This window comes from Pinus tabuliformis, chromosome X (genome assembly GCF_031772625.1).
Source record: "Pinus tabuliformis cultivar Carrire ecotype Pingquan chromosome X, CPIR1, whole genome shotgun sequence".
Lineage (NCBI taxonomy): Eukaryota > Viridiplantae > Streptophyta > Pinopsida > Pinales > Pinaceae > Pinus > Pinus tabuliformis.
Window position 1 is genome coordinate 402256147 of NC_142308.1, and position 144179 is coordinate 402400325.

The following is a 144179-nucleotide window of genomic DNA, read 5'->3' on the forward strand; positions in this document are numbered from 1 at the left end:
CTTCTTCATCCGGAAGCCGTTTTCAGAACCGTTTTTTTTGAAACAGCCTAATTTTTCGAGATCTTTCCATTGGAACACTTAGTTTCAGCATCTATAGCTTCAGTTTCTGTTAAAATGGAAAGTCCATGCCAATTTATTCTTGATAGCACCAACTACTTCCAATGGTGGTCCTACATTGTGGATTTACTTAGAAGTAAAGGTCTCTACAGAATAGCCACAGGCCAAGAAACCAAACCGAAAGATGAAGATAAGGCAGCTAAATGGGAAAATAGGCAAGATCAAGCACGTGGGTTGATAGGGATGTCTATTTCTCCAGATCTTAGATTCCATATTGCAGAACTTGATACTCCTGATGAAGCATTGAAACAGATTACTAAAGTTTTTGGAATAAAAAATGAACTTAGAGCCCATCAACTTGAAAATGAGTTGCTTACATTGGACCCCAATAATTTTTGCATTGAAGATTTTTTGTCCAAGTTCAAGACCCTTAGACTTCTCTTGGAAGGTGTTAAGGTTAAGAAAGAAGATAGTAACCTTATTTATTCCATTCTTACTAAGTTGGGACCAGCCTACTCTGTGTTTGTTTCCACCTTCCATTCTACAAGAGAAGCCTTCATTTCTCAAGGACAAGACTACAAGTCCCCTTCCTTTGATTCTTTTTGTGATTCTTTAATAAGAGAACAAGAAAAACTCTTACACCTTGGTCTTCTTAATCTTGGAAACTCTTCTAACAAAGCGTTAGCCGCCCAGCAGCAACCAAATCCAAAGAATCCTAAGAAGTTGTATCCTAAAAGGAATGGTCCTAAACCAAACAAGGGTCCTAAGCAATTTCAGCCTCAAAATGAAAAATCATTTCAACAAAATGATAAGACAAATAAAAACAAAGGGAAGAAGACTGATAGACATTGCAACTTTTGTAATCGAGATGGCCACTTAGAATCCAAATGCTTTAAGAAGATGGAAGCCTTGGAAGCAGCAATGAAGAAGCATAACATCCATTTGGAGCACTCTTCAACTTCAACTTCATCTTCAAGAATGACACTTTCTGCATGTGGTTGTCAAGCATCTCGGTCTGGCTATGCACTAAATGTATCTTCTTCTTCTCATTCTCATGAGTGGCTCATTGATTCTGGAGCTTCTTATCACATGGCCAAAAACAAAGCCATGTTTTCTTCTTTAAATGATTGTAACACCAAAAATATATATGTTGGTGATAATAGATCTCTTAGTGTTGTAGGCACTAGAACTGTTCATCTAGACAATGGTCAGTTTAATGATGTATTATGTGTTCCAACCTTATCCTGCAACCTTCTATCTATATATCAGATAACTCATTCAGGTGAAGGTAAAATCGTTGAATTTTCACCTCACGATGTTGTAATTAAGGACCTAAGAGATCCTAGACATATTTTAGCTACTGGCATTGCTGATGATTCTACAAGGTTGTATTAGTTTCACAAGTTTGGGTCCTCAAATCTTCCCTCAGTATTTGTTGCTCATAACGATGAAGTGAGCAAACTTTGGCATGTGTGATTTGGTCACTTAAACTATCGCTCTCTTCAAAATCTGTGTAAAGAAAATATGGTGACAGGTCTTCCAATGGTATCTTGCAGAGATGGTGTTTGTTCCGGATGTGTACTCGAAAAACATCATCGGGACAGTTTTGAAAAACGTGCCTCTTGGCACGCCTCAGCCCCTTTACAGCTCATGCATAGTGATTTATGTGGTCCACTTCCAGTTGTTTCATTCTCTGGCTGCAAGTATTTCTTAACTTTCATTGATGATTTCTCCAGACGCACTTGGGTATACTTCTTAAAACTCAAGAGTGAAGTATTTAACATGTTCTTGGCCTTTAAGGCCTTTGTTGAAAAACAATCTGGACATCAAATTCTTAAGCTAAGATCTGATAATGGCGGAGAATATGTTAACGACAAATTCATCAACTTTTGCACTGAGAATGGCATTCAAATGCAACATACTGTTCCATATACTCCACAACAAAATGGTGTAGTTGAAAGGAAGAATCGCACCTTAAAGGAAATGGCTAATTGTATGCTTCAATCTAAAGGACTTAGTCTTAATTATTGGGCAGAAGCAATTAACTGTGAAAATTACATAATAAATCGCACTCCTACTAAGGTTTTAAAGAATATCACTCCAGAAGAAGCATGGAGCTCAATTAAACCAGATGTAAGTCACTTTCATGTTTTTGGAAGTGAAGCATGGGCCCATATTCCAGATGAGAAACATAAAGCTTTAGAACCTAAGAGTGAAAAATGTATTTTTGTTGGATATTCTAAAGATGTCAAAGGATACAGACTTATTCCACTTAAGTCCAAAAATGTTATCATTAGAAGAGATGTAAAGTTTGCTGAAAATATATCGGCCTGCGAGCCTAGTTCGGCGAATGTGCCACCTCTCCCTATCTCTTCTACTTTTGAAAATATTTCTTCTTCAGAAGATGAAAGCGAGGATGAAAATCCTCCCCCACCTTCTCAGGATCCTCCTTCAACTCCTCAGCTTCCAAAATGGGTCCGTGCTACTCGGGATGCAGCAGGTGATCTTGCCGGTGATCCTATAGATCAGCGACGTACACGTTCTCAGTTTGATAGAGCCTCTTCTTTACTGGCTCAAGCTTCAGTGAATTATGATCCGGACACCTTTGCAGAAGCTTCAGGCCATCCAGATTGGGAACCAGCTATGAATGAAGAATATCATTCATTATTGGCAAATGATACATGGGATCTTGTTCCTCTACCAAAGGGACGAAAACTTGTTAGATGTAAATGGGTTTACAGAACCAAGTATGGACCAGATGGGAAAGTTGATAAACATAAAGCTCGTCTTGTTGCTAAGGGTTTTTCACAAGTTGAAGGCATTGACTACACTGAAACCTTCTCCCCTGTTGCCAAAATGAACTCTATCCGCCTTGTTCTTTCCCTTGCTGCCTCTTTCAAATGGGAAGTCCATCAGATGGATGTTAAATCTGCCTTCTTGCATGGGGACTTGCATGAAGAAATCTATATGGAACAACCTATTGGCTTTATACAAACAGACTCCAGCCTTGTATGTCGGCTTAAGAAATCTCTTTATGGTCTCAAGTAAGCTCCTCGAGCTTGGTATGCCAAAATGGATAACTTTCTTTTAGAAAATGGCTTTTCTAGGTGTCATTCTGACAATACTGTCTACACCAAGAAAGTGGGCAAGTCTCTTATCATTCTTGTTCTTTATGTTGATGATCTTATCCTGACTGGTAGTGATCCCAACCTTATAAACCATGTGAAGTCTAGCCTTAAAAGGAAGTTTGAAATGACATACTTAGGACACTTACATTATTTTCTTGGTCTTCAAGTCTTGCAATCCAAGGAAGGTATTTCCCTTCCCCAGTCCAAGTATGCTTGTGATATTCTACGCCATTTTCACATGGAAGACTGTAAGCCAGCCCCTTCTCCCTTTCAGTCTGGAGTCAAACTTTCAGTCACTTGTACTTCTCCTGAAGTTGATGCTACCTTATACCGTCAACTTGTAGGAAAAATTTTGTATCTAATTCATACTCGTCCTGACCTTTCCCTTGTCGTTGGCCTTGTTGCTCGGTTTATGCAAAACCCACGTGAAAGTCATTGGAAAGCAGCTAAAAGAATACTTCGTTATGTTTGAGGTACAGTTCAGTTTGGGATTCATTATAGTGCCGAAGCATCTCCTCTATTGGTTGATTTCACTGATTCCGATTGGGCTGGTGACCCTGATGATCGGAAGTCTACTGCAAGTTATGTGTTCACTCTTGGTTCAGGACCTATTACATGGGCTTGCAAGAAACAAGGTGTCGTTTCTCTTTCTTCAACAGCAGCAGAGTATCGTGGTGCCGTAGAAGCTAGTAAGGAAGCCTTGTGGCTTCGTCAGATCCTGTCAGAGTTTGGCTTTCAGCAGCAGCATCCGACTACACTTTGGTGTGATAATCAAAGTGCCATTCAACTATGCAAAGATCCAGTCCAACATCAACACAGCAAACACATTGAACTACACATGCACTTCATCAGAAAGCTCATCCACGACCATGTTCTTGAAGTGCAATATTGTTCAACAGATGATCAAGTTGCAGACATCTTTACAAAGGCTCTCACAGAGGCGAAGTTCACTAAACTTCGATTTATGGTTGGAGTTCAGGAAGTTGTCACTAAGGGGGGATAGGCTTTAGTGCCTCCTTCCTTCTCCTATTGTGTCATATTTGTAGATCCTTCAATCCTATCCCAAGTTGTTCTTAAGGGGGGATGTTAGGATATTCCAACACATAGGAAATAGTTAAGTATAACTTGGTCTAGTATAGAGTTAGGTAAAGTGTGTTTCTTTACTATGTACATTTTGTAACTTACAATCCGACGGTCACGATATGTAGTGATCCGACGGTTCATTCTCTCGGTATTACCGACGCTTGATCCGTGGCTTAACACCCGATTGGTCCATGATCTCTATTTAAAGAGCATGGAGGGTCATTTGTAGGTTAACCGTTCATGAGAGAAGCTTATGTAAAATTTCATTCTTTTATTAATAAATTGCCTGAAGTGGCCACGTTGGCTCAGGTCGTGGACTGTTTCCCTCTTTGAGGGTTTTAACCACATCAAAAGTACTGGTGTATTGATCTGTGATCTGTTTGTGAGCAGTGTCCTTTGGTGTTCTATCTGAGGAACTTACCTTGTAAATTCCTACAAGAAAATAGCTAAAGCATCAGCCTCGATTTTCTGCTTGTTTTGCAACTTAAGGGTGTCTATTTTCTCACTAAGACTCCCTAGAATATCTATTTTGAATTCATCAAGCATATTACCAATTTCTGCCCTACTCACTGATCCAGTTGCAGATTTATTTACTCTAACAAGAGAAGGATCTCTTGGACCTTTCCTAGTTTTGGATTTCCCTCTTGAGAGATGAACACATAATTCTCCTATATCATTTAATGGAAGTTGAGAGATATCTCCCTTCCCCATCATGTTAAGGATATCTATCCACTCATCTTTAATGGCTTTTAATAATAGAGATTTTAAGGTATATTCATCTAAATTATCCATCTTTTCTCTTTTCAAATTACAGTTGAATCTCTCAATCAAGTCCTCTAAATTTTCATCCTCCCTTTGCATTATTTTGAACACTTCATCTTTGTGATTGGTAGGCATGCAATAATCCAAATGCCTATCCAAAAACATTTTTTTCATGTCATTCCATGTTCTAATGGACTGAGTGACTAACCCCATGAACCACTTCAAAGCAGCTCCTTTCAGTGTTGAAGGGAACAACTTAAGTTTTAAGAGTCTTCTAGATAATCATAGGTTCTGCACAAGACTTCAAGCTCAAATAAAAATGTTTCAGGATCCTCACTTTTTAACCCATGGAATTTTGGGAGGACAAAAGGTTAGATATTTTTCATTGTGGCATTTGTTTCTTCATCCACTATAGGGAATCCAAAAGAATGATCTATTTCCCTATTTCCTCTGCCTCCTCCATTATTTCCTCTACCTCTTCCTCTACCCCCTCCTCTAAACAGTGTGAATTCTCCATCCTCTCCTTCTGCCATTATAATTTCTTCATAATCACTATAGGGTTCAACCTGCAAGGTTACTTCTCCTCCTCTGGTTCTTCTATCAATGGGATATGGGAGAGAGGTTCTACTTCTTCTTCCTCACGAGGTATTCCTAATTCTTCAACTAAAATGTGCTCCCCTGTAGAGGTGAAAAAGGCTACTCCTGTTGTTGGAGATCCAAGATTTTTCTCCTCTAAGACTGACTCGGTAGATGAAGTAGGAGATCATTTTGATTAGATTTCCGCCTCTGGAATTTCAGGAGTTCTATGGCTGGGAGTATGAGCTTGAGATGGAGGTGTATCTCTTCTTGTTCTTGGTGGAGTAGGTGGTGTTGTAGGAATTGAACTCCTGCCTCTAGCTATAAATCTACCCCTAGAATCTCTTTCTCTATGCATATCATTTTTTTTTTGAGTGTAAGAGATAAAGTTACCTAGTTACACTTCCCTAGCAACGGCGCCAAAATGTTCAGTCAATTTAGTATCCTAAATAGGTTTGCATAAATTATGAACCGAGGCTCATAAGCTGATGAAGTGTAGTGCAATGTATGTGCTAGTTAACCCTTCTTACTTCGTTGTTTGTATTTTATATTGTTTTAGAGGTTTCTGTTCTTTGATCCTGAATGATGTACAATTTGAACTATGAGAAACCGGATCTAAATTTCTTAAAGGTGAACTAAGAGCTCAAAAGCTAGTCAAAATCTACGTTAAGAGAAGGAAAAAAACAGAGTGTCTATTTGATTTTGTCATTGATCCTAAGTCAAGAATTAAAAGGTGAAATTTGTAAAGCCAATCGAAATAATTACAGAGAATGAAACTGACTAAAACACTTTTAGTTTTCCAAGCCTTCAATTTTGAAAGATAACTTTCTTGAGATGGCATATAAGCAACTTACTGTACTTTATAGTCCAAAGAACTAAATCAAATATGCAGAGAGTAATTAATTGATTTCAATCCCCGTGTGAAGTGAATGTTTAAACATTTAGTTTAGGATGGATATCAGCTTGAAATGGTGACCAAAAACATTTATTCACACAGTGCATTGGTAATCTAAACTAGGAAATAAATAACAGAGGAAACAAACAGTAAGTAAACTAATCAACAATGCACCCTTATTACTTTTCAACTTACCGTGTTTAAAAACAAAGTTGTTTCTTTTATGAAATAGATTGAAGAAACAAGACTGCACCATCGAATTCTAACATTATGCTATTGACCAGAACTAAAAGAAAACAAACTATAGGGAATCAACCTAAACTACAAATAATGCTAAAAGTAAATAATGAAACTAAACTGAACAATAAACAAAATAAAAAGAAAAACCTCCTTCACTGCAGGGGCCCTTTGCAACTGATTGAGTTGAGCTGCTAATTAGCTTAATATATTCTTTCAAATGATCACTTGGTCAAACACGGCTTCATATTATTAACAAGAAAACAAGTTCCAAAATTACAAAGCTGTAAGTTTGAGCTTAATACATCCAAAAATTCGAACTTTTTCTCAGTTCTGTACAACTGATATTTAAAGAAACATTCCTAACTGTCTTTTGAGAGAATTTAGCTACAGGTGGTCTACATGTTTACAACAATTCTGTGTAAGTGGTTGATCAGCTACAGGTGACTTTAAGTCAGCAAGATGGTTGCATGAAACCGTTATCACCAGTGGCTGGTTCGAGTTATTGCTGCAACAAAACTGTTGGGTTTTATTAATTAACCATGAAGAGTGGACAAAGAGTCATATTGCTCTTGGGTTTCTTCATTTGAATCCTCCTTTGACTGTGGTCTTGAGTTGGCTTTTTTGTCGATCTGGGTTGGGTGACTAGGATAGTATCCATGTCGAGACAATTCCAGAGATGCCAATATGGTTAGTTTCTTCATTTGACACATGTAACATGTTCAACCATGGAAGTAGCTACGGAACACATGGTTAGCTGCAGAATAGGCTGCGTTATGTAGCTAATTTGCAAAAACTTAAGTCAAATAGCAAAAACATAAAAGTATAACATGTCAATCATTTAATGTCTTCCTTGAGACAAAATCTATCATTTATCAGTGATGGGGATTTGTCTTTTATGGAAAACAAGAGAAAGAAGTGAGAAAAGTTGTCAAAGAGAGAGTAATTCTGAGGTCCAACAGTCGTCTCCTACTCAACTGGTACCTGTGACCTGCGGAAAAAAACCGAAAAACCACCATAATCCAAAATTTTGATAGAAAAATAACAGAGGGCTAAAAATAGAAATTGAGAGGCTAAAAATAAATGAAGAAAATACTGAAAACCACTTAAACGACAGTCACCAAGCATCTAAATTACTACACCAATGGAGTCACCATTTGTTGATGGAAAATGTAGCTAAAAACCCAACAAAGTTTCCATTTGTTAGTATGAAAATTTGTGAGAGATTTTTCGGTGAAAATCACATGGAATATCATTTGTCGACGCGTTTCGAACCAACTAGTGTGGTTCATCGTCAGGACAAATGATATTCCACACTAGTTGGTTCGAAACGCATCGACAAATGATATTCCATGTGATTTTCGCCAAAAAATCTCTCACAAACTTGATATGGATCACAGAAGCCTGAACTCTATAGTATGAAAATTCTTAGCAAGTATACCAAAAATACTTCACTTAAGTCATTGGTGACAAGTGACCCTAACAACAATATGTGGTTTCTTATGCTTCAGATCTGCAATAATAAAACGAGAAAACCCTGCAACAAAAAGGTTGTATGCGATCCAAAATAGAAAACAACGAGAAATATCCAATGTGATAACCCAATAGATGAAGACTTTTTAAATGAATAATCTTTTATTAAAACAATTGGTGAAGGAGATTTACAACATGTGTCTGTAAATCCGCTCCATGGGATGGGTCCTTTGATGTCCTTGTGCTTGAGTGATCTATTCTCTCTCAATATGTGAAAAACCCAAAACAAAGAATGGAACTCAAGTGGGAGCTCAGATGTGAGAAGACAATACTGGTGATGATGATAATGATCATGGTGAACAATGAATGGAAAACCCTCTTATGTATAACAAAGTATTGGGTTGATTTTAAAAATGGAAAATAATAAAATAATATTGACCAAATCAAGATCTAACTGTTAGGACTATTTTATTATATTTTTTGGAGAGGGAAAAGATATTCAAAATGGTCAAATATCTTTATTTAGAAATAATTAACAAATAAAATGGCTTAAGAAATAATAAACAAATAGTGATTTATTTAATTATTCCTAGGTGATTTAGTCAAATGTGATAAGGAATAATTATCAAATAATGATTTAATAAATATTCCTAGAGAAAATTAAATAAATAATGATTTATTCAATTATTCTCATGGGGTTTTTTAATTTTAATAAAAAATAATTTAATAAAAATGGTTTACTAAATTATTTCCCATGGTGAAAGTGATTTTACTATGGTAAAATTAATACTACATGGTGTATTTCGGTCTGCCTAGTTAGAAATGGCTAGGTGATCATTTTTTAGGTGATAACATCCAGGTTAAGATTCCGATGTCAAAAAAATTATGGAGATCCACATCCACCCCTATCCAATCTAGGTTTTGGAAATATTCATCAAACTCGTGTACTACAACCGTAAATGTTAGCTTATCATATAAGGCTATAAATCGAGTAGCTTCGTCAACAAACAATAAATCATAGCCCCTTTTGAATCTTCGTATAGGTCTTAATCCATCTAGCTTTAAACCCATGTCCGAACAACTATAAACATAAAGGCATGGATCATCAAAATTTTGAATGAACACCAACAATTGACCAAAATTAAGGGCCATCGCTTTTAGTATTCGTTCTTCCTCAATGTCAAAGGGCACGAAATCAAATTGATCAATGTAGGTTGGAGTGATTCGACACCAAATTCTCTAAATCATTTTTCCTTAGCATCAACTCGGAAATCCTCGATGCAGCGCTAGGCTTCTCAGGTATTTTTGTTGAAACCTTCAGATTTAGCTACTTAGACATGTAAGGGATCCGATAACCTTGCAAGTAAGAAAACCTAGAACTTTGGACTTCACAATCCTCGATCAACCTACAGACTGGTTTATCTATCATGATTGACATCTTGCATTTAATTTTTGATAAGAAATTGGCTTCTTATCAATTTGAGGTTTCTCTTCTCTGAGACTCAAACTAATTTAGTAAAAGCATTCCATAATTCTTTCCTTACCATGGATTCAATATTTTTTAGGAACTCTTCTCTGGATATCTTATAAATATTTGAAATTACTGCTCTGATCTGTGTACTCGATAGGAGCTTGACCCACGTCGTCGGATTAATAGGAGCTCCACTTATTGACTTGAATTGTATAAAAATGTTGCCAATCTCATATAGAAGGTAATGCTCTCCTAACAAAGACACACAAAAAAAAATAAGGTTGAAAAAAGAAGAGAACAGACAAAGGAGACGCTTATAGAAGGTACCAAATACATAAATAAATGAATGACGATGATTGAGCCTTCTTGCCTTAACACTGACATTGAATTCCAACACCAATCATTGAAGAGCCAAAAATACTTGGAAATAAAGACACTGCCCTTGTATATTAAAAACAAAATTTTCTGAAATCCTCCATGCATGCTAAGTAAAAATAAAAAGCAAGGGCTTGCCAAAGGTTGGTCACCAAATAAAAGAACCCAGAGCCCTACACACTGAGGTTACATTTAATCATGGAAAACTAAAACTGCTTCTTGGCATTCACTCATGTAAACCCTCAAAAGAGCTTTGAAAACCCAAAAGAAAGCAGATTTAAGGTAACGATAATCAGAACTCAAAAAACTTGCATTGAACTAAAAGATCTTCCTCATTGTGTTTTTAATAGTTGTAAAATCAACAGAGAACTTTTCGATCCTCAAACTCCCGAGGAAAATACTGCAAATAACAACGACTAAAACGATTGAGGAATTACTTATGAGAATAGTTAAGACATGAAGCCAGAGTGTCAAAAGAAGTATGTAGTGGCGTAACTTTCAAGCCACAACATTGCATAAACCAATGACACAGGATGAAATGATGTATGTAGTGACGCAACTTTCAACGCACATCATTGCAAAAATTAACTGCGCAAGATAATTCAATCAAGTTACAGATGTTAAACCGGGGTGAAAGGTAGACGAAAGTTGGTGGTGAACAGTTTCAAAAGGGAACGCCTATTGGCGTAACAAGTAAAGCAAGTAAAACAGAGAGAGGAGTGAATAGGAAGATGGAAAAGGAGAGGGCCAAGAAAATGTGTAGTTGGGCCAAATGAGAGGTAGTAAGATTTAAGAGTTTGTATAGCTCATGTGCACAATTTGAACTAATGAAAATGGTGCATTTCATTCCACGGTTTTGAGAATTTAATACATATTGTGTGGTTTTTACATTGATAGTGATATAAGTGTGTTTTCCTTATAACATTAAGTTGAATAACAATGACATAGTCCATGAATTTACAATATGTATATGGCTAGATCCATTCCTTGTTGGTTGGAGGTCAAAGATTCAAGTGGCAATGAACACAGTTTGAATATTATGCTCAAACTTTATTTACAAAGGAAAGGTATTTGGTTTTATAAACATCCATATTTTGAAAAGTGAGCAAAGAGTGATCCAAAAGGGATTGGGTAAATATTGGATCTGTCAATCGCCAAAGACATAGAATATTTTGTTGAACTTTATTGTCATAATTCAAGGTACTATTCTTGCAAGGTTCCAACCCAAACCTATTTGTTTTTCAATGAACTTTGTATCTAAGATTTTTGTTATTCGGCTCAACACAAAGTGCAACCACAAGCCTTTAACCAGACCTATGGATTCTTAAACAAGGTATGAAGGAGAATCCAACATCTAAGTCTACACTTTGGAAATTGTTGTAATAGTTGTTAGACCCTAGGATCATTGAATATATCCATATTATGTAGTAATTGAGCATAATATGGGCCTTTGAAGGGTTTGACACCCCAAGTCACATCTAGATCATTAGACCCTCAATCTATACCCAACCTTGAAACACATTTGGTCATTCCATCCTATTGGAAGGTAGTCATTCCTCTAACATCCAAATCCTCGAATACCAGATACAAACATTGTTCAAGGATAATCCAACCAGGAAAGCACATCCAATCTCAATAAAATATTATATCCCCAAATTAACTCTAACCCCCAAATCTTTAGAAATTTAGTTATAATGTAAAAGTGTTGACCGACATGGGTGACAAGTCTTTGCGCCTTTGGAGTTAAGCCTCGGGTTCTTACCACAGTCATATGGTGGTTTTAGTGTAAGCCTCGGTGCTAAAGGGCCAACAAATTTTGAGGTTCGTAATTTAATTTTAAAGATGTCCTGGGGCTTCTGTCTTTGATTTGTAAAGGAATTTTTCAATGGATTAAGAGAATTTTTAGTGCTAATATTGAGGTTAATTACCAGTTCTGATCCAAGGAGATTTAAAAACAAGAGATATGAGATTTGAGGGGAATATCGAGGAAATTGATCTAAGCTTTCTTGAGAAGGGTCAATTTAGCACAATCGTTGGCATCAAGACCAATGATGTAAATGAGCATGATATGGCCCCAATTGGGCGCAATATGGGGCTAACTACATATGTGATAGGAAGTAGTATAATAAAAGTCCCAAGATAGAGAGAGAGAGCCATTATTGATATATGAATGTATTGAGGTGTAGAAATTATGGTGTAGAGTTGCAAATGCTCATGAAGTTTTAATAAAAATCACAAGACACAAACCTACTCTACTTCTCTACGGAAGTTAATTCACAATTTAGAACAAAAATTTTTAGACATGCAATAAGAAATAACACAAATGCACACAATATTTTTGTGGGGAAAGCAATCTGTTAAAAACCCAAATGCCTGCTTGCATTAATCTAATGAATAGAGATGTATTACAATTGCTTTTCTCAACTGAGCACAACCTACAAGTGAATAACCTATCTCTCTACTCATTGCGAAGCTCTGACCCAGAATCAGTCAATTTTTTCCTCTGCTTGAGCCCCAATTTCTTTGTGCAATTCTTTGAGAAATTAGGCCCCTATTATTTAGGAATTTCTCCAAAATGGATTGCGGAATTCCTCAGGTTGATCATCAGGTTGCATGCAACACCTGTTCACTTTGAAATAGTCTACAACTGATGTTACATAGCCTTGCGATCTCCACCTCAACTGGATAACTAGAATTCTCTGCATGCACTAGCTATTTTGGGTTGATTGATCAGTTAACTAGATGATCACTGAGTTTGACCATAGTCCCACTGCATGACTGACCTTCCACTAGTTCCTCAAACAATTGGAACTAGTTTAACTGCAAACAACTTGAAATATAAGATTATCAAAGAGCTTCATGCAACTCTGATTATCATAGTAGATCACAGTTGGATCCATCATCTGACCAAACAATCCAACAAGTATATTTCTCATCCAGATCGCCTCACATGTTGCTTCACTTGCATCCATGTATTCTACTTCTGTCAAGCTGAGCACCACAGATCTTTGCTTCCTACTATACCAGGAAACCATTGTGGACCCAACACTGAAAATTCCACTTGATTTACTCTTCCAATCTGATGGACTCCTTACCTAATCTACATCTGTGAATCCACACAACTTCACTCCATTTTGTCCATTTGTACCATATTCCAAATTGGGAGTGCCTCTGAGGTACCGTAAAACATGCTTAGTTGTCTTCCAAAATAATTTGGTTTCCCTAACCATAGCTTGGATGAGTTGGTTGACTGCATAGCACATATCTTGGCATGTGTTCACAAAATACACGAGTGAACCCACTAGCTACCGATAAATGGTAGCATCCAATTCCTCACCTAAAGTGGTATCCTCCTTCCTCCAATTGGTTTCTAGAGGTGTCTCTGTGGATTTGGAACTCTCCATGTAAAATTTTTGTAGTATCTCATTTGCATACTTGCCTTGAGAGACAAATAGTTCCCAGTTGCCTTGCCATATTTCCAACATGAGGAAGTGGTGCAGGAGACCCATGTCTTTCATTTCAAACTCTAATCAACTGCTCAAAACAAGTCAAAATTAAATCATAAACATATAAGACAATAATATGCAATTTACCTTCTACCAAGATGTGATAGAGGTTTGCATCCGCTTCACTTTTGGTGAAGCCCAAACTGATGAGATAGCTATCGATCCTGGTGTACCAAGCACGAGGTGCTTGTTTGAGACTGTACAATGCTCGCTTGAGTCTGCACACATGAGACTCTCGATCAAATGTCTCAAAACCTTCTGGTTGCTCGATGTACACCTCCTCCTCAATAACTCCATTGAGAAATGTTGTTTTTACATCCATCTAGTGGATCTTCCACCTCATCTTTGCAACCAAAGCAAGAATTGATCTAATGGATGAGTACCTCGCTATAGGATCAAAGGTCTCCTCATAGTCAATCCCTTCAAATTGAGAGTACCCCTTGACCACAAGTCTAACCTTATAATTCTCTATGCTTTCATTTGCTATCTGCTTTACCGGGAAGATCCATCTCGAACCCACAAATGATTTATCTGTTGGTCTTGGGACCACTTCCCAAACACTGTTCTTTACAATGGATTCATATTCCTCCACCATTGCATCAACCCATATAGGTTTCCCTACTGCTTCATTGAAAGAGGATGGCTCAATCTCTATAAGCTCATTCATTAGAGCCATGTAGCCAATGTACCAATCAGGTGACCTTCTCTATTTGCGTTGATTTGAAGGAGCACCCACATTATCCCTCGTATCCTGCACAAGTCTTTCACCTTCCCTAGTTCTTTTGTTGGCTTCTCTTCATGGTTTTGCTTGAGTGGTTGTGTCCACTTTCTATTCCCCAATTTGTGGTTGCTCAACTTCTTGAGGTTCTTCCTTCGGAGCTAAAATCGCCTCTTTTGGTGGGATATGGAGCTTCCTCTTAAGAGAGAAATACATCACTTTCTCCTCGTCAAATTTTACATCCCTTCGCACAACTATCATCATAAGGGATGACAAGTATACACGGTAGTTGTGTGGAGTTTCCGTGTAACCCACAAATACCCCCAATTTTTTTGTATGCTCTAGCTTCTTCCTTGATTCTTTGGAGACATGGCAGTAAACAAAGGCTCCAAAAATCTTGAAGTGCGACACATCTAACTTCCTAGCCTAGAAAGCCTCCTTTGGTGTAATCATGCTAGGAATTTGATGAGGACTCGAATTTTGCAAATAAACTATTGTGTTGCATGCCTCAATCCACAAGTGCAAAGGTAGGCCTCGTCCATGCAACATCACCCTCGTTTCTCCCGCAATGCTATGGTTCTTTCTCTTAGCTACCCCATTCTATTGTGGGTTGTGGGGTGATGTCAACTCTCATTGAATGCCTTATTTTTCACAAAAATTTTAAGTTCATTCGACACGTACTCACCTCCATTGTCGCTCTTAAGAGCCTTCACCTTGTTGCCTATTTCTTTCTCAACCAGTGCCTTGAGTTCTATAAACTTGGAGAATGTCTCAACTTTCTTCCGCATGAAGAAGATCCGGCACTTTCGTGAGAAGTTATCAATAAAAATGACAAAATATTTGTGTCTGGCAGTGGAGGTTGTCAAGAAAGGTCCACAGACATTAGAGTGGATCCTTTCCAATACTTCATGTGATTTGATGTCCCGATCATGTAATGTGGATTTTGTGTATCTTCCCCAAAGTACATCCTTTGCATACATCTTGTTTCTCAAGTGCTCCTTTGGGGAGGCTTGTGGTTGTTTGTTGCATTATCTTCAAGGCGCCATGATGGAAATGGCCAAGTTTTTTGTGCCAAAGTTCACCAACATCGCAGCTTTGCACTTTCTCCACCTTAGTGATTAATGCAACACAATCTTCCACATCTAGCTTATATGGGTTCTTCACATGAACCTCGATCTTCTTCACCTGTCCCATGGCTATGTGTCTCAGGAATGCCTTTCCTTTGCTAAAGATCACATCATAACCATCGTCTTCCAAAACTACATCAGAGACGAGATTTTTCTTTAGGCTAGGAATAAACATGACATCCTTGAGCCTCAGGGGGGAGCCCGACTCTCTCTGAAAGGTGACAGTACCTATCCCGGTCGCGCTATACCTTCCGTCGCCCCCCATCTCAATATGCATCTGCAAATATTTTTCTTCCAAGTCACTAAAAAGATATCTACACTCTGTCATGTGAAATCATGCACTTGAGTCCAAGTACCACACGCTCCCCATCACTATGTTGACCATGCATGCAATAAGGGTAAAGTCAAGCTCGAACTATGAAGACAAGGCTTCACATGCTACTACTCCTAAGGACGTCTTGCTTGCCTTTTTGTGTGGACATTTTGTGACATAGTGCATGGATTCATGACAATGGAAGCATTTAATTTTGGACAAATCTTTCTTCTTACCCCCTTGACTGGATTTTGGTTTCGATTAAGATTTCTTCCCTTTTCCCTTCTTTGCTTTCCATCCAATGCAACATTTTCTTCATCCTGGCCCTTGGATGAAGTCTCATCTTTGGTATTTTTCCTTATTTCCTACTGTACCAAATGAGACCATAAGCACTCCCAATTCGGTAGTTTCTCCCTCCTATTCACCGAATCTTGATAGTTATGCCAACTCTTGGGAAGGCCCAGAAGGGCTAGGCTTACCAAGTCTTCTTCAAGAACATTAACGCTGAACCCGCCAAGTTCATCATGACATTGTGTAAACTTGCTCAGATACTGTAGAATAATGTCATTCTTCTACATCTTGATACTTCAAAGCTTATCCTTGAGCGTCAACTTCCTGTGATCACTATTATTCTCGAAAAATTCTGTCAATGCTTTCCACATTGCGAACGGATTTTATTTTTCATGGAGATTTGAGATAATGTGATCCCATACCCACTCCACGATTATTCTCCTTGTCTTGGCTACATCTTTCTTCCATTGAGCAAGGTTCTGGGCATTAAAATTTGGTGGTTTTTCAACATATGTCTTGATGTATTATAGCAATCCATTGTCATCCAATATTGCCTCCATGCGATCCTTCCATGCAACAAAATTAGAGATGCCTTCCAAGGCATACTCTAGCTTTAGTCCATTGAAGGCCATCTTCCCAACTTTGAAGAGATCTTGCTGCATTGAACTCCAAATTCGAAATTATGGCATAGATTTGCAATTTCTCATGAAGTTTTAATCAAAATCACAAGACACAAACCTACTCTATTGCTCTACAGAAGTTAATTCACAATTTAGAACAAAAATTTCATAGATGCAATAAGAAATAACACACATGCACACAATCTGCTAAAAAAACTAATGCGTGCTTGCATAAACCTAATGAATAAAGATGCATTACAATTGATTTTCTTAACTGAGCATAACCTACAAGTGAATAACCTATCTCTCTACTCACTGAGAAGCTCTGACCCAAACTTAGTCAATATCTACCTCTGCTTGAGCCCCTATTTCCTTGCATAATTCCTTGAGAAATTAGGCCCCTATTAGCTAGGAATTTCTCCAAAATGGATTGCGTAATTCTTCAGGTTGATCATCAAGTTGCATGCAGCACCTATGCACTCTGGAATAGTCTACAACTGATGTTACACTACCTTGGAATCTCCACCTCAATTGGGTAACTCGAATTCTCTACATGCACTAGCTATTTTGGGTTGATTGATTAGTTAACTAGATGATCATTGAGTTTGATTGAAGTCCCACTGCACAACTAACCTTCCACTAGTTCATCCAACAGTTGGAACTAGTTTAACTGCAAACAACTTGAGATAACTGACTTTGATTGCTACAAATTAGCAATAAAAATGCTTAACTGAACTATAACTCCTCCAACTTGAATTTATTGAGTAAACTAGGTTACACAAGCCATGTCACACAAGTTAACTACATCCAAGTTTTCTGCTGATGTGGAAATTCGAATTTTCTCAATTTAATCAAGGCAAAATCAAATTGATAATTTCTTGTTGCATTTTTCAACATGAGGTTAATTGGGGAAGGTTCTTTTATTTTATAAGGAGTTACTGAATAACTCATATTTATTATCTCTTTGGAAGTTGTGTTACATAGTCACATCTTATGTACATTGTTTGTACTTAGATTTATTATGATATATGTTTCGGATATCAAATACAAACATTATTCAAGGATAATCCAACTAGGAAAGCACATCAAGTCTTAATAAAATGTTATATCCCCAAATTAACTTGAATCCCCAAATCTTTAGAAATTTGGTTATAATGTGAAAGTGTTGACCGACATGGGTGACAAGTCTTAGTGCCTTTGGAGATAAGCCCCAGGTACCACAATCGTATGGTGGTTTTAGTTTAAGCCTCGGTGCTAAAGGGCCAATAAAATTTGAGGTTCACAATTTAATTATAAAGAAGTCTAGGGGCTTCTGTCTTTGATTTGTAAAGGGATTTGTCAATGGATTAAGAGCATTTTTAGCACTAATATTGAGGTTATGTACCAGTTCTAATCCAAGGAGATTTAAAAATAAAATATAGGAGATTTGAGGGGAAGATAGAGGAAATTGATTTAAGATTTCTCGAGAAGGAGTCGATTCAGTATGATCATTGGCCTCAGGTCCAATGATGTATAAGAACATGATATGTCCCCAGTGGGGAGAATATATGGGGCTAAATACATATGTAATAGGAAGTAGTCTAATAAAGGGCCCAAAATAGAGAGAGAGAGGGTGGCAGGGTGGAGAATATGGCCATTATTGAGATATGAATGTGATTTAGATATCTAAATGTATTGAGGTTAAATGGGGAAGGTTCTTTTATTCTATAAGGAGTTACTGAATAACTCATCTTTATAATATTTGGTTTTAGAGCATATAGTCCTTTGTTTGGCTCCTTCAAATGAGTCATCTTACCATTTTCACTCTAAAATTTATGCGGGTTGTTTTCAATGCCTAAATTTTCAAGATGCATAGAGGATAGTATAGTAAATTTCGTCAAACTTTTAGAGTCTAGTTTGCGATATTTTCAAAGTTACACCCTATACGAGAAAGGGTTTTCTCTAACCCTAAAACTAGTCTCAAATAGGAGTTCTTAGTAAACATTACTATTTAAAGCTAGTGAGTTCCAAATCGAGAGCCACTAGTGGCACTATAAAGTACAAAACCATCCTTGGCCCAATTTCAGGCTAACATCTACAAAAATGGCCATTTGGCATACTATACAAGTGCACTATCTTGAAAAGTTGCTAAAATCATTAAGTTTTGGGGCAGTTACCATAACTTTTCCTTGGTATGTTATAATTTAGTGAGATATATGGCATCATTGAGAAGACATATTAGACTATCATGAGATGAAATCAAGACTCATAAGTGTATAAATTGCATAATTACATCAGTGCAAGGTTGAAAAGATTGACAATCTCCAAATTAGGGTTTTAAAAGGTCCGTTGATTTTAAATTAGCATAAACTTTGATTGAAGGTGATTCAAAATTTGTGGGAAAGGGGAAATAAAGGAAAAGATACTAGTGAGACTGTATGATTAACTAGGCTTAATATTGAAAATTTTGGAGAGTTGTAAATTGATGGTTTTGATTAAAGCTTTTTTGTTCAAAGAAATAATCAATGTCAATACCATTTTTTCATGGACATAAAGACAAATAAAATGAAGATAAATAAGAAATTTCCAAACTGCAGAAGAACAATGAACTAAAAGAATGGATTAAGGACTCTCATTCCATTAAAATATAATTAATCAAGCTGCTTCTAAAATTTAAACAAGAAAAGAATGAGTTAAGGGGAGAAATGAAAACGAGAGATCAAGAAAGTATAAGATTACATAAACATAATCAAGGTCAATATATTGATGTTAAGAATATGAAAAACATATACAATCCTCTAAACCAAAGATTTAGGTTGAAGATGCTATTATAATAGTTGTAGAGAATGGTACCAAAATAATTGAAAATGAAATTTACAAGAAGGTTGAAGTAGCCTTAAATACCAATTAGGTAAAATCACAAATGCACTCTCAAATTGGAAGACTTCATAAAATTGTTGGATGACATTAAAGTCAAACTTCAAAATGGGAAGGAAGAAGAGATTCAGGAAGGTCACTAAGAAATACTTGAACAAGTTGATCTCCAAGAGTCCATGTCAAATATGTTGGTATTATATAAAATGCAAGAGTAGTCAAAGACCAAGCACACATCATAGATGATGTCATTGTCTTTAAAAATAACAATAGTGACATGGGTGTGCAAATAAAGGAAAATCATTGGAGATGAATCCATATAAACATCCTCATTATAGAGACAATTTCCAAGAAGGACAAGAAGATCGACATCGACATTAAAAATGAAAGTAATAGAATAATCAATGATATTCATGGAATAGGGTATCACATAACCATGATTCAACTTGATATTATTGGAAACCAACAACAACAATGAATTGGAGAAGTCACGACAACAACATGGAATCAAAAGAAACAAAATTATGTGGCAACAATCTATCAATAATTAAGACTAGAAAGAATTCAAATTGCATGGATGGATCATCATCAATGGTGACAAGAGAGTAGGCCTATAAGGTAATCTTATTACTTGGTTTCATCACATGTAAAACATTTTACAAAACTTTGAGGATATTAAAACTTTTTGAAAGAGGGTACTATGATATGACCTCAAAGGGGGCATATATAGGATTAAATGCATATGTAATAGGGGTTTGTCTAAGAAAGGGCCCACATGTACAATGAGTGAGAATAGGTATATATAATGGTTAATATAGTCATTATGGAGGCATGAATGTGATTTGAATATATGGATGTATTGGGGTGATTTGGAAGAGGTTATTCTATTCTAGAAGGAATTATCATGTAACCCATCTCTATTATCTTTAGGAATCCATGCTCCACATTCACATCTTATGTATTCAAGTTTATTGTGGTACCTTAAGTATTTGGTACATAACAAAGCATGTCACCTTCTAAAACTAGTTAGTTGAGGATGCATCTATGTGTGGTGATTTTAATATAGTTGAGATCCAAGATGACAAGAAGGGCATAATGTTGATAAAATTTCCCTTAAGATGAAAATATATCCTAGAATATCGTCAACGCTAGGCTTGGCATATATGACCTCAATAAGTTTAGATGAGAGGGATTATTAAAGACTTGGTCACGTGGTCAAACTTCCATAGAGACAATGAAAAGGTTTTCAAAAGTAGATAACATTATGCTCCCTTAATGCAACACCTTATTTTATTGAAAAAAAAAGAAGGTTGGTCAAGGTTTTTTTAAAAACAACTCTATTAAACCATCGACCTATTTATTTTTCACTCCCATAGGTGACTTAAAAAGCGAGAACCCATAACTCACTTCTTGTTAAATTTTTCACGGTTAAGAGACCCTAACTACTTAAATTTAATCAAAAGGCTCTTGAATCTTCTCACTGAACGGGGAGGAGAGGATGTATAGATTACAAGGTGAGAGGATATTATTGCATGGAACACCACTTTTTTGCATATAATATGGCATACAAATTGGTTCCATCAAGTGAAAGTGCCATATGAAGGATGAACACTATTAAATCAACCAAAAGTTATAATTCCATTTGCATGAGGAAGACTTGCAAGTTCGGATTACAAGATTTGACACTTTCTAAGGGTGAAAGAAATTTGTAGTGCTTGGTGACCCCAATCAAGAGAAACACTCAAGTGATAAATTATTGGGACAAGCCCTTGCTAATAAAGAGATAGTAGGAAAAATAATTGAACTAAATATGAGCTATGGGCACATATCCAAGCAAGGGAACATTGAGAAAGAGTTTGTGAACCACCATGGATTGATCTTACAATGTTAGAGTATCACATGGCTTGATTACATGGTGAGAGGATATTATTGCTTGGAATACCACTTTTGTGCAGTAATATGACATATAAATTGATTCCATCAAGTGCAAGTGTCATGTGGAGGATGAACACAAAAAATTTAGCTAAAAGTTGTAGTTTCATTTGCATGAGGGTTTCCAAGCTTTGACATTTTATAAAGGTGAATGAAATTTGTAGTTCTTGATGATTGCAATCAGGGGCAAGGATCTAGTGAAAAGGTCTTGGGATAAGCCCTTGCTAATAAAGAGGTAGTAAAAAAGATAATTGCATTGAAGATGAGCTATAGGCACATCTCCAAGCAAGGGAACATTGATAAATAGGTTGTTAGACACCATGGATTGTTCTTACAGTGTTAGGGTATCAGAAAAGAATGCAAGGAGCCCATGCAAACATGTTTAGATGTAGTCTCTCATAAGTTATCTAGTACAAAAGAGAGAATGTGTTGACAACCACTGAATTTAGGTAAGTTCATAGTCACTTTGATGGAGATGGTAGATGACAAGTCACTAGGGATGGATAACTTTCCAAGAGAATTCTACAAGGCCATCTATTTTGTTGAGAACAACCTACCATAGGTTTATAAGGATACCATTTAAAAAAAAATCATTAGAAGCATGCATTAGGTTAGATTATGTCTACCGCTTAGCTTGTGGGCTCTGAGCACATTACCAATTACATGCCCATAACAGTGTTATATGTTTCCCATTAAATTTTGGTCAAAGGCCCTACTCATGTGCATTAAGTATATTTTTCCAATAAAACATTCAATCAAATAAAATGTGTTTTATTATAGGGCTCTTCACATTGGACAACATGCTTTCTATCTATTTGGAAGGCCTAAGACATTGTCAATCCTTAGCATATGTAGAAATGTGAAGCCATCAAGGCTGGGTTCTCTTTCAATAACCACTCTTTTCTAGTGGTCCCTTACTCTAGTTGAGAATGGTGACATATTGGATGAGAATACTTGGTTCTTGACCCTTCATTTTTCTCGAAGGGATGCTAATAAGATTATTGACATATTTGATAAGAAAAAAATTAATCCAGGATCTTCTAATATGATAATTACTTCTTATGATTTCCTATATCTTTCTTGCACTCACATTCATCATAAAACAATTACATGAAATATCTCAACAGTAGAAACAAAATACTAGTAGGATCATAAAGAGACACTTGGGGGAAAACCTAACAACCTTTTCCTTAGAGAAATTATGTAATTCAATAAGAGATACAATATTATCCCTTTTAGCCAAAATAAAGTCAAACTGAACAATAGTAAATCCTAGGTCAAACCTAGTCAAACTTCTGTCCAGAGATAGGTCTGCTCAGAATTTTAGTTTGCTTTAGAATTTGGCCTTCTGCGCATAGATAGATCTCCTTCTTCCCCACACATGTGAGGTCAATCTTGAGATAAAAACATAGAGAAAATGACTTGGTTAATGCTACACTGATATGGTCAAACTTTAGCCTCCTTTTGTCTCCTTCTTCTTTGTATGAATCAACAAAAGATCTTTTGTAGATGATCCAAATGAGTGAGACAAGCTCTCTATATATGGTGATCAAGTAGGACACATATGTGTGTCTGTAGGGGAAGGCTGACTTGTACTCCTGGGAGGCTCAAATTTACTTTCTTGGAGCAAAAAAAATAATTTTTATAAATTCAAAATGTTCTCTTTTGAAGCCAACATGAAGAATACGTTTGGAACTTATTATTACGCACATTTGAAGGGTTGAAACAATTCATCATTCATCATCATCATCAACATTATATGATTATCATAATCCTGGTCAACGATTTTGATCCATGGTAAATCAACAACATCAACTAGGTACCATAGTTTTGGTCAACATCTCTAACCCATGGTACATCATTAACATCAACTAGTCACCATAATCCTAGTCGACGTCTCTGACCCATGGTATACAAACTAGTCTTGGTTTACCATCATCCTAGTCAATCTCTTTGGCCCATGGTGAAACCCTATGGACACACTCAATACATTTGAGTAATCCTTGTCCCAATCTCAAAGGCCTCACTCCTCATGATCAATTCTAGGCCATGATGCTAGATGTGCTCACTTTACCTATATGGAGAATAATCCCGACCTTGATGCTAAAAGACATCCACTCAACCCTATGGTTGAATAATTTTGGGCGTTTAGTACCATTCTTCCTCATCCTGGTCAATATACTTGACCCAAGAAGAATTTTTGTCCTCTTTCGTACCATTCTCCCTAATCATGGTCAACATACTTGACCCAAAAAGAATGATTGTCCCTGATGCTATCGTATCAATACTCTGGACCATTCTCCCTAATCTTGGTCAATATACCTAACCCAAGGAGAATGATTGACCATGATGTTGAAACTTCAACACTCCCTCTCATCGAAAGAGGCATTCTCAATCACTCCAAGCTTGTCTTCGAAGCATACAAGCTTCATCCTAGGATAAAGGCTTTCTCAACAATTTGTTTGACTGTAGAATAGTACTAAAGCCGCACTGCTCCCTTCTGTACCACGTCTTAGTACCAAATGTGCTTCAACCTAACATCATGGTCGTAACCTGAATCTGATCAAACAATCATGTAAGTAACTTTTGAAGCTATACTGCTTCACAACTTGCCAACCAAGTTGCAATATACTTGGCCTCTGCAATACTGAGTGTAATAGATGTTTGCTTCTTTCACATCCAACAATTCATAATGGAGACTAAACTAAAGCAACATCTTGATGTACTCTTTTTATCTCCCTCACTCACTGGTCAATCTAAATTTGTATATTCCAACAACTATATTTCATTATTTCAATCCATATCCAAGTTTACCATGATTTTCAGTCACCTTGACTGGTTGCTAACTTTCTGCAACATATCTTGTTGTGGAAATCCTAGTCGCTTCCTCCGCCATTGTTGCAATCTAGTCATTGCAACACATCATCTATCTAATATGATAATCAAGATCCTTCACCTCGATTCCAAAGGTTAGCTCCCAATGTCATTGAATATGGATTTACCACTCCCTTTATCATGTGAGTCCTCTTGCTCTCATTGAAAACAAGATCATCCAAGACTCCTCAGATATACATACCATTCTCGAGGTTTGTACAAAGCTTTCCTCAATTTGACAAAAAATGTCTCCTCATAGTCTTCTTCCTCTTACTTGGAGAATGCTTTGCTCTGTACTTCTCATAAGTTACCACCTAACGCATTTTGGAAGTCACCACTGACCTCTTTTCAACATAATTTTCTTCATCAGGGTATACTTGAAACTTGTTGATCTGCCTGCTCCATCTGAGCTCGTATCTTATCACAATACAAATAATTGATTCAAGGAGAGTCCTCCTATCACAAGCTTTGCTTCATTTTTCTACTACTTCCATATGTTGTCAGGACCTTGGCAGTCATCATGATGTACTAGCAATCTTCACTACGAGGCCATGGAAGAGCAATTTATAACCAAGCAAAGGATACTAATACAAGAGGCTAAATACTAAAACAATAACAATAATAATCAAGGAGGAGATATATAAGTTACTCATCTTTTGAGGATTACAGAGAGATATCAACCCCCTCTTGATCTTAACCTTCTTGCATCCATCTTGCAAATTTATCAACCTCATCCTCGTCATTAGCACGATGTCATTCCTTCCTTGCATGATCTCGGTTTTCTTATTTCAACAAAAACATTAATCTAGGTCCAACTTTAGGGTTTTATCCACAAATCCTTAGGGCCTTTTAGACTGCTAGGGTTTACAAGCCATAGAATTTTCATTTACACCTTTTGAAGGTCCATAGACTTTGTCATCTGCAAAATTTATTTTCCATATCCAAACGTTTAGCATATATGATGAAATTCATCATGTTCCATCTTGATGTCAGTGAAGATTAGGGATTTCTCATGAGATGTATTCATCAAGAGAAAAATATGACAGACCCACAACATATTTGGTTACTACTTCAATATTACCAACAATAATATTCTTGCACGTATGTATTATTAGCTAAACATTGATTTCGACCCTTTCAACCTAAGTATCCTATTCTTCATCTTAGCAGTAGTAATAACAAGAACACCTTTAGTTCTAGAAAATAAGTCATTTTTCTCAGGAGGACTTTGGTCTCTAATGTTGAAGAGGAACTTGGCCTCTTCTTCATTGTAAGCTTTTCATGTCAAAAGTGAAGGTAATATCCAACGAACTTGCTTCATTAAGGTGTGCTTTCTTCAAGAATTGTCTAGGGTTTACAAACCCTAGGGCTATTAGATCTCTCAAGAAGGGATTATATTTTAGCACAAGTGTTATAACTCTTTTCTTCTAAGCTCCCTATGTTTATGGAATAATTTTCTTGATTCTAATCGATTTGATAATTTTCATAGAAGTCCTAGGTATATAGCATTAGAGTTTATAACTTCAAAACCATAATTTTGTTAATGAACACATATCTTAGAACATCAATCCAAATGATCTCTTTAGGGTCTTCTAGGGTTTTACAAAACCCTAAGTTTATCATATCTTCAAGAATACGAGAGCCTCTTATCATACTTCCTTGTGGCTTATGACAATGTTTTCAAATTGGCCTTTTTTTAGCAAATGTCTTGAATTTGACTTCATTAGTAACACTTGTAACAACCCTGGTGAAAATTCCATGCAGAAATATATAAATGCCATGGATGATGGGACATGTATTCCAAGTTGGATGGTGTTTATTTAGGACATTAATTATCAATCCGGGAGTCGTAAACTGATGAAGTGTGGCGCACTATATGTGCAAGACAACCTCTTTTTTACTTTTTATTGTTTTCAATTTTATTTTGTTTTTGGGGATTTTATCTTGGTTTGTCTCCTAATGCGAATGGAAATCCTATTCCTAAGTTTTAAGAATACTTTAGAAGGCAAGTATGGATATAGATTTTAAGGCAATTATGTCCTTTATGATGACTTCCAGAGCTTAACACTTCAGAGGATCTCAAAACATACTAGTGATGAAATTAGTACTTGAACAAGAATGTAAATGTGCAGCTATTCAAATCAAACAAATGATAAACTACTGATCATGAAATCACTATCTCTGCTGCTCATCTAAATACAGAAATAAAAGTTAAGCTATTGCACTCAAACAAATCAAAAACTGCAAACTAATAAAAGTAAAACCAATTCACTTCACGTATAGTCTAATAGCTCGCCATGTAGCTTTTCGGGGTTAAGCCATGGCTCTGGAGATAACGTCAATAACATGAGGAATTGATATCTAAATTACCTACTTGCAAATGAAAATAAAATCAAGTCACTTCACTTATAGTCCGATAGCTTGCCAAGTAGCTTTTCGGGGTTAAGCCATGGCTCTGGAGATAACGTCAATAACATGAAGAACCTGATATCTAATTGCAAAAATGAAAGTAAAATCAAATCACCTCACTCATAATCCGATAGCTCGCTAAGTAGCTTTTCAGGGTTAAGCCATGGCTCTAGAGATAACATTAAATGACATGAAGAATTTGGTATCTAAACTAACTATCAACAACAAATGAATAAGACTGAAATCAAAGCATAACCGAAATTGAAAGCTAAGAAAAACAAAGTCAGCAAAGAGGCCAATCTCATGTCACTATTTATTGCAAAAATTGTATGAAAATGCCCGAGCCTAGCCTATCCTGAAACACACTGATCAGTGTTAGCAAAAATATACAATGCTTGGAAAATCATGTATAGGAATGAAACATTAACACCATAACTAAAATATGAAATATACATAGGTGAACAAACTATGAAATATCTACAATGGAAATAAGACAACAACATATAAAAACTTTACAGAAATAAAGAAACAAAACCTTAGCCAACAGGGACCCTCTGCACGGCCTTGGTTAACATGCTGTCAGTCCGAAATTATGCTCACACAGTCATATAAAACAGAGTCTTGTTATATTGCAAAACAGAGGAAGGATCCTCTCGTTACAACAACAGGACCAATGTCACGGCACAATACATGAACTAACAACAAGACTACATAAAAGAAAACTAGCTACATGCGTTTGCAAACGCGTTATTTATAAAGGAAATTACATAACTGTTTTTCCTATGGAACACCTTCAGCAGAGGACACGTAAAAAGACAGCACCCGTGAGCTTAGCGTGTTGGTTGCCATGATCATTCAATCTACCAAAAGGTGGCTGTTGGATTTGCGTCGTGGAGGCAGTCTACAGCTATCAAAATGAATCCATGGATCTAGGAACGGTCTCGGACCCTTCACGTGTTGAAAACAGAGACCTGTTTGTCGTAGAACTCCTCGTTTGACCAAGGCTTTCCTCTATGAATCTGGCTAAACCAATAGGACCTGGTCCATGTCTAGATCATTTTTGAACTACCCACGTGCCTTGTTTTGCTTGCTGACACCTGTAACCTAGAGATCAACAAAAACAGCTGCAGAATCTCAAGTCAGCTGCGGAAAGTGGCTGCATTCCGCAATTGATGAGCAAAATCTAAGTCAAATAGCAAACACAAAAATATAGTTAGAAAACCACTTAAATGCACTCTCATAATCAATATGTAATGATATTTGATAGCTTATGAGGCACTGGTGAGGGGAAAAAGTCTAGGAAAGTGTGTAGAAGAGATGTAGTTTCAAGGCTCAACAGATGGCGAGCAGGAAATCCTAGTGTGTGTTCATTTGGTTGTTTATGGTTAAGGAAAGTGGCAAAGGCAATGGCTAAGGCATTAAAGAGGAAAAAAGGTATTTTGACACATTTATTTATGAAAATAATGGAAATTGGGAGAAAAGGAAGGTGAAAGGTCACTGGTTGCATGTGATGAGGATATTGAAGGAAAATAATGGAAAATGAAGGAAATAGAGGCCTCATTGATAAAAAGGCTTCTGAGGATCAGTTGGCAAGCTTCTTCCTTTCAGTGTGAACCTTTTTTCAGTTTAGCTTGGGAGCTCTCTCATTATTCTCTCTCTCTCTCTCATACTCTTGGACACTTAGAGTTTTCTTGGAGCTCTTTGGCATGGGAGCAAGAAAGGAAAATAAGGCAAGAGGAAGCAAAGATCGAGAAGGAAAAGGCATGATAAAAGAACTACAATAGGCTTCATTGCAGGTATAAACTTGCATGTGTATTTTCCTTGCTAGATTTGGCATGCATGGGATTTCATATGTTTCTTGTTTACCATGGCATGGGTTTTTCTAGGTCTGACAACATTTTCAGCCTAGCCTTGCCATTTCCTGATAGCGTTGATGAGATGGGTTCTCTCATGCGGTTTATGGGGGATGGATGGATTGGATTCGAAGCTGAGTGGGGTTGATCTCCGAATTGACAAACACATGCTGGTAGTGGTCCCTAAATCGGACTGAGGATGCACAAAGCCACTGGCCTAGTAACCCCTGAACTGGACTGCGGGTTGCAGTAAAGGCATATTGTGTGCCTCAGTGGGCCTAGGAATCCTTGCCGGTGAATTGTGGGATATACGATAAAGCCAAGAGGTGGATTTTCTCTTCGTTGGGCCTAGTGATTCTGGGATGGAATGATGGTAAAGCCTGGAGAGTATATCTTAGTGTAGGGCCTAGTGATCCCTAGATCAGACTGCAGATGCATGGTAAAGCCTAGAGAGTATGTCTCAGTGTAGGGCCTACTGATCCCTGGATCAAACTACGAATGCACAATAAAGCCTGAGAGACTAGGAGGCACTCAAATTCCTCATGGTCTAGGCAGAGAACTCCGGTGGCATCCATATTGATTAGTGTTTTTGATGTGTTCTATGAGTCCCACATTCATGCTTGGAATATGGCACGGGGGTGATTAGCTGAAGAGAGACTTGGCTCATCCAATATATGGTCGGGTGGAACATGGTAGTCCCATCACCGGTTGGTTCATTGCATTTATTAATGACAAATTCATTCCCTTGATTTTCATGTGCAAATGTACTTATGTATATATGGATTTGATGGCCGATATGTCCATTGTATTTCTATTCCTATTATGTTGGTTATATGCATATTTTGTGACATCATCTATGTATGGCTCTTAGCATGTTTTTACTTGTATTTGAATGGATATTGTATCTGTGACCTAATAAGTGATAAGGCAGCAAAAGACATGAGAAACAATGGTTCATGGCGATTCTCATATAAGTGTGAGATCCCTACACTTAATTATGTTGTTTACACCTATAGGTTACATGTTGATGATATGTTTGAAAAAAATGCCTGTCATGGCTAGTAGGGGTCTGGTTATGGTTTTGTTCATATTATTGCTTTTGAATCCTTGTTTCCTAAGTATCCTTACCAATTCCAAGTGATCATTCCATTCTGAGTAGTGTCCCAAGCTCTAGGCCGAAAAAGGTGGCTCAAATCCCAGAATGCTAGCAAAACATAGCGTTAGTTCAAGACTAACTCACCTGGGCATTGTCTGGGAAGCGTTATAAAATACCTGGCCAATGTCTGGGAAGCATTAGTCCTGATACTAACTCACTTGGGCAGTGTCTGGGAAGCGTTATAAAGCGCCTTGCCAGTGTGTGGGAGCATTAGTCCTGAGACTAACTCGCATAGGCAGTGTCTAGGGAGCGTTACCCTGCCCTAAGTTTCCCAAACAGTAGTAGGACCGAGGGACAGGCAGTCTAAGTGGCTAACTTGTTTCCTGAAGGTTATTTGGGTGATGTTGGATGCCTGTATGTGACGTTTCGTCGATTCCATTTCCTTAAATTCACCAAGGAGGTTGACTCTGATCATAATGGCCTCTTGTCGCATGTTTACCCCAGCTGGCCGGTTGCTTGGTTAGATGTGGGAGGAGGGTGTTACAGAGTGGTATCAGAGCATGGTTCAACTCTCGGACTAGATGGGTTGATGGTGTTGGTCATGCATGCATGTCAATTGCATGTGCGTCTCTTACACTTGCATTTCATATGCTTGTTGCATTGGCTTGATGCTTGATTATAGTTGTAGTATGGTTGTTATGGAGAATTTGATGTTGATTTCATGAAATGTATTGGTCATGAGTATGTGACTGGTTTCATATGGATTATATGTCGCTTACATGTTGAATTCTTGTTGCCTACTTACATCCTTGTATGTTATGTTAAATTCTTGTATATTTCAGATTACATGTATCAGTCTTGTAGGTTGATTACAAGATTTGTTGCTTATGCTCGACTACATGCATTCATGCGTATGTATAGTTGAGCAGGCATTGCTTATGCATGTTAATGGTTTCATATGACAATGTGTACAATGGAGTAATGGTTTTTTTTTCATGCATGAGATCATGGTTTGTGTGGTTAATATGGTCACACATTGATGATTAGACTCTAGCTAGAAGGATGTGTATATGGTTTTGTACTTATGTGTTATATGTCTATATGCAGTTGTTATGCATGTATGGTATTGGTTATAGTTATGCATGAATAGTAGGCCATATATGCCTTGTGAAGTCATTGTATGAAATTTAGATCATCATGGTGCTAGTGGTATGTCATGATTCTAATGTGTTGAATGAGGTAAAGTAGGAGATGCAGATCATCAAAGTGAAGTTGCAGCATTTGACCTCTAGGCAATAGCATGTCGTCATATAGGTTTTCATGTTGGGCATGCAAGTATGTATGTTAATGATTTTTATATGCATTAGATTTATATACATTAGGTTTATGTAGATGTATTTTGATGTTATGGTACATTCATGATGGATGTTATTTGATTAGTGTAGCTATATGCACATGAGTCGAATAGTCAAGAATGATGGTAACCTGTGGTTGTATGCATTACTATTGTTGTGTTATGTTAGAAAACTTGATGATTAGGTTATATGTTGTTGATGAGTATGTGAAGGTTAACTTGTTGTTATTATATGCTATTAACCTTATGATTAGGGTTATTTCATTGAGATATTGATGTTGTAATTTGGATTGGTCATATATGTGATAGTTATGTTCATTGCATTGAAGATCTTGATGTTATATGTATTGTGTTAACCTGGTTTGACTTATGCAGATGGTTATGGTTGCGATACTCAGGTATAAGCTGACATATTTGTGATATGGTGTTGTACTAATCTACACTGACCATACATATGTGATTGTTATGCATGAACGACAAATTCTTATGAGATTATGATGTGAACATATTAGTTAGTTACTGTTTAGGATATCATGATTTATGTTTGAATTGATATGTTGTGAAGTTATATCGTGCTAACTAGCTTGATTGTGTAGACAAGATATCCTCCCCTGATATACATTAAGGTATGATTTTTCTTATGTCGTATGTTTGGTGCTTGGTTGTTTGATTATGACGTCTATTTGGTGTTTGAGTGTTTGGTGTCTAGTTGATTTATTTAACATGCTATGTTGCAAGTTGGTTGAATGTTTGATGAGTTGCATAATATGAGTATGTGTTCCAATGATCTTGTTTTAAGATGATTGTACTAAAATATATTTGTTGAGACAGTTGATATGTACAAGAAGTGTAGTAGTGATAGTTGTAGCATTATGTCTAATGACTCTGAGTTGAATATGGGTTATGACATGAGTTGTTAGTCTTGGTAACAATTTATTTCAAATTGATAGTTATGATTGTCTTGATATTTGGAACATGTGGTTGACATGTGTGAGCAGTTGCAGGGTCACATGCTTGGTATTAGTATGACAAGGTAATAGTTGATATGTTTATATAAATAACAATTAGGTGAGGTGACAATACATAGGAAGCCTCAATTGCAGTAAGATAAATGGTAAAAGAAAGGAATGTGGTAAGAATTCCAGTGGCTATGTTTGGGAACCCTAATTCCAAATGAATGTGCCTTGCATCTAGGAAGTCTTCTTAACCTTAATCTAATCTGACATTATGTGGATACATGCTATATTCATCAACATGTACTTGACAGGTATATTAGCTAACCTTTAGTTATAGGAGGATCTGTCAAAGGATTGGAGTCCCTCGAGAGATGGCGTGGATTTGTTCAGTTGCAAGCAACCTGCTTGACACAACAAGATGAGGTAACTGGTGTATTGTTATGTTTATTCATGCACTAATAGTTATGTGTTAATGAAAGTATGATGCAAGGAGTTGCATGGCAAGAGAGGTTGCCATTAAAATATTGAAGAAGGCTCGGGTTGAGCTTTCCCTGGGAATCACGGGGATTGAGTCATGGTGCCTATTGTTAGTCTTGTGCTTTTGGTCTTTTGCGATTGTTGTGCTTGATTTGAAATTTAGATTGTGTATGGTGCATAGCTATGCCACTTTGTTTGCAGAGTCATGTTGTTATTGGTTTTCATGGTTTTATTCTTGTTGTTGTTTCCGTTCTTGCCTTTTATGTTTTGAGTCTTGGGAGTTGGTTGGGAAAGAGGAAAGTTGATGGAAATAGGGAAAGATGTGTGGTACCCAACCGATAATATAAGACCCAGATGAAGCTTTGTGCATGAGTAAGCGCAGCGGAAGGTAAGACTATGACAATTGGTTGGACTGGTTGGGTCCATTGTGGTAAATGGACAATAGCAGTGCAGACACAAGAAATGTAACTAGAAAAGGTAAAGTAAATGGATCAGAGGTGTCATATGCTTTGGCTATGTTGGGAACTATTGCTCTCAATGCCTGTGCATAAATAAGGAAGTTCTCTTAACCTAGACCTTATGTTATCTGGTAATTATTTTATGATCATGATTATGTTGAAGTTTATATATGTATACATGTATGTATGTATGTCGTTATCTGACAGGGTCATGATTGTTTTATGCTAACGTTTATATATGTATGTATGTATCCATGTATCTATGTTACTGTCTGACAGGGTTGTCAGGGATCATTCTTGTGGAGGAATGATTGCTTATGCAAGAGAATGACATGAAGAGACTCCTGGTCTTACGAGGAATCAATTGGGAAGAGTAGTCACGACAAATATACGAGGTCAGTGTCATGTGGATGTGAATTGATATTGTATACTTGTATTATGCCTATGTTTATGTTATGAGAGGTAATGTTGAAGGATATATTAACAAAGTGAAAGCAATGTGGTCTGCGACATGCTAGGATGAGCATGGATAAGCCACTAGAAGCAAGGTTTCTTGGTAAGAACAATATGGTTTTGGATGTGTGGTACTATTGTTGTGCATATATTATATATGTTGTACATGTTGCATCTATGATGTGTGCACTTGTGGTGTTGTGTATACATAGCATGTGTACATGTTATTTATCCAATGTTATGTACAGGATGGCACAAATAGGGTTGTGAGAATATTTCATATGGGGTGTTGTATACACATTGTACTGTCTTCATGATCTATATGCGGTATGTGTGCATATGGTGCTCTGTGCATGTTGGATATGCAATGTTGTGTACAGATGATGCTATGTACATGTTGGATATGCAATGCTTTGTACATGTGGTGTTGTGTGCATGTTGTACATATGGTGCTATGTACATATGGTGTTGTGTGCATGATTGTACAAGTGGTGTTGTGAGCATGTGGTGTTGTGTACATGTTGTACAAAAGGTGCTATGAGCATGTGGTGTTGTGTACATGTCGGGCATGTGATGTTATGTACATATGGTGTCGCGTACACACCATGCATGTAGTACTGTGTACATGTGGTATTGTGTACATGTTGTACAGTGGTGTAGTGTACATGTGGCATTGTGTACACGTTATAAAGGTGACACCGTGTACATGTGATGTTGTGCACATGTTGTGCAGGTGGTGCAGTGTATAGGTGGTACTGTGTACATGTTATACATATGGTACTGGTGCACGTGTGGTATTGTGTGCATGTCATACATGTTGTGTTGAGGGCATGTGGTATTATGTATGTGCATTGTGTAGTCATGGTATCGTGACATATGCATTCATTGTGTTGCACCCTAGACATGTATTTGTGTTATGTTGTACATCAGGTGTAGGTGCATGTATTTGTGTTATGTAGTACATCAGGTGTAGGTGCATGTATTTGTGTTATGTTGTACATCAGGTGTAGGTGCATGTATTTGTGTTATGTTGTACATCAAGTGTAGGTGCATGTATTGTGTTATACACCAGATGTAGGCGTATGTATTGTGTTGTGTCGTACATTGGGTGTAGGTATATGTGTTGTATGTCAGGTGTAGATGCATGTGTTGTATGGAGTTGTATGTCGTATGTGGTCGTATGTGTGTGATGCACACTATGCGTATGTGCACCTGGTGGAGGGTAAGGCATTGGGTATTTGCTGGTTGCGGAAATTGATCTAGTGTGCGTACAGAATAAAGACAAAGGTAGAAGTTAAGGATTGATGAAATTATAAGTATCATCATTTTATTTCAGTTTTATTATGCATGTGATTTATGACTATGGTATGTGATGATTATATGGGATCTATGATTCTGGTTTATGATGGTTACATGTGATTTATGATTTTGATCTATGATGGTTGTGTTTGAGCTACCCTGATGTGATATCTTTATATATGCTGATTCGGTCAAGTATGCTAGTTTGACTTGTTGCGACAAGAAGTGAACAAGATTGAAAATGTACCTTATTGACGAGCTACCAATGAGGTATGATGTGAATTTATTTTAAATCTAATGGAAGTTATGTTCTTGGTACAAGAATGCATGAAATGCTTGGTTGGGTGGTTGAAATCGACTATAAGAATTGACAGTAGCGGCAAAAGAAATTTGAACATGTAGCAGTATGTTGGTAAAGCACTCTAGGAGCAGGGCCATTATGGGACACTAGTACCCAATTGTGTCCACTAGTTTCCATGAGCATGCTATGACCGGTATGGTAGTTTTGAGACAGGTATATGCCTTGGCCTTTGAATATTTCGATGTGAGGAATCATTGCCAAGGGATGGACTGCCCGAGATGGGGGTGCCAACAGAACTTGGAAGGTGAGTCACTGCACATAAGAGGTGACCAGATTCCCGAGGGACTATGTAGAAGAGAAGGGAAGGTCACGAATGAATTTTTTTTGGTCATCAACATTGCTAGATGAAATCAAATGCACATTGGGGGTGAGCCCTGGAACAATGAGCTGGTAACTGTTCACTGAGAGGACAAATGGCGCAGGATTATAGCGTTGTACACTAGATGTAGATTTCAGTTTGCAGTGGATTATGGACTTCCTGGGAAGGAGGTGGATCCTGGTATTACTTTGAGGGTGGAGGTGTGAGCCTCTAGATTCCCTTGTTGCGGATGCAGGCATCATATTATTTTATTTGCTTGTTGAGAAAATGTGCATATGTGATTATTGTAGATATCGTAATGAGCTGTGTTATAAAGCTCCAATATGCGGTATGTTGTCATGTTGTCATGATGTTTTGATTTTGAACAAATCTTTCATTGTAAATACTGCAACGAGCTGTGTTATAAAGCTCCATGGGCAATACATTTTGTTTTCAACAGTCTCCTAGTTATAGGTGTCATTGAACACCGAGGAGGGGGGGGTCTGTAATAACCATGGTGAAAATTCCATGAAATATATAATTGCCACGGATGATGAGCCACATATTCCAAGCTGGATGGCGGGCAGGAAATCCTAGTGTGTGTTCATTTGGTTGTTTATGGCTAAGGAAAGTGACAAAGGCAATGGCTAAGGCATTAAAGAGGCAAAAAGGTATTTTGGCACATTTATTTATGAAAATTATGGAAATTGGGAGAAAAAGAAGGTGAAAGGTCATTGGTTGCATGTGAGGAGGAAATTGAAGGAAAATAATGGAAAATGAAGGAAATAGAGGCCTCATTAATAAAAAGGCTTATGAGGATCAATTGTAAGCTTCTTGCTTTCAGTGTGAACCTTTTGTCAGTTTATCTTGGGAGCTCTCTCATACTCTTGGACACTTAAAGTTTTCTTGGAGCACTTTAACATTGGAGCAAGAAAGGAAAATAAGGCAAGAGGAAGCAAAGATCAAGAAGGGAAAGGCAGGATCAAGCAGCCACAATAGGCTTAATTTGATCCAAGTGGCTCCAAACACATGTAAAAGTCCAAGAGGGCTCAGGAATGGTAAAAAATAAACGTGCTTGGATTGTGCTCGAACCAGGTTCATGTTGAAGATCTTGTCGTCGTGATTGCGGTGGTGCAAACAGTTCATCAAACCGAGTCCGTGTGCGAAAGTTAGGAGCAGTCAAAGTTCAGGGTTGACTTGGGTGACTGGGCAGGCTTAAGGAGGCAACAATTTGGACAAAATCCGGCCACCGGATTCCAGCCAACCTGGGCCAGATTCCGGGCGAATTTGTGGCCTGTTTAAATTGTCTCCTTCAGTCAATTTTCCAATTTTTCGAAAATGACCATGGATTTATTATATATATATATGCAGGGTTGGTAGTCTGCCACCCTCTATATATATATATATATATATACATATATACATACATATATACATATACATATACATATACATATACATATACATATACATATACATATACATATATATATATATATATATATATATATATATATATTTTGGGGTGGCCCCGCCACCCCCCCCCAATATCCAATGTATAAAACAAAAAAATTAATTATGGGCCGACGGGCCATGACCCCCGTCGGCCCTCCCTCAACCACCGTAACAAAACACATTTAATTAGGGGTGGGCGGCCATGACCCCGTCGCCCCCAGTACACATATATATATAGTGGGGTGGGCGGCCATGACCCTGCCACCCCATAACCCTCACACAACAACCATCAAATATGGTGGGGCGTGGGCTGTCAACCTTGCCGCCCCTCCAGCTCACTTGTTTATAATGGTGCCAGCGGGGTATGGGGGGGGCAGGCCGGACCTGCCTCCCAAAAATATAAATCACAACTTTTATATGTTAAAAAGGGAGGGGTGGGATTTGATCCCCCGACCCCTCCTCAACAATTTGCTTACCTTAACCATTGCACCAAACAAATTCCTTGTTTAATCCGCCCAATAAACTCTATATGAACCTATTTTCTCAGTGCGCCGAGGAGGAGGCCAGGAGTGGGCATGAATTTCTATGCAGGTGGAACCTTGAGCAGTGTAGAGAGGGGGCTGGAACCATGATCTGAGCAATTTCTCCAGGGGGCCAGATTTTCATTTTATCAGTTTTCGACAAATTTCATATGGTTTCAGCATTTCTCGACGCCACGAACTCAACCGTGTTGTCCATTTCTCCATCAGAGGTCTGCAATTTTCGAGCTTCTTCAATTTTGGACGTATAAGGTCATCATTTTGACTTTTGATGTACTTCCATTATTTTTTCATCTAATGAAAACAGGGCCTCCCCACTAATTCGAGCAGGGCCCGGAGATATACTCCCTCATGGACGAACTCTGATATCAATCCCGTGTCTTCTATGCGTGACTTGCTATTCTTCTCTTCCTCTTCTTTTATGCACTTGTAATTTCATGGTTAAATGCAAGCTTAATATGTAATTCTTTAATGCATCACAATGAAAAGATTTTTGGGATCAAGTGGTATCAGAGTTGGTCCTTGTAGATGTGAATTGCATGTTTGTATGCTAACAAGAAACAGGCTCTAAAAAGGTGAAGGGAAACTTCCATAGAACTTGTTCCACCAACTAGTCTCTAATTGAAATGGTTCTTCACATAAACTAAATTTAGCAAGACTTTGGAAATACAATTTATGACTTCTGTAGTATATAAGGCATCATTTAGATGGTTTACAAGAGTAACTTGTATACATACTTTGCAATCATTGAATCTTTCTTTTGTAAACAATCTTTATCAGAAATTATAGACGAGTTACTTCATTGGTGTTTTAGATTGATCTCTCAATCACCCTTAACTTGCTGGTATTTTGGCTAATATATTTTGTATTCCTTTTTTATGAAGGCACTTTGAACTGAATGAGGAACTTCTTTGGCATAGATTTGAGGTCCTTCGGTCCTTTGAGGTTCTGACCTTAGGGATTTCAACCTTATTTCTTCGATCAAGAACTTTGTTGGTCTATTCACTAGATGAAGGCATTTCAGGTTACTTCTTATTACCTTATGATGTTCTTTTTGCTCTGAAGTTATTGCTCTCGAGGCATTTCGGCCCTTCACAAAACCTGCAGCCTAGCCTTGATCCTGCTTGCTGATGTCCCGAGGCTCTTCGACCTCCCTTCAATCTGACTATGGCAGTTTCATACTTGAAGTAGAAATTTGGCCCTTTCTCTTGGACACAATAGACTTTCGGCCTAAAAAATAGATAAAGTTTTCCTCCTTTTATTTATCAAATGATTTCTTCATCATTGACTTTACTTCCACGGAAGAATATAATGAAGATTTTTTTTTCTAGGGCACAAACAAGAAGGAAAAACTTGGCCTTCTTTAGGAGTATTCCTCATGCTTCTTGGACTAGGAATTCCAAGGCTAGTAACAAAACAAACCCTAGAGTATAACAACTTTTTTTTGAGTGTTCTCTTTCATGGTAGCTCTGAAACCATGTTTTTTCAAGGATCTTCTAATTTAATAATCACTTCTTATGATTTCTTATATTAATCTTTCTTGGATTCACATTCATCATAAACCAATTATACATAATATCTCAATAGTAGGAACAAAATGCTAGTAGGATCACAAAGAGACAGACAAATGAGAGACACAAATAGTTTACCCCCGAAAAACCCACTTAGGGGAAAAACCCAACAACCTTTTCCTTAGAGAAATTATGTAATTCAACAAGAGATACAATCTAATCCTTTTTAGTCAAAATAAAGTCAATTTGACCAATAGCAAATCCCAGGTCAAACCTGGTCAAACTTTTGTCCATAGACAAGTTTGCTTAAAATTTTGATCGGCTTCAAAATTCGGCCTCTTGCGTAGAACTCGACCTTTAGCTCAGAGATGGATATCCTTCTTCCCCACATATGCAAATTCAACCTTGAGATAAAAACATAGAGAAAATGACTTGGTCAATGCTGAACTGATCTATTTAAACTTCAAGCTCCTTTTCTTTCCTTCTTCTTCGTATGAATCAATAGAAGAGCATGTGTAGATGATCCATATGAGTGAGACGAGCTCTTTATATATAGTGATCAAGTAGGATGAATAGGTTTGTCTATAGGGGTAGGACTACCTTTCCTTCTAGGATAGTCGACTTTACTTTCTTGGAGCCAAAAAATTATTTTTTACAAATTATTTTTTTATTTTTTATTTTGAAGGCAACATGAAGAACATATTTTGAATTTATTATTACATATATTTAAAGGGTTAAAACATTGATTAGGAAGACCAACCATAGCTACAAAATTCAACATTAAGTGTCATGGCCAAACTTGAAAGATAAATCTTTTCTTGCAAATAAACATAAGGTAGTGTTTGAATGCATTTAAGAGATGATGCATGAATACCTTGTGATTAAGTTAGGTCTCCTAACCATGATTACAATGTAAAAATATTACACATGAAAAGATACAAGGTCTCCATAAAATATCAATTTGCAGAGATAAACAAATTGTTGTGTCAAAATATTATACTAGATGATTGAGTTTACAAGCTTGAAGCTAGATATAAAATTTTCTCTTTAGGCTTTGAAGGGTATGGATGCTACTTCTATAACCAAAAAATGTCTTTTTTGCTTAGTCACTTATCCATGAGGCCCTTGCCCTAGGCCACAAAGCAAGTTAGCTACGACCAACACAACCCAAAAGCTCCATATTTTGTACAAATTTGGAGCCCTAAATCACTTATTTTGGTATTGCAAGTATGTTATGTGGGATATGCATCTATGTTGTGTGATTAGTTCCTTTACATAGTCATTATTTGTAAAGTTGTCATGTAAGGAAAAAGTTCCTTCGAGTAATTGAGCTCAATGTAACATTGTGGCTTATTAATATCAAAATTATTTTTCTTATTTCAAAGAAAAGGAAAGTATTGTTCAACATGACCTAACAAATGTTTTACTTGGTGTGATGGTTCTTTGACTTATGGAAATATTCATTTGCATCATACTATTCAAGTCAGTAAGGTTGAGATGGATGTGACACGCCTATGTTAACCATTATAGTTTTATGGTCGTATACCATACAACATGAATGGGTAACCACTTGCAAACTCCCATGTGCCCTCATCCAAATCCAAGTGGTTTTAAAGCTATGGAGGTAAACATTGTCAATGAATTGACCAAGTAGACACAAAGAGCAAATGCCCTCCCTTACATCAACAACTAATGAAAATCATCATCAATTAGGTTCAATATCTTTCAAAGAAACAACTCTAGCATGGGCAGGGAAATGATGGGTGAGATCTTATTATTATGGAAGCTAAATCGACGTAGGATGTCTATGATCTGCCCCCAAGGGTCGAGGCAACTCTCCACTAGATGCAAACCTAATTCCTTCAATGACATGAATTATGCCTTTTGTTTGTTAGATGTTCCTTAGCGTGCATGACCTAGAGTTTATTGCATTAATGCTTTGTACTTTATATGTATGACTTCTAAGTTGATGTACTAATTTTGGTTTATAAACTAAGGTATTTTTGCTTCTAAAAGTTTCTTAGACAATTATTTTGTGGAGACTATTTATACTGCCCACTTTTTTAGGATGATAAATTTTTTGGCATGTCACATTGGGGATTATTAACTAAACTCAAAACAAGAGCATGTGCACAATCATAGTACATAGAAGTTGAACACAAACTAATAGTGAGAAACCTTTATCACACATTATTCTTAGATTAAAATTAAACCAACAATGAATATCATTAATTTTTACAAGTGCAAAAAAATATAAAGTATTGAAATAAAATAATAGGGGTTTATTGTAAACATGAAGTTATAAAGAGTATTAATGTGGAATTAAACCTTAACATATGACTATGTCAATGTAGAGATAACGTTAACAAAACATATACAACAACTTCAAGCCAAAATCAAATCATTGAACATGACTCTAATAACATAAGGCAACAATGTATGTTAGTACTCAAGTGAGAAAGGATCGTAGTGTGAGGATTTATGTAAATAATTGATCCAATAAGTAAATCAAGTCTCATAGCACCTGAACAAACTGGCTTCGTGGAAGGAAGACAAATACTGGATGGCATTGTGGTATCTCAGGAAGTTATTCATTCATTGAAGACGAGAAAGCAGAAAGGATTGTTAATGAAATTGGACCTATCTAAGGCATATGATCGGCTGAGTTGGGAGTATCTTAGGGAGGTTTTGAGGGCGTTTGGTTTTGAGAATCGCTGGATAACATGGATAGCTAATATGATGTCAACCCCCAATTTTTCGATCCTGGTGAATGGTAATCCTACAGATCTCTTCAAGGCTACCAGGGGCATTCGACAGGGGGACCCAATCTCGCCATTTTTATTCATTCTGGCTATGGAAGGATTAAGCCGACTCATTAAAAAAGAAGTCAGAGATGGGCGAATAAAGGGGCTTAAGCTATGGGGAAATAATTTGACGATTACACATCAACAGTTTGTGGACGATTTGATGCTGTTTGGTGAAGCTTCGCTGAGGGAAGTTCGCAATTTTCAGAGGGCCCTCCAACTCTTTGGGAATGCATCAGGTATGGAGATAAATAAAGATAAGTCCTGTACTTTTATTTTTAATTCTCCTGAGGTTGTTAAGTTACATTTAACCAGAGTCTTAGGATTTAGGCAAGGTGTTTTACCCACGAAATACCTGGGCATGCAATTAGATATGAATCCAAAGCGTATTACCAATTAGCAGTATTTATTGGAAAAACTACGAAACAGATTAGTAAACTGGTCGTTTCGACTCTTGAATTTGGCCAGTAAGGTAGTTTTGTTGAAATCGGTTTTATCAGCTATTCCTATATACTCTTTATCATTAATGGCAGCCCCAATAGGGATCTTTTCTAAAATTCGAGAAATCATGGGTAAATTTCTTTGGGGGGGACCGAAACAACAACGGAAATGGACTTTAGTCTCTTGGCAGAATGTTATAAAACGAAAAGATGAAGGGGGATTGGGAGTTCGAGATCCTGAGATTGTCAACAAAACTCTAGGAGCGAAATTATGGTGGCGCTGGGTTCAGGGAGGTATGGACGTCTGGAAAAATATTTGGAATAGGAAATATGGAATGCCGGAGTCTATTGAAGGACGTCTACGAACTGAAGAAGTTCCAAGAGGGTCAGCAATGTGGGATTTGGCCAGTACTAACCGGGAGCTAGTAAGGAGTCTCGCTTTCTGGGAGATCCGGGACGGCAGTTTGGCCTGGTTCTGGGAGGAAAGATGGCAACAGCGGGACCACATGCAGGATCTCCCTCAGTTGCATATAGTTCAACAAGGAGCACAAAGAGCAGGCCTGAGGTATGTAAGAGATTATTGGACTCTCGGAGCAGAAAATGACTTATGGAGAGTCTGGAAGAAACCTGAAGATTTTGATAACACTATTCCTCAAGAGGTTGGCCAGCTATTCATTAAGGAGTTAGACTCTAGAAAAGTTAAAATAAGAGATGGTCACGATATTCTTAGATGGGGGAAGGAAACGAAGGGTATGTTTACAGTTAAAGAAGCGTATTACTGGGTGACAAGGGAGGAAAGAGTGGCGGATCTCGTGGAGTGGAAAAAGATTTGGCGAAACAATTGGTGGCCTAAAGTAACGTATTTTGTTTGGCTGTTGTGTAGAGGACGAGTATTGACATGGGATAATATTCAGAAGAGAGGTATGAATGGGCCATCAAAATGCTACCTTTGCAATAAGGAGGTTGAGACTCAGGAGCATATTATGAACAAATGTCTTTTCATCCGAGGGTTATGGGAGGAGATCAGGGTATTATTTGGGCAGACAAATAGGGATCCTGAGAATCATAGGAATACAGTGCTCCAGTGGGGCACGGGCAATTTTCAAAGTAAGGTGGTTCGAAGGATATGGACGTTGGCTGTGGGTTTTATAGTATGGGAAACCTGGAAAGAGCGTAATAGACGAATCTTCCAAGACAGACGAAGGGATGAAACGAGTATTTGGGAGGTAGTTTGCAGGTCAATTAAAGAAACAGTCTTATCAGAGGTTTGGGATGATCAGGATTGGCAATTGAATCCAGCAGAGCAGCGGATAATCTCGAAACTTAACCTGGATATCTCAATGATCTACCCGAATACAAGGAAGCGACCCCCAGGTGGAGTGCCGAGTCCTAAGCATTTTAGTTTGCCTGGAGAGGGAAGGATCAAACTAAATTTTGATGGCGCCTCGAAAGGCAACCCTGGCCAAGCAGGCTTTGGTGGTATTTTTCGGGATAGCAGTGGGTCTACAAGATGGATATATGCGGATTTTGGAGGGGATATGACGAATAATGAGGCGGAGTTGTGGGCCGTTTACCAGGGATTATGTATTGCAATTAGGAATGGTTATTCGAATTTGGAGATTGTGGGTGACTCGAGATTGGTGATTGATATGCTGAGAAAGTTAAGGGATGGTCAGTGTTGGGACCATGTTGCAAAAAGTTGGCGGACTGCAGCCATAGTTAAAGATGTAGAAGAGGTGTTACGGAGGATCGAATATACGACTATCTCCCATGTTTTACGTGAGGGCAATCGGGCGGCTGACCTTCTGGCAAATTGGGGCAGCGGCGGAGGGGATAGGCGGATAGACGGTAGTTGGAGATCCGTTAAGGATGATCCCCGGTGGACAATGCTAACAGACATTCTAAACCATGATTTATATGAGGCGACGGCGTCAGTGGGGAATTCATAATTACTTTCCACTTATGGTAAGACGGGACACATGTACTATGGTGTATGATGGTGAGGAGAGCAGGCAGGATTGCGCGGATGGAATGTATATTCAACTCGCTTGGAGTCATAACCATATAAACCAATTGATCATTTCAAGAAGCGGATGGGACTGGTTTCCGAGGATGAGAGGATGCAGCGTCAGGCTGATGGTAAGTGAATCCACTTACGGTAATACATTTGGAGTGAGGATTAATGAGTGTCTTAACTGGCATTGCAGCCAAAGGAACCTAAGGTGGCGGTCCGAACAAGCTTTAAAGCTTGCATGCATGCGACAGAATAGGTGGTCGGGATCATTTGTGAATTCTCAAGCGGGGAGGAGTAGACAGAGGGTTTTTGTGAGAAAGGGTATAGAGGATATGGCGGAGGGTCAGGACAGGGATGGAGGTCGCTGGTTGCGGAGCATGGAAAGCAAACGGGATACGAAGGGTAAGGGCCAGGTTGAGGAGGCCCTCCGGAAAATCATGTTGAATATTTCAGATGACTCTGAAGAGGAGTTTGACATTCGAGACTACTTGGTGGATGATGAACCCCGGCGTAGACAGGAAGGCGGGGATAAGCGTGGCAAAGCTCAAAGGCAGGAGGTCGAAGCTCGGATGGGCGAACAGGAGTTTGAGGAAGAGGCGGGCAGATATGGGGGTGGCAGACGAGGACGAAGTAGGGGAGGGTGTGTGCTGAAGAAGGAAGGGACCAGCCAGCGGGGCAGAGGGTGCGGTAGAGGGAGAGGAGGCAGAGGAGGTAGGACAGCAGCAAATGTTGAGTATGAGGAGGAAATGTGTAGTGAGGCCAGAGAGAAAAAAAGAGGTAAGAGAGATATGAAACAGAAATTACAGGAGGCTGAAGAGGCTTATCGTCAGCGTACTCACCCTAATATTCGGAGGATCATTGAACATTTCGAAGAGGAGGCATTGCAGGAACAGTCAGGGTCAGAAATGGAGGATTGGGAGGCCTATCTGCCTGACCTAGGACATACAAGAGGCAGGCTGACCTTATATAAACAATCCTTGCATGTCTATTGGGGCATGAAAAGGCTCTTAGCTAAAGCACTTGAACAGGTAGCCATGGACATGGTTGAATTGGCCCAGGTAGCAATGAAGAAAGAGATGCAGAATCTCCAAGTCACCTTAATGATGCAAGACAGGAAGATGGATGTGATCCTGAAGTATCTTCAAGCCAGGGGACCGGGGGTCAAAACAGAGAAGGAGGCCAATCTGGAGGCCCATAATTAACAACAGATGGAGCAGCTGAAAAGAGGTTTTTTGGATTTTAGTTTTTCTTTACAGATACTTGTTTTGTATGTTTAAAGTCATAACCTGTTTTATAGTAAGTAAAGTAGAAGGATATGTAGTATGGGAGAAAACACTGTTGGGTCTATACTTTTGGATAATCGGTTATATAGCATGGGTAGAAAGACTGAAGATATTCTATTTTTGGATGGGAATTAAGAACCTCAGGTGGTCAAGATATCCGGTTTCCCTTCGGGGCGGGTTGAGACCGGCCCATATGTGGTATGTTTTCGATGTATGATCCTTATTTTACAGTAATAGAAATGCTGAATCTTGCCTTTGCTTACAAAAAAAAAAAAGAGATTAAATTGCAACATGAGATAGTACTAGTTTTATGGATAAAACAAAGGTTAAATGCTACTTAAAGATTTATAACCTTAATATTATAGTCTCAACAATAACAATACACGGCATTGACATTTTTATGAAAAATAATACTAATCTCATATATAACACCAAAATTAAATACCATGTAAAAATATCTTAACCTAATTCTTTAATCTCAATAATATAAGTACACAACATTAACTTTCTTGTCAATATTATTTGAACACAAATCACTAAATTTTTTCAATGATAAACTATTTAAACACAAATCACTACTTTTTCAATAATAAACTATTACTATCTATTTTTCAAATTAGAAATCAAAATTTACCATCTTATAAACTACTAAATAACTTAATCTTATTAAAACACTGGTATATCTCCACATTTGAACACAAATCACTAAATTTTTTCAATGATAAACTATTTAAACACAAATCACTACTTTTTCAATAATAAACTATTACTATCTATTTTTCAAATTAGAAATCAAAATTTACCATCTTATAAACTACTAAATAACTTAATCTTATTAAAACACTGGTATATCTCCACATTTAAATTTTGAAATTATATCAATAAAATTAAAACACTGATATAACTCCGCATTTAAATTTTGAAATTATATCAATAAAATTAAAGCACTGATATAACTCGATATTTAAATTTTGAAATTATATCAATAAAATTAAAACACTGATATAACTCGATATTTAATTTTTGAAATTATATCAATGAAAACTAAATTGATTAAATGAAATAAGCCAAAGTTAGAAGAGATATGGCTGCAAGGGTAGAAGATTAGTGTCCAAGTTCCTCCTTTTTCCGGCCATCGTCATGGCTTCTTCACTCTTGTTCTCCCTCTACCCCTCAGCATGTCCCCTCAAACCTTCATGTACTGGTTGTCTTACATGTTTAGTAGCAACTGGAGCACCTCTGATGAGATTACAGAACAGTAGAGGTCTTACTTCCAGGAGAAGGCTGGTTGTTCGTATGGCGCCTGATGAAGAGAAAATGACAAAGCGCTCTCCACTGGATTTTCCCCTTGTAAGTGAGTTGTCCTCACAGACAACTTTTATTCTATTTTAGTTTTTGCTTCTCTGGAAACACGTTATATTTTCAATTAGGTTTCCTTCTACTGAGCCGAAAATAAATTTTCAGACTAGCCCTCAATCTCCATGTAAGTTGTTCATATAGAAATTCTCTGCAATACTCGTTTACAATTCCTTTGGAGTAATACTCATTCGATTTCTTTTCCGGGTTTAATTTCCTACTTAGTTTGTGTTTCTAACAAGACTCTCTTTCGTTTTGTTGGATATGGTTGAAAAAATTATAATTTCCATTGGGTTCCTTCTGCGGAGTTGACCATAGATTTTCTGATTTTTCCTGAATAACCACGCAACCAGTTAATCTAAAATTCTCTGCAACACTCCTTTGCATGTCTTTTGGGTTTAATTTCGTATTTACTTCCTATTTGTAACAACTCTGTTTTCATTTTGTTGGATATACTTGAGAGAAGTAATACACGAAGAATTTACACTTCAAAAGCTTATGTTCTTAAATATTTTTAATATCAGGCTGGAGTGCATAACAGGGACTTCCAGAAGGGCAGCTTTGGTATGAGGTTTGAGGGACTATTAAGCTAAACTTATAACTACAGGCATTTTTGGTCAAACATAGGTAAAAACCAAGTCAAAATCAACTTTTAACTGCAAGCATTTTTGGTCAAACATAGGTAAAAACCAAGTCAAAATGAAAAATTTAGTGTTGGCTGCGTTGTACAGTCCCTGGTATGGCCCGGGAAAAGTATTTCCAGCGAATGAAATGTGTTTCCAACATGTGGGATGTGCTTGTGAAGCTGAAAACATGTTTCAAGGTTGTACAACAAGCTTTTCTGCAAACGAGCCTGGTATGGTCCCGTACTATATGTTTCTTGCAACATAGGATGGGAGGACATGATCAATTTGAGAACCTTTTTAGGAAGAGAAGCACCCAATGGAAATCCATGCCTACAAGGGAAGCAAGTAGGGAATCACATGTAATATCCCCAAATAGAGATACTAAAAACATATTTCCAAAACTAGGGCACAGCAGAATCTGAAATTTTATTTGCATATAAAAATTAGAAATATGAAGATTACTCGCTGAAATAAACACAAATCTGAAACTGTTTTCTGAATTTCTATCTCCAAATTGTTGAAATTGTAACTCGGTTCGGTGTTCATAATATTTTATTATAATGTTATAAAGAATCAAAAGAATTTATCTAAATCAAAAGAAAAATTATTTTTGTTATATCCCATTTGGACATTTGAAAAGAAAAAGGAAAAAATTAATTTTTTGTGTCTTTTGATCATATTCCAACTGCCAAGTCGGCCCTCCAGATGTCATGTCCTCTCAGCCATTGGAGGCACCCATTTGGCCAAGGAAGACTCTATATATTGACACCTATGCTCCGTCATTTGGCATCCAATTTCGCATTCTTCTGTGGAGAGCTAATTTGAACCAATCTAAGGCATACATGAAAATAAGTAAGCTTATGATCTCTGTTCCATGCAAATTCTATATCAATATCTCCTGAAGCTTATATGAAGTCTAAGGCTCTCTGTCCATGCGAAATAAGTGGTTCACAATATCTCGATTGATGCGAAATCTGAGGCGCATATCATCTCTGTGAATGATTATGTCTGAAGCTAATATTCGAAGTTCTGAAGTGGCTTTTATGTGGATACTGGATATACAAAGTGTCTTCTCTCTGATTATGCAATTCCTGAGGCACCTCATCTCTGGTTATGCGAGTTCTTGAAGCACCTTATCTCCGTGACATATAGCATCAAAGAACATGCATGTGACATCTTGTGAACATATCTTTGGAGGGCTGACTTGGCACTTGGGTAATTGTTCTACTGGTCAGTTTGTCTATGACTTGGATTTCTCTCGTTGACAAAGATTCTATAAGGAAAGAATTGCTGGGTTTTCCCTTTGTCGGTTTTGCTTTGGCCTCTGGCCTAATATATGGCATCTCTTGTATTTTGTGCACTGTGATTTCCATTCATTTTGTACTTGAATGAGTAAATTGTATAATTGCTGGATGAAGAATAAAGGAAGAGCTAAAAAGAACAATAACATCTTCACAAGTAATTATCAGTATTAGAAATTCACTTCTGCAATTGGATCTCAACACAAATTGATCTCCAAGCCTGATGAATCATTGCAGCTGAGAAAAAATGATGTGTTAGGGTCTCACAAACCGAAGCTGTTCCACCGAAACACACCCTTTTGACTAGGGAGAGCCCACATGTCTCTTTGAAACCAAGGATACACAAGGTTGTTAGACCTTAAGCCCAAAATTGCAGCAACATAGAATAGAAAACTCACAGGATATAACTGACAACTACCAAAGCAACCTACTCCTTTTATCAACTATGGAAGTCGAATTATCCATGCAAGATTTTGTGTTCAACCCATGCACATTAGTGAGACTCAAGTTGATTGTAATGTCACCTATGGATTAGTTGCACAAGGGAGGACGAAGTAGCCTATTCGACCCCATAGGCTATAATTTTGATAAAGGCAAGAAACCCAATTATCCAATGTTTGGGACAACGTTGGGCAAATTTTGGGTCGGCTGTGCCAAAAAAGACCCAAATTGGGGGTTGCACTTGCACCCCCTAATATTAGAGGAACCAAATGGGAAAATTTATAAATAAAGGAGAATTGGAGTCATTTATGATCATCAATTTGGATTGGAATATCTCTGATTTTCTTGAGCCTGAAGCTCTGAGGGTTTTAAGACCCCTTTCTTTTCATTAGCTTTGGTGAAGGTGATCCCACACTATCTAATCCTTTTGTTTAGTTTCATTGGAGTTGATCCCACCTTACCTAGACACCAATTTTCTTTGTTTTGGTACAACTTATCCACCTGAAGCAACTCAACACAATCTTGGTTAGCAAGGAGAAAATCTCTTTGGTGACATTGAATAACTATCTTTATTTCTGAGTCAGTGAAAGGAGTAACATAAGCATAGTGAGGTTGTCTAGGGTTTTCCTATGGTCAATTCTGTTGATGGTTGATTTGGCATTGCTTTGGTTAGTTATAATTCGGTCAGTGGCTTGTTGAGGGCAGTGTGAGTTTAAATTGAAGACAATGAGTCTCAGACCAGGAGGGTAAAACTCTGAATTGAACTTGTTTATTGCATTACCAATATCATGAACTTATACATGAGTGGAGAGACTCTTGGGGTTCCAATTCCAAGGTCTCTTGGTTGGCTCAAATGCATAACTGACAATATTTAAAATATTTATAATAATCCTTTCGGATTAGGTGTCAACATTCCCCCCCTTAATCTGAAGGATGTTGGTGAGTCCAAGCATCATTCTAAATCTTTCAAACTTTTCTCTTCCAAGCGCTTTGGTGAAGATTTCTGCAATCTGCTCATTTGTGGAACAATGGCGTAAGTGGATTGTCTTTGCCTGAACATGATGTCGAATCAGATGATATTTTGTATTTATGTGCTTGGTTTGATTATGGAACTTTGGGTTCTTGGCCAACCTTATTGTAGAAGTGTTATCAATCAAAAGAGGAGTTGAATGTGCTTGTTTCTCTTGCGAATCCTCCAAAATTTTCTTGAGGCACACAATTTCCTTTGTTGCTTCAACTGCTGCCACATATTCTGCCTCAATTGTGGAATCTGCTGGAATTGATTTTTTGCGTGACCTCCAGGAGACAGCTCCTGATCTAAGACTCATAACATAACCTGAAGTAGATACTCCAGTTTCTTTATCTCCATCGAAGTCTGAATCAGAGTATCCAATCAAGCTGAAGTTGCCCACTTGTGTATACTTAAGTCCAAAGTCTTGAGTTCCCTTCAAGTACTTTAGAACTCTTTTTGCAACAGACCAATGACCCTCACAAGGCTTTTGCATAAACTTGGAGAGGATTCCAACAACAAATGAAATGTCTGGTCTGGTAGTAGTCAGGTAGTTGAGACTTCCTACGAGCTGTCTATACTTCGTTGCATCCTCAAATTCTTTAAGTTCTATTCCATTGGAGTAGTCAAAGGATTACACTCAGCCATGCCAAACCTGTTCAACAGGTCTCCAATGTACTTCTTTTGAGAGAGGAATATAAACTTCGGATGTTGAGTTACTTCAATACCAAGATAGTAGTGAACATGGCCCAAATCTGTCATTTCAAAACCTTTCCTCAATTCTTTCTTTATGGATGCAATGTAGCTCTCATCGTTCCCTGTCATCAGCAGATTATCTACATACACCACAAGATATACCACTGTTTTGCCAACTTCCTTGACAAACAAAGTTACATCGTCAAGATCATAATGTTTGAAGTTGAGTTTTAGAAGATGCTCAATTAACTTCTCGTACCAGGCTCGCGGTGCTTGCTTGAGGCCATATTTACAAGCTTGCATACTTTGTGTTCCTGACCCTTCACAACAAATCCTTCTGGTTGGGACATAAATACATTCTCTTTCAGATCTCCATTCAAGAAAGCAATTTTACATCCATTTGATGGACTTTCTAACCGTTTTAGTTGCTAAGGCAAAGAGTGTTCGGATGGTAGCCCATTTTGTCGTGGGGGCAAAAATCTCCTCATAGTCGATCCATTCCTTCTGTGCAAAACCTTTTGCCACAAGCCTGACTTCATGCTTGTCAAGTGAGCCATCTACTTTATACTTGTTCTTAAAGACCTACTTGTAGCCAATTGGTTTGGTTCCCAATGGAGGATCAACCAGCTTCCAGGTGCCATTCTTTATCAAGGCATGATATTCTTTCTGCATTGTGTGTTTCCATTCATCATGAGAAGCGACTTCTTTGAAGGAAGTTGGTTTGAAATCTGTAGACAAATTCAGTTCACAATCATAAGAAACATCCATATCAATATGTGAATCAGAATCTTCTACATTGCCTCCATTCTATCTGGTTGAGCTTCTTGTTCTTGTCTTTCCAACCTCATTAGGACGAACCTTCAAGTGTCTGTGTTAGCCATTTGGAGGACCTTTCTGAGATGGACCATGCTGCTCAGTTGACTGAGATGGGGCTGAATCAAGATTTAGTCTCCCAATTTTGTCAATCACATCACTCAAAGTATCATTGGTGGTTGGAGCTTCATGCAGGGGAGAGAATACTTTAGAAGAAGATTCCACAGATTGATCCAGTATAGGAATTGCCCCCTTCAAGATGTGGAATCTCATTATCAAATTCTTGAAAAGACTTTGCATGTTCAAATCTATCCAAGCGATCAAGCTGCCGCTCAACAACATTGTTAGTCTTGGAAGATTCAAGAAAGATCACATCTCTAGATATTATAAACTTCTTATTAACTTCATCATAGAGATGATATGCTTTGGAGGTATTTGAGTACCCCAAGAAGATACACTTGCGACTCCTTGCACTGAGTTTGTTTCTCTGTTCCTTAGGTATCAAGGCATAACAAGTGGAACCAAAAACCCTGAGATGCCTCACCGAAGGAATGTGGCCATACCACATTTCATAGGGAGTCTTGTTTTTGATAGCATTAGATGGACACCTATTCTTTATATACACAACACATAGAACTGCATCAGCCCAAAACATCAGCTTAACATTCTTGAAAAACATCATGGAATGTACCATATTTAAGATTGTCCTATTCATTCTTTTAGCTACTCCATTCTGTTGGGAAATTAAGGCATGATTGTTTGATGTTTGATCCCATGTTGACGAAGATAATTTTCAAATTCATTTGAAGTGTATTATTTTTCATTATTAGCGCGAATAGAGCCAATATGAGATTGTGCATCATTTTTATTCCATGCATGAAAGTTCTTGAATGTTTCAAAAGCATCAGCACTGTTCTTCAATAAATAAACCCAACACATTCTGGTGTAGTCATCAATAAATGTCATCATATATTTATTACCATTTGCAAAAGGAATAGGCATTGGGCCACATAAATCAGAATGAATGAGTTCAAGTTTTCTATGTGCTCTGGAATGAGAATCATAAAAAGACTGTTTGTTGTGCTTTCCTAGAATACAAGCATCACATTGCTTTAGTCATCAATAAATGTCATCATATATTTATTACCATTTGCAGAAGGAACAGGCATTGGGCCACATAAATCAAAATGACTGAGTTCAAGTTTTCTATGTGCTCTGGAATGAGAATCATATAAAGATTGTTTGTTGTGCTTTTCTAGAATACAAGCATCACATTGCTTTAGTTTCCTAGGAATTGTAGGCAAATCAGTAACACCATTTGTCTTCAACAAAAGAAGGCTGTCATAGTTCAAGTGTCCAAATCTAGCATGCCATAAAAGACTTGATGGAAATGTACCTTCATCATATTGAGAATTGTATGAAAATTTCTATGCACGAGCAGAGGTTCCTTGCAGCTTTAGAAGTCTTTCTTCTTCTATCTCCGCCATGACAAGTGAGTGAACTGATGCTTTTCTGACCTTGACCTTGCCATCAAATATATGAAGGGAGTGTCCTTGCTGGTGGATGTGGCACAAAGACATCAAGTTTCTCCTAAGCTCCGAGAGGTATAGAACATCATGTAGAAGAAAGTCTAGAAGACTAGGCGGTTTGAGCCTGATGGTGCCAACCCCTGATGGCTTGAGTTTGGACTTGTCTGCAAAGTATACTGCTCCATCAACATTGTTAGTGAATTCTTCAAAAATCTCTCCTGAAAGTCATGTGGCAAGTTGCTCTTGAATCAAACAACCAATCATCTTTCTATGAAACAAGTGAAGCATTGAATAAGTCTTCACTTACTCCAATGTTGCAATGTGCCACAACATAATTAGTGGACTTGGGTGCTTTACTTTTCCCTTTGTCAGATGTTTTACCTTTCCCTTCATTTCTTTCCTGCTCAACTTGGTCCCAATGCAACTTATAAGTGAAGCATCATGTCCATCTCTATTGCATCGTATGCAATGAAGATCAATCTTTTCTCCTTGGAACTGTCTGCCCCCCTGCCTATAAAATTTCTCCTTCCTCTTCCTCTTCGACCACCTCTTCCTCTAGAAGAATCTTGTGCATGATTCTTCTCCTTTTGTGCAAGGCATACAACTTCTTAAGTAGACTGAGGAGCTGTCTTCTTCCCAAAAGCCTTCTCTCTCTCAACAAACTTCTTCTCAAGGGAATCAAAGGTAATCTCCTTAAGGTTGCCACTTGCTTGCAATGACTCAAGATAATGTGAATAGGTGGGATATAGTGACATAAGCTATGAGAGGAATATCTATCTCAACACCAGTGGCTTTTATATCATGCATAATGGATCTTACTTTTGATGCTAAGGCAAGAGGGTCATCATTTTTCAATTCAAGACTGAACAACTTAATCATCAATTGAACAACTTCAAGTTCAGAGTGTGAGTCATACAATTCCTTCAACTTCTTTAAAGCTTCAAAGACATTTGAAAATGGAGAAATATGGCGACTCACCTCTTCATTTATTGACGCTGCAATCAAGGCATAGGCCTTGCTGTTCTTGTTTTCCCAAATGGCAAGCTCCTTGTCTGAAGTGGGCTTTTCAGGTGCATTGTCTCCTACACCTTCACAAACTCCTTTCCACAACTCATTGAAAATGAGGGTGTGTTTTATCTTCCAGGACCACTCAGGATAGTTCTCTTTTCCAGAGAGAATTACTCCCACAATGGAGATGAGTGAATGCATCATAAAATTTGATCTGGCCTCAAAATAATTGCAAAAAAAAAATTGATATCTTTGCTGATTTGTATACAACTACGTCTTCAAAAATATCAAATTTACTTTCATACTATCACATAATATACTGTGGTTCCAACTTATTAATATTTGGAACATTACCCATCACACCTATATATTTTAACCAACCTTTTTCATGCCTTTAAAAGGAAACCAACACTCATATTACCACTCATCCATGTGTGCATTTTCTAAATCATAACAAACTTCATTCATATCATCCATATATTTTATATGCCATACATAGCCTTTATGATATATCATCCATATATATTTTATATGTCATACGTATTCCCATTATAGGCCATAAAAACTTTGGCTTATGCCCACCATAATGCATATATATAAAAAAAAGGGCCAACGCACATATGAAATACGACTCCCAAAAAATTCAATGCACACAGTTTTCAAAAGGAGCACAGACAAGCAGTGTCAACATTACTTCGATCTTGAAAACAGGTCAACATACCTTCCAAACACAGCATACCACCAAGCCAGATTTGTTTTTGGATATCTTCTCTCTGCGTTTCGGCTAGAATGAGGTTATGGAAGGAAATCACATTCCACTGGCAATCAATCACATACCAGTCACATTCCACTCACGATGCAGTGCGGAAAATTTACCCTGCTCTCGTCCGACCCAATGCGGCTTCCAGATTCATGTTGGGTTCACCGAACTCTTTTCTTAACACCGTCCATCACAATCCATGCAGCAGTTAAGTCATTGTTTCTATCTCAAGAGATTTGACCAACGAAAGTGAGGAATATGACCTGCCTTAACAATCAACCAGATTGTTGTATACAAGCAGCAACAGAAGAGTATAATTAAGAATTGAGAGAAATGGGTGTGGAAGAAGATGCCTCAAGCAATAGTCGACCACATCAAGTCGAAGCCATTCAGATTTAGTCACTTCTTGTATTAGACAGACAACAGATAAATGAAGGAAGCCTAGGTCAATACTGATATTAACACACAAACTTCAAAAAAATGTATAACACACTCAGGACAGAGAGAGAGGTTGTAGCGCAGAAATAATTCAATATACTATCCAAACACACAGAAATTTGGGACAGAGAATAGAGGGACATAATATGGCAGAGAAAATAGGAGTCACTGGGCAAAAATTTGCCAAAAATAGTGGCTGGCTCTGATACCATGTCAGGCTAGGAGGGTAATTCTGAATGAACTTGTTTATTACATTACCCATATCATGAATTATATACATGAGTGGAAAGACTCTTGGGAATTCCAAGGTCTCTTGGTTTGCTCAAATGCATAACTAACAATATTTACAATATTTACAATAATCCTTTCAAATTAGGTGTCAACAATGAGGCTCCTCTTTTGGTTTGATATAGACTGCAGCCATAGGGCCATATTTTTAGTTGCAGGTATCCTCAGACAATCGAACCCTATTACAAATTATTTCTGTTGATATGTTCAGGGGACAATTTTGATTCCGTGGATCAAGGATGAATTAGGGTCTTCTACCATCAATCAAGTTCAGGCAACCATCTCCAGCAATAGCGAGCCAGTGAAATCCAGTCGCAGTAAGCTCTAATTCTGATTAATTGTAACAACAAGTCAAACAACAAAGATACGTTGTGAATTATTGGAGGAAAGAACAAGGAGTTAGATCTTTATGACAATAATTTGGATCCCAATGTAACAACACACAGTTGGCCAAGGGCATCAAACAATGAGTTGTAAATAGTGTGTTGTTTGCCATTAGACATTAGGCAGTGAGCTATGATTGGTGTAGTCACAGTAGGATTGGATAAGTAGTTGAATTGTTGAGCATTGATCTTGAAAATCAGAATTATATTGTGATCATTGGTTGAAAGAATCTATTGTTTGGTTGGGTAGTTAGCCCTAACTTAGTTGGGAATCATATTGTTGTAAGAGATCTTATTTATTGTGGAAATTTTTGTGCTATTTCAATGATGTCTACTATTGAATAAATGAACATTGTTGTTGTACAATCTTGTTGAATTATTGTAACCTTGATAAACAATAGAACCCTAAGGGCTAAAATTACCCTAGGACAATACGCTGACGTGCAGGTGTGTCTTGTCAACTTGAGGACAACCCAAAATAAAGTGTTCAAGCACTAGAGTTAAGAGAAGGTTTCAAGGAGATGCACATTGTTAACTCACTCGTTTTCTTGGAGTTCTCTTTCATTCGTTTCGATTAACTGATGGTGAACTAGGATGAGATGGTCATGTGCATGGCTAAGGGAGTATGCTTGAGTTCAACTGAAGTAGAAGTGTAGAGAAGAAGCATGCACTCAATCTAGTGGAGATACACTAGATCTAACTCATGTCGAACTGCTGTGAAGTGGGAGAGAAAAATACATGTGCCTAGTAAACTAGACTACATTCTCAGTTATCTCCCCATACATGCATGTGTTGTAGTTAACTCCAAGAAAAGTGCCAACTAATTCCTAAATCAGTGCATGCGTCCCAATTGTCTTTAGTTCACTCATGCATGTGCTCCAAATAACTCCCAATCACTCTCAATCTTATCTATGTGCACTAATCCGCATGCATGCACCCAAACCCAATTTCGCTGTGCATCCTTTTCCTCTTGGGTAAGCCAAGGAAAGGACAACCGATTTGTTGTTAGTTTTCATGGTTTGAGTTGGGGACATTACAACCCCCCTTACCCAAAGAATGTTTGTCCTCAAGCATTTGTAGATCAGGATGGTTAAGAATCCCCCCTCCTTCCCATGTTGCATCCTCTGAGGGCAAGTTTTTCATTTGATGAGATATTCAGAGATTACTTTATTCTTCAATCACTTCTCCCTTGCAGAATGTTCTTTGGAAAACTATCAATTTACCTTCTTCATTCATGGGAGGTAATTAGTTGAAGGAGTCATATGCTGGCCAAGAGCCTTTTTGAGGTATGATACATGAAATACATTGTGAATCTTGCTTGTAGAAGGCAGCTCCAACTCATATGCTACTTCACCAATTCTCCTAAAAGGCCCATAAAACCGGGGTTTAAGAGTTTCCGCTCCACTGATCTTCAATGAAGATTGTCTATAAGGTTGAAGACACAAAAATACCATTTCTCCCACCTCAAAAGACCTGGCGATCAACATATTTATTCTATTGTTCCTGTGCAATTTGAATATTCTTCTTGAGTGTCTTGAGGATATCTTGGTTCTCTTTAGCCCACTCAAGAGCTTTTGGAGCTCTAGAATTAGAAAAGACCAAACCCACAAATGTAGAAGCTTTGTAACCATACAAGGCTTTGATAGGAATCACGCTGATGCTCATGTGATATGTAATGTTATAACAAAATTCTGCCAAATGTAACCATCTTACCCATGCTTTTTGTTGTCTCGACACATAGATCCTTGAGTAGTTGTCAAGCCATATATTAGCAATTTCAATTTGAACATTCATTTTAGGATGATAACTAGTGCTATGATCAAGTTTTGTTCTTGCCGACTTAATCAATTCTTGCCAAAAAGTGCTAATGAATATGTGGTCCCCGTCACTTACAATCCTCTTAGGCACACCATGAAGTGCGAATACATGTTTAAAAAATTCACCAACAACTTGTGGAGGTTTAGGTTCAAAAGGCATTGGCATGAAATGAGCATATTTAGTAAAACTGTCCTCTACAACAAAAATATAATCTTTACCATTTACCTTAGGCAACCTTGTGATAAAATCCATTGATATTTGTTCCCACTTTTGGTTGGGAATAGGAAGTGGTTGTAGCAGCCCTGCAGGGAAGGAAACTTCTGCCTTGTTTCTTTGGAATTTTATGCATTCCCTCACATGATTGAGAACATCATCCTTCATACCCCTCCATGAGAAGCTTTCTTCAACAAACTTGTATGTCTTCAAATAACTAGCGTGACTTGTTGAAATTTGATGACTAAAAAGTTTCTTGCAATCCCAACTCGGTTTTAATTTCACCTTATCACTCCCATTCAATTAAATGCCCTTTCTCACAAACATACATTCAATATATAGAATTATGGATATGAAATTTTCAGATTAAAACACATGGGACTGTTAACACATGCTGAAAATAAATATGGACATAAACAACCCAGCAACACACATAAAAATACACAGATTTTTGGTCAACTTAGACCGAGGCAAAACCCCTTCAATCTTCTCTGGGGAAAACCTGTTAGAGAGCTCTTCAAATTTATTTATTTTTCAAGTTCACGAAAAATACATTTGTAGACAAGACAAAACAACAAAATACAACTGATCTCTTAAGCCCAAAACTCCTTGAAAACTGTGCTCACTTTGCCTCAATTTTCGTACCCACTTGAAGCTGAAAATATGTATTGTATAGATACGGACTGTACTGTACGGATTCCATACAGACTGTATGGATTTCCGTACCACTATACGGACTGTATGGATTTATTTATTTTTTCAAAATTTTCTCTTGAACGACGTGCAACTCACAACATTAAATGTTGTTCGTACTGTATTTTTTGCTGTCTTCTATGCCTTGATTTCCATGTCCAACTTTGCCCATAAATCATTCCTTCAGCTTGCTGTAACAAATTTCTCCTTCAGAACTTTTTTCCAGCTCTTGGCGTCCTTTCTCCAATCTGCTCATGAAGAATGAATGCAATTTCTTTTTTCTTTTCCCCCTTTTGTTTCCCTAAATGACTTTTGGGCAACCCTAAGATCTAATGGCTCAGATTCATTTAGGTCAAGGGATGAGAATAAATGTGCATTTAATTCTTATTTTCTATTTTTTAACTCACCCATTAAATAAAGTACCCACATTGTACTTTATGTCTAAAGTCACTTTTCACTTTATAATTTAATATTGACTTTACCACTTATAAAGTCACTTTCACTTTATAAAGTCACACTTGGGAAAATAATTATTTTGGACACTTTTCCCTAGGTAGAGACTAACCCATGGGAAACCACTTGTCCAAGGTACATCAAAAATCAACATGGCCAAGAAGCTAATTGTTATGAAAATCAATTAGAATTTTGTGCTTAAACTTCCTTTCCAGCACTAGGTAGATTCTATTCCTGTAATAGATGATGTCATTCATCACTTTATATTTTCCATCATCAGTTTTACCATCTAAAATATCACAAGCATGCTGATTTTTTGCATATTCTACTAGTATGTGATCCTTCCAAGAGGCTGATAATTTCTGAAAGTCAGCAAAACGAAGGATTTCTAAATAATGCATCAACAACAACATGATTCTTCCCCTTGATGAATTCAATGTCAAAGCAATACTATTGTAGCTTACTTACCTAACGTTGTCGTCTCTCATTTAATCCTTTTTGCTGCATGAAATACTTGAAGCTGTTATGATCAGTCCTCATAGTAAACTTGCTGTCCACAAGATATTGATGAAACTTTTCAAGTGCGTGCATGATGGCAAACATTGTCTTATCATATGTGGAGAATCTCCTTTCAACTTCATTCAATTTTCGGCTTTTATAAGCAATGGGATGCTTGTCTTGCATCAAAACAACCCTAATACTAATACCTGATGCATCACACTCAAGCACAAAAGGTTTAGAGAAATCCGATAAAGCCAAAACAGGACAAGTACTCATTACCTTCTTAAGATGATCCATAATTCCTTGAGTCTCATCTGTCCAAACAAAAGCATCCTTCTTGGTCAAATCTGTCAGAGGAGCAGTTAATGAAGAAAATCCCTTCACAAACCGTGTATAGTATGTGCATACATTGGTGAAGCCCTACAATTGTGACACGTTCTTTCGTGGCGGCCAGTCAAGTATAACTTGAATCTTCTCCCAATGTGCCTTCACACCACCTCCCCCAATGACATATCCAAATATAATAGCTCAGTCATGTCGAACTCACACTTAGAGGCTTTCGCAAAAATGGAATTAGCTGCTAATATACTTAACACTTCATCAAGGTGTCGAAGATGCTCTTCCCACGACTTACTATATACTAAGATGTCATCAAAGAAAACCAACACAAATTTCCGCAACTGCTTGTTGAACACATGGTTCATGCAAGATTGAAAAGTAGCTGGAGCATTTGATAACCCAAAGGGCATCACCACCTGAAAGTTGTTTTGTGCACATCCTTCTCTTGGACTCCAATCTGATGGTATTATGAACAAAGATCTATTTTGGAGAAATAGACCGCTCCATGTAGCTCCTCCATTAGCTCATTAATACCTGAAATAAGATACTCATTCGTGATGGTCTTCTTATTTAGTGTACGATAATCAATGCACATCCTCATAGTGCCATCCTTCTTCTTCACTAGGACAATAGAGGAAGCGAAGGGACTAGAGCTAGGCTGTATACGTATTGCGTCCAACAACTCTTGAATAGTCCTCTTGGTCTCATCCTTGAATTGTTTAGGATGATGGTAGGGATCTGTAATAACTAGCTTGCTGTCCACAAGCTCAATAACATGCTCAAAACCACGATATGGAGGTAGACCATGCAATAGATCTGAAAACACCACAATATGCTTGTCCAACAAGGCTTGCTGCATGTCCACATGATACCCATGTTGTCCTGTATTGGTAGACCTTTCTAAAATGTAACACTACACTTCCCACTTGGCTTTTGGATGTTGAAAAACACTTTCCATCCAATGTTCCACCAAGACTCTGGGACGGGGAGACGCGCAAGGGGGACCTGTGGGAGTACCCTCAAATTTTAGGGAAATTTAGAGGGGACGGGGGGACGTCGGGGTTAATAATTTTTTTAATATATATATATTTCAAATTCATATTCAATAATGAAAGCATAAATACAATGATACATACATAATTGAATTAAGTAATGAAATACATTGATCCATACTCATCATCATTACTAATACATACATGATTCATCCATAGACCACGAGATTCAATAATGAAATACTCTGATACATATTCATCATTCATTATTCACCATTCTAGAATCTACATTGATTAAAAAATTAAATTCATCATTCTAGATTCTAAATTGATTTAAAATTAAAATTCATCATTCATCACTCTAGAATCTAATTAGTACTAAGCAAAATAGACCATAATAGATACTGAAATCTAAAGATTGGAATAGTAAATTGATATAACTAAACTCAAAAACAATGGAGTGATGAGTCTAAAAGTCACTCTAAAGTACACAGAGGGCTTGGTGCTATTGATTAAATACTAATTCCATACCCTTGTACATGACAAAATGCAATGGAAACATTGCAATCCATCGAATCTTGAATTCTTGAAAAACTGTTAAGTCTGCTGGATTTTGAGTGAGATTTAAAATTCTACTTTTTCCATATGAAATCCAATGAGGTCAGAACCACTCTCAAACATCCTGAGTCATTTCATGGTAATAAGTGACATTCTCATTTATCTTTCATTTTCATCCTTTTACTTTAAGAATTTAACATTACCATGAATTGCATAGCAATATGATCAAATACTAGGTTTTCCCTGTCATAAATCATTGTTTACAAGCAAATTTAAGGGGGATGCATAGCCCATTTTGAGGGGCGTCCCCCTTTTTGGGGAGTCGCGCCCCCCACACTTGGGAAACGTCCCCCCTTGCGTCTCCCCATGTCTCCCCAAAAGGGGGACGTGGGGAAACGTTTCCCCATACGTCCCCCCGTCCCGGGTGCGAGGGGTGCGCACACTCGACCCTAGGGGACGTGTCCCCATGGAACACTGTTTCCATCCTCTTAGCTGAAATGACTCTAGGAGCATCTGGAGTTAAGCCCTGTAATACCACCCTCCTACCATCTACTGTGAAACTCAATTACATAGTCTTAAAGTTTGTAGCAAACACCCAACACAACATTGGTATTCTTAATGTCAACCACATAGAAGTCAACAGTAAGGGTGTAATTACCAAAAGTTATACTTAACTGTGGAACACGATGAACACAACGCAACATTGGACCACTTATTGTCCGCACCTGAAAACAATCATGCTCGTCAACTTGCAAACCCCACTTCTTGACGTAGGACGAGTCAATGAAATTATGGGTAGCCTCACTATCAATCAACATATAACACCCTTTACTCTGAAGTCCTTATAATGAATAATGGTAGTGAGGGCTGCAAATGCACCATCTATTTGTTCCAAACCATCTAGGTGCTCATTGGTACCTGTCCCTCCATTTTTTTGCTCATGAAGAACCTATGTTTGTGCTGACTCATCGTTGCTAGGCTCCTCAAAGACCTCAATCCAATGGGCCTTGCCTCTGCTTCTACACTTATGTCCAGGTGTCCAAGGCTCACGATAGTCAAAGCAAAGCCTTTTTCGTCTCAACTCATCCCTCAAATCATGAGGTGCACCACCAACTGGCCTAGACATCTCACTCGTAGGTCTATTATACTCTGGCTTCTTGTCCTTCCTCTACGACCAACTTTGTGACAAGGGTCTATGCGGAAACTTGCTAGGAAACCTAGCCTGTGGTGTGGATAACTCCATATTCCTTGCATGCCTAATAGCATCTCGTGAGTTTGGTGGATCAAAAGCTTGACCCAACCCCTGAGAGGTTTTGACAAGCCCTCTATGAAACAAGAAATCATTCTCTTCTCAGTCACATCAAAAAGCATGACTGGCAACCACTGAAACACTAAAATATATGCATTAAGTGTCCCAACCTGTTGCAACTGAGTCGACTCTCTGGAGTGTGCCTTTGAATCCTTGCAGTCTAACCACTTTATCAATGTAGTGCAGAACTGATCATAAGAGACTTTTGCACCATGTCTATATGTCACTAAATCGTGATACCACCATTCATGTGCAGCGCCTTCAAAGTGAAGGGTAGCAAACTTGATGGCCTCAATCCCCGTCATTTGATTTAGGGCAAGATAAGCATCCAATTTTTGAATCCAAGCCCTAGTTGAACACTTGGATGATCCATCAAAACTTGGTAGGGATAGACGTCCCAACCTCTTCTGCAACCCACAATTTTGCTTCCCTTGGTTCCATTGCTTTTGCTTTGGCTTTGTGACCTCAAAGTAGTCCTTAAAATATATCGCTAATTGAAAATATGCCCCCAAAGTTTGATACTTAGCTAATATTTCAGTGTCCTTATTGTCCTCCATAAGTTCCTCTTGTGTAAGCTCATCCTCTTGTATAAAAGTAAGCATGAAAGGCCTGGATTGTGTTGAACCTGAAGGTTTGCTGGAAGAATGTTCAGTGTTTTCTTCAATCTTGCTACTTTCCACTCCCTCTGTATGCACCATATTTCTTCCATTCGTTGTGTTTTGAGCCATTTGACTCAAATAAAGGTTGTTCATTTGCAGTTGTTTTAACACTTCTGTGAACATTTGTTTTGCCTCCTCCTCACTTGATGGCGATGGTTGATCATTTCCAACCTTATTTCTTCACATTTTTTCAAGTTATGACCACTCTCTTCATGCATGTAGTTAACCAAAATAGGCTTTCGAGTATTGCAACTTTGATACCAATGTAATAACCCTAAATAGAGATACTAGAAAAATAACAATATTTCCAAAACGATGGCATAGTCTAATCTGAAATTTTATTTGCATATAAAAATCAGGAATTAGAAATATGAAGATTACTTGCTGAAGTAAACAAAATGTGAAACTGCCCTCTGAATTTTATCTCCAAATTGACCTCCAAGCCTGATGAATGATTGCAACCTAGAAAAGATGATGTGCTAGGGTCTCACAAACCGAAGCTCTTCAACTGAAACACACCCTTTTGACTAGGGGGAGCCCATATGTCTCTCTGAAACCAGGATTATTCAAGGTTGTCGTACCTTAAGTCCAAAATTGCAACAACATAGAATAGAAAACTCAAAACATATAACTAACAACTACCAAAACAACCTTCTCCTTTCATCAACTATGGAAGTTGAATTATCCATGCAAGATTTTGTGTTCAACCTATTACCCAACAAAAGTGGGTGACCCCATAAGAGGATTTTTCTCTTAGATTTGTCTTCAGTCGATAGACAAGAGCCCCTGACAGCTGCCATTGTTGCCGATATATTGTGCCATTTGATCTCCACTACTTGAGCCAATCATATGTCCGCTGGCCCATCTGTCGAGAGCATATGTTCGACAGTCGAGAGCATAACCAACTTTTCCCAACTCATTGGCCAGATGAGAGGTTTCCCATGAGTCCCGGACTCTATGGGTAGGATGTGTGTCGAGGCATCAACAGGAAAAGGTGAACCACTCACCTGCTCATATGCAATAGGAGAAGGTTAACCACTCATCCTATGCATATGTCAATCGTAGGGGAAGGTGAACCACTCACCCTACATGCATGTGTCCGGTTAGGGGAAGGTGAACCACTCACCCTACACACATGTCAACCATAATGGGGTATCACAAGGGAAGGTGAACCACTCACCCTGTACCCAGCAAACCACTAGGGGAAGGTGAACCACTCACCCTATGGTCGCTCATAGCTAGCTCCAAGAAGTACCCCATGTCCTCAGGAGCTCCCAGAGCCCTATGTCCATCTCATACAGGACGCTCACAAAAGAGTTGTTCCACGACTCCAAATCTCTCTCAGAAGGTTAAGAATTTGACCTTCCCGAGAGGTTTCGTGAGAATGTCTGCAACCTGCTCATTTGTCCTAATGTGTTGAAGCCTACCTGCTCCCTGTTGTACTATATCCCGGATAAAGTGGTACCTAGTATCAATGTGCTTGGAGCGATCATGGAGCACAAGATTCTTTGATAGACAAATCCCACTCTGGTTGTCACAGAAGATCACGGTGGTATCTAGCACGTGCTCAAATAGCTCGCTGAAGAGCTTCCTCAACTAAACTGCTTCACAGCAGGCCAGACTCGCAACAATGTATTCGGCCAGACTGGCCCATCTGTCGAGAGCATATGTTTGAAGGTGGGCCATCCAATCCTAAAAGTATGTCTTTCATTGTGCAATCATGTGCTTATACTTGTTTTTCCTTAAGCACATTGGGCATGGATTATTGGGTGACTTGGAAGGAGGGGTTTTGATTGTAGTTTTGTTCCCTCACCTTAAATGGGGGATTAATCCTCAATCCTGATCCCGTGGGATCTCCCCTATTGGCTTATAGCTTCATGAAGTGCACTGCTTGGGAGACCTCGATTTTGGTAGCGCGGTCTGGTTTCCCATTTCACATTTTTCACTCCCCCCACAAATTACAAGTCCTATTTCATCATCATCTTCCCTCTGTTGGGCCACATGACCATTGCGTCCACAAGGCATTGGTACACCCCCTCCCCTTGTCCACATGTTTGGGTCAGGCCTGGAAATGTTGCCTCGGAGGTTGATGCAGCTAAAAAAAGGTTAAAAGCATATCATGGCCACAAGCAAGAAACAAAAGAAAAAAATATTATAAAATGCAAAAGATGGTCGGGACATTATATTAGCATGTGGGCAAAATCCAAACATGAGCTCTACCCCTTCATTATGGCCATCACCCTAGTTCCTAGGGCCCCATGAGTGCCCCCACATCATTAAGGAACCCATGCACGTCCCAACCCCTGGTGGGCGATGAACTACCCCACCTTAAGGGGGTAATAACTGCTTATATCATACACAACATGCTCTCATCTCTTGGAGCCTCGAGCAATAATACACAAAAATTCAAGAAAAGGCGAAAGGCAAACGAAGAAGGGTGGAAAACAAAGGCCGGGGTAACTCGTGTATCCACCATTGCTCCCTCCTGCATCTATACACTTAAATATGTAGACATCCCTCATCATTACCATCCTTGAAACCATGGCATTTGGCTTTGAGACTCTTGTACCCCTATCCATTCCATCATTATTCACATGGCCCCTATCAATTGAAGGATGTACCTTGGACCTGTCTTTCCCCTTGGGGGCTGAGAAAAGCTAATAGGTTTGTTTATTAGCCACCCCTACCTAGTGGGGTAACACTATTACAAGCTTAAAGCCCCAAATTTGGAAGGGAAGCCTGTTATGAAGTCTCGTTTGTGCCCTTGATTAACAAACTTGGTTCACTTAGATACACTAATGAATTACTGTACCTGATGGTGAGGAAGTGCATTGGATCTTATAAGTAATTGACAGTTGGTTTCATCATGGGCTGGGCAACTTAACTGGGGCCCAAGGCCACCATAGGATCATATTGCAACCCCTAGGGGATGCTTTGAGAGCCATGGGACTCCATCATGTGTTAGAGCATCATTTCATGCCATAGGCACCTTTAGCAGTTCGTTCATCGCCCCACATTATTCACGAGATGATGCACTTGGACCAGCATGCCACGATCGATTTAGTGTGATCTTGGCAGTTGATCTAAGGCCCAGAGGAGGTTTGTCTCACCATTGAGACATGGGAGGGCAAACACCATCATCGGAGCCCTCATTTGGAGCATTGTACATGCTTTTCTTTCATTTGGAGGCCCATGAGACTAACAGATATGCCCCAAACCCACTTTGGGGCCCCACATGATGACTTGCATGGAAAATTAGGGGCCATCCCCTAATTCATCTTTATTGGAGCCCTCTCTCTCATCATGGCACTTAGAGGACTCAATGTGACCCTCCAACGACCCTACATCATCATGACATCATCAACTTGGCTTGCTTATGGATGGCTAATTCATAACTTGTGATAGCTACTTGGCCGACTTGTGACCAAGACTTGCTTTTGGCACATTATTTTACAATTTTGGGGGCTCATTAGGCTAAAACGATTTAGAGAGACTCATATAAATAGAAGTGTGTCTCTTTTGTGAGAACTCATCATCGTCAAGTGGGATTTTCGACCCTCTTAGGCAATTCACACTTTTTCTCTTGGAATTTTTGGAGTATCTTGGATGCACTATGATTTTTGGAGCTGATTTTTGATTTTGTCTTGGAGCTACTTCTTGAATATGGATGGATATATTGCATGGTTATCTTGTAAGTTCTCTTGTTGATGAATTATTTCTTTGCAAATTGCCTAATGTATGTAATTTTTGCAACTAGAGTAAATGCTATTGTGCCCTAATTTTGTTGAAGATAATTTTGAAAGCTATTTGGTTGGCTCTTGCATATATTATTCATGGTATATCATGCAATGAATGTTCCTAATGATGAAATATTATTTTTTGTCATGAAACTCCATATTCTAATGGTAGGTAATTGTTGAAAGGTGGTAACTAGGGCATCATCTTTTAGCCTCCTTGAAGAAAGAAAGCATCATCTTTTAGCCTCCTTGGCTTATCTAATGCATCTAGGACTCCATAAACCCAAGGAAGAAAGCATTGGCCTAAGTCATTTGGTGATCAACCCTTCTCTTCTCCATCTTTTCTTCTAAAATTTTGGCTCTTCTTTCATAGGATGGCTAGCTAGGGCATCAAGCAAAATCTTTTGGAGAGTGAATTTTTGAATTCCGTTCAGACAAGACTCTTCCTTGAGGTAAGAGAGGATCTCCAATTTTGGTTGATTTCTCACGGTGATTCATTCATAAATTCTTGTACCCTAGGTGTCCCCTGGAATGGAAACCTAGCTTGTATTTCCTTGGATAGGTGGCTTTCTTGAGGGTCGTATGAGTATTGTATTTGGTGGAATAAATCATAAGAAACCCTTTCTCCTCCCTTGCCTTGACCTAGTGAGTGCCCTGGAAGTATTTCTTCCCACATTATTCATAAAACCCTAAGGTCTAGCGGAAGTCTTTTCTTAGATCTCTCAAGAGGAGCAAAGAGCCCTTTAAAAGTGTTAGATCATCACATAGAGCTTCTTGAGATGTCCTACCTCATCTTATGGAGTATTAACCTTAGGCATACCTATTATCATTGCAAATCTCAAGCCCTAAGTCTTGATCTCCTCCTAGGTCTTTCTTGGAGAGCCTTTAGCTTCCTTGAAGCATTGAACCATTATTGTGTCTCTCCTTGAATGGGCTTAGTGGAACCACTTCACACCTAAATCATTGATCTATCCACTCCAAGTGATTCCCTTCCTACTGGGACTCCTCCCATTGGTGAAAATCCGTAAAGTGCAGGGGACTTTTTCTGAGGTGATAGTGGTCATTGTCCCATTGTTGTCACTTAGTCTAGTAGTTGTCCCTTAGGTTTCCCCTTCGTTAGGGCCCTGCTAGATTGTGTGGTAACACAACCCATGCGCATTAGTGAGACTCAAGTTGATGTGCAGGTGTGTCTTTTCGACTTGAGGACGACCCAAAGTAAAGTGTTCAAGCACTAGAGTTAAGAGAAGGTTTCAAGGAGATGTGCATTGTTAACTCACTAGTCTTCTTGGAGTTCTCTTCCATGCATTTCGGTTAACTAATGGTGAACTAGGATGAGATGGCCATGTGCATGGCTAAGGGAGTATGCTTGAGTTCAATTGAAGTAGAAGTGGAGAGAAGAAGCATGCACTCAGTCTAGTGGAGATACTCTAGATCTAACTCATGTCAAACTGCTGTGAAGTGGGAGAGAAAAGGGCATGCACCTAGTTAACTGGACTACACTCTCAGTTATCTCCCCATGCATGCATGCATTGTAGTCAACTCCAAGAAAAGTTCCAATTCATTCTTAAATCAGTGCATGTGTCCTAGTGTTCTTTAGTTCACTCATGCATACACTCCAAATAACTTCCAGTCACGCTCAATCTTATCTGTCTGCACTAATCGACATGCATGCGCTCAAACCAAATGTGGTTCTGCGTCCTTTTCCTCTTGGGTAAGCCAAGCAAAGGAGAGCCAATTTGCTGTTAGTTTTCATGGTTTGAGTTGGGGATATTATATCGCATCAATCAAAGATTATGGGAGATGATACCCAATCCCAAGTTCGATAGGTTAAATGACAGTACTAAGTCTAGGGCATGGATGGGGAAGTTGATTATTTCTTTGGGTTAAATTCTATGGGAAATTATGAAATAATTTAATTTGCCACATTCACTAAGAGGGATCAGCATTTGATTGGTGGCAGATGGTTGATGTGAGATGGAGAATAAGGATGGTGGCCACCCAAACAGGTTACCTGGGAAGAATTCATAACCTTATTAGTTCATAAAGTTGAAGCTTGTACCAAAAGAAAATTATTTTCTGACCCTCAAAAATATGAAGCAATAGGGCATAGTGGCATATTATTCGGATTCTGTCAATCAAGTTTGTTAGTAGAAATATCTGTCCCCAACATTTAGTTCCTATGTATATTGATTGATTGAAGAATTTATATTGATTGATTGAAGAATTCAATCTAGGGATTCACTAAGGCTCCAAAGCCAAGCTCAATGGAAGGAGCCATTTAACAAGTGGATGCATACACAGATGTGGTATGAGGTAAGTACAGCACATCTTTAATTCAGGGCTTCTTTTACCAGCAAAGAATGATTCACCGATAAAAAATTATTTGAGAGGTATGGATGATTCCAAATTTATTTCTAATTCCTCTATTTACCTAGCCTAAAGTGAGAGTAATGGACTGGAGTAGTTCTTATCAATTTAAGATGCACAGGACTTCGTCATATGTGCAAAGAGACTTGGTCCAAATGTCATAATTGCAGGACACCCAGGAGAATTTAGATGCTTGAGATTTTAGATGAGGATCTTATGGAGACAGTTAGTATCCCACAAGATTCAGTTGAAACAGAAAATGAAAATATAAGTTAAAAGGTCATGTGCAACAGGATATTCCTACAGTCTCCCTCAATGTCATGATAGGCATTTCACAGTATCAGACTTTGATAGTGAGGTGCAGGCTTAAGGGAAGAACAGCTGTTAGCTCTCATTGACAATGGCAACAGGCACAATTTTATTGGTGCTAAATTAGTGAGGTCTTTCACTGTACAAGCAGAACCTTGGCAGAATTTTCAGGTGTCTAGCAAAAGACACTACGATGGAATGCAAAGGATTGGTAAAAGCTTGAAATTAAGGTTGGATTGTCGTGAAACCAGTTCTAATTTTTATGTGGTATCAACGGCAGGAGCAAATATGATCATGGGAGTTCAATGGCTGAAACACAGGGGAATTGCGCACACAATATGGTGAGATCTACTTGAAGTTTGGAAAGGACCGGCTATTGATCACCATAAGAGGTTTGCAGCCTGGCGCAAATGAATTAATATTAGCCAACAAGATGATAAATGAGAGCCATAGTTTATGTTTGAGTGCAATGTAATGATAGGCTTACATGTTAGAATTATGGAACAACCAACAAAACCTTAAGAAGGTACAACAATTGATTGATGTATTTGAAGGTATCTTCAAGGATTTCCTTCATGGACACACCCAAGAGAGGACCAGATCACATTATTGAAATGAGCCAGGGTCTAAATCAATGGGCATTCTTCCTTACTGCCATCCTAAGGTATTTAAATATGAAGTTGAGAAAGTATTAAAGGAATTATTGGATTTAGGACACGTTGCAAAAAGACAGCCCTTTTGCATCATAATCATCTTGTTAAAGAAGGATGGAAGCATTTTGCATGTACATAGGTTACTGGGAATTGAACAAGAATACTATTAAGAATCGATACCCTATCCCATGCATTGATAAGTTATTGGATGAATTGCATGGGGCAACCATATTCACAAATATTGATTTTATGGTCAGGCTATCATTGAAGCAGAGAAAATGACTAGTACAAGTTTGCATTCAGAACTCATCATGACCACTTCGATTTCAAGGCAATGCCTTTTGGGCTCACAAATGTCCCAACAACTTTCCAAGATACTATAAATTGAATATTGTAGCCTTATTTAAGAAAGTTTGTGGTTGTTGATTGGTTGAAAAAGTCTGCTCATTTCATTTTTTCGGATTTTACAGACAAGAATCTGCAAATTGTTGAAATCTTTATGCAACAAATTTACAAGCTTCATGAACTTCCTAGGAGTATTGTTAGTGATAGAGATCGAAAGTTTATAAGCAACTTATGGAAAGAAGTTTTCAGACTTATGGGTATCATGTTGACTTTGAGCACCAGCTATCATCCACAGATAGATGGTCAGACTGACATAGTCAAGAAATGTTTGGAGGTATATTTGAGAGTTTATGTGACAAATTTGTAAGCTTCTTTACCAAAGTGGCCACAACACAGTTAAATATACTTCTACAGGTATGTCTCATGATTCATCAAGGCTCTCTATGATTATGCTCCTCCTAAACTAATTATTGGGCCATTGAAGACACTTGTGTACCTTATATACAGGATTTCCTTAAGGAAGCTGTGGGTAATCCTTCTTTGTGGCTTGGTTCTCTCAATTTTATATTTTGTGAAACAAAAAATCCTTGTATATTTAGCTCATTCTATGTCAGAGTTTTCCTTTTGTGCTCAAGAGAGCTATCTCCCTTTTGCACAAAGACTATCCACAACGATAATTAGTCAAAGTACAGTAAAACCCTTGTTCTTATGTCTTTTCAATGGCATTGCTTCCCTGCTTTCTAACGGAGTTCACTAATCAGCATGATCCATTCCCAATATTCGACTATAAGCCCAAACGGTTAGCCCACTAATTGTTGTGAATGTTGCTGGGCACTTGGCTACTTTCATGCCTGCAGGTGCAGAGTTCAAATCACCTTGGGTGATGTGCACTAGTCAGTTGTGATCCTCCTAAACTAATTGATTGGGCCATTGAAGACACTTTTGTACCTGATATACAAGATTTCCTTAGGGAAGTTGTGGGTAATCCTTCTTGGTGGCTTGGTTCTCTCAATTCAATATTTTATGAAACAAAAATTCCTTGTAGCTTTCGCTCATTCTATGGTGGAATTTTCCTTTTGTTATTGAGAGAGCTGTCTCCCTTTTGCACAAAGACTATCCTTTCCACAACAACAATTATTCAAAGCACAGTAAAACCCTTGTTCTTCTGTCCTTTTCAATTGGATTGCCCCCCAGCTCTCTCGCACAGTTGACTAATCAGCATGATGTATTCCCAATATTTGAATATAAGCCCAAGGGGTTAGCTCAACTAGTTGTCACGAATGTTGCTGGGCTGTTAATTTTAGCTTAACATGTTCTTTGCTTAGGATAGTTACTTCAGAGATCCATATTAGCCCAAATTTCGATTAGCAATCACATAAGGCATCATTATAATGACAGTAACTGAAGAAAGAACATAGACGAAAGATGCAGAAGACAAGCCAAGACAAGAGTACACAAGGATATGACTCAAGCTAGGAAAACACCCCAAGACAGGGAAAACCCTTGATCAATTCATCTTATTATTAATATCAAATGTTCAGCAGAGAGAGAAAGTACAATAATTTAAAGTCAAAATGACTTGCCAATTTGAAGATCCAATATGACTGCCCTTGGACAAGTGAATGGCCCAAATCTGCTATATCATCGTTCTGTCAACACTGAACAGTAGTCAGCTAAGATCTGGTTAGGGTTTCTTACAGTTCACTATTGTTCCATTCAATTGATCTAGAAACCCTCCTTTCAACTGCGGCTTTCCTTGGCAATCAAGAGGCTGTCCATCGCTGGCCCGTAGAACTGATCTGACCCCAAGATAGTCTCCTTGGCCCCTCTATCTAACCTGGTGTATGCCTGTGGATCTACTGAAGTAGTGGATTTGAAGTGCAGACACAGAAAGGGAGAAGTTCTTCCAAAGATCAGCTCGAAGTCAATACCCAAACATGACCCGGCTTGCTGAGGTTGAATTCGGATCTGTGATGACAGGATTACCCAAACAAGCTGCCCTGAAATTTCGTCAAGTCCTGCGACTGTTTATGTGGAATCTCAGCCCTAGTTGCTGAAGAAGAAACCCAAAAACACACAGCCCTTCGTCCTTCCCAAGAGCTCGGCTACCTTAGATATAAATATGAACCCTTTGATGTGTTTGTAATGAGGGAGAAGGTACTCAATATATACAATTCGGTGGAGGTCATAGGACGTGACCTTTGGGCTTGATGAGCCGACATAAGGATGAGGCCGACCTTATTAATTTACTTGTGAGAGAACATAAATTCAAAAAACCCACTTCTTCTTATCCAAATTTGACGATCTTGGGGTCCATTTTGGTCCTCTCGAAAAGAGGAATTCAATGCCATAATTATCTTCCCCAAAGGAGTTGTCTAAAGTGGAATTTGGTCCTATTTGCCAATTTTAACACTCCTTCTCAATTAGGGAGAATTCCTCTTGTCAATCCATCAATCATCATGCCATCTTGTCAACATGAACCATCTCTGTATCTCATCTCTGCTCTGCTCTGCTGAACACTGATATGAATAATAAAGAAGAATCGATCGAGAGCAAGTCACAAGACCTTGCCACTCTCCACTGATAGAAGTCAGTTCATATAACCAAACCCCAATGGGACTTGATCCCAAGTGATAAAGTTGAAGAAACATCATTCATCTTAGACATAGGGAGTACGACAGTACACGATGCGTCCATCGGTAGTGCTATGGTCCCTATCCATTTTTCCCAACTCATTGGCCAGATGAGAGGTACTTCCCATGTGTCCCAGACAACCTGGGTAGGATGATGTAGGAACATCAACAGGGAAAGAACATATCACATCTTGCTCATAATCATACGTAGGGAAAGGAGAAACCACATCCTACAAACACACATCACAACCACATATAGGGAAAGGATGAACCACATTCTACAAACAAATATCACAACCACATGTAGGGAAAGGATGAAACACATCCTACACGCATGCAAAATAGCGAGAGTAGGGAAAGGATGAACCACGTCCTACATGCATGTAAACCAAAAATAGTAAGAAGGATTCTACATGTGCGGAAAGGATGAACCACATCCCACCAACATGTCAACCATCGATCGTAGGGAATGAGCATCCTACATGTGGGGAAAGGATGAATCACATCCCACCAACATGTCAACAGATGCCTATAAGCACATCTCACTAGGGTACTCGCAGGAGAAGGTGAACCACTCATCCTGCTCATATGCCATAGGAGAAGGTGAACCAATCATTCTATGCATTTGTCATCAATAGTAGGGGAACTTGAACCACTCACCCTATACACATGTCAACGACAATGGGGTATCACAGGGAAGGGTGAACCACTCACCCTGTACACAGCGCACCACTAGGGGAAGGTGAACCACTCACCCTATGGTCGCTCATAGCTTAATAAGTACCCCAAGCCCCCAGGAGCCCACAGAGCTCAATCTTCAGCCAATAATCCCTTCATACAGGGAATAGTGCCAAGCTGCTTTCTGAAAATCAAAACTAGATCAATGGGAGCCTCATAGCTCCATCTAGCAGCATATAGATGTATGTATAGCAAACATATTAAATTATAGCAGAGATCTTGGTAGCACTTAGCAATCCTCTGCTTCTTGTATATCTTGATGAAGAAAATATTTGACTGATTTCACTCCCTCTTACTCAGGGAGACCACAGCCTAAACTTGTCTTTACAGAGTGCACCGTGTTCATCAGACAACCTGCTCATCATGAGATCTGACCACTTAAACATGCCATAAAACAGGTATGTTCTTTGCTGTACCATATAAAGTGGTATGTGAAATACTGGATTTTCGGAATCTTCTTCTGCAATATACAACGAAGGTGTGCACAAAATGACTCACTGAAGAGTTGCCTTTAAATTTACACATTCGACTTCAATAATGCTTAAGAGTAACAAACTTCAGACTTTAATTTATCTAGGAAGTAAAGGTGGTCCTCAACATATATATAGCACTTAGATGTGCTCTTTCAATCCATCACATTGTCAACCGAGTTATCATCAAAATATTCATGGAATATTAGATTTCAGCACTGTACCTCAAATTATAGAATCACTGAGATATCTCAATATGCAGTTGTCCAATATGTGAAGCTCGTCTGTAATTTGACTTCAGAATTTTCACTTTGAGACATATGACTGATAGGGTGTTGCTCAAGAATACCAAAGATCCCATAAGATGTACATATGCAGACAAACTTCTTCATCAGATCTTAAGTGTATGAAATAGATTATCAAGGCTAGGTCAGCTCCCTCTTACTTTGAGAGGGTCATCAATCAGATATCATCAATATCTGCATCTTTGAAGCTTGACTGTAACTTCTTCTGGATATATATATAGAAAAGTGACCTTGTCAAAATATAACCAAAGTCATAATCAGCAGCTTCCATGCAGTCTTTCAAATAACAGGGATATATCTGAGTTATTGCACTTGTCAATAAAAATTTGGCAAGAAGAGTCGTCAGGTCATACTGCCAAGAATTCTTTAGCTCCCTCTGAAGACTTGTTTCAATTATGAGTTTCTCAAGCAAGGGATGAGACTGTTCACGAGACAACTGCAACAGTAAACTTCCGAAGACTCGGCATGGTTCTTCTTCCCATGAGATTATTTCAAAATATCTGAATAATCCTTCATTGCCAGCTGACAGATGTCAAAATAAGCATCTCATCTGCTTATCACGCTTGTATAGAATCTGTTATGCACTTTCTTCAAGGCACCTCAACTTTCATACTGATACGGGTTATTATAGAGATCTGCTCCAAAGTCCCATGCACTTCTTCACATAGCTGTTCTTAAAAAAAAAGGGTTTCAAGAGTGCTGCACCCCTTTTCAACATCTAAGGTGCTGCAATTTCTTTTACGGGAAGATCCCTGTAGCTTCTTAAAAAAATAAGCTATTCAATGTTTCCATATGTCTTGTTCACAACTTCGATTGTGAACAAGACTATAATGCAGTCATCAATTTACTGGAGCCACAACATATCATTATGGCTACCGGACTGTTAGTCAAACATAGCAGAACTGATGCCACATATCATTGTGAGGTAACCAACATTCTTCACTATACAGGATTCTATGATAGCTTTAGGTCTTCTAACTTCCAGGAGCATCATTCCTTTGAAATATCCATGATCTTTGCTTACAGACATGACTTCAGCAGAAGCTCTGCTTTGCTATTTAAGGTTGAGTATTCATCGCTTGATGCCTATAGCTACTGAAAGTCAGAAAATCCCCAAAAGTCAGCTCAACTGTTATATAGATCATCTCACTGTAGAGTGTGTAAGGCTTGGTTTACATTCAACATTTATCACTATATGATGTACAGATGTATTAATGCTATGGAGCCTTACTAATGATCCATCAACATAGGGGTCTTGACTTCTTTTCCTTTATGGGTTGAGTTATGGTTGAGTCTAGAATAATAGAACTAAGCTTCTTCTTTTCTAGGCTTCAAGAGGAAGAGAAACTTAGAAGATCAATAGAGAGATATAAGAAACAAATGCCAACATACTTCCCAAGGCCGTGACTGATCATAACTTTGATCAGAATTTTCATATTCAATAGCTTGCCAAAATACCATAACTGTTTATGGGCTTGCAAGAATGCCATGCATATACTAATATTGATTGAATGTATGTATATATGTTGATTGTTGACGCCAATATTGCTCTGCCTGCAAATATGATGTCATGCACATACTGCAGAAACCATGTCAATATATATACTCAATACCATAATGTCTTCTTAATTAGAGTATTTGTTCAATGCATGTAATGCGGATCATCTTCCACGACTGAGATGACATCCATACCATATGCCATACTCAGATCTGAAACCATACACTGATTCCTTATATGGTTTTGTCATACCAAAACCTTGCCCGTTATTTACATATATTGCTGGAGACAAACTTTTTGTGCTAATGTGCCGAGAATTCCAAATTACATATGCGATGAGCCAAAAGAGGTATGATGGATTCAAAACCATGTGAGGTGCCTAACAGTGATAGGATGCACCAGACCATACATCTGAAATATAGGATCGAGCCAATAGAGTGAAGTCATAGACAAGGAGATCAGGTTACCTGTATAATGATATATATAAAAAAACTGCTAAATGTGATCGAGCGATACTATTTATAGAGGGACCGAGCCAACTGTAAGATGCCACATAAAACATGGATACTCTGCCGAGACAAAGATGCTGAGTGAAAGCAGGATCTCTGACATGTAGGAATAGCAATACTTCTGTGTAGATGAGATCTCTGGAAAATTGCAGAAGGAAAGGTATAGTCGAAAATCTCAGATTCAATACCTGTCAGCGAAGTTTCTCAGATCAATGCGAGTATCTCAGCGGGAGATATTTCCTGTGCTATTCTTTTGGGAAAACACAACCATATTCTAGCTATGTGCCTGATGTTTTGGACTTCAAAAACAAGTATTATAACACTTTGAACAAGATACCACAGTGGTTCAGAAATCATAGAAGATTTCGTCTTTTAAGATTGAATATCCTTCCATAAGTAGATGCACAAAGGAGACTCCAACGTTAGTTAAAAATAGAGTGAATTTGACCTCCAAAATGAACACAAAACTACTGTAATGAATTCTCTGCTCTGGTTTTCGGCTTAGTCATGGAGAGATTATGCTCAGAATTTGATTTAATGCCACAAGGAGCTCGGTCCTGGGAGTGCTTCTATCTTTTGATGTGATGAAGCCATCTTAGTGATTGCATTTACTCTTGTTTGGGCTCATCCTCACCTGAGCTCTGATTCCATGTTAATTTTAGCTTAACATGTTCTTTGCTTAGGACAGTGACTTCAGAGATCCATATTAGCCCGAATTTCCATTAGCAATCACATAAGACATCATTATATTGACAGTAACTGAAGAAAGAACATAGATGAAAGATGTAGAAGACAAGCCAAGACAAGAGTACACAAGGATATGACTCAAGCTAGGGAAAAACCCCAAGACAGGGAAAACCGTTGATCAATTCATCTTATTATTAATATCAAATGTTCAACAGAGAGAGAAAGTACAATAATTTAAGGTCAAAATGACTTGCCAATTTGAGGATCCAATATGACTGCCCTTGGACAAGTGAATGGCCCAAATCTGCTATATTATCATTCTGTCAACAATAGTCAGCTAAGATATGGTTAGGGTTTCTTGCAGTTCACTATTGTTCCATTCAATTGATCTAGAAACCCTCCTTTCAACTGTGGCTTTCCTTGGCAATCAAGAGGTTGTCCATCGCTGGCCCTTAGAACTGATTTGATCCCAAGATATGTTGAAGGAAATGTAACGAGGTTCGGTCTTCATAAATGTACTTTTTGATATTTGTATTTATTCAAGAAAAGAAATATTATTTTTATAATATATGTCAATGAGTTTTTTGCTCATTGAAGTGGGTCTAGCACATGTTAAAGTGCTATAGGTGAGTCAAAAAGTCAAAAGAATTATGTTGAAGACCTTAAGGGTATGTTATATTATGTATATTTATGTATAAGAGTCAAAGAAGCCACCTCTAAGCAAAGTCAAGTCTCCTCCTAGCAAAGACACCATCAAAAGAAGCAATGGCACCATTAAAAGCACCCATCGAAGCAAAGGAAGTCAAGTCAGCCTCAAGGCAGCAAGTCGGCCTAAAGGAGGGACAGTCCTCTATATAAAGAGGCTGTCTACTCCCTCAAACAACAAGCAACTCACTCTGAAATCAGCGAAGATAGAGGACCGAAAAAGAAGCTGAGAAAGGGATGAAGAAGGAGCCTCTAGTGCAGCGAAGAAGCAAGAAGGAAGAGCGAAGGTTTTGGGACTGTTTTAGGGCCAATACCAACCACACGTGCAAAGAAAAGGAAGGGCTATCAGCGGTTAGGACAGCAGCAAGTCACCTCCCAACATACTTCATCGTTTGGGCTACAAACTAGGCCTACTAGGCCTCCTATCCAAGCAAAGAAGGAAGGACCTCAAGCGAAGGAAAGAGGAGCCATATAACATCAACAAGACCTCTCACACCGACACGTGCGAGAATTAGGGCTCCAGTGCTGTCACACAAAGCCTACAACTATACATCAAAAAGGAACTCTGTTGGTCAAGAGAAGGAAGGAGTATCGTTAGGTGAAGGATCTCACTAAGTACAAAAGATAAGTGTCTCTTCTAGAAGGACTACTAATAGTGGAAGGAAGAATGAAGTGCCAGGGAACGAAGTGCTGGAAGAAGGTGGACAAAGTGTTGGGGAGACATAGTGCAGAGAAAAGGAAGGACTTGACTTGTGGTTGGAGGATATTCTAGTCAAGGATCTAGGGGTTGGCATTGATCAAGAAAGAAGCTTCAATAAGAGAAAACTTACTAAAGGGTTTTCCTCTCAAGAGAAGAGAGGTTTTGGCCCTGGCAGAGAGCCAATATCTTGTGTTCTTGGTTTATGTTTTTGATAACAGTTTGATGAAGTACACACTCACGCTTAATAAGAGAAGAAAGAAGATTAAGCTAACAAAGACAAATTGTAAAAAGACTTCACAAATTGTTATCTAGTCACAAAGAATCACTCTACATCTCATTACCCTAGATTCTTCAACATGGTTTTAGAGCTAAGGTGACACATCAAGGAAAGGGCATCTCAAGAGCACTCATCAAGGAAGGACATCTACAAAAGTTGAAGCATCAAGCCAAGAAGTCTCTATCACATCAAGGACAAGAAGGTCTATCATCTATCATTCATCAGGGGAGACTACAAAGCTAGAAGAAGAGCCTTATATAAAGGCACCTACAAAGAAGAGCAGATCAAAGAGGGACCTACATCAAGCCACAAATCATCAAGCAAGTCTCATCATCAAGCAAGCCCACTTGGAGAAAACATCTTGAGGAACATCAAGATTCAAGGAAAGCAAGCCATCAAGACTTTAAAGAGAAAAGAAGTCAACTACATTTCAAAATCTATCAAGTAAGTATATGTCCCCTTCTGAATATACATCAATGTCTTTTTGCAAGGAAAGCAACAAATTGGTAGGTATGGATAACTTTCTTGCATGGAAGAAGAGGACTGATCTACTTCTCAAGGAGAATGAACTTCTAGAACATATCAAAGGGAATATCACTATCCCTGCTAAGGAACAAACTCAAGCCTTAGCCAAGTATAATAAGGATGAGACAAGAGCTCAAAGGATTCTAATAGAATCTATCAAGGACTCTCTCATTCCTTATGTCTCCAAATTTGAGACATCAAAAGAAATTTATGATAAGCTAGTAGAGCTATTCTCGGTATCCATAGCCAGAGAAGTGATATCTCTAAGGAATGAATTGTACAAGATGAAGATAACAAAGGAAGGAATAGCTCCCTACTTCATGAAAATCTCTGAGATGAGGGATCAACTTCAAGAGCTAGGGGAAGTCATGTTCGACAAAGAAATGACAACCGTAGTACTCAATGCTCTACCTAAGGATTGGGTAACTTCACATCAAGCATATATGCCAAGAAGGAAGCTACCACACTAAGTGAAATGTGGTCTCTATGCAAGACAGAGGAATCCAGACTCAAAGCTAAGGAAGATGTGGGATCAAAGGAGCAAGCATTTTCTACCATGGCCAAGAGAAAGGGAAAATTTGGTCTAGGAAGAACAAACAACAAAGACATGTCCAAAATCCAATGTTTTGGATGCCAAGAATATGGACACTACAAAAGGAATTGTCCTAAACTTAAGAAGGACAACAACAACAAGAGAAAAAGGGAAGAAGCTCATATGACTCAAGAAATAAAAGAAGAAGACAAGAAGCAAAAGAAGGAAGATCCTCCAGATCTCTACTATGACTAAGTCTACTTCTTTACTTAAAGTCTTCTTTCAAAGTTTTGAGTAGTATAGGATCATGTAGGAATATAATAAAATTGCATGGCTAGAAACATCTTCTAGAATCTAGAAGCATGATGTACATAGAGTTCGAAATACTCATGTAAAAGGAGCATTTATAAATAGAACTAAATGCTAGGTTAGAAATATCTTCTAGAATATAGGAGCATGGTAGATATAGCTCAAGATATTCATGTAGAAGGAGCATACCTAGAATAGGACCTCATCCACAATGAAAGAAAATTGATCATGATTAAGAATCTTAGGAGACCTCCATCATCAAAAGGAAAGAAACATTTGCAGGGTAAGGGTCTTCAAGATCCTATGATGGAATCTTCAAAAGAAGATTCATAAACAAAAGCAGATGTCTCATTGGGAATCCCATTCATGGGATTCAAGAAAAGGATGATATGAAGGCAAGCTAAGATGAAGCAAGAAGGGCCACACCAAGGACAACCAAATGAAGCTAAGATGATCAAAGGAGAATCAAGATGAGGTATGTATGCATCAAAGTTTAGTCATGTTATTATATGTATATTATTGAGTCATGGGAATAGTTCTATAACATGATCAAGTAGGGAAGAATCTCTTTCACCAATGACATGCTCAAAGGCATGTACTACAATACAATGAAGGTCAACAAAAGAAAATACTCAAATAAGAAGTATAAAATTGCTGACTAAGAAGCATGTGAAGAAGAAATGCTGACTAGTCCTAGAAGCAAGCAATGAAGAAGTACTCCCGCAAGGAGTAGAAGGTGGTTGACCAATCTCTCCATAAATAAGCAAATGAAGAAAGAGATCAAGCATGTGAAGAACACCGTGATCACAAAGAATTATGATTTGACAAGATACATTGAAGACATCTCCCGAAAGAAGGCATGACAACTCTGACAAAGGAAGAAGAAGATCAAAGGACCCTTGACACCTATGAAGGCCTTGGAGATATGAAAGATGCAGATAACTGATTCGCAATATCAAGCTGAAGTCATGAAGGGCTACTAGATCAAAGCATGGGAACAAGCGAGTACAAAGAAACATCCATGTGAAGAGTGGTCCGAAGCATAGACAAGATGACAAAGAATGACCAGATGACAAGAGAACCTGATATATGACAAGAAGGTCGCTTTCCACAAAGGAAGCAATGACATGACTAACCAGGAAGGAAAGTGATCGATGGATGGTGCCCTACCAAAAAGGAAGTTTGAACAAAGACTTCATGACATCAAAGGAAAGAAGAAAATCGAGCAGCTGAAGGACCCACGAAGAAGAAGTTGTTGATGTATGGACAAGTCCCTAGCTAAGAGGGAGTTCTGACAAGTTCTCAAAGGAACTTGGGCAAGTTACCTGTCAAAGGAAACTTGGGCATGTCTTCCTCATTCTAGAGGAAGGAATAGACACAACATTCTTGTCTTCACTTGCGAAGAAAGAATGGGAGGATTGGGTAATCATCTGGCATCCGATAATCTTTGAGGATGTGTAGGGCATCCAAGACCAGAGTAGGCAAGAAGACCGATATTCTTTGAGGGTTGGGAACCCAAGATTAGAATAGTCCTAGAAGGTCATACTCAGTGAACACATGGGTGGGTATGTACCTTGAGAAACAATGAATATGGTGTCTATATGTCATTGGTCTCGCCAACATTGCGCTCTGATCTATTGAGAGATAGAGCTGTCAGTCAAGGCCTTGCTATGGATACAATGTTGGTTACTATTGCCAGGCCAAGAGGTAACTCCTCAAATGAAATTGTATTATTCATTTAGGTTGTTCATTATTATATACAAGAGGGAGTGACTGTTCAGTTTCATCTCCCAATGACTCTCCATTTCCTCTATTATTTATTTACTCTAATTACAGTTGTTCATCCAATCCCTATGATTAGGTGTCAACCTTCCCCCCTTAATCTGAAGGGATGTTGGTGAGTCCAAGCATTGTTATGAATCTTTCAAGCTTTTCTCTTCCAAGCGCTTTGGTGACGATGTCTGCAATCTGCTCATTAGTGGAACAATGGCGAAGATGGATTGTTTTGGCCTCAACATGATGTCGAATCAAATGATATTTTGTATTGATGTGCTTCGTTTGATCATGGAACTTTGGGTTCTTGGCCAACTTTATTGCCGAAGTATTGTCAATCATGAGTGGAGTTGATTGTACTTGTTTTACTTGCAAATCTTCCAGAATTTCCCTGAGCCACACAATTTCTTTTGTTGCCTCAGCTGCTGCCACATATTCTGCCTCTGTTGTGGAATCTGCTGGAACTGATTGTTTGCGTGATCACCAGCGGACAGGTCCCGATCCAAGACTCATAGCATAACCCGAAGTAGATACCCCAGTTTCTTTGTCTCCATCGAAGTCTGAATCAGAGTATCCAATCAAGCTGAAGTCGCCCACCTGTGTATACTTGAGTCCAAAGTCTTGAGTTCCCTTCAAGTCCTTTAGAACTCTTTTTGCAATAGACCAATGCCCCTCACAAGGCTTTTGCATAAACCTGGAGAGGATTCCAACAACAAATGAAATGTCTGGTCCGGTAGTAGTTAGGTAGTTGAGACTTCCTACAAGCTGTCTATACTTTGTTGCATCCTCAAATTCTTTTCCTTCAATGGATGTGAGCTTTAAGTTTTGTTCCATTGGAGTAGTCAGAGGATTGCATTCAGTCATGCCAAACCTGTTCAACAGATCTCCAATGTACTTCTTTTGAGAAACGAATATGGACTTCGGATGTTGAGTTACTTCAATACCAAGATAGTAATGAACATAGCCCAAATCAATCATTTCAAATCCTTTCCTCAATTCCTTCTTTATGGATGCAATGTAGCTCTCATTATTCCCTGTCATCAAAAGATCATCTACATATAGCACAAGATATACAATTGTTTTGCCAACCTTCTTGACAAACAAAGTTGCATCATCAAGATCATAATGTTTGAAATTGAGTTTCAGAAGATGCTCAGTTAGTTTTTCATACTAGGCTCGCGGTGCTTGTTTGAGGCCATACAAGGATTTCACAAGTTTGCATGCTTTATGTTCATGTCCTTACACAACAAATCCTTTAGGCTGGGACATAAAAACATTCTCTTTTAGATCTCCATTCAAGAAAGCAGTTTTTACATCCATTTGATGGACTTTCCAACCGTTCTGAGCTGCTAGGGCAAAGAGTGTTCGGATGGTAGCCCATTTTGCTGTGGGGGAAAAAGTCTCCTCATAATCAACCCCTTCCTTCTGTGCAAAACCTTTTGTCACAAGCCTGGCTTTGTGCTTGTCAAGTGAGCCATCAACTGTATACTTGTTCTTGTAGACCCACTTGCATCCAATTGGTTTGGTTCCCAAAGGAGGATCAACCAGCTTCCAAGTGCCATTCTTTATCAAGGCATCATACTCCTTTCACATTGCTTCTTTCCATTCATCATGGGAAGCAACTTCTTTGAAGGAAGTTGGTTCAAAATCTGTAGACAAATTCAATTCACAATCATAAGAAACATCCATATCAACAGGTGAATCATAGTCATCTACATCACCTCCATTTTGTCGGGTTGAATTTCTAGTTCCTGTCTTTCCAACTTCATCAGGATGAACACTTTCAAGTGTCTTTGTTAGCCACTTTGGGGGACCTTTCTGAGATGGTCCAGGCTGCTTCGTTGATTGAGTTGGGACTGAATCAAGATTGAGTCTCCTAATTCTGTCAATCACATCACTCAAAGTATCGTCCGTTGTTGGAGTTTCATGCGGGGGAGAGAGTGCTTCAAAAGAAGATTCCACAGGTTGATTTAGTATAGGAATCCCCCCTTCAAGATGTGGAATTTGATTATCAAATTCTTGAAATGATTTTGCATTTACGAATCTATCCAAGCGATCAAGTTGCCGCTCAACAACATTGTTAGTTTTGGATGATTTAAGAAAGATTACATCTCTAGATACAACAAACTTTTTATTGACTTCATCATAGAGACAGTATGCTTTGGAGGTGTTTGAATACCCAGGAAGATACGCTTACGACTTCTTGCACCAAGTTTGTTTCTATGTACCTTTAGTATCAAGGCATAACATGTGGAACCAAAGACCTTAAGATGCTTTACCAAAGGAATGTGCCCATACCACATTTCATAAGGAGTCTCTTTTCTAATAGCATTAGATGGACATCTATTCTTTACATATACAACACATAGAACTGCATTAGCCCAAAACATCAATTTTACATTTTTGAAAAACATCATGGAGCGCACCATATTTAAGATTGTCCTATTCATTCTTTCAGCTACTCCGTTCTGTTGGGGATTATAAGGCACATTTGTTTGATGTTTGATCCCATGTTGGCGAAAATAGTTTTCAAATTCATTTGAAGTGTATTCTTTTCCATTATCAGTGCAAATAGAGCCAATATGAGATTGTGCATCATTTTCAATCCATGCATGAAAGTTCTTGAATGTTTGAAAAGCATTAGATTTGTTCTTCAATAAATAAACCCAACACATTCTGGTGTAGTCATCATATATTTATTTCCATTTGCAGAAGGAACAGGCATTGGACCACATAAATCTGAATGAATGAGTTCAAGTTTTCTATGTGCTCTGGAATGTGAATCATGAAAAGACTGTTTGCTATTTTTTCCTAGAATGCAAGCATCACATTGCTTAAGTTTCCTAGGAATTGTAGGCAAACCAGTAACACCATTTTTCTTCAACAAGTGGAGGCTAGCATAGTTCAAGTGTCCAAATCTAGCATGCCATAATAAACTTGATGGAAATGTACCCTCTTCATAATGAGAATTGTATGAGAAATTTCGTGCACGAGCAGAGGTACCCTGCAGCGTGAGAAACCTTTCTTCTTGTATCCCTATCATGACAAGTGAGTGGTCTGATGCTTTTCTCACCTCAAGCTTGCCATCAAACATATGAATGGAGTATCCTTCCTGGCGGATGTGGAAGTTTCTCCTCAGTTGTGGGAGATATAAAACATGATGCAGAAGAAAGTCTGGAAGACCAGGCAATTTAAGCCGATTGTACCAAGCCCTAATGGCTTGAGTTTTGATTTGTCTGCAAAGTATACTGCTCCATCAACATTGTCAGTAAATTCTCCAAAAAAATCTCTTCTAAAAGTCATGTGGCAAGTTGCTCCTGAATCAAGCAACCAATTATTTTTCCAAGAAGCAAGTGAAGCATTAAATAAGTCTTCATTTACTCCAATATTACAGTGTGCCACATCATAGTGAGCGGATTCAAGTGCTTTATCTTTCTCTTTGTCATTAGTTTTACCTTTGGGTTGGTTTCTTTCCTGCTCAATTCTGTCCCAAGGCAACTTGCATGTGGATGCATCATGTGATCCATCTCTTTTGTAGCGTATGCAGTGCAAATCTGATTTTTCTCCTTGAGAGTGTCTGCCTCCCTTGCCTCTGAAATTTCTTCCTCTTTCTCTTCGACCACCTCTTCCTCTAGAAGAATCTTGAGCAAGATTCTTCTTTCTATGTGCAAGACACATAGCTTCTTTAGAAGACTGAGGAGCTGTCTTCTTCCCAAAAGCTTTCTCTCTTTTAGCAATTTTTTTCACAAGGGAGTCAAAGGTAATATCTTTGAGGTTTCCATATGCTTGCAATGACTCAAGATAATTTGAGTAAGTGGGATAAAGTGCCTTGAGAAAAGCTATCAGAGGAATGTCCAGTTCAACATTAGTGACTTTGATATCATGCATAATAGATTCTACTTCTGATGCAAGAGCAAGAGGATCATCATTTTGTAATTCAAGGGTGAACAATTTAATCATGAGTTGAACAACTTCAAGTGCCGAGTGTGAGTCATAGAGTTCCTTCAGTTTTTGTAAGGCTTCGAAAGCATTTGAAAATGGCGAAATATGGCGTCACCTCTTTATTTACTGATGCTGCAATCAATGCATAAGCCTTGCTGTTCTTATTTTCCCAAATGGCGAATTCCTTGTCTGAGGTACGCTATTCTGGCTCTTTGTCTCCGTCTCCAACACACACTCCTTTCCACAGCTCATTAAAAATGAGAGTGTGTTTGATTTTCCGAGAGCACTCAGGATAATTTTCTTTGCCGGTGAGAACCACTCCCACAATAGATATCAGTGAATGCATTTTAAAAATCTGTGTACTGTAAAAAAATGTACTTATGGTGGTAATATGTGTAAAAAAGTACAATTCTGGTTTACATTTATGACAGAAGTAATATTTGGGGAAGATGTTATATGGGGAGGGTGTATGTGGGTAAATGGTGGGGGGGTATACATGGGGGAGGGATTTTATATGGAGGAGTCAACATATGACCGGTGCGTTGTTTAAGACAACAGAGGGGAGGTGGTATTAGCTGTGTGGGAGTATGGAGCGGTATTCGAGTCTGGTGGAGTGGTGTGATGCCACACCACAATATCGCAACACGGGAGGTGAATACACAATCATGTGGTATCACAACACGGGAGGTGAATAAACAGTCACGTGGTATCGGATGGGTTGGCAAACGAGAGTCTCGTTGTTTGCAGAGTGTGGTATGGCGGGTGATACCATATGGTTCTGTTGCGCAGTGGAGAGGAGTTTAAAACTGGTGAGGCAGTATGGGAACACAATACATGAGGGTGGTGCAAAGCCAACGTTCCACAAGTCGACAATTCGAACTCGGATTTCACAATAATGGCTAATGAACAGTCAATTTACCAACACAAACACAGTCACTCCAGCGTACACGCCATTCAATCGACTATCAGAAAAACTTTATGCATTCACCATATATGCCATTGACCATCAATCTTCTTCAATGTATGTGCTTGTTAATGGATTCCAATCATTGAAATCACTTACCAAACGCCATCAATATTTGAACGCAGTCGACGCAAAATGCACATTGCAGTCTCACTATTCAATGCAACACGTCCAAGTTTTGACCAAGCTCACAGTCTTTTAATGCACATGTTCCATCTATCAACACCTAGGCTTCAACGACTATTTGTAGGTCTGCTCCAAACAACTTCTATGAGAGTTATTCAGCTTGAGGTTAACTCAACAATCCTTGCAGTCATCGCAAAGATAATTAAAAAACGCATTGAATGTGGATGGTCTGTCCAAATGCAGAGATTCGGCAGAGAAAAGAGGCAGAGGGCAGGAAACTGACAGGAGTTACAATGCGGAAAAATAAAAATAGAGGTTGGCTCTGATACCATGTCAGGCCAGGAGGTAACTCCTCAAATGAAATTGTATTATTCATTTAGGTTGTTCATTATTATATACAAGAGGGAGTGACTGTTTAGTTTCATCTCCTGATGACTCTCCATTTCCTCTGTTATTTATTTACACTAATTACAGTTGTTCACCCAATCCCTATGATTAGGTGTCAACAACTATGATGCTATAACAAATAGATTGCTAATCCGATTTCTCTTATGTGAATTCTTCAAGATTGATAATCGCTAAACACCTTGTAATGTTGTATGAATACTTCCCTAGTTAAGAGGTAGTGTTGAAAGAAATGTATCTAGGTTCGGTCTTCATAAATGTACTTTTGATATTTGTATTTGTTCAAGACAAGAAATATTATTTTTATAATATATGTCAATGAGTTTCTTGCTTATTGAAGTAGGTCTAGCACATGTTAAAGTGCTATAGGTGAGTCAAAGAGTCAAAAGAATTATGTTGAAGGCCTTAAGGGTATGTTACATTATGTATATTTATGTATAAGAGTCAAAGAAGACACCTCCAAGCAAAGTCAAGTCTCCTCCTAGCAAAGACACCATCAAAAGAAGCAATGGCACCATTAAAAGCACCCATCGAAGCAAAGGAAGTCAAGTCGGCCTACAATTCGGCCTAAAGGAGGGACAATCCTCTATATATAGAGGCTGTCCACTCCCTCAAACGACAAGCAACTCACTCTGAAATCAACGAAGATAGAGGACCGAAAAAGAAGCCGAGAAAGGGACGAAGAAGGAGCCTCTAGTGCAACGAAGAAGCAAGAAGGAAGAGCGAAGGTTTTGGGACTGTTTTAGGGCCAATACCAACCACACGTGCGAAGAAAAGGAAGGGCTATCTATGGTTAGGACAACAACAAGTCACCTCCCAACATACCTCATCGTTTGGGCTACAAACTAGGCCTACTAGGCCTCCTATCCAAGCGAAGAAGGAAGGACCTCAAGCGAAGGAAAGAGGAGCCATATAACATCAACAAGACCTCTCACACGTGCGAGAATTAGGGCTGCAATGCTGTCACACAAAGCCTACAACTATACATCAAGAAGGAACTCTGTTGGTCAAGAGAGAGGGAGTATCCTTAGGTGAAGGATCTCACTAAGTACAAAAGCTAAGTGTCTCTTCTAGAAGGACTACTAATAGTGGAAAGAAGAACGAAGTGCCGGAAGAAGGTGGACAAAGTGTCGGGGAGACATAGTGCAAAGAAAAGGAAGGACTTGACTTGTGCTTGGAGGATCTTCTAGTCAAGGGTCTAGGGTTTGGCATTGATCAAGAAAGAAGCTTCAATAAGAGAAAACTTACCGAAGGGTTTTCCTCTCAAGAGAAGAGAGGTTTTGGCCCTGGCAGAGAGCCAATATCTTGTGTTCTTGTTTTATGTTTTTGATAGTAGTTTGATGAAGTACACACACATGCATTAATAAGAGAAGAAAGAAGATTAAGCTAACAAAGACAAATTGTAAAAAGACTTCAAAAATTGTTATCTAGTCCCAAAGAATCACTCTACATCTCATTGCCCTAGATTCTTCAACAAGATAGGCTCCTTGGCCCCTCTGTCTAACCTGGTGTATGCCTGCGGATCTACCTGAAGTATTGTCTTTGAAGTGCAGACATAGAAAGGGAGTTCTTCCAAAGATCAGCTCGAAGTCAATACCAAAAGATGACCCGACTTGCTGAGGTTGAATTTGGATCTGTGATGACAGGATTACCCAAACAAATTGCCTTGAAATTTCATCAAGTTCTGCGACTGTTTATCTGTGGAATCTCAGCCTTGCTGAAGAAGAAACCCAAAAACACACAACCCTTTGTCCTCCTCAAGAGATCGGCTACCTTAGATATAAATTTGAGCCCTTTGATGTGTTTGTAATGAGGGAGAAGGTGCTCAATATATACAATTTGGTGGAGGTCATAGGACGTGACCTTTGGGCTTGATGAGCCGACATAAGGATGAGGCCGACCTTATTAATTTACTTGTGAGAGAACATAAATTCAAAAACCCACTTCTCCTTATCCAAATTTGACAATCTTGGGGTCGATTTTGGTCCTCTCGAAAAGAGGAATTCAATGCCATAATTATCTTCCCTAAAGGAGCTGTCCAAAGTGGAATTTGGCCCTAGTTACCAATTTTAACATGGACACTTGGCTAGTTTTGTGCTCCTTAGCCTTTAGGTGATTTTCACTAATGTATGTTGATGGATTTACTAGGGATTCCATTTATGAAGGTGGGCAAGTATGCCTTGGGGTTCCTCCTGTTGACCACTCTGTGTCAACTACCTTATAGCAGTATACATTTTTGCAAAGGAATTCCATCATGTTTGAGCAGTACGATATCCATGATTCATCATCATCATTCATTAGTTTATCAAAGTTGTAAATCCAAATTCTGCAAGTTTATTGTAAATGGCGCTAGTATGACCGTTTAATTATGTAACAACACCTAGGTTGTTAAAATTGGCAACCAGGGCAAAACTTCATGTGGGTCATCTTATTCATGGCTAATAATATTTTTATTAGATTCCTCTCGTCGAGAGGTGTAGGATTGATATAAAGATCATCCGATTCCGATAAGTATTCATGGAGATATGAATTTATTTTGATTATGGAATTATTATCAAGCCGACCTACAACTCATGTAGGCTCAGAAGCCCAACAGTCGCATCTATTCACCCACCAACGTTGTGTATAAATATAAGAGGACTTTTCCTCATTTGGACTCACTCATCTCATCACATCTCTCTCTCTCTACTGCGCAGATATGAGTCTCTTCTCTTCTGCGCTGAAATGGGTCTCTCTCTCTCACACATGTGAAGCCGGAAGCTGTTGAATTTGAAGTTGCAACTGCAGAAGTAAAGATTGACTTGCGTGGCTTAGAAGATCTCCTCTTTGGAACTGCGCTATAGGTTCATCTGAATCTCCTTTGAAAGCCGCAACTTTTGGTGGTGGAATGAAGTCAATCCAACGAACGGTTTGCAAGATATCGACTGCCCTAGTTTGAAGCCGGGAACTGCTGAAACTGAAGCTGCAACTGCAGAAGTAAAGATTGACTTGCGTGGCCTAGATCTCCTCTTTGGAACTGCGCTGTAGGTTCATCTGAACCTCCTTTGAAAGCCGCAACTTTTGGTGGTGGAATGAAGTCAATCCGACGAACGGTTTGCAAGATATCGACTGCCCTAGTTTGAAGCCGGAAACTGCTGAAACTGAAGTTGCAACTGCAGAAGTAATGATTGACCTGCGTGGCCTAGAAGATCCCCTCATCTAAACTGCGCTGTAGGTTCATCTGAACCTCCTTTGGAAGCCGAAACTTTTGGTGGTGGAATGAAGTCAATCCGACTGTCGGTTTGTGAGATATGGTCTGCCCTAGTTTGATAATGAAGTCGCTAATGCTGATGCTACTGATCTAGGGTTTGCTACTGCTGATATGAATCAGATTTATTGTACTATTTCTCTCTGCTGAATTATTGAAGATAAAAGAAGATTTGATCAAAGGGTTTCCCCACACATTGTGGGGTTTGTCCCTGGCTAGCCGCCACATCTTGTGTCTCTTGTCTTGGCTTGTTTTCTGTCGATCGTTTAATGTTCTATCTGCACTTTACTTTATGTACATGTGATTGCTAATCGGTGGAATATAATAAGAAAAAGAAGTAAACTGTTATAAGCATAGAACATACCATAACTTAACATAGGTAAGTCTCTGATTTTGGCAAAAGATTTCATCCTAGGAAGTTTTTTAACCTCACTGAATTATGTGTGTTTCTAAACATGGATAGTCGACAATTTTTTTTCCAACTTAAACCCCAAAGCTAGGGTGGAATTCGTTGACAAGGTCTTAGGTGAGTCCTAGTGTTATATCGAGTCTTTTGTAAAAGATTGTTTGGGAATAATTTAAACACATTTGGCTAAATTATTTTATTACAAACACACATGGTCTACACTAGATCATATTGTGTCCCAGAATTGGGTAAATTATTAAGGGTCTATGTCTAAAGGTGTTTTTCCCTTTCAAGGGTGAATTACTTGTAATATTTTGATATAAAAATATTTTGGTACATGGTCCCTCATATTTAGACACCATGGCCAAAATATTTAGGGGTGGAAAAAATTATTAATACCCTTTAGTGTCAATTAATTATTTTTTCTGTCTAAATTAAATTAAAATCATAAGCCAAAAAATTAATTAATTGAGTCAAAAAATAAAAATTTTTATTTTTGGTTTTTTGGCAAAAATATTAGGCAGAAAATGGTCAAAAAATTAAAATTGAGAGAAAATAAAATTCTCTCAAAGTGGAAAAATGATTTTTGGAGAAAGTGGTCATTTCCAAGGAAGAATTAAATTGACAAACCCAATTCCAAGGCAAAAAATCACAGGAAATTCTTTGGGACCGAAAATAATTAATTTTCAAGAAAATTATATTTTTTGGGTCTAGTTAATTGAAGAAAATTCGTGGGTCCAAAAGAAGTTCAATTTCCAAGGTCCTTTATAAAGGAAAAAAATGATTTTTTAACAAAAATTGAGTTATGGACCAGGGTGATTAAGTCAAAAATGATTTTTTGAGGAAAAAAGGTCAAAATAATATTTTTTGGACCAAGAAAAAAGATAATTATTATGGAATTCGAATTTGTTCATAAAGATCAAGGGACGAGATTTATTTTTGGCATGGATCAAACACCAAATAGCTGTTATTATCGAGGATCAAGTAAAAAATGTGCAACTTATTAGAACTGGCCATTTTCCACTTGGAGGGGGAACTAGATCTCTCTATTTTCTATATAAGGAAGCTATTTTCTCCTCATTTGATAGCGAAAATTTTGTAAAGAAGCTCTGAGTCAAGCTCTGCCGCTTTAATATTTTTATGGATATAATAAAGAAGTCTTTGGGGTTTATTCATGGTGGTGTTCCTCTTTTGCTTCTTGTGGTAATTTTTTTTGAATTGTGTTCTTAATGCTTTATTGAAATTAATTTTTTATAAGTTATTATTTCATTAGCCAGTTGTTGGATTAACGATTTGCACAGGTATCTTGCATTAGTGAAGCATTTTAAGTTAATTGATCTAGCAGGTATCTATAGATCTTGAGATTTATTGTGTTATCTAGTCTCTAGTGATCTAATGACTTGATCTTAAGTGTGTAGAGAATTTTATGGTATTCAGATCTTAGGCGTGATCAGTTGGACCAACCAACTCCCAAGATAAGAAAACTTAAGAGCCATTGTGTTAAACTTCAAGACTTATCTAATGTTTCGTTTTGCAATGATTTGGCCTTTGCTCACCATACAATAATATTATTTCTCTTATCTAGTTGAATTTCTTTGTGGTCCAATTGATAGATCTGCTAATTAGAGCTATTAATCACTAGACAAGGGAATGGAGTTAGACTCATGTTCCTCTTGATATAATCCATTGTTAATATTGTAGATTAGTTTTGTAAATACTTTTTATCTAACCCTTGTAATTTTATTTTTTACATTTTTTTTGTATATAGCATTTGGGGTTTGTTTAATTCTTGCAGATTTGAAGAGGAGTATTAAAATTGGTTTTGGGATTTCTCTAATAAAATTTTTCAAGTGGATTTGATCCATTGTTCCCTGAAGTATTCTAATTGTAAAGGGATCAATTTTGTAAGCTTGAGGAGAGAATTGCATCTAAAATTCCTAGTCATTGTAATTTCTCTTTAAGTTTTGAGGGGTCCTTCTTGTCTTGAAGGGCTTCCTTCCCATGTAATTTTGATAATAAAAGATAATTTTTTTCTCTTGGGGAGCTTGGGACTTAGATCCCTTGGCATCCTCCATCTCCTTATTTCAAAAGGAGAACTAACATACTAACTTACTTTTGCCTACTAACTTGCATTTGCATTCTAACTCCATTTGCATTGCATAGTTTAATCTTTTTATTGCATTTCGTCATTTAAAAAATCATTGTTAGCGATCTCTTTGTCTTTTAGTTAATTGTGTTGATATCATCGAATTTCACTTGCTTCTAGTCTTTAAATCCCATAAGTGAAGAACATTTTAATAAACACTATAACTAAAGACGTTTGATTGTTATCCTTGTTTCATTGAGTAACCTTAGAATTGCTTCATTGATCTATTTTGGGAATTCTTGTAGCCTTGTGTTCTAAATTTAATATCTCAATAAAATTTGGTTATAAGTGGTTATATTTCTCACATTGATGCATATGAGCATATTGTCATCTCTTTGAAACTACCTAATTTTGTCGTCATTTGCATTTGCATCTTAGGATTAACTGTGCATTCCTAAAATTTATCTCCAAGCCTAAGCTTGGTTAAAAGAAAGTTAGGACCACTTTTTTTTTTTTGTAGCTTGCGAAGGATAGACCCTATTTAGTAGTTAACACGATAACCTAGTAGTTGTCAAAGCCACAGTCTCTGCACCGTCGGAGGCATCGGGTGGTTAGATCTCATGGGGAGGGATCGTTAATCAAGCCATAGCTTGCTTTGCCTTGTTTTCTTTCCACAACTTACTCTAGAGACTAGTCTCAAAACAACTAGGAGGAATGATTCATCTAGATTAGGCATCTCAATTAAAATCAACTAAGATTTTTGCATTTCACATTAGCTGAGATCTTGCATTCACTCCTTGTTGATCATTGGTGATTGGAATTGTGTGTTAAATCTATAATTTGCAAGTTTACTGTATCTGGAAATATCATCTTTTCATGAAATTGTCTTTATTTAAGGTTCATTGCTCATATATCTAGTTATCTTGGTCTTCAAATTTTTGTTCTAACTCTTCTTGCAACATTATTGTTATTGTAACTTTGAGTATCTATTTCTAAATTCTTGCAAGGCTCTAAATTTCCATTGAGCATTGTACAGGCACAGGTTTGTTAAATTTATATCTTGTATCTGCCTTATTGATCCCAATTGCATTTATTTTAATACACTTTGCTCATAAACTCTCACACTTGCTCTAATTAATAATCAAGGTACACTAATAATAATTGTCTTGCCCTTAATCTCCTAGACTTGTTGTTCCAACAAGTTTTCCTTCATTATCATCCTTAGGGACTACCCCCCTTGACTTAGCTAGGAGAGAGTCTAAACAGAGTGAATAGGGATTTAGAGTGACAACACCTGTTTTGAGCGTTGCGCCTTAGGTGTACACTTTAGGTGACAACGCCTCCAATAGCAACTCCTTCTCACAAGGAGAAAACTTATTCCATAGGTGGATCCTTGAAGATTTTAGATGCACAACTCTATTAACATATTGAATTTTTCAACTAATGATAAGAAGACCTGCACTCCTACAAACCATAGGTGGCTTAAAGCTGTTCAACCTATAAAAATTGCAAGAATGTTGGATCTATAAACCAGTGTTGTTAAAATCGCGATAAAATCGCGATTTAATGAAAAAATTGCGATTTTTTCAGCTTGCCGATTTAATCGCGATTTTTATACGAAAAAATCGCCTATTTTTTTTTTGCCGATTTTTATTGATTTTTTTCGCGATTGAAAAAAATCGCGATTTTTAACGAAAAAATCGCGGGGGATTGGGACAACGCGATTTTATAATTTTTTTTTTGGTTTTTCATTTGGTCATTTGGGTTTTTTCATGCAATTTTTTTTGAAAGAAACAAATAATTTTTGAGTGGGGCAGCTTAATGATAAAGTCTAGGCCCTAGTATGGATATGCTATTCATGGTAATGTTAAATTCTTAAAGTAAAAGTGACATTCTCCTTAATCTTCATTTTCATCCTTTTACTTAAATTTTTAACATTACCATGAAATGACTCAGGATGTTTGAGAGTGGTTCCAGCCTCATTGGATTTCATATGGAGAAAGTAGAATTTTAGATTTCATTTAAAATCCAGCAGACTTATCAGTTTTTCAGGATTTCAGGATTGGGAGATTGTAATGTTTCCAGGTGACACCACCTGCTCGGGCTACCCCTGCCACCAGTAGAGGACGTGGTCTATCTCTTATAGCTCCTACTTCTAGTTCTTTAGCTTCTAGAGCACATCAGATTCCACTGCCATCTCCACCTGGCACCAGCACAGGCACCAACATCTACATCTAGAGGGAAAGGGAAAGCTGTGGCATTTTCTCGCAAGAGGGGCAGAGGAAATCAATAGGATTAGACTTCATTTTATTGTCTATGACATTATGACATGATGAGATACATTATCATATTTTTTGTTGATATTTTGAGGCTGAGTTGGGACTCAAGAGTCAGGACTTACTATTCAGGACATGATTCAATGTTATGTGTGATTTTAGCGCTAGAAATGATATTAAACATCTTATATATTAGTTTTTTTATCATATTTATGTGTCAATGTATTTATTTTATGTTGTAGATGGTTTAGATATTAAAAAAATTGAAAAAAAATGAAAAAAAATGAATATTTTTGTACCAAACGATTTTTTCCCGCTTTTTTCCGATTTTTTCCCGATTTTTCCGATTTTTTCCGATTCGTTCCCCGCGCCAATTTAATCCGGCTCGCGCTTTTAACAACATTGCTATAAACACATGGATAACTGAAAACACTAAATAAAAAGCTAAGAGTCCGCAACACTCAATCACACTTTGTATATTATCTCCAAAACAGAAAATTACATAGAAACTTACTTGCAAAAATATCTAAGACATATTCTTAGTGGTCTGTCCTATCTCTCCTTTATAGAATAGGAGAGATCTATGGCTTACAATGCATCTATACATATGAAGTAAAATACCTAAGTTCATTATGTTACACCCTAACCCTAATCCTGTATAGAAGAGATCACCCAACCTGCATGAGTAAATTGTCTAGAATAAAATGCCCACTAAGAGATAATGCATGAATGAAAGCAAGTTCCTCAGTCCATGGGATCTATGGCCTGTTCTAAATCTGGAAACACCTCTAACTCATGTGCTTTCCTAATTAAAAAATGATACTTAACTATGAAAAACAACTTTCTAATTATGAAAATAAATAAACTGGGAACCAGGCACATGTTTGCACCCTGTACCACTGTCTATATAACTGCTGTGCTGCACTTCCTCAGCATTGATGCACCCTCAACCAATGTGGCTCTCTGCTACACACAAGAACCAGGGTACGTCTGTTGCCTGTAAGCTGTGTTGTGTATGATGCGTTGAGTCTGCTGGTGCAGAATTTGCTCATCAGACTGCACCATACATGGGGCTTGTTGACCTTGCCTCCTACATCTACCTACAGTTAGTGAGAAAAGCCTTCAACCCCACAAGGTGTGGTTGGCGGCAAGGGTCTAAGAGAAGGGGCTGTCACCTATTCCCAACTCTCTCCATTTAAGCTATCTCCTAGGCTAGCTATGGGGGGTGGTCCCTAAAGGAAAACTAAGTTAGAGATGAGGTTTCTAGGAGAATTGTTAAAGTGAGATAGATTACCTTTTAAGATTTATAAGCAAATGTGCTATGAGCAATAACCATCAACAACAATCAACAACCATCAATACATAAGATAAGCATAAGCATATGAATGACTAGTGCCTTTAAAGTATTGCAATGAAAAGATATTTGCTTAAAGTAAATGGAATGCTTTCAAATGGAAAACAAAACTAATCCTGAAAGTGAAACAAGAAACTGTTAGCAGAAGATATAGTCAAAACAAGATATAAGGATGCCTTTAAGATACGTAAACCATTGATAAATCAAAGCATGCAAAGATATATTGCCAAAATGAATACAATTAGTAATCTACTTGCAAAAAATGTAAATGAGATGATCCTTGTCAATGTCTATCAAAATTAACTTGCTCTCAAGCATTAAACAAGCATATAAGCAAACTTGAAATATAGATTCAAATGTAGACTAGTGCCTTCAAGTAAACAATAGCTTGCCCAAAATGAGATTAATACGCAAATGATAGAGAATTTAAATGTTAGACCAAGATAATAAGATGAAATTAAATTTGCAACATAAAATAAGTAGTACTTGAAAATGAAATGCTCAACTTGCAAGATAATTTGATCATTCATAAACATAATGACCATCAAAATGCTAACATAAAATGGAGTTGCAAAAGTAAACAATATTCAAAGTACAAGAGAATTAAATTGTTGCAAAATTTAAAAGATTACAATACTTGCATCAAAAGTGCTTCTTGAAATGGGAAATAATATTTGCATGTGAAACTCTAAACTATCAAGATAGCAAAATGGGAAATTGCAAGAAAGTAAATGTGATGTAAAAATGTTCTTGGTTTATTTTATTAGTTGAATTCTAAAAGCAAGATTGCAATTAAACTCTAATCCTCAGAACTCACCCTTGCCCAAAGATTTGGATCTCACAGTGAGGAGTCGATAGAGGTAGAGGGTCCCTAAACTCTGTTCAACCAACTTAAGTTGGAGGTAAATTTTAGTGATGCTTGGGGCATGTAAAATCTCTAAAAATAGATTAGCAAAAGAAAGAAAGAAATTTCAACTTGAGATATTTGTTTGATATGAAATAAAATGTTGGTTTGTAAAGTAGAATTTGCCCAAATACTTGATGCATTCAAACTTAAGATTGTAAAGTGTGTTCAATGGTGAAGCTTAAGTAAACTTTGAACAATGTTCAAGCTAAATAAAATCAAGTTAAAGGTGCTTGCATTCTTTTGCTAATATACTTTTAGAGATTTTACATGCCCCAAGCATATCTAAAACTTACCTCCAACTTAAGTTGGTTGAATAGACTTTTAGGGACCTTCTACCTCTATCAATTTCTCACTGTGAGATCCAAGTCTTTGGGCGAAGGTGAGGTTTGAGGATTAGAGTTTAATTGCAATCTTGCTTTTGGAGTTCAACTAATAAAATAAACCAAGGGCATTTTTACATCACATTTTACTTTCTTGCAATTTTCCATTTTGCTATCTTGATGGTTTAGAGTTTCACATGCAAATATTATTTCCCATTTCAAGAAGCACTTTTGATACAAGTATTGTAATCTCTTAAATTTTGCAACAATTTAATTCTCTTGTACTTGGAATATTGTTTACTTTTGCAACTCCATTTCATGTTATCATTTTGATGGTCATTATGCTCATGAATGATTGATGTATCTTGCAAGTTGAGCATTTCAAGTACTACTTATTTTATGTTGCAAATTTAATTTCATCTTATTATCTTGGTCTAACATTTAAATTCTCTATCATTTGTGTCTTAATCTCATTTTGGACAAGCTATTGTTTACTTGAAGGCACTAGTCTACATTTGAATCTATATTTAAAGTTTGCTTATATGCTTGTTTAATGCTTGAGAGCAAGTTAATTTTGATAGACATTGACAAGGATCATCTCATTTACATTTTTTGCAAGTAGATTACTAATTGTATTCATTTTGGCAATATATCTTTGCAGGACTGTAGCCAAAGAGGACTGTAGCCTATGAGGATCGATAGGCTACTTCGTCCCTTGGGCTAATTAATCACTGGGGAACATTACAACGTTTGAAATGGAACTTGTGAAATGTTTTGCGACTTGAGCACAATCCCTTCAAGACTAATTACTCGATGGTTTTGAGCAATGTTGCATGACTCGTGTGTAAGACTCGTTTGGCTATTGACTCGTCGACTCGTATAAGAATCAGGAACAACCCATATAAGACTTGTCAAAATACAAAAAAGTTCTTAAAATATGGTAAATTGTAAGCACAAAAAAGAAACTAATGACAATTCCAATCCTTATAAGTTGTAAAAACCACAATATATGCAATAATTCATAACATCATCTCATATCTATAAGTACAACATAACATATTCGATTTTTGTAAGCAAAACATTTAGATACTAAATAAGAAAAGGAATCATGACTCCATAATTAAAATAAAAAATGTCAGCAAGTTCAAAATTCAAATATATGTGTCATAAATGATAAATGATTGTCTCATAACAATCTTGAGTCTCATCACTCATGGACGACAATGCCTACAATAAGCCCTCGTGGAGCTAGTGTTAATATTGGAACGCTGAAGCAATTGTGAGGCAGTTGTATTTGGAGTCTCCATTTGAGATGGAAAACTAGAGAGATCCTCAGTCTGTTCATCAAGCCAACTCAAATCAAGGAACTCCTCCTCCACAATCCAATCAGACTCTAAATCAATAGTATCTAATAAAATTGGATATGTATCCTTTGGTTGCACTTGTTTTGTGAGCATTCGAAGGTTGTAGTAGATGAAAACTAACTTCTCCAACCTCTCATGCTCCAACACTGACCAATTGCGCTCACTAAAAGAAGCACTGTGGGGTTGAATCAAAACTTTGATGGCAAATTCTTGTAAGTGTGGTACCTCAGTGCCACAATCTATCCACCAATGAGCTGTAAAAAAATAACAACAAAGATTATCAGTTTGCAATGCCAAACATATAAAAGACGACTAGCAAAATTACAAGCTAAGTTCTAACAATTAGCACTTACAAGGCATTTTCTTGTCCTTGAGACATTGGCTTGAGTTGAATCCAAACATGCTAGATGTTTCCTTTTACATATCTCGTTGTATGTTGATTTTGCCTTGAATATCTTGATTCCGAAACATCTTCTCAATGCATATCATGACACCTCTCATCACCTCGAGATCTCTTTGAATGTTAGACCCCTCATTATAGAATAAGCTCGGATTGAGGTATGCTCTTGCTGCATGCAATGGTGAATGTAGTTGCCTGTCCCACCTCGAATCAATAATTTGCCATATAGGGAGATATTTAGATTCATTTCCCTTATAGAAAGTCTTGATGGCCTCTTTGGCTCTGTCCATGCCCTCATAAATATATCCCATCGCAGGTTTCTCTCCATCCATCAATCTCAATACTTTCACAAGGGGTTCAGTGACACTGACAATCTCAGTGACTTTGTCCCACAAACTATCACCAAACACAATTGCTTTCACAGACAAGGCTTCTGGTTTTGTGCTATCTTTCCAAAATACCCATTGCTGGCTACAAAACATTCTTCTCAAAGCTTGGTACTCATACAAAAGACTTTGGAGGGAAAGAAAGTTTGTAGCAAACCGTGTGACAGCTGGGCGACTAAGCTCACCCTGCGTGAATTCCCTCATAAGGTTCAACACCCAAGCATGATTATAAATATATTTGTAATTTTCTTGCATTCTTGCACAACATCTTGCACCCACACCAACTTCCCAATGTCCTTTAGTATCAAGTCTATGCAATGGGCAATGCATGGAGTCCAAAAAATGGTGGGATATTTGGCACATAGCAACCTTCCAGCTGCCACATAATTTGTTGCATTGTCTGTGATTACTTGGACAACATTTGCAACCCCAACTTCCTCCACCACATCAACCAACAATGTAAAAATAAAATTTGCATTTTTTACATTGCAGATGCATCAATAGATTTTAGGAACATGGTTCCTTTAGGGCAAGCTACAACAAAATTTATAATTGTTTTGCCCCTCTAATCTGTCCACCCATCAGACATAATTGTACAACCTGTAAATTTCCATGAGCCTTTAATTCTCTCCAATTGTTCCTTGACACACTCAAGCTCCTCATCTAGCTCTTTCCCTGTAAGTGCATTATAAGATGGGGCTTTGTATCCAGGGCCAACACTTGCACTGGCATCCACCATGGGCTGATAAAATTAAGACTTTGCATAGTTGAATGAAACACTGTTATGGTACCAAAACCTCCTCACTACCATATCTGCCTCCTTCCTCTTCTTTTCATTAAAACTATCTAAGGTTGGTTGAGATCCTGGATTTGTACGAGGTCTGAAGAAAGAAGAGGTTATACTCTTGTTTGCCACAACACTTGAAGAGGAGTTACCAATACCTAGACTTTGAATCCGTGTTTCACTCTGAGATGAAGATCTACCTATTCCAACAATTTCATCCTTCCTTTTTGCCCTCTTAGAACTTTCTTCTTTAATGGCTTCCAAAGCAGTTGCGATTTCAATATTGACTTCATCAGGGCAATTTTGACAACATCCCACACCATTCCCAGGAATTCTAGCTTGGTGGTATTTTAGCCTATTTATGCCTGCATGCATTGTGGCATTGCAATAATTGCACTTGACATGGCGGTCATTACCGATAATGATTCGTTGACATGTGCCCATGTTTGATCACGAGACTTTCTAGAACCCTTTGATGGCATGGTGACGAAATCTGGAAGAAAAAAATTAAATTTTTAAATTTAATTGATATTTTTTTTGTTTTTAATTTACAATTTTTTTTGGGCCCTGTGACTGAGTTTCTCAACCACACAGGGCCCGTGTGTGGCTGAGAAACTCAGCCATAGGGCCTGCTGGCTAAGGAGGCAATTCTCCTAAGGCTGCATACCCTGTGGCTGAGAAACTCAGCCACACACGAGCCCACTGCCTCCTCAGCCTGCAGGCCCTATGGCTGAGTTTCTCAGCCATAGGGCCCAAAAAAATTGCAAATTAAAAAAAAATTGAAAACAAAAAAAAATTAAATTGAATACAAAAAATTTACATGGAAAACATTCAAACAAGGTTCATGAAGCCTACCTGAAGCTGGGTCTGATTTGATGAAACCTCCTTTAGCCTCCTCCAAGAGCTCCTTCACTGTGCAATGGAGTCACTCAACACTCATAGAAATGAGCCAAACACTCAAATGACGAGTGAATGACAAATGGAAGGGAGAGAGGTGCTTATAAAGCATTTTTTTGCCTCCAATTTCCTTTTCCCTCCACCTCATTTCCAAAAGAGAAAAGAAAAATAAAAAGAAAAGAGACAAAAAAATTTCAATCTGAGGGTCGACGGGTCTTATAAGGGTTCGATGCGGGTCTTATCCCAAACCTGTGGGTCTTATACGGGTTTAATGCGAGTTTGGTTGAGTCCGGGTCTTAAGCGCGGGTTCTATGTGAGTGACCTGACTCGCTATAGAACCTGCCAAAACCCGCGGGTCTTATGCGGGTGGTGCTACACTAGTTTTGAGCTCTAACCATTTGTTGTCATTTAGAGAAAAATGTAGACGAATTCTTGGAGTTTGACCATATATTGCTTCACGTGCTAAGTAACAGGATGTGCCCTTATGGACCTATGTGTCCATATCCATTGTGTCAAACACAAATACATTAGGACATGTGCCCTAACCATGTCCCAATTTCAGGACGCGTATTCCTAAAAAGCGACCCACAGGCACTAAAATAACTCAACTTCATTTTATTTAATGTTCCATAGTCTCCTTTGTTTCTTGAGATATTTCAAGCTCTAGTTGAAGGGGCTCCAACCAAGTATGTGCCTTATGGTTTAGAGAGGCCTAGAACCACATTGTTGGTTAAGGCAAAGAAGGAGGTGGATAAAATGCTAGAGCCTATTAAATCATCATGGCTCTTATTTGGTGTTAGTATTGTTTTTGATGGATGGACGATTACGACACACAATCAACTCATTAATTTCATGGTGTCTTCTATAATGTCCTCTTCTAATTAAAGTTCCCAAGGAAGGATGAAGTAGCCTATCTAACCCCATAGGCTATAGTCAATTGTAAAGGGTGAAACCCATTATTTGATGTTATTGGGGTAACATTAGATAATTTAGGGTAAAAGGAGAGAAACTTGCAATAGAAGTCAAATTTGGGGCAAATGGAGGAAACTTGCAATAAAAGTCAAATTTGGGGCAAATGGAGGGAAACTTGCAATAAAAGTCAAATTTGGGGCAAATGGAGGGAAACTTGTGAGCCATTCAAAATTTAAATTAGGAGGGAAAAACCCCAAAGGAAATCTATAAAAAGGAGGGAGGAGATTCATTTTGATCATCATGGATTGTGGATCTTTTTGATTTTTGAGCTTAAGGCTCTTGGAGGGTTTTATGACCCCTTTTCTCTGATTAGTTTCGGTGGTGAAAGATTCCACCCTAGACAATCCACCTTTCTCTTTATTCTGTTTAGCATAATTTCTGAGGTATCCTTCATCTATTTTGTGGCAACAAGGGTTTCTGAGGGAGTAATTTTGTGGCATGAATGTTCTGTGGCATTGCTTGGGAAGTGAAAAACCGTACAAGTCTCTTTTGGGACGAGGGACAACAAAGGGTTAATCTGTGATAATGTAGGCATGTTCAAGGCTTTTCCACAGGCAACGAGGGATATCAAGTGAAGTTTGGGCAGCGAAATAGCCCTGAGACTCTACTTGAGGTAGCGACCCACCATGAAGGAGTCTTTCTTGCGGTAGCGCAATTATTTATAAGGTTAAATCCTTGGCAGGGAAGTTTCTCGAGGTTAGATATGCGGTACCAAAGGATTTTGAGGCTAGTTTTGAAGTAGCGAGGGGTTGTTGAGGTTTAATTTGTGGTAGCAAGGGTTTGAAGCTAGATTTGAGGCAACAAAGGATTTTGAGGCTAGTTCTAATGTAGTGAAGGGTTCCTGAGGCCAAATTTAAGGCATCGATGGTTTTTGTGACTCTACCTAAGGCAACAACCCATATTGAGTGTGTTTTCTTGTGGCAGTGCATTGGTTCCGAGGCACTAATTGGACAACAAAGTACCCCTGAGACTCTACCTGATGCAGCGGCTCATATTGAAGATGATATCTGTGGCGACGTCTCAATTCTAAGACCTGATATGTGGTTGCAGGGTATATCTAAGGCACTATAGTGGCAACAAGTGTTGAGGCTTCTCTTAGGCTTGGTTTGTGGCAACAAGAGATTTCTAGTAATCTGATATTGAATTGATGGTGGCAGTAGGGTTGGAATTCCCTTTGTGAGGTAGCAAACAACACAACTGAGGTTGCAAAGAAGTGAGGGATCTTGGGTAGCCAACAAGACCATAGTTGGCTGTAAGGTCAGATTAGTAGTATAGGGATAGTAGGGTCTACTAACTTGTGTATTAAATTACAGTGTTCTATTGGAAGGATCATGAACTTGTAACTGTTGAATTGGTTTTATTTGTATGGATTGTTGGTGGAACCAAATACTTTTTACACTGTTGTGTATTCAACATTATCTTTGTTTCCAAAAATTGAAGGAATACTGTGATACTATTATGAATACAAGTTTTGTCTTGTGTTATTTTCAACCGTAAGGGTAATTTTCCCTTCAGGGATACTATAGTGGAATCAAAGTTGTGCATCCTGCCAACCTATGAGCATATGAATTTTGGATGCTTCCAGAAGATAGAGAAAACACTACAATCAGGAAGAAGAAGGGTACGCACAACTCAGTCATGCTAGACTGGGAAGAGTAGTCACCAGAAGCTAACCCTTTTGGCATCTTGGGGGAGCTAGCAAGGGGGTAGAAAAAACTAGTGCAAGGGCAACAACAAATAGCTCAACTATTGGCATAAGGGCAATAACAGATGGCCTAAGGGAAGCAGTGAATGGCCCAATTTTTTGCCCATGTTATGGAAAATCTAAACTATACAGGTAACAATGCTGCTAGTGGATCTAATGGAGGTAACAAAAGTTTTAATCTTGGCTCCTTTAACATCTATGCACAAGCTAATATATGGCAACTAGTAGAAGGAACCTTAGGCCTCTACTACCCTAGTTTCTAGATGGTCAGAGGGCAAGAACCTAAGGAACCGCAGAATAGGATGGATATTTTACAGAGTATTTTCGGGAATGCATCAATAAGAGAAGATGTTCAAGCAACCATGACCTTTAATGAGTTCAGTAGCACTAAGCATAAAAATAGGCCTAGGGGCACACAAGAAAACCATGATCTACTGCGCAAGGTTGGGAAGCTGTCCATTCCCTCTTTTGATGGGTCATCCAAATGCTTGACAAAGACTTGGGTAAAAACTTAGACACCTACTTCCAACTTAACCCAATTTGGAAGAAGAGGCTATCAAATTTGCCAGCTTGCATTTGGAAGGAGAAGTGCATGAATGGCGGTACCACAGGTTGGTCACGCTGGGGCATTCCATCCTCACTTCTTACGAGGACTTTACACAAAGTTTGATGGACCAGTTTGGTAGCAAGGATCCAGAGATATACTTCAGGGAGCTAGCACAACTCAAACGGGCTGACACACCAAATGCCTACATTGAAGAATTTTAGTAGCTAGCTGTTATGGTGATGGACATATCTGAGTAGAGATTGATCATGCTCTTCGCAGAAGGTTTAGCTGAACCCCTATGTGGTTGGGTCAAGGCCTTCAAACCCACTACCTTACAAGATGCCATCATTAGGACACATGCCATGGGAGTTCCAATACCTAAAGCTACAATTCCACCCAAATCATTCATCCCTCAGAAGAACAAAGATAAGAAGCCCCTACAAAGAGAGTGGACCAAGAAAGACAGGTTGGATGATGAGACACAAAACAAGCCGAGAAGGGAGAAACTATGCTTCACTTGCAAGGAGCCATGGGAACCATGTCATAGATGCTTGGTCAAGGGGAAGGTCCACTATATTAAAGTAATGTCAGATTGTGACGATGAAGAAGATACAATGCCAACACTAAGTAATGAGCCTAGTAGTTTCGAAGAAGAATAATCCCTTGATGAGGCTAAAAGAGATGAGAGACCTTGTACAGGAATCAAGGGTGGTACTGTCGCCACTCTTTCTAGAGTCCCTAGATATTACGCCTTTAGGATTAGGGGGTCATACAAGGACAACAAACCACAACTTTGGTCGATGGCTGAGAAACTCACAATTGCATGGATGCAACTTTGGTAGCAAAGAGAGGTATTCCCAGAAAAGAGTTTTAGGGATTTAGCGTTGTGGTGGCTAATGGGTACAACATTACATGCACACAGAAGATTCCACGCTTGAGTGTGACACTTAGTAATTATACATTCACCGATGATTTCTACATAGTAGATCTAGCAGATACCAATGTTGTGTTGGGGGTACAATGGTTGTACACGTTAGTAAATTCTCAATGAAATACCAAGCGATGGAGATGGAATTCAAGGCCTTGAATGGTAGCAAGGTAGTGTTGAGAGGTATGTCCAATGGTGGTCCTCAAACTATATCATCTAAGAAAATGGAGGCTATATACAGGCATGGAGATATAGCTTGCATAGCATAATGTACGATTTCAAGTCAAAAGTCATCTGATAGCAGCCAATAGTATCAAGCCTATGATTTTGGTATGAGTACAAGAAGAACATTGTGAAACCAACCACATGTTCACCCGTGGAAATCACTAGAGATTGGAAAGCCCACCTCTTGGTAGAATATTCCAAAAATAAGTTTTCTTGTGAATTAATGAATGAACTCATCCAGGATAACATGTACAAAGTAGAAGATGAGGTCATCTTCTATAAAGACATGATATATTTGGTCCTTGAATCTACATTCAAGGAGATCTTGAAGGCCACATATGATACTCCACTAGCAGGACACTAAGAGTTCTTCAAAATGCAAAGGAAAATCTAAGAAAGGTTTTCTTGGAAAGGCCTCAAGGATGATGTGTTGAGGCACGTAAGGGAGTGCATGACTTGTCAGCAGAGCAAAGTCCGAGCATACTCCTCTTGCGAGATTGCTATAACCCTTACTAACTTTAGAGTAGAGGTGGGAGAACATATCGATGGACTTTACTATAGGTCTATCCAATGCACAGGACAAAGATTGCATAGTTGACAGGTGGGCCAAGATCTCACATCTCTTTGCGATCTCAATAGATTATGTGGTAGCACAAGTGCCAGAATTGTTCTTCAAGGAGGTGTTTAGACTCCATGGGTTGCCTAAAAATATAGTTAAAGTTCAAGGTGGCAGGCTTATCAGTGCATGTTGTCAAGAGTAGGTTTCGCCTGAGCTAGATCGGTTAATGTGTGATGAAGATGATCAACCTTCGAGTGCTACACATTATACAATAAACAACTCGCATTATACAATAAACAACTCGAATCCTAGGAAACATCGTTTACTTGCAACAAGGAAAGGAGTTATTGTAATAAGTCAATCAAGGGACAAACTATTCAAAGATTCCTTAGGTTTAGATACTAGCCATCCAAAGGAAGCAAAGAATCCTGGTGCTCATGGAGGAAAAACTACTGCAAAGCGTGTGAAAGAATCAGAATTGCATGGGAAGACTTAAGAGAGGAGATGTAAAATTGGAAATTTAAAATGTGGACTAGAAACTGGCAAGACTAAATCTCTTAAGGCAATGAATTGTGATATGTGCTACATTGAATTTGGTTTTTGCCGTGAATGATCTTGTATTTTCTGTGGGAAGGCTACTGATCATAGTGTGGTAAACCACTGTTCTATCAGATGTGAGGGAAAGGCTGCTAAATGATGAATTTGTTTGTTGACATGTTGATTACCTAGAGCGTGCTCTACTTTGTCATATGGTAGGCATGGAGCAAAGCATGGATTTAGATGTGGAATATTATTGTAGGCATTATGATAAAAGGACCAATCCGATGATGCTTGTGTCAATCATACTTCATGCATCAAAATCTATGAGAGTGTGAGCTTATGTTGAAAAGAATTTGTGTCTTGCTTTACGTATCCTGTAGGGTACAAAGCAGATTGCGGGGGAATCGAGGAAAGAGGAAAAATTTGGACAAATGCTAAGTATTGCAATTGAGTTTGGTCGCACTCCAAAGGATATTCTCAGAGACTTCTTTGGAGTAGTGATGGAAGAAGGAGAACAGTTCCTGCAACACCCAACATTGCAATTGCTTGAGCACAAGCAATGTCACGAAGGGGGGATTGTAATGTCCTCTTCTAATTAAATTGCCCAAGGAAGGATGAAGTGGCCTTTGTAACCCCATAGGCTATAGTCAATTGTAAAGGGGGAAACCCATTATTTGATTTTATTGGGGCAACATTAGATAATTTGGGGTAAAAGGATGGAAACTTACAATAGAAGTCAAACTTGGGGCAAATGAAGGGAAACTTGTGAGCCATTCAAAATTTAAATTAGGAGGGAAAAACCCCAAAGGAAATCTATACAAAGGAGGGAGGAGATTCATTTTGATCATCATGGATTGTGGACCTTTCTAATTTTTGAGCTGAGGTTCTTGGAGGGTTTTAAGACCCATTTTCTTTGATTAGAGTCGATGGTGAAAGATTCCACCCTAGCCAATCCACCTTTCTCTTTATCCTATTTAGCATAATTTCGGAGGTATCCTTCATCTATTTTGTGGCAACAAGGGTTTCTAAGGGAGTAATTCTGTGGCATTGTGTGGGAAGTGAAGGACTGTTCAAGGCTCTTATGAGATAGCAAGGGACAACAAAGGGAAGTCTGTGTTGATTTGGGGTAGCATTGGATGTGCTCTAGCCATGAAAATTGGTGGAGAGGCTAAAGCACATGAGATCTCCAAGACCCAGAAATGGTTTAGGGAAATTTCACTCTGTTAGAGAGATATTAAAATAATTAATATTTTTAATGGGTTCCCAAGTCTAAACTTAGGAAAATAAAAATATTAATGGGTATTAATATAAAACTTAGGTGAGAATGTTATAAAAGACATCGATCAAGCCAAATCTAATCTTAGCCGTTGATTAGAGATTTAATCTAGGTCGTTGAAGACTCAACAAAAAAAGTATAAGAGGAGGCTTGAGGGTCAGTTGGAGATACACCAAGATTGATCAGTGAGTTTGATTTTTTGGAGTGGGGTTTGCTGAGAAAATTCAAACAAGTGATCTGAGTTGCCGCGAGGTGTAGTGAGTGCAGAGCAGAGAGAGTGTAGAAGAACCAACACAGAGGAGGCTATGTAGAGCCAGCAGGAGCCACGAAGAGGGTTAGAGTGACTGCGCAGAGGCTAACAGGGCTTGCGTGGGTGATGCAAAAGGCCAGAGAGCCTGCGCAAAGCAGCAGAAGGCTGACACAGGGGGCTTCTGAGTGACACAGAGGCCAAGAGGGCTGACGCAGAGCTTCAGAGAAGTGTCAGATAGATTTTCGTGGAGCAAACTTGTTGAATATCTGCTTCCAAAGAGAGGTATTACTGCCAGATTGATTTCTCTGTTGGGTGAACCAGTTGGGTACCCTAGTTGTACTCAAGAAAGCTGCTTAATAATAAAACCCCCAGAATTGTTGCACCGGTTTTCCCAAGTTGGGTTTTTCCGGGGACGATTTTCCAAAAATAACGGTGTCCCTTGTGTGTTTATCTATTCTTTCAGTTGATGATCTGTAGATGGTTGAGACTGCATTTGTGTTTATTTTCAGTATTTATATGGTTAAATAACTTGTTAAAGGAATAAACAAGTAGGTGAAATAAATCAGATAGTGCAGGAAGAATTTCTAATGAGTTAAACTTAGAAATTACAACAGTCTGGGCAACAAAGGGCTAATCTGTGATAGCGTAGGCCCATTCATGGCTTTTCTAGGGGCAGTGAGGGAAAGCAAGTGAAGTTTGGGTAGAGAAATAGCCCTAAGACCCTACTTGAGGTAGCAACCCACCATGAAGGAGTCTTTCTTGTGGCAACGTAATTTTTTATTATGTGATATATTTGGCAATGAAGTTTTTTGAGGTTAGATTTGAGATAGCAAAGTTTCTGAGGCTAGATTTGAGGTAGCAAAGGATTTTGAGGCTAGTTTTGAAGCAACAAAGGATTTCCAAGGCCAGGTTTGAGGCAGTGAGGGGTTGCTAAGGTTTAATTTGTGGCAGCAAGGGTTTGAGCCTAAATCTGAGGCAACGAAGGATTCTAAGGCTAGTTTTGAAGCAACGAAGGGTTCCTATGGCCAAATTTAAGGCAACGATGGGCGAATGAGGTTTAATTTGTGGTAGTCAGGGTTTCTGTGACTCTACTTGTGGCAATGACGCATCTTGAGGGTGTTTTCCTGTGGCAACACATTGGTTTTAGGTACTAATTGGACAACAAAGTACCCCTAAGACTCTACCTGATGCAACGGTTCATATTGAAGGTGATATCTGTGGCAGTGTCTCAATTCTAAGACATAATTTGTGGCCGCAAGGTATATTTGAGGCACTGTAGTGGCAACAAGTTACTTCTCAAGCTTTGGTTGTGGCAGCGAGTGCTAACTAAGGCTTCTCTTAGGCCTGGTTTGTGGCAGCAAGAGATTTGTAGCAATTTGATATTGAATTGATGGTGGCAACAGGGTTGGAATTCCCTCTATGAAGCAAAAAACGACGCAACTGAGGCAACAAGGAAATGAGGGATCTCGAGCAGCCAACAAGACCATAGCTAGCTCTAAGGTCACATTTGTAGTATAGGGACAGTAGGGTATGCTAGCTTGTGTATTAATTTTTAAGCTACAGTGTGCTATTGGAAGGATCATGAACTTGTAATTGTTGAATTGGCTTTACTTGTATGAATTGTTGGTGGAATCAAATACTTGTTACATTGTTGTGCATTCAACATTATCTCTGTTTACAAAAATTGAAGGAATACTACGATACTAGTTAGAATACAAATTTTGTCATGTGCGCTTTTCAACCCTAAGGGTAATTCCCCCCCAAGGGATACTACATCTTACCTGAATGGACTTGTCTTCTTGAAAGCAATGGACGCTCTCTGAAAATAGAAGGATGCACAATATATTGATGAGTTGTTCATTAAAGTTATTCAAGATGTAGTTGTTGATTCGTATGTACAAATTTTTATAGATAATGCACCTGTTTACAAGGTTGCTGGAATGATTGTGGAAGCTCAATATCGAAAAATATTGTGGACACCTCAATTGTTAATTCTTTGAATATAGCTCTTAATCTATCGCTTCAAATGTGACATGGATGGGAAGTCTTATTGAGGATGCATGCCATATTTGCTATTTTGTACCAATGTCCTCACAATCTTTAAATAGTACGCACATCTATCATTGTTGAAGATTGCAGACACTCAGTTTACCTCCTTAGTCATCATGCTCAAGAGGTTGAGGGAGTTCAAGATTGCTCTTGCTTCCATGATTATTCAAAGTTTTGGTCTTTTGGAGAAACACACATAAGATACTTCAAAAAGGTTCAAGGATACAATGCTAGATGATGGTTGGTGGGAGAGGGTAGATCTTGCCACTAAGATCATGGACTCTATCATCTCTTTGTTGTGGTTTGCAGACATGAACTAGCACATCCTAAGAGAGGTTTATGAGGGGTGGGATTCCTTGATTGAGTTGATAAAGACCTTTATTTACAAAATGAGTACCCTGAGTGTGGGACATCAGTAGAGACCTCACTCACCACCATATAGGATATTTTTGTCAGTAGGTGGGATAAGAATTTCACACTTTGCCTTGGTTGGTTCACTCATTGAATCCCAAATACTATAATGATTGGCTCAATGATGGGCCTTCATGTAGATTCTCTCCTCACATGGATGGAAATACTTCACTGGGGAGGAAAGGTGCATTTAGAAGGATATATCAAGATAGAGCATCCCCTGATTCATAAAGTTTTCCATTGGCACACAGAAATTTGGAGGCTATGATGTGCTCAAAGACAGGGGGTGTTAAATTTAGATAACAATGGTATGTTCTATGCTTAGCACAATTACTTCAATGTACTTTTGAGCAGGTCAATGACAATTTCCAAATTAGTTTCCGTTGAGAAATCCATAGAGTGGCAGTTAAATGATTTCTCTTATTACGACATTAACTTGTGATGTTTTCATTATTATTAGTAGATCTTTTTAATTATATTTTCTTATCATCAAGACTAATGGCAAGCAACAAATAAAAGAGAACACAAGATGTAGGCATGCTACCAGGGCAAAACCCCACTCTAGGGGAAAGCTCAGTCAAAATTCTTCCTAAAGTAGATTAAAGATGAGACGACCAAGACCCTTTCAACTTAGACTCGAGACTACCTCCATCCATCAAGTCAACCTTGTCATTCTTCAGTTCAATAGCTCTTGTAGCAATCATTCTTCTTCACACTTTGATCCTTGCAATGGCACCGAACTTGTATCCAGAGATAGCAATGATCTCTGAACCATCCTTGTGAAAACACCGAACTTACTCACTGAGATAGTATTGAAAGATGTCCATTGTGATAACATCAAAGTTTATCCTTTAGCATCAAAACCTTATCACTGTGATAGCACTAGCATCGAGACTGTGATAGCACCGAGATACTAGAGAACTGAGACTTCATCACTGTGATAACACCGAGCCATTCTCTGTGGTAGCACCGAGATATATCCACTGTAATATCACTGAGATGTGGTCACTGTAATATCACCGAAAATATGGTAGCACCGAAACTGTCCACTGAACCTGTCTAGCGAGATCATCTCTATATTAGCTCGAGCTCAAATAATAATATCGAACTTCTGAAGTAGTCTCGAAACATATCTCTAAGATTTTCTCTGAGTTGCTTTCTGTGTTTGTTGAGCGAAGTTCATACTCCTATATAGAGTTATTTCAATATTGAAATGAGCCGACATGAATATATGGAGAGGTGTGTCGCTGTATTATGCCGACATGAGATCATTGAGGGAAGCCAACTTGATGGTCAGTCCTTTGACAACAAGGAGACTTTGATGGATGGAGGAGCTTTCAAACAAAATTGACTTTGACAATCCTAAAGCCTACAATGGAGGCTTGACCTATAACAATTGACCCAAGCACGAAACCCATGCTTTAACAAGTCAATTAAAATAATAATAAAAATTATGTTTGCTTGCTTTTGACAAATATATTACATTTTGACTTCAAGTATAATTATGAAGACCGAACCTAGTTACATTCTTCAGCACTCCCTCTTAACTAGGGAGATATTCATATTTGCATATAACCATAGAGGTACATGGAAGATCTCAAAACACATCATCTATGAAGAATTTTTAGGCACCGTAATGCCATGGACTAGATTCCTGACGAGGGCAATCTATCCATTGGTCTCTCAACAATTTAGGCACTGCAATGCCACAGGCTAGATTCCTGACCAGGGAAATCTATTCGGGTGGGACTAAGATGGACTCAAGCTTTCAGCCTCTCTAGGTACCATTAGGCTTACTAACCATCAACCCAAGGATCCAAGTGTGTATCTGAGGTCAGAGCTCTATGACCAACACCATCTTCCCAACTTCGGGACCTAGACATCAACACAAAGTGTCGGCCGGCCAGATGTCCTCCCAGGGAATGCTTCACTCACAAAGTCTCAACACTACTTGATCCAGCAGATCAAGGACAACAAATCTCTCCCTATCAAACTGATCAGTAACCAACATGCTATCAAGACCTTCGAGATATTTACCTATACAAACATAACCCCAATCAATAATATACTTTCACATATTCATTAATAAACACAAACCTTCGGGGTTTTCCTAATGTTGCTTCTCAACACGGTAGGACTATTAACTGAATCTTTGACAAAAGAGACTTTCCTTTTCTACTTCACATGCAACAACATATCCTTCAAAATTTATTCTCCAATCAAACTATGCTCTACCTTCCTTTTCTTCCTTCTTTGTATCCCTACTTGAACCCTTGACCTTGTCTCCTTGGACCAACATTATTTTTCTTCTTTGCATGAGCGGAGTAAGCAGTGGGTTCATTTCCATTTGAAGGCTTGTCTCTCTCCATCATCCTTGTCTCCTCTTGAGTGCATCTAGCCCATAATTCATCGAAACTAGGAACCCTGTCATTGTTAAGAATGGCGGTGTTAAGCACATCCCATGCTCTTAAAAGACCCCCAAGTGCAATGAGAGTGAGCTCACTATCAATAATAACTTCTCCAATAGATAAAATGTCATTCTTGATTTGTGTGATCCTCATGAAATAGGATTGGATGGACTCCCTTTTATCCATCTTGATGTCCTTCAATTGTTTTTGAGAAAGAGGATTTGATTTGCATTGTTCACTTTGAACATCCTAACTAGCTTATCATATATTTCCTTAGAAGTTCCCAAATCAAAAATATAGGCAACCAAATGCTTTTGAATAGAATCAACCAAGATTTTCTTTGCTTTGATCTCACCTTTTCTATACTTCATCTTAGCAACCATTGGTGCATTTGAAGGAGGCTCCACCACTTTTCCCTGCACATAGTCCAATATTTCATGCTCCTCCAAAGTTAGGTCCAAAGTCATTTTCCATGCATGATAGTCAAATTTGTCATTGAGCTTGTCCTCAGTCTTGAAGTAAGATGAAGAAGCCATTGAAACTTGTCCAATAAACCTTTCTTGGTGATTGCTTTTCTCTCTATTGCTTGGGATTTGTTTTCACCTGGGCTCTAATACCATGTTAAATTTAGATAACAATGGTCTATTTTATGCTTAGCACAATTACTTCAATGTACTTTTAAGCAGCCCAATGACAATTTCCAAATCAGTTTCCAATAACAATCACATTAACTATAAATCACATTGACAGTCACTGTAGATAGAACATAAATAAAAACGCAGAAGACAAGCCAAGACGAGAGGATATCAGATTTGGTGGATGCCAAGGAAAAACCACAATGTGGGGAAAACCCTTTGATCAATTCTTCTTATTATTATATCAAATGTTTGGCGAAGAGAGAGAGTACAAAAATCAAAGTTGACTTGCCAAATCAAAGTCAAAACAACCCTGTCAAATTTGCAGTCAACTGTAGTCAAACTTAGCCCTAACTAGAAAGTCAAAGATGGTAAACGAAACAATCAAACAGTCCACTTAAAGCTCGGTCAAACCCAGTCAAATTCGGCCTTTCTTGCTGGTCAAAGTCAGCCCAAAATGTCCTTCAAAGTCCAGTCAAATTCGGTCAAAGGAAAGAGAAAGTCTGCTGCAATTTTCTGTGGTGAAAGTTGCAGTCAACCCTCAAGTCAATGCTGGTCAAAGTGCCCATATTTTCTCGATTTCTGCGCCCAGAAATGCAGCCTAGAGAAAAAAAACAATCCTACAAAATCGCAGTCAAAGCTGGTCAGAGTCCCTGGTCAATGCTGGTCAACTCCTGATTTTGACGACTTAATGAGAAAACTGCAGTTTGTGGTTCTAATTTCGTGTATGTTTGTCCCTTTGATCATCATTCATGTACTACAACTAAGTACTAACTTACTAAGTATTAACTAGTTGTATGATTGAATTGTATCAGGTAAATGCCAGTTTCTAAATTATAACAAAATTTGAATCTTTATGCTTATATTTCATTTTTATATGTGCACTTTGTTACTTTTTAAATATGTGAGTGTGTATTGTGTGTCCTCAGTATCACATTTCCATGTTTGTTGTCTTGTGTCACACACTCATTTTTCCATGTCCTCCGTGTCCCATGTTCCCATGTCAGGGGACTTAGTTCTTGTGATGAACAGATCTGAAATTCAACAACATTTACTACTAAAGTTTGAATGTTTTTGTTGTTTAAATAACGATGGCATGGTTGTTGAATACTTAGATCTTTATAATGATGTATCATTCTAATTAAACAATGCCACTTTTGTGATCTGTGATCAAGAGAGGGCTACGCTAGAACCATAAGTTCCACTTTGTAATCCTTTGAGTTGCATGTTGCCTAATTCCGAATATGTGCAATGCAGTTATCACTTCTTACATATATCTAGGAAAAATGCGGTGTTTTCATGCAGTACTTGGTATTTAGTGATCAGATCTTAATATTTGTTTGTGGGATCTTTAAGGAAACAAAATATGAGCAATAACTAGCTACACATTTCATTTTTCTTTGGATTTTAAATTTTAATTTTTACGTAATGTTATTTTTAATGCTTCGCAGGAATGGGAAAGGCCAGGGCCTGGTCGGCGACCTGATATATTCCCCCAATTTAGCCCTATGAAGACGCCTCTTCCTCCTCCATTACCTGCCGACCCTCCTTTTGAGGAAGATGAGGAAGATGAGGAGAATAATGAGGAGGAGGAGGATCCTGATAAAGAACCTGAAAAGCCAGAAGAGTGACAACTAGTGCAGACACTGGAATTTTTGAAGTTAACTAGCCTTGGAGCATATAAGTCAAGGATATTGGATGGATTCACCGATGTTCTTAAATCATCCCATTCTCATTTCTATTTCATGTTCTGTTCATTTGAGGTGCTAGTCACATTCCTTGTGATTCTTACAATGTACTTAGGAATTGAAGTTCACGAAAATCAAATATTATTTAGAGTAATTTTCCCGGAGGAAAGAAGGAATTAGACAATATTCATCGCCTGCAAAGTTTTCCATGGTACAAGGTATCATTTGGGCAATTCACATGACCATCGCTTTAGATAGTATTCTAAAAATATGCTTTTAGAAGGGTGCCTTAGATCTTTAATAAAAGTTTATATGATTTTTTCAACCATGTTTCAGAGGTTTGATAATCTTTAGGCTGCATTCAGTTCAGACTATGTTGGCTACCATGCCCCTGTTATTGTTGACAAACTTTGAATATGGTAGTACAGCGTACTCTTTCTATACTACAAAATCAGTTGTCATAGAAACAAATATATCAGAGGTCAGCTTCATTGATCTTTAGCCTTGGACAAAATCACCTACCAATTATTTAATTGGACTGCATTGATTGCAGTCATTATGTCCAAATGGAAATGTGCAGGTATTTCATTCCAAGTATGGAGCCTTGCTGCTATTTAAGATGCATCGCATAATGAGGCCCCATGTAATGTTTATCCTTCCTAGATTAATGCAGTCATTATGTCCAAATGGAAATGTGCAGGTATTTCATTCCAAGTATGGAGACTTGCTGCTATTTAAGATGCATCGCATAATGAGGCCCCATGTAATGTTTATCTTTCTTAGATTGTATAGAGTAGGCACGTCCTCTCTTTGACTCCAGTATTAAATTTTTGGGTGGAAAATGACAAGTGCGATTGTGAGCCAACATTTAATAAGTTGTTCACCACATTATTGCATATCAAGCAGCCCTTCTTCAAGGATGCCGTGATTACAAAGAAAGAGCCAAGATTTAATAAGTTGTTCTCCTCATTATTGCATGTCAAGCAGTCCGGACAAAGGAAGCCGTGATTACAAAAGGAAGTGAGGACAAAATTGAATCTAAATTTAGCAACGTAATTGAATCCAATAATTTTTTGTGGTCAGAAATTGAACTTTACTTTTCTCTATAAAACTCTTACCAGGAATAGGGAAATTGGCATGGATTTTTATACTATTATGGCTTTCAAATTGAAACTACTCCAAATTTGGAGGAATGATTCAAGCTCACACACAAACATGAGTATCCAATAATTTTTGTTTATAAAAGCTTCAATTCGATTAAAAACTAATATAAAAAATAAAAATAAAACAAATTAATTTCAAAGACATTAATTTCAAAGAATATACATATATATATATATATATATATATATATATATATATATATAGTGTTAATAAGATCAAGAGAAGTGAAAGATCATAATTATCATGAGTATAACATAGTTCACAATGATAAACAAACAACTTAAAGAAAATCAAACCTTGGTAGACATGCTAGGTGTCAACCTTAGTAGGGCATGTTGGTAAATGGTAGACATGCTAGGTGTCAACCTTAGTAGGGCATGATGGTAAATGCTTGTAAATTATCATAATTATCATGAGTATAACATAGTTCACAATGATAAACAAACAACTTAAAGAAAATCAAACCTTGGTAGACATGCTAGGTGTCAACCTTAGTAGGGCATGTTGGTAAATGGTAGACATGCTAGGTGTCAACCTTAGTAGGGCATGATGGTAAATGCTTGTAAATTACTCTTGAGTAGGATCTACAATATCCATGGAGAGAAATTCCATCTGTCAAGCTTTTAATCGAATGACAATGACAATAATTTGTTCCCAGAAATTGAACTTTACTTTTCTCTATAAAGCTCTTATCTGGAATAGGGAAGTTGGCATGGATTTTTGTACTTTTATGGATTTCCAATTGAAACTAAAAATTTGGAGAAATTGTCCAAGCTCACTTACAAACATGAGTATCCAATAATTTTTGTTTATATTTTTTTTTCAATTTTATTAAAAGTTAATATAAAACAAAGTAATTTCAATGACTATATATATCTATATATTGTGTGTGTGTCTTAGTACCTTAAGGATGATCAAGAGAAGTGAAAGATCATAGTTATCTTGAGTATAACATAGTTCACAATGATAAACAAATAACTCGAGGAAAATCAAACCTTGATAGACATGATAGGTGTCAACCTTGGTAGGGCATGATAGTAAATGCTCGCAAATTGCTCGAGTAGTATCTACACTATTTATGGAGAGAAATTCCATCTGTTAAGCTTTCCATGGAATGATAAGTGTGGATTAGATCCTAAACAAACTATCTCCTTTGCAATATTGTTAGTTTGGGCATCTAGTTCCATCTCTTATTGGTAGATCTTTGGGAAAGGGCTTTGGTGTTTTGGGTTTGGATTTGAGCATAGACAAGGTACTTTGAGGAGTAGTGGGGATCAAATGCTTGGACGTGAAGCTAAATTATTTCTTCTTTTGTTTGTCTTAACTAACTTTGTTGGTACTAAAGGCTTTGAATCTCTTTTGCTATATCATTTGTGATTCTTGAACACCACTTTTTTTGGTTTCTTAGTAATTTATTATTTCTATGAATTCTCTCATGAAGGGGTTGTAAGCTCAGGGGCTAAGTTTTGTTTAAATTCCTTCATAATATGTAACCAAGAGACCTTGGTGTTAGGAGGGGGTATTTTCAAGAAAGGAAGAGGGAGAAGGGCAGCTCAATCCCTAATAAATTCTAGAATATGGGAAGGGGAATTAAACTTTAGGAACCATTTTATAGAGAGATATGGCTTATGGATTCCCAACCAATGAAATTTAGCAGAGTAGGAGCAAGCGAGCTTCAAGATGACGATAGAAGAGTTGATGCACGATAATATGTGCATTTGGTAGTTGGAGGATCTTGGTCACACCACTTGAAGGACTTTATACAAATCAAATATTGAAATCTGATTTTTGATGCAAGATATCTTTTTGGGGTATTAGATAAGTGTAAAGATAAGATGCAAGAAAACCTAATGATGTTCAAGTGTGTTTCATTTATTGGGACTTGGAGATGGAGGAGGCAACATTGAGAGTCAATATGTTGAATGAGGAATAAAGGAAGGCGATGAGCTCCAAAAAGGAAGGAATAGTAATTGAAAGCTTTGGAGAAAACAATGGAGATATGAGATGTAGAGATGATGGAGTTGAAGGGAAAAAATTGTTATTTAATGGAGGTTATTACTACAAAGAAGGATATGAGAGAGTAAAGTTCCTCATTTTTCCCAATTAAGTTTTATAAAAGGCAAAGCTCTTCTTTTTGCCTGAAATGTGTACAAGTTTGGAAATGAAAAGGCATGCACCTTTTTGTCCAAGCTTATGGTCTTTGAGAAGGTTTGGTTTGGAACATGTGTTACATATGTTGATTAAGGAATGAAAGGAGACGACAAACTCCAAAATGGAAGAAATGAATGGGTAACTAACTACCTTGAAGGAAATATTTGAGATACACGATCTACAAATGAGAGATGAATGGACAAGCTCCAAAATGGAAGGAATGAATGGGTAACTAACTACCTTGAAGGAAATATTGGAGATACAAGATCTACAAATGAGAGAGATGAATGGAAAAATTAGTTGTTTGATGGAGATTATCATTGCAAAGAACACAAGAGAAGCTTGTCTAACCAAGCTTGTATATATATATATATATATATAGAGAGAGAGAGAGAGAGAGAGAGACTTATGCCCTCTTCCTAAAATGATAATTGTAATATACCCTCGATTAATCGATTAAAATGTTTTATAGAGTCAACTTTATATACTTGAAATCCTCAACTTCAACTTAAAATCCTTATTTTAATCAAATTTAACTCTTCAAAGTCACATCCTTGATACTTGGATAGTGGTGTCCTATAACAATAAAGTAGAATATTTTGTTTTTTTAAACAAATGTAAGCAAGATGCCAATGAATCCAACGATATATTTTTGACAAGATGACTAGATTGGACAACGATGTGGTTGTGGCAACTCGATAGCTATATCACTGCAACAATTCGGTGGTTGTACATATTGAGATTGGACCAATTTTAATTTTCAAGTGTATGGATGTGTGGATGTAGGAACTTGACATTATGCAATTATATATGTAGACGTTCTTTTTCTCCCCACATTTTTTTCCTTCAAATTTGGGGAGAAAAAGAACTTGGGTAACTACATGGCCAAAATTTGGAATAAAATGGCTTTGGTAAGAGCATGGCCACAGGTTGGGATCATACTTGCTCTAATACCAAATGTGACAACCAGTGTAGATCACCAATTAAATATCCAAAATATCTTGATTATAAAGAAATCCATTGAAGATAAGATAAATAATATATTGAATACATGTATGAGAAATGATGCGATGATAGTACAATGAGGGGCCCATTATAAATAGCGAGGCTAGGTGCCCTTTCATTAAAATTCATGTCCTTTAGTTGAGGTGTGCTCTTTCATTAGGATGTCCCTTCACTAATTATTAATTGTTGATTAGTTATTTATATTTATTACACCTCCTTCATTAACATAGTAAGAAGATAAATAGTGATAGAGAAGCTGCAGATAAAGCTGTTATCTAGAGTCTCGCTAATCAAAAAACCCTTGAAGCATATCAAGGGTGCATTAGAGAAATTTTGAGGTCTAAAATGGGCATCCGAAGGAATATTATAAAAAAATAATGGAAATAATAAAATAAGATTAGATTACATCATCAAATTTCAGAGGGAAAAAAAGAAAAAAAGAATATTTTTTCAATTTGTATTTCCAACTTATCGCCTTATTTTTTTTTTCAAATTTCGTGCAGGAGAACTTGTTGGATGCATAATTTAATTCCTCATCCAAAGAGTACCCATGTTGCATACTTTCGATGGACTCTACTACATGAAAAATGAAAAATACATGAAAACATGTGATTGCACTCCCTGGATGAGGAAATTCCACATCCAACGAGTGTTTCTGCTCGAAACTTGAGTAAAACCATAGGGAGACAAGTTAAAATACGAGTTGAAAAAATAATTTCTTATTTTTATTTTTATTTTTTAATCTTTTTACTTTTTTACTCCAACAATGGTGAATTATCCCACATGGTTGACATCATCATCTTGAATCCTATTGGTTCGTATAAAATTGATTTTGGTTCTACATTTTTGTTTTGAGGCCTATTTTTTACCTCAAAATTTCTCTAATGGTAGGCATTAGCTACTCCTGAACAAACTAGATCTTGGTTAGACCAATACAACATTGTTTATATATATATGTATAATATGGAAAAATTACTTCAAGTATTAACAAATTCACATTTGGAATCCTTTCATATAAGTTATGTTGGAACAACAGATTTAGTACAAGATCCAAATGCTCTACTTGCTTTATCAATGTTGTCTTGTTTGTGAGCAATATGATTATCAAAGAAAACTAGAATAAAATTGCAAAGATACTTGGCAAACCCATTATATATTAAAGCTTGAAAATGTAGCAAGGACATTGCAAAGCCCAAATGTTATCACTCAAAATTGGAAGTGGGTTTAATGAGTCCTCAATTAAGTCTCCTCTTGGTTATAAAGCCATATAGATATCTAGAGATAGCCTAAACAAGAAAAATATTATAAGAAAAATTGGCACCATATAACTCATATTTTAAATCATCTATGTGAGACATTGGGAACCTATTCTTGATGATGATCCAATTATGTTCATTGTACTCGATATATAGGCAATAAAAACTATATTTTCTCCTTGCCAACATAGGGATTTTTCTAAGACTTACTATCCCAACCTCTAAACATTTTTACACAAGCCTTGCAATATTATACTTCTAATAATGGTCATATCAAGACAGGTGAACTATTATGAGACATTTGGTGGGATCCAATTCAATAACATGTTCCACGCCCTTATCAATTGGATGTTCTATATGAATCTCTTGGAGTACTAAATTATGTTATCATAATAAGGTAGAGAGTCTTGGATCATGAGTGCACTAACAAGAACTTTTTTCCTACAAGTTAAGCAATATAATTGAAGTGGCCCATATTCAAAAGTTTAGACATGTATTGAGTCAACAATCTGGATGCTTTTAGGGTCCAATCATTTCAGTGACTTGACTGCCATCTTGGTGGAAGGAGATGGATTTTTCTTAGTGATTAATGAAGTAGGTGCCTATAGAAATAATCCATTCAATACCCAAGAAATCATATAATATTCCTCCAAAATCTATGGTATAGAAACCATTCTCATGGCCATAGTCTTGCACAATAAGTTACACCTTGTGCATCACACCCTTACATCAAATATGTTTATCGCCTAGCATGCTAATGGGAAAGAGATTAGACGTATATAAATTGAATATTGAATCCTAAGAACTTAGCATATATCTCATCAGGAATATTTTGTGTACTACCATGATTGATCACACCACTTTTTTTTCTTGATATGGGCACATAAGTTGACTGTTGCAATGTCAATTCTATGTATCTTGGGTGGTTGGGAGGATTGATTGTTATCCTCCTCACCCAAGTTCAGTTTTCAGACATGATGAGCTTTGTTGTAATGGTTTGGAGCCTTGTTGTTGAGTCTAAGTAGCACCTCGAGGACCAAGACATGCATATTCCTCATATGGAATATAAAAATATAGTTTTCATAGAAAAATAAAAATAAAAACAAACTTGATTATGTCAATCCTACCCAACCTAGACATTACTATAAGGGAGGTTGAAGGTTCTTTAATTTGTAATGATGGAAGGGTCTCTCTATGTACTCTTTAAGAAGAATATCATTTTTGGTTTTAGATTAATAATGAATTTGGTGTAAGTATCTAGCAATAACATTTTTTTAGTATTACAATGTCCCCTAAATTAGGGTTGATAACATTTATGACAAAAGTTTTATTGTGGCTACTTTGGGAGTTTGGTGGGATGGAAACTAGTGGATTTTATTTGTGGAATTGTACACTTACTCTCTTTGATGATCTTCCTATCATATATACAACCCGTTTTAGTAGGACCAAGTACTTTTCTCCTAATTACTTCAACATGACTATTGACAAGATTTTTTGTATTGTGTGTACCATTGATTTCCCACTAGCAGATTGATATATTAGTGGAAAACCAAAAAATATAGCTTTAATCTACTATGCATTGTAATCAAGAAATTGTTGGAAATACAGAGAGGGGGTGAACCTGTATTTCAACAATGTATTATTATTTTTTACCAGTTTTTTTTTTAACCGAAACGGATATTTTATTTAAGAGTGGCCTAAGCCATATCAAGTTTTACATTTTCTGTTTCTAACAGAATGATTTCTGCTTTTACTAGATCGACTTGCCCTTTTAAGGGATGGCTGCCATGCTCGGTTCTCCTGCATTTATACTTATCATGTTCTTTTCTAGATTGCATCCAATATTTGCCAGACTGTCTGCTTCTGAGTTTAATTCTCTGAGGATATGAAAAATTTGAACTGAAGAGAAGTCCTTCAAGAGTCTGTTCACTCTTATAATCTGTTTGTTCAGAACTGGATCCTTAAGCCCTTTCATTTTTAGAAGAGCTTTTATCAGCAATTCTGAGTCTCCAAACACTAAGATTTCCCTTGGGTTTTCTTTTCTGGCCAGCTGGCCAGCTTTTAGAAGACTAAGAGCTTCAGCCTGGTTGTTGGTTTTGATTCCGAGTCCCCAGCTGAATTCCTCTTTTCTTCCATTCGGGAGATAAATGACCCCCCCTGCTCCTGACCTGCCTGGATTACCTTTCGAGGCTCCGTCAAAAAAGATTGTGCATTTTCCTTGAGATTTCCACCACTTCTGAAAGCTTTCCAAATTGTCTCGAATCTGCCAGTTTTCCTTATGCTTTGGTCGAATGATTGATGAAAGACTCGCTGTAGAAGTGAAGTCACCCAACCATGCTCTCTCTTCATCTCTTAGGGAATTTTCTCTGACATTGGATTGTCTTAGAGTTTCTATAAGAAGTTTCTTGGCCTTTTCTGCGACATTTCCAGCTGGCGTTTCTTTTTGATTAAAAACAGTTTCGTTCCGGGAGAGCCACAACTTCCAGCACACATATTTTGGAGCTGCTATCCACACCTTGTACCAAAGGGATTTGGCTGCGATGCTGTAGGGATACCTATCTTTCCAAGATAAAAACATGTCTGATATCGAACATTGCTCTGGGGGTCTTACATTCAGTCCAGCCAAGAAGCTAGTCCAGGCCTTCTGTGCGTACTCACATTCAATAAAAATATGCGCTGAGGTCTCCAAGGCTTTTTTACAAAACACGCAGCGATGTGGACCAGCTATATTCCTTCTACATAGATTGTCTCCAGTTAGGATTTTGTTATGAAACAAAGTCCAGAAGAAGAAATTGATCTTCGGAATGCTGAAGCTTTCCCAGATCTGCTTCCACACTGCTTCCGGATGCAAAGAGTCCTTTTTGCTTTGCATCTGTATGTACCCTTGTTTGGCTGTGTATACCCCTGTTGGTCCCCAACCCCATGAATCTTCCTCGTCCTTATGCACTGGAGTAAAGTCTGTGATTTCTTCTATGAAATAATTTAACTGGTTTTTTAAGTGCGCTGGTGTGTTGGGCAAAGTCCAGCACCGCCAATTGCCTTCATTATCCCATTCTGCAATGTCCTCGATTTTCCTGACTCCTTTTGATCTCAACCAAACTCTTATATCTGCGATTTCATTCATGTCCGAGAGTGGTGGATGGCCCATGATTCGGTCTCTCCACAACAATGTTTTTTTGCCATTCCCTGGAATTTTGTACAAATGTGTTCTGAAAAAATCTATCCCTTTACAACAAAGCCTCCAAGCCTGTGTTCCTTTAGGAGAAGACGCTGGATTGAAGGAGATAATCGACCGATTTCTGAGATATTTGAGATTTAAGAGCTGGCTGATTGGGTGTCTGGGCTCAGTTATTAGCTGCCACAGAAGTTTACAACCCAGGGCTAGATTTGCTTGTTGGGGGTCTCTAATTTGAAGTCCTCCCTCAGCAATTGGTCGCTTCACCATTTCCCAATTAACTAAATGGAAACGGCTACTGTTCCCCTTTCCACCATTCCACAAAAAGTTCCGCATTAAACTGGAGATCTGATCTGCGATTTTCCTTGGAGCCAACAGCAAGGAGGCTTGGAAAGTAGGCAGAGCTGAAAGTACAGAGCGGATGAGAGTGAGCTTGCCTCCTGTGGTTAGCCAGACTCCGCCCCATGCTGCTATCTTCTTATTGAACTTGGAGATCACCTCCTCCCACATATTATTACGATTGGACCTCATCGTCAGCGGAAGACCGAGATACTTTATTTTATCCCACTCTGCATAACCTTTGAACCCGAGTCCACTGGCTATCCTTTCAATTGTTTGTTGATCGGTATTCCATCCGTAAACTGCGCTTTTACGCTCACTAATTAGAGCTCCCGTAACACTACAATACTTTTGGAGGATTGTCTTGAAGGAATTAGTGATTCTCATGGATGCGCCCCCGAGCAGGAGTGAATCATCGGCAAAGAGCGCATGATTCACTGGGGCGACGCCTTGCACGATTCTAATCCCAGGAATGGTGCCCCTTTGTTGCTCATGTGTCAACTTTCTGCTTAGTGAGTCCGCCATCAAAATATAGAGGAAAGGAGACAATGGGCAGCCTTGCCTCAGTCCCCTGGTGGCTGAAAAAAACTCTGTTGGCCTCCCATTGACCATTGGAGCGATCCAAATATTTTTGATGCAGGCTTTGATAAGGTTTATGAATTCCTGTCTGAACCCAAAGGCTGCAAGAACCCTGAGCAAGAAAGAACGATTAACACGATCAAAAGCATTACTCATATCTAGTTTGATAATCATACCTTGTTCTTTCCGTGTGTGGCTGGAATGAAGAGCCTCTTGGATTTGAATGACATTATCTAAGATTTGTCTGCCTTTAACAAATCCTCCTTGAGTTGGAGAGATGAGTTTTTGAAGAAGTGGCTTGATTCTGTTTGCCAGCAGTTTGGCCACGATCTTGTATGATGAATTACACAGAGAAATCGGCCTGTATCTGTCGAAGGATTTTGGATTTGTTTCCTTAGGGATTAAAGCTAGAAATGTGGATTTTATTCCACCTCCCATTTTTGCTTTCCTCATGACTCCTCTTATCATTCTGAAGAGATCAATTTTGATAATCTCCCAACAAATTCTGTAAAAGTGTATTGTGAAACCGTCGGGGCCTGGGGCTTTATCTGGTTCCATGGACCATACAATACTGGTTATTTCTTCTTCCGTTACTGGGCTCATCAGAGAGACATTATCTTCCTCACTGACTAGATTTGGGATGGTTGTGAGGAACTCTGCTTCATCCTCCTCATTCCAATTTCTTTCTGCTCTAAGAAGGTTTTGGAAATGATTTACAACTGCTTCTTTGATTTGAGTGAAACCTTTATATATCTGTCCACTAGAGCTGGTAATTTCTGTTATGTGATTGCGTGAGAGTCGGGCCCTGCACTGTCTATGAAAATAAGAGGTATTTCTGTCCCCGGATTTGAGCCACAGACTTCGAGATTTTAAACGCCAATATTCCTCTTCATTTCTAAAAGAACAATATACCATCCTTTGAGCAGTTTTTTCATTGGCTAAATCTGTGGAAGAGGGTTCTTTCTCCTCCATTTCCAGTTGTATTCCTTCCAAATGAATCACTGCCTCCTTCCTCTGCCTATTGGGAGATTGCATGGATTTCTTTATCCAATCTTTAAGTTCTTTTTTGGTATTTTTCATTTTTTGCTCCCACACATAACTAGGGGAACCGAGAACTTCTATCCTCCATGCTGCTTGAACTGTTTCTAAAAACCCATCTTTGCCTGCCCAAAGAGGGTTGAAACGAAATGGAAGGGGGCCTAAATCCTCTTCCTCTTTTAGACATAAGAGGATAGGTTTATGATCCGATGTTAGCTTTGGAAGAATCTTGGTAAAAACTATTCTGTTGTCCATCATTAAAGAGCTGCTTATAAGAAACCTATCCAATCTGGCTGAGATATGATTTTCACCGGTTCGATTGTTTGACCAGGTATATTTGCCTTTCACTGGTTTGAAGTCTACCAGATCCCACTGCAGAATCAAATTGCCCACTGTATTGATGAAAGGATCTCTAGACAGTATCCCTCCTTTTTTTTCTTTGGGATCTAGAGTTATATTCAGATCTCCACCTATGACTAAATTTGTGGGACTGATTTGCGCTATATATTCTATAAGTGACCTCCAGCACTCTCTCTTTTCTTCATAATGCACAGGAACATACAGGTTAAACAAAGCGAGGGTAAGATTACTTACGGTGTGACGCAGCTCTGTAAAAATCCAATGTTGAGTCTCTAGGAATCGTTCTAGTGAGAAGTCTTTTGTCCATAAAGTGCCTAATCCTCCAGCTGTGCCCCTTGCACTAACAGCCTTTCCTGAATCAAATTTCCATTTCTTAGTACTGGTGTTTAGAAGGGTTTCCCCTTCTACTTTGGTCTCTTGGAGCATAAGGATGTCCGCGGTCTCCATCTTCAATAAGTCTTTGATAGCCTCTGCCTTGTTGGGATTACCCAGACCCCTACAGTTCCAAGAGATCAACTGCATCATTTACCACTTGAAGGGGTTGGCCCTCCTCCTTTGGAGGCCCTAGGCCTGATATTCCTCCCTAGTGTCATTTCGATGGTAGCTTGACTGCCGAGGGTTTTTTGTCTTTCTGACTCCTCTTCTCTAGTTTCCTTGTTTGATCTTCGTCCTGCCCTTTTTGTTGATCTTTCTAGTGTTTCATCATCCGATGATCCCATATTCTCCATTGTTTTCTTCTTTTTTTTGATTATATCTGCGTATGATGGAGATGAAATGTTGCTTGGGAAGGAGATTGGGGTGTTACCTGGTTCTAGAGTTTCGATATTCTCCTGCTGTGGTGGTTCTTCTTCCCCTGCTTCTGGAGGATCCGAAGGAGGCGTGAGGATTTCAAAGGGGTTTTTATCCCCCTCTTTGCCTTTTGCTTCACTGCTTCCAGCGTTTTGGTTGCTTGTGCTTCCCTTTTCTACTGTGTTCTCTGTCCCTTTAGCCTTGTTTTTGTTGCTCTGCCTGTTGAATGTTGTCTTCTTTGCCTGTTTCCATTGTTCTTCTTTTTCCTTCTCTGTTGTCTCGTCGCTTCTTTTTTTGCAGTATCTAGCAAAATGCCCATACTCGTGACAGAAACGACACTTGAAGGGCAACTGTTCATAATCAAGCTCTTGTATATGTGTCCAGTTTGCCACCGATAGCTGAATCGCTTCGGGTAATCCTGTTTCCAAATCGACCTCCACGCAGATCCGGGCACAGGAATACTGGTCCTTCCTTGGGGCTTGGTCAATGTATTTTCCAAGAGCATTTCCGATGGACTGGAGTGAGCTTTGATTCCAGCAATGCAGGGGAAGATGCGGGAGGCGCACCCAAACAGGAACCGCCTTGGGCACATCTTGCGCTGGGTCAAAATCTGTAGACCATTTGTTCAGGTATAGTCCTTGGGGCCCCATGAAGTATGGCCCATTTCTGAAAATCAGGCCTCTGTCCTCTGAACTTTCAAACAGGAAAACAAAGAATCCTTTGCCTACAAAATAGATCTTGATTCCTTCATTTACCAGAGGTAGCCAGTTCCTTTTGACCCATTCTTCAACAGCTCTAGGGGATGGCCACAAACCCGTGAACTGGCCGATCAGACCTTTTTCTGCTAGATTCAGTGCAGATCTGCAGATTTCCGCCTCTGGAAGGGCCACCTTGGGAATACTGTCCAGTTTTTTGACAAATTTCTGCTGCGGGCCTGAGGCCTGACGTTTTCCTGATGCATTTACCAGAGCCTTGAAGGCTTCGATCTCTGGAGGGAAGGGGGGAGGGGCCGCAGGGCCGCCTCCGGGCTCCATGAGGGAGGGCGCTTGCAGGGACGCTCAGAAGGGTTGCAGCGCGGCTCGCGGGATCGCTCTACTTTTTTATTTTTTACCAGTTTTAACCATTACACCATTCATCATTAAATCATGAAAGAAACAACATAAAATAATAGATAAGCACCATGAAAAACATTCACATGTAACACATATTTTTAGGTGAAAATCAAGAAAAAACCACCAAATATTTGTGTCCTTTTCTTTGTAATTCTATCTTCTTTTACATTGTACTGACACCAACCAGTGTGCAAGCACCAACCTTAATTATCAGCTAGGACCCACTTGCTTCAGGCACTAAAGTGATGAAAGCATACTCATATCAAACCTTGTAGACATGATTAGTGCTAATATTATCGATATTTTGACCAACAACAATAGACTCAACATTCTTAAATCAATCACCAACCAACATCATAATACATGCTCTGATCTGGAAAAAACTAGCAATAGGAATACTCTGTTAGGTCAAATGCATGCACAACAAACCAATCAAACCAACATTAGCCCATGACATACTCTCTCCACTATAACAATGATATGCAGATCAACACTTTGACTAATATGAAGATCTATCCAACGCTCCATTGAAAAACGGTATATGCATCGACAATCTTTAACACTTAGAGATGTCAACGATCTTTTTACAAATACATTTATTAAGCTCTAATCGTACTATGTGTCAAAGGTCTATGTTATTCTCACTTCTTCAGATCACATCACAATGCTCAACTAATTCATATGACTTCAATCCATACACAAGCACCACTCTGATCTGATCATTAACGCATTCACACAACACGTAACTCAACTCAGATATGTTTGACATCAATGCACCAGTGCTCAGATCGATCCACATCATATCCAGTCCAGAAGTATACGCCAACCTCTAATCGCAACACATACAATCGGCAATCGACCCACTATGGTTTGTCAATACACAATGAAACTTGATCCATTGTTGAACTAAACTCATTTCTCAGATTGGTCAACTATCTGGTCAATCACACAGGTGTACAATTCAGGCTCACCGCATAGCATACTCATTCAACGCATTCGATCCAATGCACAAACCTTTACACCACTCTGCCAATGCACCAAACCATAAACATTTGTGATTCTACAAAACAATTTTGCAATTGACTAATTAAATCGAACTTGAAGCATTCATTAAATTCTCACGCAAACCATACGCACCAGATCCACCAATGCTGCTAGACTATACCCATCACATTCCATATACCCAACTTTACGCTGAATTGGACAACTTAGATCCTCTATACGCCGGTACACTTAATCCATCTACTAAACAATTTTGCAATTGACTAATTAAATCGAACTTGAAGCATTCATTAAATTCTTACGCAAACCATACGCACCAGATCCACCAATGCTGCTAGACTATACCCATCACATTCCATATACCCAACTTTACGCTGGATTGGACAACTTAGATCCTCTATACGCCTGTACACTTAATCCATAGTAAACATTTCACATTCACCAACTTACTTCACACGCACATGGATTTGACAATGAACACATTCGATCCATACTCAATTGACTCACAACGCACAAGGAAAATGTTCATTTATTCCCCTTCATATGTAGGTAAACTCCTCACACATCATTACACAATGGTACACACTCATGCTCTACGCGCAGTGTCTCAATACCATAGATCGACCATCACTCACAGAATATGATCGACCTCTAAAGGATGATCTCCGTAAGAGCTCACGGTGCCCTACTTATAGTTTTGCAAAAGGTATAAAGGCATGGTCGACCTGCCCTCAAAAAGAATACTAAAAACCTATTTTCTTTTGGAGCCGACCTATACATGATTTAATTTGATTTTTTAAACCATTTTAAAAAATAAAAAATCCTCCTTTTAAGGGCCCACTTGGTTGAGAGGGAGGCCCCTTTTGTAACTAACATGTCATAATATTTTCCCGATGTATAACATAAGCAACATTTAAAATTATTATGCCAAATTTTGGATCAAACTGTAGTATTGTTTTAACCATTAATTTTGCCAAATTTTGGATCAAATTGTAGTATTGTTTTAACCATTAATTTTGGGGCACTTTGACCAAAATTGAGTGCTTAAAAATTTAAGAGGTCATATCTCCTTAATTGTGAGGAGCTACATGACATACCACATATGGATGGAAAAGACTTGACAACACCTCTCTAGCCATCATACCATTTTGCACTATAAGTCGTTCCACTACATCCATAATCCCAGTTGAACGCCAGAAACTAAAGATAATCTTCACAATGATCTTGACACCAATGAAAACTCTCCTTTGACATCAATGACAATTTGTCCATAAATATCCCCCTTTGTCATTGATAGCAACACTTATACTCCCCCTGCGATTACTGCTCCCCCAGTGTCAGTGCTTTTGATCTTTCTCTCTTTATTTCTCTCTCCCATTTGACATCAATGGAAAAGGGTAATTCCCCTAATGAAGTGTCTCCCTCTGTCTTCCTATGATTTTCCTTTCTCCCCCTGGCTTGTTGTGCCTCTCACAACTTACCATTTTATGACTATTTGATTCCACTTGCCAATTTGTTTTACTAAAATAATCACTTCTATGATAATGATAACAATTCCTTCTACAATTCTTACAGGCTCAATCTTGAAGTGTCACAATACTGTCTGTCACTCTCTTTTCAAGCTTGCTATACATTTGTACACAATGTTGGCTAATTTTCCACTTCACTTTTATGACGACATCTTCAAATATGCAATTTTTGTTACTAAGACTCCCCCTCTTCAACATTTACAACACCGGGAGTCTCCAAGCTAGCTTGTTTGGAATAAGACATGAACCTGCTTTGCTGCAAGGTCATATCCATTTATATCTATAGATTCATTATGATCTCGCGACTTTACAAATCCTATGAGTATGACCTCTGGTATTCCTTGATTTACTTGTTCTTCTTGATTTTTTTCTTCTTCTCCAAAACTTATTATACCGGATATCAATGTTTCCCCTCATGGAAGACTTCATCATGCTTCTGCAATCACAATCTATGTGTTCGTAGTTAATGCATTTGAAGCATTCTATATGATACTTGAATGATAGAGTAACTAACATATACTTTCTACTAATGATGTCATTTGAATATCTGTCTTGTGTTCCTGCAAGCTTTGCTTCTAGGGTTTTGATAATAACCTTGACAATCATCCATGTCATAAGCTTTGCAATCCCTAGCCTTATGCCCAAAATTCGTGCATGAATAAAAGTAACCAGAAAATATATTAGTGTACCTGGGTGAGATGGCTTGCCTTGATGATGTCGATCTTATGAAGACATTATTTCTTGGAGGAGGTTCAGTCCTATGTTAATCCTTGTCCTTGATTACTTTAGCATAACTTCTTGGAGCAACAACACTTTCAATCTTCTTCCGCCTCTCATTTTGATTTGGTCTTTGATCTTTGAAGGATGATGACTTTGATTTTAGGCTTCTCTTCAACCTTTCTCTTTGGGGGCTTGGATTCGTTGCATGGAGCTTCAACTACATAGTCAATACTTGTCAAAGTACCTTATCTTCTTCCTGCTTCTTTTTCTTTCATCTTTAAGCGAGCAATTTATTGTTCCTTTTCATCAATGATATGATTCTTCTTTTCAACATCCTACATTTTCTCCTTCTACCATTCCTTGAGCCTATTTATTTTAGCTAGAGTTGTGTCAAGTTCATTTTTTTAATAGCTTCTGCTTCAAGTATATGATTTTCCTTCCTTGTTTTCTTAAGATCACTTAAGGCATTTATCAATTCTCTCTTCATGTCCACTTCTGCTTCTTCTTCTTCCTCATTGCCATGTTCTTTATTATGAGTATTTGATCCCATGACGAGTGTTCTATGTGAATCATGATCATGATCATCTTCATCTTAATCTACATGCTTCTTTGAGTAAATATTTTGAAGCCTCTCCCAAATTTTTTTGGCTAATGAGAATTAAACCATTTTAATTTTCACAGAATTTGGCAAAGCACTTAGAATGAAATTCTTTTCTTTTGTATTGTACCTCCTTTACTCATATGCAGATGTGTTTCTAGAGATAACTGAATGCCATATATCATGTCCAAGAGCTCCCAAATGATCTTCCATTCTAGATTCCCATATTCCATAGCGTGTTTCATTGAACAAAGGAAAATGGGAAACATGTTTCTCTTCATCAACAGTAACAAATTCTGAAATTAGTGCAACGTCAAAGACTTCCTTTGACCATTTGGAGGCATGCTTCTTTGACCTTCCCATCTCTATTCTCTTGAGATATTCCTTCCAACTGTTGGGTTGTCACTGAAGGAACCGCTCTGATACCAATCATTGGAAATACTGAGAGGGGGGTGAATCAATATTTCAACAACAACAACTCATGAAAGTATTCCTACTGAAATATTTGAGCACAAAGAAATATTTGAATATTGATTAAATAATGAAAGCATCAACATAAAATAATACATAAACACCATGAAAAACATTTACATGTGACATGGAGATTTTAGGTGGAAACCCTTCTGGGAGAAAAAGCACCAAATGTTTGTCTTCTTAATTCAATCTTCTTTTACATTGTACTAGCGCCAACCAATATGCAAGCACCAACTTACGAGGCAGCAACTTCAACTATCAGTGAGCACCCACTTACTTCAATCACTAACCTACTGGAAGCACCCACTTCCTACAACATTTACAAACATCAATCTGCTAGAGGCACCAACCTCCAAGTTGTGCTCAGGCACCCACTCGAAGGAAGCCACAAATCCCTGACTAGCTAGCCACCACTTGCCTTGAAGGCACCAATCTTCAATCTTGCTCAAACCACTGTGGACCTGTTGCGGCTTCAGAATTCCGCTACCAAAACATGGGGGATAACCACCCGGTCCGGACCTTAAGACAACTCCTTTTTCGTTTGAAGTGGTGGCTTTGAATAGGGATAATGGGACTAGTTTCCCAATGTGGGTTTTAAGATGAGAGTGGGCGGTTTATGAATGTTTCGCAATAGAATAATGATAATCTAAGTCACTTATTCTATGATGTAATCTCTTTAACTTAACTTATTCTAATATAAACCCGGGTGTTCTTGCATGGTATGCGATCTACAAAGATATCATTTTAACATGTGATAATAAAGATTGAACACAATTAAATGGAGATGATAACGTAAAAGATAATTCCTTTGACTAAATAGTTAGTCAAAGGAATTCATAAAATATATCGCATGTCTAATGAGTTATATATGAAAATTAAAACCTCAGTTATGGCATCAATACAGAAGTGCAATTAATGTTTCACAGAAACAATAAATCTCACATATAATTCATGAAAAGAAAGTTTTGCCACTAATTAAATGTTAACATAATTATGCATACACGATAATAGTACAAGATGTATGAAGTCCTGCTCATTTGACGAATGACATAGACCAAATTCTTCCTTCAAATAAAATTGTCTCCCAAGAATACATAAGTGCATCAACAAAGGAAAGTAGTCTGATATCTAAAAGAAAAGATCATGTTCCATCATTTCACCAAAGCATTCACAAACTTACAATAGTGCATTCTTTGCAAATATTTTTGACAAAATTCTGGACCCTTCTCTAAATGCATGAGAAGGGTATAAATATTGTTCTAACTAAGTACACAAAAATAGATTATACAAAATTTGAGGAGGTTTCAAACAACCTTCCTCATTCATAGGTAACTAACTCCAAAAATAAACAGAGATCAACTAAACAAAACTAAGAGGATGACTTGCTGTTTGCCAACTTGTCCTTTAAATCACAAATATTGGTCGTCGGTTGAATTTGAGGAGGTGACTCGAAACGAGATTTGAGTTGTCCTGTAAAGATTGCGTCGGCAAGAGGTGGCAACATCCTTTGAGTCGCATGGAGGGAACAACTGAGGGTCATGATTTGACTATGTGGCTTAATCAAATACTGCCAATACGACTCCTAGTCAGTTGTAGTTAGTTTCGTAATTGCATCTCTTTGTTTCCCCGCTTTTTCTTGCAAGTATTTACTCAGGGCAGTTAAGACAGGCATTTCTTTCGAATTACCCTCCTTCATGAGATTGGTAGCGAATAGGGTATGATTTACTGCCTTAATGATGTTCTTTGATACTCCAGATTCCCTCGCAACTGCCAGCTCGACTTGTTTTATCCTAGCGTCCCAATTAGTAAATAGGATGTCTTTGTGAGTTTCCTCAATCTCGGGTAGATTGGCCTTCTTTCCTTCTTTTGATTCCTGCCATTCAATGAATTCAGAGATCTTGGTGTTTAAATCATTAAACTTCGTTCTCTAGTCAATGGATCTGTCTATGAGTTGGTCGCTGGTAATCAGGTAGGGAGTGATGTGTGATAACTTTTGGCAGAAATACTCTTGCTGCTTGACTAGAAGAGAATTTAGTTCTAGAGCCTTTTTGATGAATTCCCCAGCGGTGGGAACATCCTTGTACCTATCCAAGGATTGCTGTAATTCCTGGAGCTGCACATTTTTGGCCGATAAGTCGGCTTCATGGCTTATTTTCAAGACTTCCATGTCCTACTGCAATTGTGCAAGCTGCTCGGCTGCCTACTTGTTTGCGCTTGCTTTTTTTGTCTTGAGCTCTTATTCGAGCTGCGCAATTATTTCCTCCCTTTCCTTTAGCAGAGTAGACACCTCAGTGGCCTTATCCATAGTGGCCAACGCGTATGCTCCTGTGAATTGTGACAGTCTAGTCAAGTTCTCGGCCGGATTAAAAGGCATGTCCTTCCAAACAACGTCCATTGGCTCATCTCCAGGTGAGAATTCGGGTGCATCTACCCTTCTTCTTTTCCTTTGCCTTCGGACTACAGCCTTGTGGAGAGGGCTATAGAATACGTCAAGTGGAGGTATCTCCATCACTTTCAGAACAATTTTTGATGTGGGCAGAGCAGGGATGATTTCAACATGCTGGGATTTTGTTGCTTCTTGATCCATAGGTGTAGACTGTTCGTCGACAAACTTGGGCTCTGTATCTTGATGAATTTTTAGAGGAGTCTTGAATTCCTCTGTTTCTTGAGTATTTGGAGCTTTGGGGGTGACTTGCAATTTCTGATTGAATTGATCCCATTCCTGCTCCAAACTAGTGCCTTGGGCTTCTGAACTTGTCTCTGTGGCCGGAGTGTCTATTACCTGTTTTTCGGCTGGCTTCCTGCTGGACTCATCCGTATTGTCTGCATCTTGAACTTTCCCTGTGTCTGTTGTATTCTTAGTGTTCACCTGAGAATCCTTTTGAGAGCTAGGGGCTGCGCTATCGACAATGTTACTCGGGGTAGGCTTATTCTCGGGCTTTAATAAATGCATTGGAATGAACCGAAGCCTCTCATTCCTGAATTCCTGAAATCTTTGAAAAGCTTCAGGTTTCAGGTTAGTCTTTGTCGATTCAAGTGCTTTCTCGAAAGAAACTGCCGACTGCAACAAATCCTCAAAGTAATTTTCCCCATGATTGTATGCCTTGAGATTTAGTCCTGTAGTGACATTGTATGCCACATTGTTTGGATCAAATTTCCTTGTAGGAAATGTATGAAGCTTGAGGGCTTCCATTTGTTCTGATTCCTTAGTAGCATGAAAAAAATTAGCTAAAGTAAAAGAGTGGCATTTGATAGGGAAAGTAGGCCATAATGACTTCTTGCCATCTTAAAGACTTTGGTTAGACCCTTTCCCACAGTCTGGTAGGCAATCTCCCTTGCTAATAGCTTATCAGAAACATATAAGGGAAGGACGTGTGGATCAACAGTGCTACCAAAAACCCTAATGTAGGTGAACCATTCCTCAATGAAATACTTACCTACAACAAGCAGGTATGTTGCAGCTTCTTGGGAAAACCTAGGGGCTTTCTTATTGAAAATGATTTGGTGTAGGGGCAACACGATAGAATGAAATATCTTGTAGAAGTGAGATATATAATGTGATTCCCATATTTGCTTATGACTGACATGGATTGGGTAAGGATCTTGTATGGTCCATTTCCAACCCATGGTTGGAAATGTCGTGCAAAAGCAGATAACATCCATAATATAAGCACAAAAATAGAAGGGAGGGAGGTTATCTGAAGAGGAGGCTTTCTTTTGTCGATATTCAGTAATGGAGGTGGCTAAGTTGTCAGATAGGATAGAAGGCTAATTCATGATATAGGAATTAACACAAGCATCTATCAAGGGAATCCATTCTATTGAAAACTTAGTGTTATTTGGCAGTCCATATAGTCTACATAATGTCACTGCTGCATAATTGTAGGGGTTTTCCAAAGAGGCTATTGCATACATACCCGATTTTTCATACTTGAATTTGTTGTCTAACATTCTCCAAGTCTGAATTAACTTGAAGGGGTCTGGATTACTTTTTGCGAAGTTAGCCACAAATGTGCTGTCATAGATTTCCTGTGGGTCAGGTATGTGATACATAGCCTTCAAGTCTTCTGCCCTGAACGATCCTACGAGCTCCATCCTTGAATTCTTGAACTGCCTATCTTCAATGATAAGGTTTTCGACCACCCATCTAATCATGTTTGTGTAGGGAAGGATTTTGGCTCTTGCTCCTATCCTATGAAGGAAAGAATAGGAGGCATCCCTGCATTGAGGTCCTGAAGGCTTTGTCGACCCAGCTGTTGCTCTCGTAACAGTAATTTTAGGACGCTTGTCCTCCAGTCTGTTGTAAATTTCTTCCCAATTTGTTGCGCCTCCAATTGCACTGTATCACCAAAGATAGGAGCCATCTCTGTATGCTCTGTCTCAACAATGGTCTTCTTAGTTTGCTTCTGCATCACCTTTCTTAAGGACATGTCTTTTGTCGCTTGCCTGAAACAGACAAGAAATATCAGTGCAGACAATATCAAGTAATTAAGACTGAAATCCTCTGTGAAATGACTTTGGATCGTGAGAAAGGTTTTTATGGGATACTTGTTTATAACTACCCATAACTTGGAGAATGATTATCCTCCCTCGGGCCACTACATTTAATAACCTGTCAATTCATTTGTTCTTATTATTTAAAACGTAAGTATTCCGCATGCTTTACCTCCTTAATCGTAGATCATGGTCTTTAAAGGGGTACTGTGTAGTTCTTATCAGATATCGGGTGAAATGCGATTGCGAAATTCGCAATATCGCATTTCATAACGCTTGTCATATGGGATGTCCAATTTTTTGCGGATTGTGAAATGCGATTGCGCAGTGACAAGATGAGGTTATCGCAGCGGGAGACCTTTTCGCATATCGCAATTTCGTAAAGGATTTATAAAATAGTGATGTGAAAAAGCGCGATATGCGATGTGCGATATAAGTTTCCTCCTTAGCTCATTTTGCAAGGTTTTGCTAAGTTTTTCTTTAGAGTTAGGGATTATTGTCCTAGGCTTAAAAATTTAAAAGGGTCCCCATTTATAACTCAAATGCTAACAATTGTTAGATAAAAATGGGGGGTTGTTTCGTAGTACAACAATTGGCGATTCACTTGGGAGAACCAGTTATCTTTGAGTAGTTTTCTGAAATTTCTAAAAACTTTCAAAGTAATTGGAGTTATAAGAATAATGATTTCATGAGTTATAAGGTAAACAACATTTCTCTTGAACTACCATTACTTGCTTAGGCCCATCTGCTTAATTACTTCACCCCTGAAATGATAGAAATATAAATGTTAGCATTAGTCAATAATAGGGTTTAAAATAATATAGTAGGTGCCTCTTGCAGATTAATTTTTTGGTTTTATACTCATTTATCACAGATAGAGCCTCTGCTGCCAGCAGGCATTCATAGCCTCGATAGGGTTACCTTTAAACCAACAATGATTCATTATCCCATCTGTATGAATTTTCAGATTTCAAAAATGATATTCATTTGAATTGAATCTCTCTTGGACCTTGTCCCTTCTTTTTTACCTTTTGAGTGTAAGCCCTTAAAAGTCATTGTCTAGGCATGGTAACCTACTAATGACAATGCCATTCACTGGCTGTAAATAAACTGAACAAGCTGGCTCTTGATGAGACCCCTTATCTTCTAATCAAGAAGATCATTAGCTATTGCCCTGTTTTGATATGCAGTATTGGTAATATCAGTTTTAATTACTTCCCTATGAACATGGTAAATAAGCTCATGATGAGATTCTTTATCTTTTAAATTTTTTATATTTTAGAATTACACTCTGAAAAAAGAAAATTTTAACAGATGGGGTGGGCCATTGGCCTTTTTAAGGGTCTTGGGTGATAATGATAGAGTTTTTTAAGATACTGATCTACAAGAAGTCCTTGCTAGGTTAAAGATTCTTTTCTTGACTGATAACAAAACCTTCATATCCTATAAAGATAAGAGTTTTTTGTAAAATAAATGTTTTTAAGCAAGATCAAGTTTTTCCAGAGGGATGAAGTTTATTTTAGTACTCAAATGTCCTAATTGTTCCTTTTAACTCCAACTTTCTTATAAAAGCGAAAAATCAGAAATGTTATCAAAGACTTATTTTGAAAAGCCAGGAGTAAATACTAGTTTAACCATTATTTTCCTAAAAAGCAATATATTACAAAACTGGAAGAGGTTATCTCCTAAGAAAAGTACTTTTTCAACATTTTCCCATTGACGGGCAAAGAATCTTTCCTACCGGACAAGTCTTGTAAAAGAAACGTTGATGGTCCAATTTTTTCAATAATCTGAAAAGGGCCAAGCCATAGTCTTTGGAATTTGGTATGTCTACCCTTTTCCTCATGTGCCTTGTCCCATTTCAGGACTAAGTCACCTACTTCAAGGGATTTTTTACTAGCAGAAGTTGTATCAAAAGAAGCTTTGACTATTTGTTGGTGATGGAAGTGGGTTGCTTTAGCCTTTTCTCTTTCTTCTTCGAGTTTGAGAATTTGAAATTGTTTAGCCTGGAGAGAAGATGAAGGGTTTTCATTGATAAATTGTACTAGGGCAAGAGATGGTATTGCTACGTTTGTGGGAAGAAAATATTCTTTTCCATAAACTAAAGAAAAAGGAGAAGAACCAATAGAGGCTTTTTGAGTAATCCTATCTGCCGATAGAGCAAATGTCAATGCTTTATGCCAATTCCTATGATTTTGATCAAAATTTCTTTTGATAATTCTAATGAGGTTTTTATTTGTTGATTCTACTAATCCATTACCTTGAGGATAATAATTAGCTGAATATTTTAACTTAAAACCTCGCTTAAGAGCAAATTCTACCATTGTATTTCCAAAAAAGTAAGATGCATTATCAAACATTAAACCTGAGGGTAAGCCAAACCGGGTAATTATGTACTGATCAATGAAATCTATGATGTTTTCTGTATTAGCTATCTTTAATGGGACAAATTCTACCCACTTAGTAAAGTAATCAGTAGCTGTGAGGATGTACCTATGCTGCTAGGAAGAGTTAGGAATAATCTCACCAATTATATCTAATCTCCATTTTTCGAATGCTTGTTGGATCTGTAAAGGGATTGCTGGCTTTCTTTCTCTTTCAGCTGTAGTTTGACAAGTTTTACACTTCCTTGCATATTCATGTGCATCTTTAAATATCATTGGCCAGTGACATCTTGCATGCAGGATTTTATGAGCAGTAGTATTTCCTCCAAAATGTCCACCAGCTGGTCCATCATGTAATTCCTTCATGACCTTCTCAGCTTCAGGTTTCTCTAAGCATCTTAGCAATACCGAATCATAATTCTTTCTAAACAATACATCATTGACTAGCTCATACTGATTTGAATTTAATTTTAAAGCTCTCTTTGTTTTATAATTAAGGTGCATAGGAGCATATCCATTTTTAAGATAAAATTTCAAATCAACATATCGTGATTGCGTATTGTTGAGGCTTACTTATGATATTTGCAATTCATTCCCTTGATCTTCTTCTGATGGCAACTGTGAAGCTCCTATTAACATCCTGCAAAAGCCTTGGCCCCTAACAATTTTAGCTGGCCAGATTTCTACATCATATTCTTGGAGTGTAGTTACCCAATTAGCTCTTTTCTCCCTTACTTCTCTTTGAATCAATAGTTGTCTTACTGCAGGGTAGCGTACAACTATCTTTGTATGGGATTTAAGAAGAAAAGGTCTGAAATGCTTCAGAGTTTTAAAGACTGCAAATGCTTGCTTTTCTACAGCTGAATAATTTAATTCGACACCTTGTAAGCTAGAACTGAAAAAGGAGATGGGTGCCTCGACGTTTTCATCGTTCAACTATGTCAAAATTGCAGCATACAAAGTATCAGATGAAAAAGTATATAATACAAAGGGTTTGAGAAAGTCAAGAGTTGTTAACGAAGGGGCATTAATAATGGCTTTCTTTATCAACTCAAATGATTCTCTTTCATCTTTGCTCCATCTGAAAACTACATTTTTTCTTATCATGGCTTGAAGGGGTAAGACTATTTGTGAAAAATCTGGGACGAATCATTTAACAAAATTTATTTGGCCTAGGAATGATTGCATGGTTTTCTTATTGTGTGGGAGGGGAATTTTTTCTATTTCTTGGACTCTATCAGGATTGATGTAAATTCCTTTCTTGGATACTTAAATCCCAAGGAGTTTGCCTTCTGGTAAAGAAAAATAAGATTTTTTTGGGTTTAAGGAAATGCCACATTTCATGCATCTTTCAAAGATGTGCTTGAGGTCACTTAAATGATTTTTCCTATCCTTGGAATAGACTGTGATATCATCCAAGTAAATAACAATCGATTTATTTATTAGACCTCTAAAGGCAATGTCCATAGCACGTTGAAATGTGGCACCAACATTTATGAGTCCAAAAGGAATTTTTTGATAGGCATATGTTCCCCACTTGGTCCTGAATGTTGTCTTTAATCTGTCATCTGGGTGCACAAGGATTTGATTATATCTTGAGAATCCATCTAGAAATGACATTAATTCGGAACCTGCAACTGATTGCAGTACCTGTTCCATAGTAGGTAGAGGAAAATTATCCTTTTGGCAAGCTTTGTTTAGGTTTCTAAAATCAATGCAGATCCTAATATCACTGTTCTTTTTCCTCACAGGTACCATATTTGATAACCATTTAGAATGCCTGACAGAGAATATTATCTTGGCCTTCAAAAGCTTGTTCAATTCAGATTTAATTTGACTTTCAAGGGCCGGGTGAATTTTTCGAAGCTTCTGCTGAACTGGTTTTTCATTTGAAGTCATGGGTATGGTATGTTGAATTATAGAGGTATCATAGGTTTTGAGATCTGCATAATCCCAAGCGAAGACACCTTTATATGTTTTCAATAACCTGATGAACGATACTTTTTCTTGAGATATTAGGTCAAGACCTAGGTTGATATTTTGAGGTTTCTCATTTGACCCTAGGTTTACTACAAATCTCATAGTAGAACTTTGAGTTTTGGAGTTAGTAATTTTCTTGAATCTATCTTTCAAATCATAAAGATATTCCATCTTAACCACGGACTTAGGAATTGGGTTTAGATCAAGATTATTTTTTATTTCTATATCATTCTCATGCTCGTCTATGATTTTCTTTTCATATGATCCTTCTGATGTAAGGAAATTTACTATATCTGCATCATTATTAAACACTTTCCAATTTGTCATATTGTCAGGAATGGATGGTCTAGATATTAATTCTATTGAAAATCTGTCTAGACTAAAGTCTTCTGATGGTATAAGTCTAGATTCCACATTAGCAAGTAAGTCAACACTTGCGTTCTGGAGTCTAGGGATTGAAGAAAGGTTGAAAGCAGAAAAATGAGAAGTCAATTTCTGAGCTAAAGATTAATAGTGTTTAAGATGCTCGGAAATGCGGTGAATTGTATTTCTCACCTGTTTCACAATTATTTCAGTCACCATAGACTTGAAGGTATTTGACATTAAGACCAATGGCTTTATACAATCCTTGGATCAGTGCTTCATATTCAGCGATATTATTTGTACACTGAAATTCAAGTCTGCAGGCCAACACAATTTTCTCTCCTTGTAGATTGATCAAAATTCATCCTGCACCTGCACCGTCTTCTGATTTAGAACAATCAAAATAGAGAGTCCAGAACAGAGAGTCATTATGTACTTTATCAATTAAATTTAAACACTTGGAAGCATCTGTTTGCGAGAAATTCTCAATTTGAGAAACTACAACATTATCTAAAAAGGGAGACTTTTGAGCATTAAAAGATCCTAAAGAGGACTCCGCTGAATAGTTTCCAATGATGTTATTAGTGAAGGCAACAAGTTCATTGCTTCCCTCAAGGTCTGTGACTATATTCTTCATGAATTTTTCTCGGTCTATACTGATTTGGTTTGGTTTACCGTTATGTGGCAACCACATGTGGGACCACTTAGTTGCAAAATAATCGTGCAACTTTTCAAACCAATCCCTGCTGAGAATCAAACCATAAAATTCAGGGATATCAACCACCAATATATCAATTATTTGTGAGACTTTTGGATTAGAGGAAAGCCTAATTGAAACTGATGCTATTTCTCCAAGTACCTCTACTTTCGTCTTGTCTAACTGAACTATGTGTACTGCAGATTTTTGAGGTGTAATGTTCAATTTAGCACACACAACACTTGGCATTATGTTTGAGGAGGCTCTTGAGTCAACAAGGCAGTTATGAACATTCTTGTTGAAAATT

The 144179-nt window shown here is 38.1% G+C and overlaps 1 protein-coding gene across 1 annotated transcript; it reads left to right on the forward strand.

The window, feature by feature from the left end:
* Positions 1-46411: 46411 nt before the first annotated feature.
* On the forward strand, positions 46412-116988 carry LOC149140217 (uncharacterized). The gene is made up of 2 exons (XM_089449073.1): positions 46412-46701; positions 116427-116988. The coding sequence occupies exons 1-2, from the start codon at positions 46492-46494 to the stop codon at positions 116604-116606; spliced, it is 390 nt and encodes a 129-aa protein (XP_089305199.1). The 5' UTR covers positions 46412-46491; the 3' UTR covers positions 116607-116988.
* The last annotated feature ends 27191 nt before the right edge of the window (positions 116989-144179 follow it).

What these genes read in the sequence shown, in the direction of transcription:
- LOC149140217 (XM_089449073.1), top strand. Translation starts at nt 46,492, where the DNA reads ATGGCTTCTTCACTCTTGTTCTCCCTCTACCCCTCAGCATGTCCCCTC. An exon ending in CTCCACTGGATTTTCCCCTT is followed by an intron (nt 46,702 to 116,426) that starts GTAAGTGAGTTG and finishes AATGCTTCGCAG; the next exon opens with GAATGGGAAAGGCCAGGGCC.